Source organism: Cupressus sempervirens, chromosome 5, assembly GCF_028749045.1.
Source record: "Cupressus sempervirens isolate cs-2001-9-10 chromosome 5, ASM2874904v1, whole genome shotgun sequence".
NCBI lineage: Eukaryota > Viridiplantae > Streptophyta > Pinopsida > Cupressales > Cupressaceae > Cupressus > Cupressus sempervirens.
In genome coordinates this window covers 396,418,057-396,562,235 of record NC_143122.1, presented here as the reverse complement: position 1 = coordinate 396,562,235, position 144,179 = coordinate 396,418,057, and the positions used below count along the sequence as shown (strand labels likewise).

Genomic DNA, 144,179 nt, shown 5'->3' with positions numbered 1-144,179 from the left:
GTTTTGGTTTGAACATGATTAAATGAGCTTGATGAAGCATGGGAAGACCACTAAGAACCTTAGGAAAATTTAGAGAGCATATTTCAACTAGTTACTTGGGAAGCAATTGACAAGCCATGTGGTGAATGAAAATTGCAGCCACCTAGGAAGTTGTTCTTTGTTTCAAATTGGTGTCACAAAGTGAAGGGAGTGGATCTTGGATTGATCCAAGGTTGGTGAGTAGCTAATCACCATCAAGGTCAGAGGAATGACCTATAAGCCCTAGGAAAGGACTAGGAAGCAAGAGCAAACCTTGTGGTTACATCACCAATCGACCTTGCCTAATGAATTACATAAGTATTTTGCACCAATTGACAATACAATGATTTCCTTAAGGATCAAAAATGTGTGTGTGTGTGTGTGTGTGATCATGCACTCTTGTATGTGTTTTTCCTTTGTGACTTTGGTAGGGTTATTATCTCCATGGGAATGATAGGGAGGACCTATGGGTTCCACATGGTTGGGAGGCATTGCTAATATATACCAATATTAGGGATATAAATATAGAGGTACTCTTCCTCAAACTACAATATTGGAGATCATTTTTCTTACTAAATTCTTCAAGTTACTCTTGATGTGTGTTTATACTTGATGATTATGTAGTTTCTCGATATTACATGTATATGCTCTTCATATTGTTAATCATATGAGGATGGACTAGATTAGTAGTTTTATATTATGGTGATTAAGATTTTATATATATATATATATATATATATATATATATATATATATATATATATATATATATATATATATATATATATATATATATATATATATATATATATATATATATATATATATATATATATATGATGTTAGAGGATCTATATTCTTTTGTGTATGTTATAATTATGCTTATGATTTAATAAAGTCTCCTCATCCCTAATACACATATTTCATGCATTTCGCAATGTGGAGTTAGAATTATTTTCTAGGACTTTAATTTTCTTGTTTTTGGTTGTCTGGCAATCTATCGTACAACAAAAGCATTTTGTCATACAAGAGATTAAATTATCATATGGGATGGAGTTTATCTTACAAGAAAATGTTTATCACATAGATCTTGAATGTTTGTCATATGAAATTTTATAAATTATTTTACATGAGATAATCCTGGCTTATACAAGTATTTGACTAGAATTGGTGTATCTCAAACATTGAGCACTCTTGCCCTTGACAATAAAGTTTGAATTATATTTTCAAATACCTTTTTGGGAGACACATCTTGCCAAGTCAAAATATCACTTTACTATAAAGTAAATGTGAATTCGTGCTTTTCTATGTTGTTAAATTGTAATGAATTTGTATGATTAACCATGATAGATATTGTACTTTGGGCTCAAAAAAACATCATTATGGAAATGTATAGCATAGTAACTTGAATTTTAATCACTCAAATAATAGAAAACTAGTGGACATGCATAAAAATCCCATGGAATTATTTGTATCTTGGGAAACTTTAGCGACATTGTTAGACTTCCACTTGTGATATTTCATGTTTAGTAATGCACATGGTTTCAATGTTGCCAAGCTTATTTAAAATATATTATGTTAGTACTTGATTGATCCTTGTGTCCAATGATTCCTACACAAGCATTACATGAAGTCAAAAATAATAATTCAAGATGACTTGTAGTAGCATGTTGCTCCTTGAATCATATCTTCTCTTGAAGTCTTTAGATGTTAATGAGATTAGATGATGGAATAAGAGGGAGAGGCTCTTATATAATGATCCCAAGAGAAATCCTCATTAGGCCGACTTAGAAAAATATATTTTTTGGGTAAATTTTCAAGGAGTAATATATCATCAAATCCTGCTCTTGATTTTTTTAGAAGATCACATGAATGAGACATATTGATTAGACCATTCCTAAGAACTTGGCACCAAAGTGTAGCAAGTTCCTACAAAAAATTGACAAAGTTTAAGAGGTGCGAGATAATATGATCTAGATGTTGAAAGGTCAAACACACAGAGATATGAGATTGGTAAATGTGGAAAATATGTCTTGAACTTTAAAATGAGGTAGAAATCATTTTAAATAGAGAAGATGAAATAGATATAAGGGCACACCTATAACTAAGGCCCCAAATAATATTTTGGTAGGATTAATTAAGAGAGGGCACATAATATTATTTAAAGCAATAAAGGTCCTAAAATGATGGATAAGAGAGTGTGAAGTTGGATGCCCTAATAACAAGTGTATAATTTATGACACTACAACTATATTAGTAGTGATTTAATTTTACATGATCCAAGAAAATTATTTAAAATGTTTGGTGTAAGATGCCACACAATGCAACTAAATAAAATTCAATTGATCCTAGTTTGGAGTAAAATTCAAAATTGAGGAATACATATTTTTAAAATAAATTTATGCCTCAAGGGGGTAATATCCTCTATTAACTTCAAAGAGAAAATTACATAATATAGGATACATTACTAAAAATGCGATTAATGGGACTTGAATCCTATGCCATGAGTCATTTATTTCAATTGACCCATAATTTCAAATGGTAGAATATCCTCATTTTCTTCCATGAAAGAACCAAACATTTTTCACGCTACAATTCATAACCAACCCTTCTTGTAAACTCTCCACACATTATTAATTTTGATCTTTTTGGCCTCAAGATTTGAATTAAAATGGATTCAACATTATTTTAGAAGTCAACATTGCATCCAATATGATCAATGTCACTTCAACACTGGGTAGTAGTCATATCTATCAATTCCAAGACACATATTGAGATCCATAAGCTATTATTTGGACAATCTTGTTAGTTGATTGTGTATCATCCAAAATTGTAAGCACCCATGTGATCTATACTACAATGATTGATTAGCACCTTCCTTATTGTATTTAAATTATAGATTACATTCTAGAACTTCATAACTGCACTTAATGAACACTTAATTCAATCATGGGTCATTTAAAGTACATGGAATCAAGTGTAGGGTGAAAGCCCCAATTCGATGACAACAAGAAATGATGCAGGAGCATCCAGAGGTATAAGGGCAATCCTGTATCACCCAAAAAAAAAATACTTAGACTTAGTTTCTATTTCATGTGTTTTCATTTTTTGGATACCCATTTGGGTCAAATAAAGGTTCCAACTCTCACAGTTCCACTATCAGTGTTCATGTAAATCTCAAAAAAATAGGAGTATGTAATTGAGCCATCATTTTGGTGAACTAGGAGGTATAAATTGGTTAGATGAATGTACTTGTAATTTAGAGCATTCCAAAAAAAGAATCAGGTCAAAAGGCCCCATGGTTTGAGAGTTATTACAGTTTTTCGGGTTGTGGAGACCTCCTAAGAATGCTTCAAAGTCAGGTTAGGGGCATTAAATGACCTCAAAAAGGGCCAAAAAATGGGGGATGAGAAAAGATAATCCATAGGGCTATAGAGCACTTTGAGAGCTTTCCGAAAATGTAAACGGTTCATCAATTAGAGCTACGGTTCAAAAGTTATGCCTCCCAGAAGTTCGGTTACCATTTCTGGATTCTTCTAGATTTGTGTCAACTTCTAACGCAACTTCTGGAACCTTCTATTTAGTCGGTGGATGCCTACTAGCACTTTATATAATGTACTCCTAGTCCTTACCCTCCAGGGTCTATTTAAGGAGATTTTTGGCATTGTAAAAGGCAGTTCGGAGTGGAGTTTGAGAGGAGGTACTGAAAGGAGAAATTATCTCCACATTTATGCTATTGTAAGCCCTTAGGGCATGTTTTGAAGTTTATTTTCTCTGTACTGAATGTACTAGATTATTTTTTAGTTAATACAATTTCCCTTTTCTATTGTGTCCATTCTATTCTTGGGTTGTGTCCCCATCAAGTGGTATCAGAGCTGGTTTTCCTAAGTGTGTAGATAGAGCACCGACTGTGAGACAGTTTGCACTAGGACTGTGTGGTTGTGGGTTTGAGTTAAGAAGATGCCTCCATAAAGAGAGCATGATAGAAGGGCTAGAACTATTAATCTTGAGGAGGTTAGAGCCCTCCAAAGGTAGGTGCAAGCATTGCAGGAGGAGCTCTGTAGAGGAGCAACTGTGGCCGCAGGTGATGAAAGTGAAGATGACAACGAAGAAGATGAAATTGGACCAGAAGGGGAATTTGATGGGGAAGTTCTAAATCATGTAGAGGAAAGGCTTTTTAGGGCCATTACTAAGTTTGGGAAAAGACCTACAATTGAAGTGGGTGTATTTTCAGGAAATTTGAAACCAGATGAGTTGATCGATTGGATCAATGAACTGGAAGAATACTTTGAGTATGAGGATATCAGGGACCCAGATAGGGTTAAGTTTGCAAAGGCCAAACTGAAAGGCCATGCCAAAATCTGGTGGCAAGAGGTCCAATTGGAAAGAAAAAGAAGAGGAAAGGAGAAGATCACAAGATGGGATAGCATGGTGGACAAATTGAAGAAGCAGTTCATTCCTGTGGACTACGAGCTTGATTTGTTTAAGAAGATGCATGGGTTAAAGCAAGCAGGAAGATCAGTCCAAGAATATACAGAGGAATTTTATCAACTCTTGATTAGAGTGGGGCATGCAGAGGCAAATAAGGAGAAGGTTGCTCGTTATATCAATGGGTTGCAACCTAGCATCCAGGAGGAATTAAGTCTAGTAAGAATGACCAGCGTTGAAGAGGCATACCAATTTTCCCTACGAGTTGAAGAGAAGCTAAATAAAAGGTTTGAAGGAAGACAAAGAGGGCACAGTCAAGGAGGAAGGGGAAGCAGTAGATCATCTGGAGGCCGTAATGAAACCCAAAAGAAAAATGAAGATGTGGGTACTAGCAGGAACTAGAGGAATGAGGGTTTCAACCGCTCCCATGATCAAGACTTTGGAAATCAGAGAGGAAGAGGTAGAGGATGTGGAAAAGGAAGAGGAGGCTTCTGTGGTACCTATTTCCATTGCAATGAAGAAGGTCATCGTGCCTTTGAATGCCCTCAATGACAAGGAAAGACAGATAGGAGAGCTGAGGGCCAAGCTAGGGTTGCTCACGTGGATGAGGATGCACAATCATCACAATCAGGGGATGCAAAAAGAGGAGAGACCTTGGTAAATGAAAGAGTCCTACTAAGTGGTGAGATTGAACCAAGACAACGAAGGAGTTTGTTCCGTACCAGATGCAAGTGTGAGGATAAATGTTGTGACGTGATCATTGATGGTGGTAGCACTGATAACTTGGTATCAAAAGAGATGGTCTCTAAGCTGAAGCTCAAGAGGGAGAAACATCCCCAGCCCTATCGGATTGCTTGGGTAAAAGACGATCATAAGGTCCTGGTAAGTGAACAATGTTTAGTGAAATTCAAAATTGGGAGTTACCATGATGAAGTTCTCTGTGATGTTATTTTGATGGATGTTTTCCATCTATTGTTGGGTAGACCATGGCAGTTTGATAGACATGCAGTACATGATGGGCATGCAAACACATACTCTCTGACAAAGGATGGAGTTCGCCACAAATTGAAGCCCATAAAAAAGGAAGGTGAAAAGGTATGTAGCAGTGCTAGGATTTGTCTTATTGATAGAAGGATGTTTTTAGATGGCATGAAACATCAGCATATGTGCTATGCTTTGATTCCTAGGAAAGATGAAGAAGGTAGTAGTGAAATACCACTTGAAGTTTCAGATTTACTAGGGGAATTTGGAGATATTATCTCTGATAATGTTCTAGATGGATTGCCACCAGTAAGGAAAATCAGTCATCAGATAGATCTGATTCCAGGAGCTAGTTTTCCTAACAAGGTTGCTCACAGGATGACTCCTACTGAAACAGAGGAGCTAAATAGACAGGTTCAGGAGCTGTTGAGGAAGGGCTTGATTCGAGAGAGCCTGAGTCCATGTGCAGTACCTGCAGTACTTGCACCAAAGAAGGATGGAGAGTGGAGGATGTGTACAGATTCTTGAGCTATAAATAGGATAACCATCAAGTACCAGTTTCCTTTGCCAAGGATGGATGATCTTATGGACTGCTTGAGTGGAGCTCAGTACTTCACAAAGCTAGATCTGAAGAGTGGTTATCACTAGATATGGATTCAAGAAGGAGATGAGTGGAAAATAGCCTACAAGACCAAGGAGGGTCTTTATGAGTGGTTAGTCATGCCCTTTGGATTGACGAACGCCCCAAGCACCTTCATGCGGCTCATGAATGAGGTACTTAAGAAGTTCTTGGGAAAATTTGTTATTGTCTATTTGGATGATATTTTAATTTTCAGCAAGACTTTGGAAGAACATTTACTGCATATTCGTACTGTCCTTGAAAGGCTAAGGGAAGAGAAACTGTTAATTAATCTAAAGAAGTGTATCTTTGCAAAAAGGGAGTTAGTCTATTTGGGGTTTGTTATATCACCCGAAGGTCTCAAAATGGATCCAAAAAAGGTAAAAGCCATCTTAGAATGGCCTACTCCAAGGTCTGCTACTGAGGTAAGATCATTTCATGGTCTGGTTAGTTTTTACAGGAAGTTTATTAAGAATTTCAGTGGCATATGTGCACCCCTAACTGATACAATAAGAGGGGATAGAAAAGAGTTCAAATGGACTGCAGTAGCTGTGAGAAGTTTTGAATTGCTGAAGAAGAAGGTGACAAAACAGCCTGTGTTGGCACTTCCAAATTTTAGAAAGGTTTTCCAAGTGGATTGTGATGCTAGTGGCAGCGCTATTGGGGCTGTATTAAGCCAAGAAGGTAAGCCTATTGCATATTTTAGTGAAAAATTGAATGATGCAAAGAAGAAGTATTCTGTTTATGATCAAGAGTTCTATGCAATAGTTCAGGCCTTAAAGAAATGGAGGCATTATTTATTGCCAAAGGAATTTTTTTTGTATACTGATCATCAGGCATTACAGTACCTAAATAGCCAAGGTAAATTGAATCAGATGCATATGAAGTGGGTAGAGTTCTTGCAGAGCTATACATTTGTGTTGAAGCATAGAAGTGGAAAATCTAACAGGGTTGCAAATGCACTAAGTAGGAGATAGTTGTTTCTTACAGTAATGCAGGTTGAAGTAGTTGGGTTTGATGAACTCAAGAAATTGTATCCCGAGGATCCTAATTTTGCTGAAGCATGGAAAGCTTATAAAGAACCTGTTGCTATAGATAGAACCAAGTGGTTAGACTATTTGATTCAGGATGGCATGTTGTTCAAGGGTAGTCAATTGTGCATTCCAAGGAGTTCCATGAGGGAAAATCTGATTAAGGAGAAACACAGTGGAGGGATGGCAGGACATTTTGGTCGAGATAAGACCATTGCCATTCTGAGAGAACATTATTTTTGGCCTCAAATGTCACAGGATGTGAAAAGGTTTGTACAGAGTTGTCAAGTTTGTCAAGTTGCTAAGGGATTTAGCCACAATACTGGACTATATCAACCATTGCATGTTCCATCAAAGCCATGGGAGGACATAAGTATGAATTTTGTTCTTCGATTGCCGAGGACACAAAGGGGTAATGACTCAGTATTTGTGGTGGTTGATAGGTTCTCCAAAATGGCACATTTCATTCCATGCCACAAAACTCATGATGATGTCCATATTGCAGACTTGTTCTTCAGAGAGGTGGTAAGACTACATGGTCTTCCAAGGAGTATAGTTTCTGACAGAGATACTAAATTTGTGGGGTATTTCTAGAGGACATTGTGGAAAAAGTTGAGAACATACTTGAAATTCAGTTCCACGCATCACCCACAAACTGACGGCCAAACAGAAGTGGTAAACAGAAGTCTGGGCAATTTGCTAAGATGTTTAGTTGGGGATAAGCCCAAGGGATGGGATTTGATTCTACCATAGGTAGAGTTTGCTTATAATAACTCTATAAATAGGAGTACTAGAAAATCACCATTCCAAATTGTATATGGGAGTAGCCCAAGGACTGCACCAGAGCTGAGGAAGATAGAACAAGGGGAGAGGACAAGTGCTGAAGCTAAGGAATTTGCTAAACATATCAAGCGTCTACATGAGGAGGTTCAAGCACACATTACCAAGATGAATCAAGAGTATAAAGCTAGGGCTGATCAAAGGAGAAGACATAAGGAATTCCAAGTAGGGGATCTAGTCATGGTGCACTTACGAAAAGAAATATTTCCAGCTGGTACTTACAACAAGCTGAAAATGAAGAAATTTGGCCCCTGCAAAATTTTGAAGAAACATGACTCAGGAAATGCATATGAAGTGGAGCTGCCAGATGGTATTCGCATTTCTCCCATTTTCAACATTGCAGATTTAACAGAGTATCATGATGATGGTGCAGATGAGGAGCTGGTGTTAGAGCCATGTCCAATTCCTGCTTCTAAGAAGGAGGAGATAGAAGACATTCTAGATCATCGTGTGGGTAGGAGTACCAGAAATAGGTAGTATGAAGAGTAGTTGGTCAAATGGAAAGGACAACCGATCGAGGACTCAACTTGGATTTCAGCAGCTGAGGTTTCTCATTTGGGGTTTCCTCTACCATTCATAAAGTGACAAGGTCACTTTTCAATCTACCTTGGGTGTCTGATGTAGGAGCATCCAGAGGTATAAGGGCAATCCTGTGTCACCCAAAAAAATATACTTAGACTTAGTTTCTGTTTCATGTGTTTTCATTTTTTGTATACCCATTTGGGTCAAATAAAGGTTCCAACTCTCATAATTCCACTATCAGTGTTCATGTAAATCTCAAAAAAATAGGAGTATGTAATTGAGCCATCATTTTGGTGAACTAGGAGGTGTAAATTGGCTAGATGAATGTAATTGTAATTTAGAGCATTTCAGAAAAAGAATCAGGTCAAAAGGCCCCACGGTTTGAGAGTTATTGCAATTTTTTGAGTTGTGGAGACCTCCTAAGAATGCTTCAAAGGCAGGTTAGGGGCATTAAATGACCTCAAAAAGGGCCAAAAAATGGGGAATGAGCAAAGCTCATCCATAGGGCTATAGAGCGCTTTGAGAGCTTTTCAAAAATGTAAATGGTTCGTCAATCAGAGCTACGGTTCAAAAGTTATGCCTCCTGAAAGTTCAGTTACCGTTTCTGGATTCTTCTAGATTTGCATCGACTTCTAACGCAGCTTCTGGAACCTTCTATTTGGTTGACGGATGCCTACTAGCACTTTATATAATGTACTCCTAGTCCTTAACCCTTCGAGGTCTATTTAAGGAGATTTCTGGCATTGTAAAAGGCAGTTCGGAGTGGAGTTTGAGAGGAGGTACTAAAAGGAGAAATTATCTCCACATTTATGCTATTGTAAGCCCTTAGGGCATGTTTTGAAGTTTATTTTCTCTGTACTGAATGTACTAGCTTATTTTTCAGTTAATACAATTTCCCTTTTCTGTTGTGTCCATTCTGTTCTTGGGTTGTGTCCCCATCAAGAAAGTTTAAGGTGGAAGCCCCATTTTGATGACATCCTAATGAAGTAAGGTTTTTCTACGTCCATCTATATCAAGCATCTAGATCTACAACAAGCATTTATGTTCTCTTTCAAGCATTCAATACATACAACACATAAACTTCTATATCATCACGTAGTTTCATATGAATCACAAGAATGACTAGGATTAATATTTCCATCTAGGGTTGGGTGTGGTTTTGTTGTTATTTTTCTATCTATGCATTGATGGTTCATGTTTATGTGTTTTCATATCATATCCATGATTATTTGCATGCATTTAATTATATGTTGATTACAATTACATGTTAGGGTTTCACACTATCACACACATGGTTAGATCTAGGCATTTTTGTATGTATTTGAACTCACTGACAATTTAGACATACATCAGATTCATAATAACTACATATTTATCTGTCCTAAAGACTATTGTGGAGGTGGGAATCACGAAAATGGGTTGACCAAGGAAAATCCTTATATAGACACACACACACACACACACACACACACACACACACACACTTTCTTAGATATGTAAGTTCCAATAGTCTAGATCAAACTAAAAATTTAGTGACAACTCCCAAAAGCAGTGATGGAGGAATCATGAAATTTTGAGTAGAAAAGTGTATGTACAAATCAATTTTCTAGGGACACGCTCTTGCTTCTGAGCTAACAGTTCTTTAGGTACATTTTCTTATAAAACATTCATTTTGTTGAACAATTGTAAACTCTTAGAAAGTGCATTGTTTTTTTCATGTATGTATGTATATATATATATCTATGCATGTATATATGTATGTGTATATGTATGTATGTATATATGTATGTATGTATATATTTTTATATGTATGTATGTATGTATGTATGAATGTATGTATACATATGTATATGTATATGTATGCGTACATACACACACATATCTATGTGTCTATGTATGTATGTATGTATATATACAAAGAGATCTTGTGGATTATAAACCCAAAAAAAAATGACATTAATCATTCCCCATTTGTTTTGATCGATTGTGGAGATCTATGTGCAAAAGAGGGTGGAGAGCTCCGAATGTTGGTGGATATCAATGGAGATCTAGGATTTTTTGTTGTTCCCTTGTGATCACTGCATTTCATTGCCACGTCATGCACTTGTGATCTCGATGCCCTTTCTCTATGATTTTCTTCAAGAGAAGAGGTACTTATGTAAATGTTCTTTCTTTTTTTCCCTTCTAAACATGTATCTGTTTATATTTCCCTCACTAGGTGAATAGAGAAGCTTCTCTTTATGTATGTATGTATATATGTGTGTGTGTGTGTGTGTGTGTGTGTGTGTGTGTGTGTGTGTGTGTGTGTGTGTGTGTGTGTGTGTCTATGTATGTATGTATGTATAGAGAATATTCTCTTTATATATATGTATGTGTGTATGTATATATACTAAGAGATCTTTTTAAGGTGCTTATTACATCTTAGCACAATAGAAAAATTGATTCACTTGCACACATATTCCAGAATCCAAATTATAAAACAATAAAACTCACTCAACCCGTGCTAAGTGACTTACCTAAAAATCTTGCACACAAATAATACAGAATAGGAAAAATGGGCAGAGTGTGCAATAAATTTTACAAAACCATATCATAGCATATATTTTCTAGAAAAGAAGAAGCCATGACCTAGTTAAATGGGTCTATTTGCTGATTAGCTAGGTTGGTTACAAATTCCTATAGAACTATCATCAGATTAGGTACAATAAAATGAACAATAAGTTGCTCCCAATTAGCAAGATCAAACCCAACATCAAAATCAATTGAGTATTTGGATCTCGCACATGCAGATTGAGTGTATCCCACCAACCAAAAATTAATAAAATTCTTGGTAGGATGCGTCGATACATAGAATTTTCCCTTAGGAAAATTTGACTCATCCCATTAAATTTATGCCCATATTTGAGGTTGGGATCCATCCCAAATTTTGTGTGGGGTTTCCATATCTATATTCAACTTGCTAAATTTTGTGTCCCAAAATCATTTTAAAAGAAACTCTCATGTGTCATTTTGAGTACATGAAATCAAGTGTAGGGTGAAAGCCCCAATTTGATGACAACAAGAAAATTTAAGGTGGAAGCCCCATTTTGATGACATCCTAATGAAGTAAGGTTTTTCTACATGCATCTATATCAAGCATCTAGATCTACAACAAGCATTTATGTTCTCTTTTAAGCATTCAATACATAAAACACATAAACTTCTACATCATCATGTAGTTTCAAATGAATCATGAGGATGACTAGGAGTAATATTTCCATCTAGCGTTGGGTGTGGTTTTGTTGTTATTTTTCTATCGATGCATTAATGGTTCATATTTATGGTTGTCATATCATATCTATGATTATTTGCATGCATTTAAATATATGTTGATTACAATTGCATGTTAGGGTTTCACACTATCACACACATGGTTAGATCTAGGCATTTTTGTATGTATTTGAACGCATTGACAATTTAGACATACATTGGATTCACAATAACTACATATTTATCTATCCTAAAGACTATTGTGGAGGTGGGAATCACCAAAATGGGGGGGTTGACCAAGGAAAATCCTTATATGGATACACAAACACACATATTTTCTTAGATATGTAAGTTCCAATAATCTAGATCAAATTAAAAAATTAGTGACAACTCCCAAAAGAAGTGATTGAGAAATCGTGAAATTTTGAGTAGAAAAGTGTATGTACAAATCAGTTTTCCAGGGACATGTTCTTGCTTATGAGCTAACAATTCTCAGGTGCATTTTCTTATAAAACATTAATTTTGTTGAACAATTGTAAACTTTAGAAAGTGCATTGTTGTTTTCATGTATGTATGTGTATATATATGTATGTGTATATGTATGTATGTATATATGTATATATGTATGTATGTATGTAGGTTTATATTTATATATGCATGTAAGTATGTATGAATGCATGTATAAATATGTATATGTGTATATATATATATATATATATATATATATATATATATACATACATACACACATATTTGTGTGTCTATGTATGTATGCATGTATATATACAAAGAGATCTTGTGGATTATAAACCCAAAAAAAAACATGACATTGATCATTACCCATTTGTTTTGATCGATTGTGGAGATCTATATGCAAAAGAGGGTGGAGAGCTCTGAATGTTGGTGGATATCAGTGGAGATCTAGGATTTTTTGTTGTTCCCTTGTGATCACTGCATTTCATTGCCATTTCATGCCCTTGTGATTTCCATGCCTTTCTCTACAATTTTCTTCAAGGGGAGAAGAGGTACTTATGTAAATGTTCTTTCTTTTTTTCCCTTCTAAACATGTATGTCTTTATATATCCCTCATCAGGTGAATAGAGAAGCTTCTCTTTATGTATATGTATGTATATATATACATACACACACACACATATATGTGTGTGTCTATGTATGTATGTATATATACATACACACACACATATATGTATGTGTCTATGTATGCATAAAAAATATTCTCTTTATGTATATGTATGTGTATATATACATACACACATGTGTGTGTCTATGTATGTGTGTATGTATATATACTGAGAGATCTTTTTAAGGTGCTTATTACATCTTAGTACAATAGAAAAATTGATCCACTTGCACACATATTCCAGAATCCAAATTATAAAACAATAAAACTCACTCAACCTGTGCTTAAGTGACTTACTTGAAAATCTTGCACACAAATAACACAAACTAGGAAAAATGGGCAGAGTTTGCAATAAATTCTACAAAAACATATCATAGCAGATATTTTCTAGAAAAAAAGAAGCCATGACCTAGTTAAATGGGTCTATTTGTTGATTAGCTAGGTTGATTACAAATTCCTATAGAACTATCATCAGATTAGGTACAATAAAATGAACAATAAGTTGCTCCCAGTTAGCAGGATCAAACCCAACATCAAAATCAACTGAGTATTTGGATCTCGCACTTACGGATTTAGTGTATCCCACCAACCAAAAATTAATAAAATTCTTGGTAGGATGCATCGATACATAGAATTTTCCCTTAGGAAAATTTGACTCATCTTATTAAATTTATGCCCATATTTGAGGTTGGGATCCATCCCAAATTTTGTGTGGGGTTTCCATATCTATATTCAACTTGCTAAATTTTGTCTCCCAAAATCGCTTTAAAAGAAATCCGCATGTGTCATTTTGAGTACATGAAATCAAGTGTAGGGTGAAAGCCCCAATTCAATGACAACAAGAAAGTTTAAGGTGGAAGCCCCATTTTGATGACATCCTAATGAAGTAAGGTTTTTCTACATCCATCTATATCAAGCATCTAGATCTACAACAAGCATTTATGTCCTCTTTCATGCATTCAATACATAAAACACATAAAATTCTACATCATCATGTAGTTTCAAATGAATCACAAGGATGACTAGGAGTAATATTTCCATCTAGGGTTGGGTGTGGTTTTGTTGTTATTTTTCTATCTATGCATTGATGGTTCATATTTATGTGTTATCATATCATATCTATGATTATTTGCATGCATTTAATTATATGTTGATTACAATTACCTATTAGGGTTTCACACTATCACACACATGGTTAGATCTAGGCATGTATGTATTTGAACTCATTGGCAATTTAGACATACACTGGATTCCCAATAACTACACATTTATCTATCCTAAATACTATTGTGGAGGTGGGAATCACCAAAATGGGGGGGTTGACCAAGGAAAATCCTTATATAGATACACACACGCATATTTTCTTAGATATGTAAGTTCCAATAGTCTAGATCAAACTAAAAATTTAGTGACAACTCCCAAAAGCAGTGATAGAGAAATCGTGAAATTTTGAGTAGAAAAGTGTATGTACAAATCAATTTTCTAGGGACACGTTCTTGCTTCTGAGCTAACAGTTCTTTAGGTGCATTTTCTTATAAAACATTAATTTTGTTGAACAATTGTAAACTCTTAGAAAGTGCATTGTTGTTTTCATGTATGTATGTATATATGTATGTGTATATGTATGTATGTATATATGCATATATGTATATATGTATGTATCTATGTATGAATGTATGTATACATATGTATATGTATATATATACATACATACACACACATATCTGTGTGTCTATGTATGTATATATGTATATATACAAAGAGATCTTGTGGATTATAAACCCAAAAAAAAAATGACATTAATCATTCCCCATTTATTTTGATTGATTATGGAGATCTGTGTGCAAGAGAGGGTGGAGAGCTCTGAATGTTGGTGGAGATCAGTGGAGATCTATAATTTTTTGTTGTTCCCTTGTGATCACTACATTTCATTGCCATGTCATGCCCTTGTGATCTCCATGCCCTTTCTCTATGATTTTCTTCAAGGGGAGAAGAGGTACTTATGTAAATGTTCTTTCTTTTTTACCCTTCTAAACATGTATCTCTTTATATTTCCCTCATCAGGTGAATAGAGAAGCTTCTCTTTATGTATATGTATGTATACACACACACACACATATGTGTGTGTGTGTCTATGTATGTATGTATGTATAGAGAATATTCTCTTTATGTATATGTATGTGTATATATACATACATACACACACATGTGTGTGTGTCTATGTATGTGTGTGTATAGATACTAAGAGATGTTATTAAGGTGTTTATTATATCTTAGCACAATAGAAAAATTGATCCACTTGCACACCTATTCCATAATCCAAATTATAAAACAATAAAACTCACTCAACCCGTGCTAAGTGACTTACTTGAAAATCTTGCACACAAATAATGCAGACTAGGAAAAATGGGCAGAGTTTGCATTAAATTCTACAAAATCATATCATAGCAGATATTTTATAGAAAAAAAGAAGCCATGACCTAGTTAAATGGGTTTATTTTCTGATTAGCTAGGTTGATTAAAAATTCCTATAGAACTATCATCATATTAGGTACAATAAAATGAACAATAAGTTGCTCCCAGTTAGCAGGATCAAATACAGTTTTCCAAGATGATAAAATTGCATATGCAGATGCATCACTTGCATGCTAGGCATGAAGCACATTCCCAAAATTATAACAAATGGTTGGATATAGAGGCTCCATATTGATGCAAAGGTAAGAGTGATGGGAGTCAAAACCAAGTTAATCCCACTTAAACCCATAAGGAAAGTACAAGGTTCCCCAAACCCTCTACAAAGCAGAAAGTACACAAACAACTCCAACACCTCCCCAATGATTAGGATGGGTGTCTTAGGCCAAATCAAGGTGGATTAAAAAGGTTTCAACCAATTTTTGGTCATAAATTAACATCCAATACCCAAATCCCTCAAACTATCCCAGAGGCCTAATTGATTTCCCAGTAGCCCTGTAGTGACACAAAAGTGAACTTTCCAAAAAACTCCCCAAAAAAATGGTGGACTCAAATACCCATTCAGCCATACTACAACATATCAAAGTGTTCCATGTGTTCCTTTGGACCATATCTCGTTGTTACCATATTGTGGCTCAAAAATGCATGAAAAGAGGGCAATTTAACAAAGAAACTACAAGTTTCTTGTATTCCAAAGACCCCAAACTATGGATAGTCTCTCCTTATGTTGTAAATATTAAAAATCCAAAAGGAATTAGTCCCAAAACTTTTATATCCCTAAAATCCCCAAATCAGTCTCCTACAAACCTTCAAAGATAAGGTTTTCTAAATCTCTACCTTCCAAGAACCTTCAGACTCAATTGAAGGTTGTTTCACCTTGTCTCCAACATACCAAAGTACTTCCAATCATTAGATAATAATCTTTAATGGCTAGAACTCCTGCCCTTGCTCCATAGCCATGAATTTAGTGCCCTTTACTTCACAAACTCCAATGGTGATCACCAATCCTTAGAACTTCCTGTCAAAAAATTGTTAGATATGATTTGTACATACTATTACAAGATCATTCCATGAGAATAAAACTCCTACATTCATAGAATGATCAACATTTCAAGTAGAAACTCAAACTTGTTAGAAATCAATGATAGTCAAGCCACCATGCACCAAATTCTTGAAAAATAAAGTTTTTTATTGGCTCTCTTTACACAGTTTGTACAATTGATCAATACCAATACTACTCTCTCTGTACAATGCCTCAAACTTGACTTAATAACATCCATTACAACTATCCCAATTGATCTGAATCAGTTTCAATGCCTAGTTATCCCCAAAACTCATTAAATCTAATTTTCTAAGGACATGATTGGCTTCAAAACATGCCAATTGATTGGTTTAAACTCCTTGCCTCTGATCCATATTTTGTCTTCTTTAGGGATCCTTGCATGTCCTAATGCTCCTACATCACATAAATTGGCCTAAAAATGGAAGCCAAAGATGTAACCATGCATGTATTGGCACACTCTCCTTGTGAGGATCCCAAGTATCTACTGCTACTATTAATTTTGGCATCACTATATGATCTAGAATGTTATGAAGTACTAAATCCTATAGTAACTTCTCCCATGTCTCCAGAAAATGTAGCATAGGTTCAGGGTCCCTTGGCTCCTAGGAATTTGTAGCATCTATTCTCATTGCTGGAAGAATAACTTCAGTGAAGAGTTGAGTATAAGGAGTTGAAGACACAAGTTTTTCTTTTGTGTAAATTCCATAATCACGAGGCTCATTCCCTTGAAGAATCCTCTGCCACAATGACATTACCTCTAAACCATGTAAAGGATGTTGAAATGGTTCCTAACCTTGAAACACTCTCATAAGCAATGACAAAGCAAATGCAAAAGCAGATGCAATACATATGTTACTATTATTTATGTATATGTATGTATGTATGTATATATGTATGTATGTATATACATATACATACATACATACACACATGTGTGTGTCTATGTATGTACATATGTATGTATGTATGTATGCATGCATGCATGTATGTATACAAAGAGATCTTGGCACAACAAAAAAAATGATCCACCTGCATACATATTCCATAATCCAAATAATAAAACAATAAAACTCACTCAACCTGTGCTACGTGACTTACCTCAAGATCCTACATAGAAATAATTCAGACCAGGAAAAATGGGAAGCATTAGCAAGAAATTTTACAAAAACATATCATAGAAAATATTTTTAGAAAGAAACAAGCCATAACCTAGTTAAATTGGTCTAGTTGTTGATTAGTTGGGTTGATTAAAAATTCTTGTAGAACTGTCATCCGATTAGGTACAATAAAATGAACAATCAGTTGTTCCTAGCTAGCAGGATCAAATGCAATTTTCCAAGGTGATAAAATTGCATATGCAGATGTATGTATGTATGTATGCATGTATGTGGATATGTATGTGGATATGTATGTATGTATGTATGTATGTATGCATGTGCATATCTATCTATGTTGTATGTATATATATGTGTATATGTATGTATGTATATATGTATATATGTACGTATGTATGTATGTATGTATGCATGTATACAAAGAGATCTTGTGGATTGTGGAGATCAGTGAAGATCTAGGATTTCATTGTCACGCCCTTGTGATCACTGCATTTCGTTGTCATGCCCTTGTGATCTCTACATCTCGTTGATGTGCCCTTGTGATCTCTGTATATGTATGTATGTATATACATATGCATATGTATATATATGTATATACATACATACACACATGTGTGTATCTATGTATGTATGTATGTATATAAATAAAGAGTTCTATATATATATATATACATACATACATAGCCACACACTATATGTGTTTCTATGTATGTATATATACACATGTATATACATAAAGAGAAGCTTCTCTAATCACCTGCTGGGGGAAATATATAGAGATGCATGTTTAGAAGGAAAATAAAAGAACATTTACAGAGGTACCTCTTCTCCCCTTGAAGAAAATCGTAGAGCAAGGGCACATAGATCACAAGGGCATGACATGACAACATAATCAAAGAGAAAGGGCATGGAGATTATAAGGGCACAACAACAAAATGCAGAGATCACAAGGGCATGAGAATGAAATGCAGTGATCACAAGGGCATGGCAACGAAATCCTAGATCTCCACTAATGACATGACATGAAATGTAGAGATCATAAGGGAATGACAATAAAATGTAGTGATCATAAGGGTATGAAAATCTCCACCAACATTTAGAGCTTAGAGCTCTCCACCAATGTTTAGAGCTTTTCACCCTTGTTTAGAGCTCTCCACCCTCTTTCACACGTAACTCTCCACAATCGATCAAAAAAAATTGGTAATGATTTATGTCATTTTTTTTTTTAATGTTTTTTTGTTTATACTCATGCGGGGATTACAATTGTGATGCAAACATTGATATTGCCATGATGTCAAGGAAAATTGCAAAAAAAACATGAAAATCCACAAATTACCCTACCGCCACGAATTGTCGTCACAATTTGACCCTAAATGTGTAGTGATAACTTAAGTGTTTTTAAGAATTTTAGTTTGAATATAGAAAAACATGTGGTTGAGGTTCTACTATTGAAAGACAATTATTTGATCTTGTGATTAAGAGCAGATGAAGAAGAAAGAAAATTTCTAATCAGATGATGGCTTGCAACAAGTATGATTCATTTGATCCTTGTAGTTGTAGTACCAAGAGAAGAGATGATATTTCTAATGATATAGTTGGTTGTAGTAGTAATTTTGGACAAACTTCTAGGATGATTGATGAAGAGGATTTGTGGATTAAGAATATGCATGGGATTTATGTTTTGAATTTCTTCATATGTTAATAAGTCCTTATGGAACATCTAGTTTTTGAAATGTTAGGTGTCTAATGTAGGTGCATCCTTGGGCTATTCACAATCTTGCATCCTTGGGACATAGTACCTTAAGCCCTACTTATAGTATCCCCTTAGGAGAAGTCATAGACTCATGGCTCACTTTGATCAAGATTCATCTTCTCCTCTCTTTAGGAACCTTAGTGATCCTATGGTTTCTCATGAACCTAATCCTTCTATGGAGCATGAGTCTTCTCATTCATCTCATGATGAGGATGAGGCTTTTAGGGTTCCTCTTGAACAAGTTCATAAGTTTGCAACTGAGATTGATAAAATCCATGATTGACTTCTTTGAGAGAATCACAATATCTATACAATGGCTGATTTTGATGCACTTAAGAAAGTGATATGTAATGATGGACATGGATATTTTGCATGGTATTACTCACCTTGTCCACACTCATGTTAACCCTTCATCTCAAGCCGCATACAAAATAGGAATGGCTTCACATATCACTAGTGTTGAACCTACCTTGTCTCTTTCCAAACCTATCTCTAGCATTCCTTCTTATGTTGCTCCTATTGTGACTACTTATATTCAACCATTTAATCCTCCAATTAGTAGTCTTACAATTTCTTCTCTACTTTTTAGTGTTTCACCTACTTCATTTCCTATCTCACAACCTCCATACAATAGTGTTCCTTACACTTATCCTAATCCTGCTACTATGGTTCCTAATGTCCCACCTGTAGCACCTTCTATTCTTGTTAATTTTTACACTCTTCCTAGTGTGTCGAATGTGTCATTTCCACCTATTTCCTCTATTGATTCCACTATCATTAGAATTGCTCAAATTATTTCTTCCTTGTAACAAAAACTTGCTTCTCTTACTCAATCCAATTTTAATGTACCTACATGTGATATGGGTATTCCTACACAAAAATAATGCTGACCAAGAAAAATGGGCATAGTTTGACAAGTTTTTTACAAAAACATATCATAGCAGATATTTTATAGAAAGAAACAAGCCATTACCCAATTAAATTGCTCTAGTTTCTTATTAGCTAGGTTGATTACAAATTCCTGTAGAACTATCATCAGATTAGGTACAATAAAATGAACAATCAATTGTTCCTAGCTAGCAAGATCAAATATAGTTTTCCAAGGTGATAAAATTGCATATGCAGATGTATGTATGTCTATGTATTTATGTATGTATATATAGTGAGAGATCTTGTGGGTTGTGGACATTAGGGGAGATCTAGGATTTCATTGTCGTGCCCTTATAATCTTTGCATCTTTTTGACGTGTCCTTGTGATCTCTATATATGTATGTATGTATGTATGTATGTATATATATGTGTGTGTGTGTGTGTATCTATACATACATATACACATATGTGTGTGTCTATGTATGTATCTATTTATGTATGTATGTATATAAATAGAGAGATCTTGGCACAATAGAAAATCAATAAAACTCACTCAACACGTAGCATGGCCACAGATGCAATGGCAACACCTATTGGTAAGTAGATTCCTCTTTTTCTCTCTCATTTTTCCTATGTATATTTCACTTGAACTATTATTTCTTGGGGGAATTTTGTAATATTGGATTCATTTTATGCAAGAGGTGATGAGGACAGTCCAGGTACTTTAAAGATTGATCCTTTCATAAAGATTTTAGATGTTAACAGGGAATTTAGATGTTGTTTGGGGGGGGGGGGGAGGTCAAATGAGCTTCCACCTTCACATGGTTGGCCCTGATTAGTAGAGAATATTAAAATATTCTCAAAATGAAGTGAAGCTCAACATTAACCTATGATTGCATGACAACTAACTGTGCGAATCTCTTGGTTTTAGGCAATGCAAAAGGAGGCCATAGTTCAATATACAATCTCAATTCATATGCATACGACATCAGGTGGAGTTGAAAAATGCAACAGGTATGCATTTTTGTTAGAGGTCTTTAATTAGGTATTTTAAGTTATAAACCATCATGAACATTGTAACTTTGACTCTTATAGGCAAGGGTAACGTCCTCAACATGCAAGCAAATTAAGACTTTCTATCTGATGGCTTGCTAAGGACATTGTCTTGGCCATAGTAGCTAGAGTTCTAATGTTCATGAGGGTCTATAATTTTAAAAACTTAATAAACCTATTAAATAAATGTAATTCTGTTGCATTTTTTAACTCTGCCTATTGTCCATGCATATAGAACACAACTGTATGTACATTCTCAATTCAGAGTGGCAAAATCTTATTTTGGATGCTACATAAACATGACATGCACCAGAAGATGGGAAAACGATGTCACTTTTATAGGTTTGGAAACTTTTTTGTACTTCAAAGATTGATCCTTTCATAAAGATTTTAGATGTTAATGAAAGGGGGCAAATGAGCTTCCACCTTCACATGGTTAGCCCTAATTAGTAGAGAATATTAAACTATTGTTGAAACCAAGTGAAGCTCAACATTTACCTATGATTGCATGACAACTAACTATGTAAATCTCTTGGTTTCAGGCAATACAAAAGGATGCCATAGTTCAATATGCAATATCAATTCATATGCATACGACATTAGGTGGAGCTGGAAAAAACCCAATAGGTTTGTATTTTTGTTAGAGATCTTTAATTATGTATTTTAAGTTATAGACCATCATGAACATTGTAACTTTGTGATGCAGGAGCATCTTGGGTGTAAGAGCAATCTTGCATCACCCAAAAATATTTTTATTTCAGTTTTTTCTATTTTAATAAGGACTAGTAGACAGGGGGTTGCTATTTCTAGGAGCTTGCTATTTTTAGTTAGTTTTTCATATGAGCTCGAGATATTCTCATTTTCTACAGGAAGGTTCATTTTATAGTTATAAGCTTACCATAAAAATTTCATTGCTCTAACTTAAGTATTAGAGAAGTTATTGCAAATTTTTTGTGGAAAAATTTGCAGAAAAATCTTTAGGCTCACCATTGGAGGCCTTAGAGTGCCTGGATGAGGTCCAAAAACTTGACGAAAGGGTGCTTGTGCCATTTTGAACCTGTAGATCAGAAGCTAGCATTTTTGAAAAGTGGTTATAATAGCCAATTAGAGAAATGGTTCGAGAGTTATGGCCTTCAAAAGTTGGGCTACCAAAATTTCTAAAATAATTTGTCAAAGATGTATTTAGCCGACTCTATATGTATTGTTAGGGTCTATCGACCCTAGGAATTAAGTTTGTGCATCTAAAACCTTCTCGAGCGACATAAAATTGCCTATTTAAGAAAGGCACGAACATTTTCTAGGACAAATCTGGGTGATAGTTAGTAGCTTGTTTTGTAGATCACAGTAATGAAGGCACCCATGTAGGTTAGCATATTGTACTTATGAATTTTGTAATTCCACATTTGCGGTGCAAATAAGAAGTCCATATTTCATGCTTGCATTTGTTGTTGTTTCTTTGTTTCTGTTATGAGTTTATGGTATTAAGGGGAGCACCCTTAATCACTTTGATTCTTATAGGCAAGGGTAATGTCCTCAACATGCAAGAAAATCAAGACTTTTTATGTCCTTGCTTGCCGAGGACATTCTCTATTCCATAGCAGCTAGAGTTCTAACATTCATAATGGTCTATAATTTTAAAAACTTAAAAGACCTATTAAATAAATGTAAACATGGTGGATTTTTTTTAGCTCCTCCTCTTGCCCATGCATATAGAATGCAGTTGCATGTGCATTCTTGATTCAGAGTGGCATTCACAAGTTTATCAAATCTATGTCACTTGTATAACATTTCTTATATTATTGAGCTTTGCATGTCTAACTTGGTCATGTAGCCTTTGAGATTTCTTCAAATGACTCCGTTCTCAAGATGATCTAAATCTAGACACATATTTGGCTCCTTTTGCCTATGGTCTTCAAAAGAAGATGAGCACTCGATTCCTGTTCATAGAAACAACTAGAAAAAAAGGTATAAGCCACTCATTATTATACTTTCAAAAATGTCATCTATAATATGGTTATATATAAAAAAAAAAATCTAATGTCCCATGGTATTTTGTACATAGGACATGTTCCCATTGAATTTACAGGTCAGTTATGTATAACTGATCTTCACTGCTACAAAAAAGAATTGATAATCTTCTCAATAGTAAAAGGACCTCATTGGAGAAGCAATAATTTTTTTAAAAATAATTTGGCTACCCCTCACAACATTGGTGGCTTGTTCCTAAATATAGCCATCACTCCCATAGCATAGTTGTTGCATACCCATTGCACTTGCGACAACTTATTCTGATGGATAGTCGTTGCTCCTACAACACAACTGTCACATACCCATCACACTTGCAATGACCTTTTTGATGGATAGTTGTCACAACTAGGATGACATGAAGATGAACTCTCACCCTTGCCTTCTTCCAAGTTATGATAGTTTTATCCATCACAATTGCAATGGATGCCCTTGCCATCGCAATTTGTGGCAAAAAAAGTTTGACATAAAGTATAACACCCATCTGACCAAAGCTAATTTGTGGTATTGTCTCTTTGGTGATGGGTGGCCTCACAATTGTAATGACCTTCCATCACAATTTGAGCACAAATGTATTACTGAGTAATAAAGTTAATTTGTTAGGGTTACAATGTTTGACCAAATCCAATGATCTACCCTGTGAGAGGTCTACCTTGTTAAAAACTTTTGAGATTGTTAGATCTCACCCTATTAGAGGATTTTATACTTACAAAAAATTAAGGACTTTGTTAGGAGATTTGCAAAGATATGTTAAGATCACTCTGTTAAGAGTTTTCCCCTAACTTAATTTGTTATAATTAATTCAGTACCTGATCCTCAGTCTACTCTAATAAGATGATGTTGGATATCCTTTTTCTAATCTGATATGATCTCTTGATATGATATGGCTCTTCTATCCTTTACTGCTTAAATAGGACGCTTGCTTTGCTCTCGAATAACTTAACTCTTTGCCTCTTCTACAATGTTCGCACATTCACACTTGAATCACATGAATAGCCTGTTTGCTCCTTCGTATCACCATATACATCATCATACCATATAAAAATATGTTAAGTTCTATGCTATTTAAAGATTTCATAAAGATTTTTCTAGATTCTTTCTTGTTTCACCTCTCCATTTGATTTGTTCATCAGAGAACACAGGGATTTGTGATCCATATCATAAAAATGTGTAAAAATCTTTGTAACAAACTCTACAATAACTAAATATCTTTCCCATGTTGGCCTAAAATGGTTTACCTCAAAGTTTGTATCATTCTTGACTTGAATGTAAATTCTGGGTTGCTCAACACTTACTATTTCTGACACTCAACACTCACTATATATGTTGTTAACTGTTAATCTCTACTATGCTCAATACCTTATGTGTAACTTGGCCTGCATATACGTGAACTACTTAGTTAACATTAGACTCATCTTGCATTGAGAATACTCGGTGACCATAGACTTACTTGGCTTCTAGAGAGCTTGATATATATAAGTTTATATAGAGGTCTTTACATGACCTGACCTATATAGAGTAGCTCGGTCATAGTGATGATCATCTTACTTTGCCTTGTAAATGACTAAGTGTTTAACACTAAATGACAACAACTATTAGAGAGATCAACAATCTCCCCCTTTGACATTATTGGTAAAAACACTTTGTCATGATTACATCGTTACAAATATGAGTACTCCCCCTAAGCCTATGACTTCATATAGAACTACAATTCTTTGACTTATGCCAAATAAATAAATAGTGAATAATGTATACACGTGACTCCAAGTAGTTAGATTGTTTCACTGTCATACCCTATTTCACTTCTACATTTTGATTGCTTATGAAATCTAATGATCATCATTATATTCCCCTTTGAATTTTCTTCTATTCTCTAGACTTCTTTTCTATTCTTCATTCACAATATGTAATCATTATTACAATTCCCCTTGTTGTTGTCACTTATGTATGTTGTTGGGGTTGGATGGGTGGAATCAAACCATACTCTTCAATAATAAAATTTTTTTGAACTTGGTTGATCATAGCAAGCACATGATGCCAAGTGGTTCTTCTTGATTCTAAAATGTGATTTTGCAACTATAACCTAGCTTCCAAATCAATTAAACTTTAAACCATTGAAAGATTATGATCTTCATTGATAATATTGTGTGCTGATTTTATTTCTCTCTACATAACCTCCAAATGAGGTATCATCTTTGATTGAATGGAGATTAACTATGATCTCAAGTTGCTATCAGCTACCTAAAGCTCGACCAATTTTCCTTGAGAATTCAATAACTTATTAAAGTGCAGGGAGGTAGATTTGGTTGATTACAAAATAGTGTTGTTTGTTGTCTTCATATCAACCTAAATTTGTTGGATGTTTTCTTCAAGATCACTTGTGAATCTTGGCATATCACATTAAATTTTGTACAAATTTTGTACTTTCTAAATTAGTTCTACTATGTCCTGTACACGTTCCTGTAATTGAACTTTCTACTGAGAAATTATTGTAGAAACTTTTTCCAAAACCTTATTTTCAAATTTTCTTGTTGACCAATCCATCAATTTTGTTTTGATTCTATCTCTCCAACATTGATTTGTTCAACAATATTTACAAGCTGGGAAATTATTGGCGCTTACCCATCAAAATTTGTATATCAAATACTTCAACAAAAATTTCTTTAACATCATGTAGCACCTACTTCTATTGGTGTTGCCTTCTTAGCTCTGCCTTATTTTTCTTCTTAGCCATAATTTCTTGTAACAAAATTGTTTATTCAAGAGTGAGATTTTCCAAATTCAGTTGTGGCATCTCAATAACTTCATCTAGACTAACTTCAATATCTGGAGAGAGGTCTTTTATTGCTTTCCTTGTGCAAGGTGTAGAAGTGTTGCTACTCGACACTTCTTTGGGAGATGGTAAGGGGATATCACCACTTGGTCATGTTTGTACATAAGAAACGAAGACAACAATATATGCAATGGTACTCTCTTAATTTCCTCCTCATTTGCCTCAATTTGAGGTTTTAACACATTTGGTCCTTCTTGACCTTTGGTAGGAATGTCTACACTAGTGTCCTTATGAGTTTCTTTTGCTTCTTGCTCCTCCTTGTCTACATCTGAGGGCTTCTCTAGAGTATTAGGGGTGTTGACATAAACTAGTGATGTGTTGTCTTCTAGACCTGGTACACCTGAACTCATTTCATCACTCTCATCATCTTGAATAGTAACAATCTCTATATCCTTCTCTTCTTTTGTTACAAGACCAAAAGTGTTTCTTTAGAGTAACTCATTCTGTTGAATTACAACTTCAATCTTATGTTGCAATAATATAATAATTATAAGTTTAGAAATGAATTTGTTCCTGTATCTTTCCAAAAATGTATCCTTTTGTTCTTGTGATAGATTAGGCATAACCTTGGCTAATGTGCAAGTTCTAATGTTTTTCTCTTCTTTTGTTGTCTGTTGCCACCTTCTAACAAGTCTATTGTACAAATATATAGGTCTCTTCTTCTCTACTTCATTTGGAGCTAACTTTTGATTTTCCATCATATCTATCATGGTCTCCTCAACTTTTGTTCTATCGATATTATCCAATGTGTCATATCTCACAAATCTAAAATTTTGATAAGCTTGAAGATTTTCTTAGGTCGGCACATACCTCATCAATAGATTTTGTTTTCCTTGTGGGTAGTCCTTTAACCAATATCCTTCTCTTCAGTTTTGACCCACTAGACTCGGTGGTCTCTTCTACTCTTTGTTTTGCAAACTGCTCGACACTAGTTGTTTCCCTGGTCCTTGGTTTGGTAGGTGGTGGAGGAGAGAGGAGTGTCACCACTGGCTTCTTTGTAGTTCCTTTAGCCCTTTTCCTAGCTGGTGTGACAACAATTGAGGCTTTACCCTTAACTCCTTCTTCTTCCTCTTCTTCTTCACCACTACCCTTTTCTTCATCTTCTCCCAAACCTTGTGTAATCTACAGAGGTTCATTTCTCTTGCCTTGGGTGCCTAGCTTTGCCTCTAGGTCTTCAATCATTTTCTTCTTTTTCTTCTCCTTGGAAGCTATCTAGATATCTGTACCAATTCTTGCCTTAGCTTCTTCATATTTCCCAAAAGATTTAGCTTCTTCATATTTCCCAAAAGATTTAGCTTCTATATCATTTTATTCTTTCAAAAATACAACAATATTTGCATTAACTATATCACTATCAATCTCATAATCAAATTTTGTTAGCCACGCCTTCCTTGGCTTAACTTCTTGCACAAATGTGTTATTTGTGTCTACTAGAAAACATATATTTTATAATGTTTCATTACCAACTCTTCTGGTATCCTCATCCTCATTCTCATTCTCTATTTGAATTATTCAAAATAAGTATCCATAATGTTTTCAAAATTTTCTCCTAATTGAGTTATATACTCATTGTTTTGCCTTATTAAAGGTTTTCCTTGTTCCCAAACAATATTATTAATACCAAGAAAATGCTTCTGAATGTAAAAGAAAATACACATGATAAGTGATCCGAACTTACACATTGAGTTCTTTCCTTTCCTGATGGTTGTCAAGTTTTCTGCTAATTGAAGTCTTTGTAACCCAACAAGATCATATTCATGATCTTTCATGGCTATCTTCCATGCTTGATCCACTGCCATACATGAAACATTGTTCAATCTACTAGATTGGTAGAATTTGTGAGAGATAACTCTCACTGCAAATTCAATCAATGAATTAGGAATGTTTGTGATGGAAAACCCTCATCCATTCCACTTGGCTCCTATATTGGCTTCAATTTCCTCATGACTCAGACTTTTCATTTCTTCTTATCAAGTGTTGGATAACCAATTTCCTTATGAATCATCTTTTTGGTTATTTCAAATGGTCCATCATGTATCCAAAACTTCATGTCGTGGATCCCACTCAATACAACCTTGATCCATTTAACCTCAAAATTTCATGGGAGCTCTAGGGCACGTGTTAACCCTTTCCTTTCAACAATATTTGAATTCCTCCTTCAAAACTCCTTCATCACATAATTTCTCATATGCTTCTCACATCTCATAAGCACCTACTTCTCCATTCTTACATATGTAGCAACTTTGCACATCGTGTATCATGATTACCTTGGGTGGTATCGAGGATAATGCCCCCATTGAGTTTCCTTTCATTGCGATTTTAGGAATATCATGAAATTTAGGTGGAGGACAAGTGTCACTCCTTACTAATTGAAAATTACTAACCTCTACTCCTTGACTCTTTCTTGTGGATGATGAAGTTGCCATTTTTCTCTTTGTCAGGTTCATAAGCTTTCTTCCTCTGGATCGCTTGACACAACTCAGATCTTCACTCGAGTAATCTTCTTGTCTCAAATTTTCTCTTAAATTTCCTTAGGATTTATTTTTCGCTCAATTTTCTTTGTACTCTTGAATTATGTATGCAAGGTATGAAATAATGCCTTAATATTTTGATATATACTTCCTTTTTCTTGATTTAGGGTCTTCATTAATGTTGTGTACTTAGGCAAGTGAAAGTCAGTTGTCTCAGTTGACATTGTGCCTCTGAACTAGGTCTTCACTATAAAGCTCGATCTCTTCCATCTAATTTAGCCTATACATCATTTTAGTTTTTGAAGTGTACTTGGTTTGTATTGCAATGCTCGGTCAATATAGACAATTTTACTAATTTTTGGCACTGATTGTGTACACGATTTTTTTGCACTTTTCCTTTCATAGATATGTTCTCATGCATCTTTACTTATGCAAACATGAACTTTAGCACATTTTATGTTAGCAAATAATGTATGATGTATCATTAGATATACAATTCCATACATACCTTTCTTACTTATTTTGAGTCGATGTGATTAGCTTCTCCATTGGATTGGGTGATCTCAACTCCATTTGTTCCACTACTTCCATCTTCTACCTTTTTTGTTCATGTTTGACTCATCTCCTTCCTTCATTTATCAATGTCCACTTTGCCTTTTCCATTGGTGTTGTTTTGATTCATTGTTGGTACTTGAGTTTTTTAGTATTTTCTTGAATGTTCAAACTTACGATATTTGGGACATACTTTGTTAGTTGCATGGTTCTGCCTTTGATTAGTCCAGTAGGGTTTTATTTGTGATTTGCATTCATATGTTCTATGTCCATATTTTTTAAAATTGTAATAATAGCCTTCAAATTTATATTTATTTCTCATTCTTAACGTACACTTATGTATTTGATGTCCTTACTTCTTGTAGTAGAAACAACAAACAACAAACTTAGGTTTAGGATTTTGCATACCATTTTTGCTTCGACAGATGTTTGTAGTATGACCAAGTTTTCCATAATGATAGCATGTTAGTCTAACTTTAGATTTTGCATTTCTCACTTCTCCACTCTTGGATGATTATCCTTGCTTAGTAGATGAATGTCTTGAACTAATAGTGTTACCAGATGACCTCATAAGCTCTTAAAAGTATTTCATTACTTCACTTGGCTTGTTGAATCTCTCCACAAGTTCTTTCTTAGTTTTTAGTTCATTCTTCATTAAGTCCTTCTGTGATACCAAATTTTCTATTTCCACATCCTTTATGTTCAACTCTTGATTTACAAGAATTAGTTGATTCATCATGTCAAGTTGAGTGTTTGTGAGATTTTGTACATTAGACATCCTTTCTTCAGTTCTAGTTGCCATTATCATTTTGTCTCCCTCAACTTTCTTCTTTTTCTCTATTACTTCATGTAGCCTTACTGATTGAATCTCATGTTCCCTTTTTAGTCCTTTGACTTCTTCCTTTGAGATTTTGTTCTTATCTATTAGTTCTGCAAATGCTATGTCATTTGAATTTACTATTTCAAGTAGTCCTTCAGTTTCAACTTCTTCATAATGAAGTTGTTTATCCTGAATAGCCAATTCCTCTCTCCTTTGTAGGGAATTCTTCATTTATTTTCTAGTTATCTCAAGTTTTTGCAATATGAGCTAGATGTCAATCACCTACTTGTCAATAGTTTTGTCCAATTTAAAAGCCTTCATCTCCAAGATGTGAACTCCAAGTTGTTAAACTCTTCCAAGAGAACTTCACTCTGATACCAATTTTTGGAAGTCTAAATTGGAAACCAAGATACTAAGAAGGGGGGAGGGGTGGTGAATTAGGATCTGTAACACTTTAACCTTTTCACCAATACAATAATTCATTCACCACAATTACTATCTCATATCCAATTTCTTATTCATGCATAACTTATAAAATCAACTTGTAATAGCATATAGATCTAATCTATCAATCACATACATGAAAAGTAATCACATGACACAATGATTTTGGTTACCTAGAAACACTTCAAGGTGAAGATAAAACTAGGGTGGGGATGACACCCATAAATCTTCACTACTGTAGTCACTCAAGATTTGGTATGGCTCTTCTATCCTATACTGCTTAACTAGGTCGCTTGCTCTGCTATAAAATAACAAAACTCTTTGCCTCTTCTTCAATGTTCACACATTCACACTTGAATCATATGAATAGCCCATTCACTCCTTCGTATCACCATACACATCATCATACCATATAAAACTATGTTAATTTCTACCCTATTTAAAGATTTCATAAAGAGTTTTCTATATGCTTCCTTGTTTCACCTCTCCGTCTTATTCATTTGGTACAAAAAATAGGGATTTGTGATCCATGTCATAAAATGCATAAAACTCTATGTAACAAAACCTACAAATATTAAATATCTTGCTCATGTCAGCCTAAAATGTTTTACCTCATAGTTTGTATCATTTATGACTTGATTGTAAATTTTGGGTTGCTTGTCACTTATTATTGTGACACTCAACACTCACTGTATATGTTGTTGACACTTGGTCTCTACTATGTTTAGTACCTTCTGTGTAACCTAACTTGTATATGCTCGAACTTCTCAGTTAACATTAGACTCATCTTGCATTGAGAATACTCAATGACCATAGACTTACTCAGCTCCTATAGAGCTTGATATATACAAGTTTATATATAAGAATTTACATGACTCAACCTATATAGAGTAGCTCAGTTGCAGTGATGACCGTATGACTCTACCTAGTAAATGACTAAGTGTTTGACACTAATATACAACAACAATTAGAGAGACCAAAAAATCCATCTTTCTCTAGCCTTATCCTTCTAGGACATTTCCTCACTTGTAAGCAATTATTGCAACCTCTCCTCTAGTGTCTTTCTTTGTCAAAGTCATCTTTGCACATTTCCCTTAGTATAAATTTTTTGTTCAACTTTTTCAACTATGATTCCACATCTAGTTTTTCTTTGTAGATATTTGTGAAAAAATTATTGTTCCAAATCTTTACTCTTATCTTGATTTTCTATAAAATTTAAATGAAATGAAAACTGTGGTATCTTTAATGTTGTTTTCTTCCTTCCGTCTTTCCTCCAAGCATATTTCTAAACTTGCTTCCCTATACCAAATGTTTTTGAATTTTAAATATAGATTACTATATTTTTAGAAATAATCAAAATCAAGTTATATTGGGAAATGATCGAAGATAAATATAGGAAGAATTGATTAGCAAATATTACCTCCTCAAACCAACCCAAGTTGTACAAGAAGTGATCCAACCTTCTCAAAATATATGTAAAACCTATCGTATGATTGGTCCAAGAATATATTTCATTCTTTGGGATTTAGTCAATTGCTCTATATTTGATGAAATCCCAATTTTCATCATTACCCTATTATTATTTTTGTTTATACCATCACTCTTTGCTAACAAATTATTTACCCCATTAAAATCCCCTCCAATTATGAATTCTCCCCTATTGTTTCAATGTTTTGAGCACATACTCCATTCTATAGGTCATCTTTTTTTCTTATTGAGTCAAACCATAAATGTTGAAAAGGGGAAAAGCATTATTAGAATCCCTTTCATTGACCTATCTGTCACCATTCTTAATTGTTTCCACCCTTGTGGTGTTGGGATTTTGCGGAATTATTAGTCCTCTTTACTCCCATTTACAACAATAAAACTAACTTCCCATCTAGAAAAAAATATTTGACAAAATTCATGCCTTCTTCTTTACTTATTTTGGTTACTTAAGGGTTGAAATCATTTCTTACCATGCAAAGGATATGATTTTGATACATCCTTTTTTGGTTGTTTCTTCTTCCTATTTTTTTAATCTTTGTTTTTCCTTTTGTTTCATTTTTCCCCAAATTTGAGTGTAATTATCGTAGATTAGCTAATAGTTCTTAGATCAATCATATCCAACATATTCTTATGTAAATCCTCACCCTCTAAATCCAAATCTTCTACGAGTTCAAGTATTTTGTTACCTATTTCTTCATCTTTATTTTCTCCATGTTGCATTCTACCTCTTTTAGGATCTCTTTAAACGAGGATGCCAATTTAGGCATAATCTTTATCATCCCTAGTGACACCTCCATCACATTTTTCTATGAGAAAAAGGTAAGGGTGATCACCTTATTGTTGACATTTAGAATTAATTTTTTTTGCTTTAGTGATTTTTGAAATTGTTTTTGTTATGTTCTTTTGAGGGCATTTCAAATAGAAGAAATTTTCTTCTTCACTTTCGATATTTTGTATTCACTACATTTGTTGTTTCTATTTTTATTGGAGGAGTTATTTTGATAATATTGCAAACCTTAACCAGACATATAACTAAGATTCACTCTCTGCAATATATTCATCGAATTTTCATTAGGCCCCATCTGGTTGCAGGAATTGGGCGGGATTAGGAAAATCTAAATACTTACATTCGCCAATTTGATGTTTGTTTGCAAAATACAAAATTGGAATTAGAATTTGCCTATCGTAATTTGACCCCAAAATGAGCATAGAGGAATTCCTTAAAAAAGATGGAATAAGAATAACTTATTCTTATTCCAATTTTTAATAAACCCAACTTGATGGGTTGTCAGGTCTATGACTTTGCTATTTGATTGCATTTTGCCACTCAAATGCATTTCTGAACTATTTTCTTTGCTCATCATAAGATATAAACTATACTAGAATTATTTAATGTTTAATATGTATTTTTCTAAATGATAAAAAAACTAATATAAGATTTTGTATCTTTTCTAAACTTTCATAAAATTATCTTTACAAATAAATCTTGTGTTTAGTCTTATAATCAAAACTATGTTGAAAGATAATTTAAATGTCATATTAATGATCTCGACTTATTTGTATTTTTATTTTCTTTAAAATATTTGAAAATAAAATAATTTTAGTTTTGATCTTATACTCATTAAATTAATTTGATTTAATTTAAAATGAAATTTATAATATACAATATAATATGTCCTTTGAATTTTGATGAATTTGGTATATCTTTCACTTATAAAGTCAATTTAAAAAATATAATAAGGTCAAATTAAAATAATTTGGATTTATATATATATATATATATATATATATATATATATATATATATATAATAATTTTTAATAAATAAAAAATCTTGTTTATGTAAGTATTACCAAACTAAAAAATAAATTTAATTATTATAATTTTATAAAACTTATTCCAGTTCCTATTTCAATTGTTTCGGCAAAACATAGAATATTCATATTTTGACTCCTCTTTCAAGTCAACCAAATAGATCCAAATGATATTCCATAACTTATTTTAAGAATACACAGATACCAAAAGAGAGCTTATTCTAGCATAGATGAATGTTGCATTCAACAATTCTTGTAGCCAAACGGGCCCTTGGAGTGCTTAACAACCTTATGATTTTCTATATGCATCCTTCTAACATAAATTTCTTATCCACAATTTTTTTATAAGGATTAAGATTTAGAGAATACAAATTTGGCTGTCATTTTTGAACGTACAAAGATGAATCTCTAAATCTCCATTATCCTCCCTCCAAGATTTTATCTTTCTTCATTGTTTTTGAAAATTACTATGAAAAACCCATTAGGAATGAATTTTATTATATGTTCTAATTCCTTTTGATGTAGGAGCATCTTGGGTCAATGAGCAATCTTACATCACCCAAAACATTTCTTGATTTTTGTACCTATTTAAGGTTTGCAATGTAGCCATTGCTACCTTGAGTCTTGTGCTATGCACATTTAGCATAATGTTGAGGACCTATTTTGAGTCCTTACCCTAAAAGCACAAATGTTGATGTGTCATATTTCTCAAGTTGTGTGTCATTCTTTCCATTCTCTATTTCCTATTGATTTTATCCTAAGAGGTGTGTTGATTTCCTTTGTGCAGTTTTCTATGATGACATGGCATCTTGCACAGTTGGGAGGTGACTCCTAATGTGTATTTGGACTTATTCTTAAGAGTGTGAACAATTGATGCCCATTTCTCGAGTTATGATTTGTATCTCCAAGATTCGACCAATATTGTAATTAAATACCTAACTAGCCAACTTGTGGTCTAGTTGTCTATATAAGCTCTTGGATTTGATGTAAGAAAGTAGGTTAAAGTAGAGAAGAACAAGATAGGAAGTAGAATGAAGAAAATTATGACTTCACATTTCTAATATGATATTACATTTCTTTGCATAAGCCACAACTTGAAAGGCCTCATGGCTAGACATGTTGGTTGTTGTTATCCAGTGTAATCAATTAGTAAATATATGAAATCTAAGGTCTCTTTACTGTGATTCTATGTATGGATTCAGTGTGTACTCTTGGCAGGGTGCTAGTAGGTTTAAGTTGGGTTTATTCTACCTTATTCTCTCGGTAGCCCCTGTGTCAAGTGGTATCAAAGCTTGAGTTCTTTCTTGTAAATTGGATCATTAAGAACCTTGATTGGATTGGTTGTAGGGTAGCATATCTAAAATCTAACCTATAACTTGTAGAAGATTACAATCTTGCAAGAACTGTTGTCAAAATGGTTTGAGGTAGAGGAAATGAAAACATTGCTATAATGGACATGTTGATGCAGATCACAACGAGACTCAAAGCTATTGATATAGCTTAGAGAAGAGTTGTACATCTTGAAGATGATAGTGATGATGAAGAAGCAACACCTAATCTTGACCCTAAACCTGAGGTGGAACAAGGTGAGAAAATACTTCTGAGAGTCTTGTCTAGGGAAAATTCTAGACCTGATGTTGAATTTGCTTGCTATGATGGAAGACTTGATACTAACACAATATTGGATTGGATCTTTGAGATGGATTAGTACTTTGAGTATGAAAGCACTCTTGATAACAAGAAGGTGAAGATAACAATCATAAAGTTGACGGATCATGCTTCACTATGGTGGGATCACTTGCAGAATGAAATACATAAAAGAGGAAAGGAAAAGATCAAGAAATGAGTGAAAATGATTGGCAAAATGAAGAATTTCGTTTCTAAAAATTACCAAGTTAACCTATTGAGAATAATGCAGAATCTGAGAGAAAAAGGACATGGGTGTGAAAGAATATACTGAGAAATTCTACAAATTGGATATTAGATTTTGGCATATGGATGATCAAGTAGAAAAAGTGTCTAGATACATAAATGATACCTAAATGGTTTGACATCAATTCAAGATCAGATTAGTTATGTTAAGATGGATAGTGTAGAAGAAGCATATTAGTATGCCTTGAAAGATGAAGAAGGGTTGGAAAAGGAACATGATCAAAGCCAAAGAGGAAGATGTGGAAAAAATCAGAGAAACAAAGGCAGGACCTATGAAGAAGGTAGTAGATCTGACAATGTAATGCAAAATAAAGGAAAGACATAATGGAAAGAAGAACCTTTTGGAAAAGAGGTAATTACACTCAAGGTAGCTATACTAGTTACTTTAGGAATAATAATGGTGGTAAGATGGAAGAAAGATCTTGGTTTAATGAAACTTATTTCAAGTGTGGAGAAGAAGGACATAAAGCCTTTGAATGTAGTAATTAAGGTAAAAATATTGGAGGTAGCGGTAGAAATACCTTGGCTTGTAAAGAAGTTGTTGAAACACCTAATGAATTTTAACATGGTGAGAACTTGATGATAAGAAGAGATTTGTGTAATTAGGAAGTTGATGAAGAACATGTTCTAAGAAGAATTTTTTTCAAGACCAGATGTAAGATCACTAGAAAATGTTACAAGGTAGTCAATTATAATGTAAATTTTGATAATTTGGCATCTAAGGAGCTAGTTAAAAAATTGTAGCTGCAAAGATTAAGACATCCTAATCCTTATCATGTTGCTTGGATCTAGAGGACATCCTAATCCTTATCATGTTTCTTGGATCTAGAAGGACATCCTAATCCTTATCATGTTGCTTGGATCTAGAGGGAGCACACTTTACTTGTAAGTGAGAAATGCCTCGATAAGTTCAAATTGGAAATTATCATGATGAATTCATGTGTGATATTATGTCTATGGATTGTTGTCATATCATTTTGGGTAGACCCTGACAGTATAATAGACAAGCTTTGCATGATGGTAGATTGAATCAATATACTATTTAGGTTGATGGGAAGAAGCACATTTTGTTACCTTTAGTAGAGAAGCCTAATAAAAATCATTGTCCTATAGTCACAGTATGTTTGGTTGAAAGAAAATATTTTGCTAAGGATATGAAGGAACTAAATGTTTGTTTCGCTCTGATTCCTAGAAAGACTGAGAAACAAGATGAACTAGAACATGCACTTGAGATTGAATCTTTGCTGAAAAAGTTTCAAGCGATTATTTTGATAATGTTCCTAATGGTTTACCTCATATGAGAAGTATTAATCATTGTATGGATTTGATACATTGAGCTAGTTTGCCTAATAAAGCACCACATAGATTGACATCTACTGAAAATGTCAAGTTAAATAGACAAGTGCAATAATAGTTTGAAAAGGGTTTGATAAGAGATTTTGAGTCCTTGTATAGTACCTTCTATATTAGCACCTAAGAAGAATGGGGAATGGAGATGTGCACTGATTCTAGAGCTACAAACAAAATAACAATAAAGTATAGGTTTCCCTTTCCTAGAATGGATGACATAATGGATTTTTTGAGTGGAGAAAAGTATTTTACCAAGATTGATTTGAAGATTGGCTAGCATCATATTAGAATTAGAGAAGGAGATGAACGAAAATCTACTTTTAAGACTAATTAAGGTTTGTATGGATGGTTTGTTATGCCTTTTGGTTTAACTAACACACCTTCGTACTTTCACTAGGTCAATGAATGAAGTTTTGAATAAATTCTTAGGCAAATTTGTGATTGTATATCTTGATGATATTTTGATATTCAGTAAGACTAAAGAGGAATACCTTGAGCATATTAGATAAGTATTACAAAGATTGAAGGAGGAGAATTTGTTGATCAACTTGAAGAAATATTCATTCATGAAGGAGGAGATTGTGTATCCTGGTTTTGTCATTTCAAATAATAGTTTCAAGATGGAACCTAGAAATCTAAAAGCTATTCTTGATTGGCCTATACCTAAGAATGTTGGAGAAGTTAAATCATTTCATGGCTTGGCAAGTTTCTATAGGAAGTTTATAAGAAATTTTAGTTTAGTTTGTAATTCCATTACAAAAACTATGATAGGTGACAAAAGAAATTTCAAGTGGGCACATGGAGCACATTAGAGTTTTGAAACATTGAATTAGAGAGTAGAAAAGTTTCCTACACTTCATTTGTCTACTTTTAGTAAAAAATTTTAGGTTGATTGCGATGCTAGTGGAAGTGTCATTGGAGTTGTTTTGAGTCAAGAAGGAAGACCTGTAGCTTTCTACAGTGAGAAGTTGAATGATGCTAAGAAAATATATTCAATTTATGATAAGAAATTCTATGTTATTATTTAAGCTTTGAATAAATGGAGACATTATTTGATACCTAAATATTTTGTGTTATTCACTAACCATAGGGCTTTGTAGTATTTGGGAAGTTAGAACAAGTTGAATTAGAGCCACATGAAGTGGGTTGAGTACTTGCAATTTTTTTTCCTTTGTACTAAAACATAAAAGTGGGTAGTCAAATAAGGTTGTTGATACTTTGAGCATAAGAAGGAATTTGTTGACAAAAATGAGAGTTAAGGTACTTGGTTTTGATGATTTGAAGCATTTATATGAAACTAATCCTAATTTTGTAGAGCCTTGGAAGGCTTGTAAGAACTAGTTGATGAGTGATCAGAATAAGTGGACTGATTATTTCATTCAAGAAGATATGTTGTTTAAGGGAACTTAGTTATGCATACCTAGAGGATCTATGAGGGATAATATCATGAAGGAGAAACATAGTGGAGGACTTGTTGGACATTTTGGGATAAGATAAAATAATGAAGTGTATTTTTTATAGGTACTTTTGGCCTCAAATTTATAAGGATGTATAGAGGATGATTAAAGGTTACAAAATTCATTAAACAACAAAAGGAGTTAGTCAAATTTGTGATTGTATTCACCATTGCCTATACCCAATAAGCCTTGGGAATATATCAGTATGCACTTTTTTCTTAGTTTGCCTAGAACTCAGAGAGGTAATGATTATATTCATGTAGTAGTGGTTTTTTTTTTAATGGCTCATTTTGTACCTTGTAAGAAGAAATTTGATCCAATACATGTGGCTGAATTATTCTTCAAGGAAATAGTGAGATTGCATGGATTGCCCAAAACTATTATTTCAGATAGTGACACCAAGTTTACTAGTCATTTTTGGAGAACACTTTGGAGGAAAATGGATACAGATTTGAAGTTTAGCTCTATATTTCATCCATAGATAGATGGATAATCTGAGGTAGTAAACATAAGTTTGGGTAACTTGTTGAGATGTTTCATTGGGAATAAACCTAGTAATTAGGATTTGATTTTAGCACAAGCAAAGTTCATATATAATTTTTCTGTGAATAAAAGCACCAAGAAGACACCTTTTGAGATTGTTAATGGCTTGAATCCTAAGGGAACTACTAAATTGAGGGATTTGGCTACTTTGGTAAAGAGAAGTGTTGAAGCTGAAGAATTTGCATGATGAAGTGAGAAAGATTCTGGAAGATAGTAACTATGGATAAAAATAGAGAGAAAATAAAGGGAGAAGACATAAGTCTTTTGAGGTTGGAGATAAAGTGATGGTTCATTTGAAGAGGAATAGGTTCCCAGTTGGTACTTATAGTAAGCTAAAGAGAAAGAAGTTTGGTCCTTGTAAAATTCTGAGGAAATTTTATAGTGGAATGCTTTTGAAGTTGAATTACCCGGAGACATGGATATTTCATCTATATTCAATATTGTAGACATCTTTTAGTACTTTGAAGCAGATGAGAAATTAAAAGCTAACCTAGATTATCCTAAGAAAAACATTGAAAATATCTTGGATAACATAATAAGTGAGAGCACCAGAGGAAAATATTACATGGAATACCTTATTCAATTGAAAGATAAACCAAATGAAGATAATTCATGGACAACACAAGTTGAGTTGGATCTCTGTGATTCACGTCAAAGCATGAGGATTTCCTAATGCTGACATCATTTCGTTACTTACCCCAAGTTTTTGATGTAGGAGTATCTTGGGTTAATGAGCAATATTGCATCACCCAAAACCTTTCTTATTTTTTGTACCTATTTGTTTTTCATGTTGTATCTATTGCTACTTTGAGTTTTGTACTATGTGTAGTTAGCATGATGTTGAGGACCTATTTTTCACTCCTTACCCTAAGAGTACAAATGTTAATATGTCATATTCCTTGAGTTCTATGCCATTCTTTCCAGTATATATTTCTCACTGATTTTATCATGTGAGGCATGTTATTTTCCTTTATGTGGTTACCTATGATGATGTGGCATATTTCACAATTGGGAGTCAACTCCTAACATGTATTTGAAACTATCTAAGAGAACATGAACAATTGATGCCCATAGCTTGGGTTATGGGTCACATCTCCAAGATTGGATCTATATTGTAATTAAATGCTTGACTAGCCAACTACTAGTCTAGCTGGCTATATGACAACTTGGATTTGATGTAGGAAAGTAGGTAGAAGTAGAGAAGAACAAGATAGGAAGTAACATGAAGAATATTAAGACTTCACATTTGTAGTTTGATGTTACATTTCTTTGTATAAAGCCACAACTCAAAAGGCTTCACAGTTGGGTATGTTAGTTTTTGATAGCCTGTGTAATCAATTAGTAAATCTATGAAATCTAAGGTCTCTTTGATGCAATTCTATGTTTGGCTTCTATGTGTACTCTTTGGCAAGGTACTAGTGGATTTAAGTTGGGTTTAGTCTACCTTATCCTCTCGATAGCCCTTGTGCTACCTTTTCTACTAATTTTAGTCCACTATATCTACATATAATGGCAAGTTCATTCAAGAAACATAATTCATCCTTAGATTCATCCATCACATCGATCATATGATATTATTTGTCTTATTGGTTTTTAGAATCTCAACAAATTCTTTCCTTCCTACTCTGAATGTTTTTTCCTGCTCTACTTAGGTGTACACCTTTTTTTTTTAAACTTGAGAGGAAAAATTAATAATATGAGAACTAAAAATTTGTTAGATCATGTTAAATAATGTTTTTGAAAGTTAAACTAAAAATTGAGGCATAATGAGAGTCCCAAACAAATTGAAATTATGTGCTACGATAATATACTTGGCACATCAAAGAAAAATAGTGTAAAACAAAGAGTAGAAGTGATTTGTATGCACTTAAATTAAAAGTATGCACTTTTACCCTTACAAGTGTATGTGTAAGATCAATTTTTGTGAACCTAAAGTTGGTTAATACCTAACAATCTATGATATACAAATAATTAAAAAATCATTTTTTTTTAAAAATGCATTAATGTTAATGTGATTATCCCCCTATCATGTATGTAATGTATGTATATATATAAAATTGAGCTAAGAAAATTTTGAATCTATATATATATATATATATATATATATATATATATATATATATATATATATATATATATATATATATATATATATATATATATATATATATATATATATATATATATATATATATATATATATATATATATATATATATATATATATATATATATATATATAATTGAGCTAAGCAAATTTTGAATCAATTGCGATCAATATTTGATTAGCAATGTTAACAAGAACCCATGTCTCATGAGTATAGATGATTCACTGAAAATTCATTATATCTAGTTGTACCATCCTAAATTGTAAGTACCTATAATAAGATGTTCAACTATGTATATTTTAGCATGTCTTGAGTTCCTACATTAGTCTTCCCAACTTTCAAATCAAATTTCATCATCTTTGGGTGCGATATGGTTCCCTAGACAGACCTATTCCTTGGGTTGTCCCCAAAATTTGAATTGAGGACTCATGTAATGCCTACCCCTAGTTTACTTTTCAGTTATTATTGCCAAACCCTTTTAGGCCAGCTTTATGTTCATGCTTGATGATTAGCAACATTTTCTTTCCAAATTATTGAATATTATTTCATACTCGGTTGATTATATGATTAATTACGTTGATACTAGTTATTTCATGTATGCATGATTATTCTATTGATGATGATGTTATTATACAATGTTTCTAATTATTTCATGATGATAGTTAGATGGATTATTTTTATGGATATGTACCCCGTACTTGTATGTATATGATGTACCTGTATGTTTTATTTTATGTAGGATGTTTCTGATATGGTCAAGGGAGGGAGTCGTAGTCACCTACTAGTTGAGATCTACATGATGTACCACTTCCCACCATTGCCTATTTAGTTTAGATTATATGTGTATGTCCATCCATGGATTTTATGCAGATTGCAAGTACTGGGTATTAACTTCCCTAAATTGCTAGGATGAGTGTACCATATCGCAATATCTCAATGGTAAAAGAGTGGAGATAAATTCTTGAGTCCAAATCCTAACCTTAAACCGTTTGTCCTAGAAAGTAGGGCAAGTATTTGAGTTGTTTACTTTCTAAATTTATCAAGTGACATAAATTTATGATTATAACCCTTGTGTTTGATCTAGTTTTCTATACTATATAATGGGTTTTCGTAGTTTGTCTTGTGGATCTATGGTGATTTCCTGTTATAATTAAATCAATTTAAAAGAGTATTTAATGATTTAATTTAATGGAAATTTTATTAAGAAAATTCAATATTTAATTAATTGAGAAATTAATTAAATAAAAGAATTAAATTTAAAGATGTAGTTAAATTCTAATGTTGGCGTAATCATATTTGTTTAATTTAACAATAAAATATTTAGGAGTTTCATTTTTAAAATAAACTCTAACTATTATTGTTAGTTAAATTAATAAATATTTTATTAAGACATCTCAAGAGTTAATTAAAGAGAGGAAATAATTAATTAAATTGCAAAAAGGTTGCACATGAAAATTACCATATAATAAAATAATAAAGGATAAACGGTTTTCATGTGATTGCACGATCAAAGTCCTAAATTGGGGAAAACTCTCTATTAAAGATTGAGAGTTCATTTCTCAATTATCGAGGATTTGGAGGAGCAATTTCCAATGAGGTTTTTAGAAGAAAGGGGAATACCTGCATGCTCCATGCATTGTCATATTAACATCAAATTCAGGTAGAATCTTATGGATTATTTGCACAATAATTTTATGTTCTTTGAATTCCTACCTTCTTCATGTCTGGATAAATATGTTTTCAGAGTTTTAAATTTGGTTGAAACCCTTGTGTTGAAATTTATTGTTCTCTATTCTTGAATATGTCTGTGAACAAATTAGTTAAATTGAAACCATTGTTGTAAATTTTAATTGTTCTTCGTTCTGAGATTATATGTATATGAGAGTTGAGAATTTAGAAACCCTCATTTTGTTAATTTAATTAAATGGTATTTTAATCAGATAGGGTTTTGGGGAAGAAATTGATTTATAAAATGCTAAAATTGATTGTTTATCTGGATTTTCCCTATAAGATATAATTCACAAATTTTAAAAAAAATAAAAAAATTGAAGGTACATATATATATATATATATATATATATATATATATATATATATATATATATATATATATATATATACATATATATATATATATATGTATATATATATATACATATATATATATATATACATATATATATATATATATACATATATATATATATATATACATATATATATATATATATATACATATATATATATATATATATATATATATATACACACACACACATATACACATATATGTGTATATGTATATATATGTATATCTATATATATATACATATATGTATATATATTTATATATATATATACATATACATATACATATACATATATGTATATATATGTATATCTATATATATATATACGTATATGTATATATATGTATATCTATATATATATATACGTATATGTATATATATGTATATATATATATTATATACATATATATAGATATACATATATGTATGTATATATATATATATATATGCATATATATACATATATATAATATATATGTATATACATACACACACACACACACACACACACACACACACACACACACACACACACACATTTGGTGGGCAAGGCCACCAACCCCCACCCACCTTTTTCCTTGGCTACGACGACTGGTAGTAGAGTACAACAATCCGTAGATGTGCGCATAAACGTTTTCTATTTTATGTTAAGTTTTTTTTATAGTTTTATTAAATTTTAATATATGTCAATAAATGTTAATTAATATAGTTTTTGTTAATTTAATTTAATTTAGTTTTATGATTATGATTAATAATTATTTTAATTAATATTAAATGTTATCAAAATGTTTAGATTAAGTTGTTATTATATTATTATTTGATAATTATGGTTATCAATCATTGTAGTATTTTATTAATAAATTGATAAAAAAATATTAATAATTTAATAATTATTATTTAAATTATTTTATAATGTTTAAATAGAGGCAATATTATTTGGAGAAGTTAGTGGTAATCGTGCAATTAATTTTTAAAAAAAAATGAAAATAGGTCCAGTATATGTGAGAAAATTGTAAACTTTATCAAGTCGAAAACTTACAACGAAATGTAAACTTGAACCTTATTGTTAAACCAAAACTATATATTTTCAAAACAAAACAAAACTATGGAACTACACAGCTAGTTGTATGTTTTCTTGTGTGTTGGGTTTGGGGTTGACTTAGAGTGTTAAGGTCGGGAGTTGTTATTATTTGGTGATGTCATGGTTTTATATATGTGTACTTAATTTTGGATCAACCTTGTTAGGATGATTGTATTAGTGAAATCTATTATTTTCAATCAGAGATATTTCAATGTTTTCTAGTTGCTTGTTTAAGAGACCACCTACTTTTATTGAGCTTAGGGTAGGTTATTTGTATTTCGTGTTCGGAAGTGGCTTGTAATGGAGCCCGAAGCCCTAAAGAGGTTGCTTAGATAACCCATTGTAGGTTATTTTAATAAGTAATAACATTTCATTAAATGAGAGTAAAATTAATTAATAAGAGTCTTTGTTTTTCCTCACCTATGTCTTGAGTGCTAATACAGACTAGGATGGGAGTAGAGAGGATGCTTGGTTGTGACCTTGCTTCGCTAGTATGCCTTGTCAGTACGAAAGGATACTAGAGCCTCATAGAGTCACAAAGGGGCCGAAGTCTAGTAAGGCTACTAGGATAACCTTAGAGTTGACTCATGTGATGATACTTGCCCACTTTCATAGTAGATTTCCTACGTGTCATTGTTGCGTCTAGGTTTAGATGTCATTTGTGTCTTGGTACCTTGAGTTAGATTTCTTTTAGGTTTTCCTTGACCTAGATGTTGATTTTGACTTTTGGGATTGTTATCCTATTTGGGACTTGAGACTATTTCCTCAGCGTGGTGGGAGTAGACCATTTAGGTTCCACAAGGTCGAGTGGTAGTGCTTTTTACTTTACCATTGAGATCCAATAGTTAGATGTCATGGCTAGAGTTCCCTGTTCTGTATGTCCTTTCATTATGTTCTTGTGTACTATGAGGGATGGTTACATCTATTGTATTGTATATTATTTCATGGATCTTAAAAGATGATGTAATCTATTTTATGATGTATATTCTTTCAGCCTTTCATACCCTGTGACCTGTACAGTGGATGATTGTGCAATCTAATTATTGCCAAGTGACATTCAAGATAATTGTATATTTTTAAATGGATTCATACTTGTTGTTATTTTTTAATGTGGATGTATTATATATTGGTTAAACTTAAATGTGGTTCAACATCATGGGACCCTTAAGAAATGTAATATGTTTAATGGTATGTGTTTATGTGTATGTTATTGCTTCCGCTATACTATATCTTTTGTTGTTAAGTTATCATTTAAAAAAAATACTTGGCAAACTTAGTGAAACTTTAGATTAATTTCTTTTGGGTTCCCTGTTGACAACTGGCTAATAGTGATATGTAATTGTTGTCATTTATGGTAACACATGATGTACATGTTCACATGAAACCTCAGAAATTAAGATACTTAGTGTTTGGTAATCAGAAAATTGTCTAAGTATAGAATTTGGTTTACATCAGTGTATTGTTTTGTTTATAAAATGTTGCCGACGTCATATTATGACTAGTGAAGTTACATGCAGATAGTATATATGTCGATGATGATGTGTATAACCTCAAAAGTTTGTACAAACTGTACGAAATAGATATAATTATTTTTTGATGAAGTAGGACAGTGGAATTGAAGAAAAGAATTGTTTTGTTTACAATACAATTACTTGTCCAATTAAGGCCGACATCCTAGATGTTTACTCTAACTTGGAAAAGTGAATTGTGGTCTTAGCTGACCTAGTAGCAATTTGTGTAAAGGTATGGTATTTATGCAAAGGATACTTTTGCAATGTGAAGATGTAGTTGCAAGTGTTATCTTGTAATTGTGATTATACGCAAACTTTTGTGAAAGTGATATATGTGAAGTTTTATCTAAGCTATTTGGTGATCTGAGATCAAGCTAAAGATTAGAGATCAAAAGAAGATAACAATAAATTACTTGTTTGAGTAGTGAGCTCTTCTTGTGATCAGAAGTGCATGTCTGGGCAGTGGGCTCATCTTACATCTACTATACCACAACTCCTAACAAGGTTGGAACTCCTAATAGGGATTCAAAGTCTCCTAATAGGGACTCCTTATACTAAATTTGCTCATTGAATCCTAATAAGGTCCATCCTCTAATAAAGAACTTATATATCAGTATATTATCTAGGGGGTATCATCCCCACTGAGGTTTTCCCTTGGCCAAGGTTTCCCTAGTTAACAAAATATGGTGTTATGAGTTATCTTTGTGCATTGTAACTATTACTATTCAGCATTACTTTATTACTTTGTTATATATGGTTTAAAGTAAGTAATAGTATCCAATTGGTGACTAAAGTTTGTAGATTACTGATTCACCCCCCCCCCCCCCCTCTCATATTCCCTATTTCAAATAATTGGTATTAGAGCACAGTTACTTTGAAAAAGCTTAACAACTTATGTAAGATCCCTATGGAGATGGAATAGTTAATTAAGAACCTTGAAGAAGCTCTTGAACAAATTGATCTCTTTACTGAAGAAAGAGATAAGCTAAAGGACAGATATGAAGACTCCAAAGTATACATTGGTCAATTGAAAGAAAAGATTGAACACCTAAAATCCAAGCCTAAATCTACTGAATCTAGAACTAGTGATGATGACTATTCAAAGTTAAAGAAAGAGTAAAAGATCTTGAAGCATGAGTTGAAGATTACAAATATAAAGTTGACTGTGAGAAATGATCTTAGCAAAGTTGAATCTGATTTGAAGACTAAAAATGCAGATATGAGAGCAAGTCTGGCAAAGAAAAAATCTGAGTTTGAAACATTGAAAGAAGATCATGAAGAACTCCATAAGTACAATACTATTGTGAAAGGTGAATTGACACAATGCAAACAACAACTTGAGAAGCTTTATTCTAGCAGAAAAAAGCTAGATGATTCAATGTCTATACAAAGGCCTACTTATGATAAGACTGGTCTTGGATACCTAATTAACATGTCTACAAAGAAACCTGAGATTAGATCAAATCTGAAAGAAAAAGATAAATCTAATGATAAGATTGAATCAAGTCAATCTTCTAAGAAACCTAAAGAAGTTGAGCAAAACAAGGAAGTTAAATTCTTGGATGAACCAAAGCAAGTGGAAACTCCTAAGATAACCAGGTATGAATTTAGAGGTAAGTGCTTTTTATGTAATGAAATAGGTCATATGAAAAGAGATTGTACAAATAAGTCATTTAGTCATGTTAAGAACTTTTATTGTCATAATTGTAATGGTATGGGTCATAATGCAATTGATTGTACGAAACCTAAGTATGATAATGATAGAAGAAATAGTAAAATGTCTAGAAATACTAACACTGCAAATAAAAGAAGATCTAATGAAAGGACTTCAAGAGAAGGAAGATCTTATGAAGATAGAAGATAGATCATGTGTTATAAGTGTAACAACTTAGGACACATTGCTCGAAATTGCCATGCACCTGATGATCTGTAGAATCCTAGAAAAAGAGCACCTGTATGTCAGTTAATCAATAACTTTGGACACACAAAGAAGTATTGTAGAATGGATAGAAACTTAAGAGATAGAAGGAACAATGGAAGAAACTTCAAGAATAGAAGAAATGACAGGAGAAAGTGGAAAGCTATACTAAGGCAGTGTACAATGGTAAGGTTGTGGTGATCAGCACCATCAAGCAAGATGATGTGAGATTTCCAAGTAGAATTATTGCTTATTCAGTTTGTGCAAGTTCTAAGATTGATGAACTTTCAACAAGATTCATATATGCAACATATAAGATATGTGTAGAGAAAGAGCAAGTGAATCTAAGTGAAATAGTGAGAATGCAACTCTTAGAAAACCTTGAAAAGATTAAGAGGAAAAAGAATGGCATGTTTAGATTCCAGTCATTGATAAATCACATATTCTTTCATGTACTAAAAAAATTTCCCTACTTATCAATCACATATATAATGAGTAGTGACAGATGCACAATGGAGAAGATTTTAGAGGTACGAAAAAGGCATCCTGTAGACAAGATATTGAACAGTGGCACTTTGATAATGAGGACTTTTTAGGATGAGATGAAATAGAGATTTAGAATTGCACCTACAATTGTGGATAGATTCAAGAAAGACATTTGTATATTAGTTGATATAGATCATACATATATTCAAGTAGTGAAACCTCGGGAGACATTTCTTGATCCCTTGAGCTATGAATTGAATTTAGACAAAGACAAAGCAGAGTATAGATTTGGCACATATGATGAGAGAAATTAGCATGCTCATCAAGTAGCCTTAGAGAAGGCATCACACAAGAAGGTTAAATCTATAATGAAGAAGGCACTATTAGATGCCAGAATGACAGAGAATGAATCTAAGGTTGTAAGATAGACAATAAAGCAAGGTGTATTAAACATACAACCTTTTTCAGTATCAGTTGTTGAGACATCTTCAGAACAGAGCATTCTATATGCAAGAGTGTTTGATGTTTAGCTCAGTGAACAGAAAAGAAAATATGAGAGATTGGTGGAAGTAGTGTCTACAAAGACAAAGAGAGTCAAACAGTTGGCCACAAGACTGGGAAAGAGACAAAAACATTGTTGACAATTGAGTCAAGTGATGAAGAGGATGAGGAACATGAAACCAAGCAAGTAGAAAAGCTGACTCCCCCTAAGCAAGCAATTAGAAAAGCACGTCAACCTTGGAAGTTGAAGATAGAAAAGATCAATACAACTATTGCAAATGAAGGTAACTTTGTTCAGATGAACAAATTTTACGATTTGTACAACAATTTTGAGAAAGATCAGATATATATATCTACTATGAGATATATTATATCAAATAATTTGAAATTGAAGGACCTTGCAAGCATTATAAACCAAAAAGTCTATGAGAGACTCATTGAGAAGAAGGCTCCTACAAGGGAAGAAGACCTTGAACTTCGCAAGTCTATGCTAAGAACTATTTGCAAGATTGATGATGAAGATGAAATCAAAAGATTGCTGAATAACCTTGCACCATACTTGAGGAATAAATTGAAGCCATTTTTATTCATGGTTGGTGAAAAGGATAAGTTAAGAAAAGAGATAGTAACAACTATCAGTCAAATGTTTTTAGAGTCACAGGCAACATCTCCTCCAACTCCCAGAACCTCAGAAGTGTTAGTAAGTGGTGACATTACGCAAATTGATCAAACCAATGTTACCATTAACATTAATGATACCAATGTACCTAGGATATTGAAGATAAGTTGAAACAAATTGAGGAATAAAAGAGGCTACTAGAAGTATAAAAGAAGAAAATAGAGGAAGCCAAGAAGAAATTGCTTGAGGAAGATAGGAAAAGAAAGGAAGATGAAGATAAGAGAAGGATTGTAGAAGAAGAGAGGAAAAAGAAAATCGAGGAAGAAGAGAAAAAAAGATTAGAAGAGAAGATAGAAAGAGAGGAAAAGGAAGAGAAAGAAGAGGAAGAGAGAAGAATAAAAGAAGCAACAAAGAAATAGAGGGAAGATGAGACTAAACCATCTAGTTCATCTACTTCACTCTCTCTTGCCAATTTATCTACTGATGATGATGATCAGATAGATCTGATCTCATCCCTAACCAAGAAAATTAAGAAAAATAGGAAAGTAAAGAGTATAAAGGACATTACTGGAAGTAACAAACAAACTACATAGTGCATTGGCAGTTCAACACACTGAAACAGATCCTGAATAGAGAACACAAGCAATGCTAAAATCATTTGATAGAGAATTTACAAATTTGTTGAATGTTGCAAAGAAAAATACCCAAATTTCCCATGATGCTAATTTTTTTAGCACCGTCTACCAGAATATCAAAAATGACTTAGTTAATCTTGATACTTGTATAAAAGAACTTCGAAAATGCCAACAGGAAGGGAAAAATTAGCTTGAGTTTCAACATTGGAACTCTGGGCATATTGTGTGATATTAGTTAGCAAGTAGTTAAACTTGCAACATGGTTTAAACAATACATATTTATCAACATAAAACTTGAACCTAAAGAGTTTGAACAAAAAATTAGAAGTAGTGGTACTTTTGAACATGAATCTTGGAAACTCGTAACATTTTTGTTCTTGACTTTTGATTTATGTGTATGCATTATAAATTCTATGTTTTTAGATAGATTTGGAGATGTTGGTCTTTTGTTTGGATTATTTTAGGGGATCTAATTTAGTATTTATTAAAAAGATGAATGTTGGGTCAATATGGTTTTCGATTTATTTTAAAACCAGAATCATATTGCTCTAAGTGACTGAAAGTGTATACATAGTTAACTTATTTGTATTAGTTTCTTAAATGATCATTTTATTTGACATGGTAGATAGTACTCTTTTACTTTTAGTTACCCTAGTCATTGTAGTAGACTTCCAGGAGTAAGCCTAATTCTAGGGGGAGTGGATGTAGTGCCCACCCATAGTTTATTTTTATATTATATTTATTAAACTCTTTTATGCCTATTTCATGGATGTGTTAGTTTCAAGGATATTATTTCATAACTTGGACTACAGATATATCAACGATGATTACTTAGTTGACTATATTTCATGTGTTGTTTAATGATTATGGTTACTGGTGCATTAATGATACTTTAATGATGATTACTTCATATTTGTAACGATGCATTATTTTATCTAAGCATTTGATATTTGACTTATAATTATTATGACACTTACCACATGCTTGCATGTGTATGGTGTGTTTGTCTGTTTTATCTTTCTGTTTGTCATGTTTGATGTGGTTAAGGGAGGGAGTCATAGTCACCTGCTAGTTAGGATCTACATGATGTACCACTCCCTGCCATTACGTGTTTAGTTTAGATATATTTATATACATGTACATGCTCGTCTTTTATGCAGGATGTAGGTACCTAGCATCGACTTCCCTGAATTGCTAGGATGAGCGTGCCCTATCACAATAACTCAACAGTAAGAATGGGGAGATAATGTTCAGGTCCAATCCTAGCCATAGGCTAAATACTTGTCTTGCAAGCAAGACTCGTAATTGACTTTCCACCCTTTTTAAACACGTGAGTTTATCCTTGTTTGTGTTGTTTGATTTTGAGTTTTGGTCTATTTTGGTAATGTTGCCTTTATGTGGATTTTGCTATGTGATTTATTTGGTAAATGATTTAATTATAATATTTCAGTTAATCATATAATATTGATAATTATTAAATATTATTTGATTAAAAAGAAAATATTAAAGCATGAGAATTTTTAATTAATTAAAAAATTAAATAAATATGTGCTTTAATTTAAAAGTCTTAATTTTGAAGTCTAAAATTAGAAAATTGGTTAAAGAGAAATTAGAATAAGACGATTTTTAATTAATTAATTCTGTACTTCAGTTTAAAAGATTTAATTTAAAAGTCTAATTTAAGAAGTTGGACAAAAAAATAATTAAAATATTAAAGATTTAATATTGCTTTATTATAATTATTTATTTAATAATAATTAAATTAGAATTGCATTTAAAAATTGAGCTTCGATTATTATTAATAATTTAAATAATAAACTATGCTTTATTAGTGCTTGCACTAATTAATAAACTGGAGGACAATAAAATATAAAAGAATGAAATTTAAAGATAAAGTTATAGTTCTAATTGTGGCATAGTTATATTTATTTAACTTAATGATAATTATTTAGGAGTTTTATTTTATAATAAACTCTAAATAATGTTATTAATTAAATTAATAAATATATTATTAAAAATGGTTCAAAATTAATTTAAGAGAGAAAACTAATTATTTAAATTAAGATATTTTTTAATTAAATATCTAAAAGAATTGTGCATGAAAAGGTAAAAAGGTAATAAAGTAATAAACAATAATTGATCAGTGATTTTGGTCTCATGATTGCACAATTAGAGCCCCAATTTATATGAGAACTCCTTATCAAAGATCTAGAGCTCATTTTGAAATTACACGAGTTTTGGGGAGCAAAAAATTCAGAATTGGATCAAAATAGTTGTTGAGAGTTTCAGAGGGTTTGGAGATTTGCATGCATTCATAGATTGTCTCAAATTTTAGCTATGGTTTTGAGGTTTTGGGAGCGAAAATTCAGAATGGGATCAAAAGAATTGTTGAAGTTTTAGAGGGTTTGGATTTGTATGCATTCACAAATTGTCTTAGATTTTAGCTTTGGTTTTGAGGTTTTGGGAGCAAAAATTTAGAATGAGATCAAAAGAATCGTTGAAAGTTTTAGAGGGTTTGGATTTGCATGCATTCATAGATTGTCTCAGATTTTAGCTGTGGTTTTGAGGTAGGGTTTGAAAATCTATTCTGAAATTTTATTGAAAGATTTGTCTACTTCATGGCTTCCTGGGTGTTTGCATATTGCTTATTAATTTACGGTATTGATTTTTGAATAAAGAATTATGTTGTAGATTTTGAAAAAAGGAAAACTTATTAATCAAGAAAACTTGACTAAAGAGAATTATAAAAAATCTGTAGAAAATTATTATGACTGTATTATTTTAAGACTCTTTCTAATATAGGAAAAATTTGATTATAGAAAATTGGAAGAAAATAGTAAATTGAACAGTTAGTCTTTCAACTTTAAATTTTCCATTATAACCATTAGATTATCATGAGTTTTCTAAATATTGATAAATATTATTCTCATATCCAAAATAATTTAATTGCAAAATTAATTGAAAAAAAGAAAAAAGATTAATTGAGAGGAAAACATGTTGTAACTAAACTTATGCATGCATGTGAAAATAAATATACTAAAAATAGAAAGCTACATATAATATGGTTACATGTATGTGAAAAAAAATATGCTAAAAATATAAAACTAAGTATAGTATGGTTGCATGATTTGAGAAATCAAAGACATGTGAAAATACTAATTGTATGTGTATTTTTATTTTATATAATTTAATTTTTAGATTTATTTATTTTTAAAAAAAGGGCACTCACTGTTAGACAGTAAACATGATGCAAGGTCCCTTAAAGAAAAATTAACTAGTCGGTGAGGCTGGAAAGTTAGCGATTACAAAACAAAGATTTCCATGGGAGACCATTCCTAGTACATCTGTAAACCACCAGAAGATGCAGAATTGGATCCAGCGGAAATCAAGGTATACAATAATATCATCCAAGATAGGAGAATCGAGTAGCTTGATAGGAATGATAAGCTCATCTAGGCAGCTACAAATGATGGAAAGTATAGTGTGAAATATGGCTACAAAGCATTGATAAACTCTAAAAGATGGGAGGATGGGGAAATCCCACTCAATCTTTGTTGGGACACAACCTGTTTACCAAAGGTAGGCTTCTTTTTATGGCTTGTATTTCAAAATAGGATTCTATCAGCAGACAAACTCAGTAAATTAAGTATTATAGGTCCCTCGAGGTGTGTTCTATGCAAATAGGACAACAAAAATGTTGATCACCTTCTTTATAGCTGTCCATACTCTCAAGTTTGTTGGGAGTGGCTTACTCAGAAGCTAGGTTGGTACGCTCCTTATCCTAAATCGCTTAATGATTTTCTCAGGGGTGGCCTTTGTACCAATGCAAGGGCATTTATTATAAACTTTGGAGTATTTGTCCTTCCATCCTTATGTGGGAATTATGGAAAGAGAGGAACAAAAGGATATTTAGTGATTTTGAGATGAAATCAGAAGATTTAGTTCTTAAAATAGAAGATAGCATCGTTGAAACAACAAACACTTATAATAGGAAGACCAGAATGGAAGAAGGTTCCTTTTCCTTTTGGGATCGTCAAATAAAAAAGGCATGGCCTAGCTTGATCAATCCTCCTCTTGTTTATTTTAAAAATAGTAAGGAGGCTAGGAAAAATTGTAAATGGGTCCCCCCGCCAATGGGATGGGTGAAGCTTAACTTCGATGGAGCTGTTAGAGGAAATCCAGGGTCGGTTGGTATTGGCTGCATCATCAATGAGGATACAAGTCAATGGATTGCTAGAAAAGTGATGTTCAATGAGCCCTACCTCTAATCTGGGTCCTAAACTCTAAACTAGAAGAAGTTATTAGCCTTATAGATATATGTTTGAGGATATCAGTATCTATCATATCTACCAAGAAGGTAATCATAAGGCAATTTTTCTGGCTAATATGGGTGTGGATGGTGTCAATTCGCTAGAGTTCAGAGAGAGACAATGACCTCTTAGTTTTCTTTTTCCTTTAGTCTTTTTTTTTTTTCCATTTTCAATTAATTAGACTCTTGGTATCTATTTAGATTAACTTAGGAGAGTTTATTCATGGTTTCATCTATTTATAATAGATTTTATATTATAGATCTTCGAGTAATTTATAGTAATTAGGTGATCAATAGATGATTACATATATATCAAGTATATAGGGTTCCTACGAGGCACCTTATTTAGGATTCCAGTTAGACAATGTTAGAGTTTTATAGGTTTTCTTCAAACACTCAGTCTTCATGTTCCTAAGTGATCCTTTCATCATTGTATGGCTGGAGTATGTGCTTGTTTTCATTATGTTATGAAGTCAAGTTCCATTGAAACTTTTAGACATCCAAAGTGTTTCTAGAGGATTTGTCCTATGTTCCTGTTTGTATCTTAGCGTTAGGTCTCTGTCGTCAGGTTAACCCACAGTAAAGATGGACACAAACATTTGTGTTTTCCATACCTTAGAGGTACACACGATGGCATTTAGAGGCAATATCAAGCCTGAAAGGTGGAATCGTATCCTTAGGGCAGTAGATGGCATGACCTATATTGTGGTTAGTAGAGCTATCGATGAAGGAGAACTGTCAAATATGAGCACACCTGGAGGATGAATAGTGACATTATCGACACATTCATTGGCTGCATGGCCAAAGTAGGAATCAACAAGTGGGCCATGGTTAGACTTTGTCTTAACATTTTTTATTCTACTTGGTGCCATGGCATAATTGATGCTATTCTAAGTTTGGATGAAGATTTAAATGTGCCCCCCCTCCCCCCCCGGAGATGTATATGGACCATCCTCTAGGGAGCCTCATTGTGGCCAATATTCCTAGGAGACTAGCTCTAGTTATTAGAGATAGGGTGGCCTTCACTCTGGCTTGGCCCAAGATGGAGTCATGCTTCCATTTCCTCCTAGGTTGGATGTAATGTCCCCTTTCAGACATTTGGATAATTTCTCTTGAGCTGTATATATTTGATAATAATTCTGTATGATGATCCCCTCAACCCGTGATATATATATATATATATATATATATATATATATATATATATATATATATATATATATATATATATATATATATATATATATATATATATATATATATATATATATATATATATATATATATATATATATATATATATATATATATATATATATATATATATATATATATATATATATATATATATATATATATATATATTGTACAGAGGTGTGTCTATTAGGTGTGTCTATTCATAAATTTTAATAATATATGATTATATATTATATGTTATTAATAATTTATTATTATATATTATATATGAATCACTTTAATTATTTATAATAATATTATTTTAATAGAGGCATAATGTCATATACTATAGCACATAAAATAGTTGATATATATGTATATATTAATTATTTATAGCATGGCAAAAATATATAATAATAATTATATATATAGATAATAATATTCATATATTTATATTTATATAATTAATATTTATTATTATATAATATATAACAATTTATATTTGTAACGTAAAATAATTATAATTTATTCTATATAAATTATCGATTATTAATATTATACCCTTTATATTGCTATAATAATGCAACATATAATATGATATTATTATATGATTATAACATAATATTACCTATAAAATATTATCATTCTAATATTATTATTAATATTACTATATATATAATACCTATTTATTAAATGTCAAAACGAGGACATCACAGTCCCCCCCTCTCAAATTTGCTTGTCCTCAAGCAAAATCATTCACACACAAATTGCTTCATAGATACATATTTGCAAACGAAAGCCCTGTAAGATTTTATAAAACATACATCTCTAATGAATGAAAACATGGAGCAAACACGATGTAGACAGATGAAGACACGAAGCAAACACGATGCAGACACATCATACATTCTTTATAATTTTCATAATAAAGTATAGTAAAGGGAATGATTTATAACGTATAGTTTCCCCATACATCTTTTGATCATAGATCTTGCAACACAAACAATTATAAGCATGTACATGTATATAATAGCTCCAAAGAAGAGTTTAGTCATGATAAATTATTTCTAAACCAATATCCTACCAAGCCCAAGAGCGGAACTTTGGCCCTCTTGGCCTTGATGGCAGCCATTGACATCCATCAAGGTGGTCTACTTGGTAGATTCTTGACTGAATAGAGTTCACATGATGTCAAGTATTAATCAATTTAAGCCCAAGAGCGGAACTTTGGCCCTCCTAGCCTTGAAGGCAGCCATTGACATCCATCAAGGTGGTCTACTTAGATGGTAATCTTATTCTTCCTACCTAAGCCCAAGAGCAGAACTTTGGTCCTCTTAGCCTTGATGGCAGCCAGTGACATCCATCAAGGTGGTCTACTTAGGAGGTAATCTTATTCTCCCTAAATATCCTACCTAAGTTCAAGAGCAAAACGTTGGCCCTCTTGGCCTTGATGGTAGCCAGTGACATCCATCAAGGTGGTGTACTTAGGAGGTAATTTGATTTATTAATTATTAAAATTTTATCACCATTAGATTTGTAGCTTATCTAGTTCTTGTCGGTCCTTTGTATCTTCATTACTTTCTTGATTATGCTTAGGATTTTGCTTAGATCTCTTGTTCATCCTTTCCTTAGCTCCCTTATCAAGTGTAGCGTCCACTTTTCAAACTCAGCTTCCTTTTCCACTTTGAAACTTATAGTTAGAAATCAATCAATATCTTAGAGATCACATAATATATCCTTAAAAATCAAGATATGTATATATATCCATCATTTAGCATAAATAAATTGTACTAATTCATATACCAATTTATTCATTATCACTTTAAATAAATAAATAAAGTGCAAATACAATTTTACATGTATATATAATGATAATATCTACTAAATGTGTAAATTAATGTGTTTACCTTAAGTAGTTATATTTGTTTGAATTCACTACAACCTTAAAATTTGTTATTTTTTTATTTGACCACTTTACCTCTCGATGTAGCTTTCTCATCCTATAATTTCAGCTTTTTCTTTTTAATGTATTCTTTCCACCTCACGTGCAATGTATTTCCTTATTTGTTTTTCATTTCATCTGCAAATATTGGGTGTGCCTTATAATTTTGCAATTTCCCTGACCAGTTTTATTACAAGCACCAATATAAGGCAGATGCTACAAGACTGGACTATATGTTCAATCTACTTCAATAGATAGCATCGATCTTGAAGGATATCTACTTAAATTTCCTCAAGGTTTTGGTATCTGCTTAAATTTCTCTTGAGGTTTTGATAACTGCTTCAAATTTGTCGATATTTTCTATATTTGATGCTCGAAACCCTATTACTGTGAATCGAGAAATCTGATTGAGTTTCCTATCACTGATCTCTCAAAGATCTCTAGATTTTCTGTCACGTCACGGATCCTCAAAGATAATCTTTGAATTCTCTGTTACTGATCTTGAAGGATATATATATATATAATCTTTATTATATATTATCTTTGTTATTATATCAATATGCGATATATGTTATTGTCTTATGTATGTATTCTGCAGATGATGAATCAGTTTTGTTGATAATAGAAGCTTATTGTTGCTGACTGTCATTTCTTATTCAACGCTAATCAGTACTTGGTATTCTTATTCGCTACTTTTATTGTTATTCTTCCTTCTATCTACTGCTGAGCCACGGTGCTCCATCCTGATTATAATCTAGCACTCTCCTTGTATCGATCTTCCTTCTAACTGTCTTCGCTTGGGTCTTGTCTTGTTGTCCAATCATCAATAACGACACGTGGCTTACTAGGTTTATTCCATGGGAGTGATTCATACTTGTTTCATAAATACCTTTTGGCAATAGGATTCTTGTGTTTGTGTTTCCAACTCAACCACTTTTTTCCTTATTGGGTGATATGGAGTTCTGCCTATGAAATATACCACCCTTTTATTATTTATTTCTTTTTCATATCTTCTGTAACCTATTCCATGTGTTGGAGGATTTTGGGTTATAGTATGCATCATTTTGTACGCAATTCACATGGAATCCAAATCATGTCAGATCACCCTTATTTTGGCATCTTTCATATATTTCTTTAACCAATAAACGTGCCTAAAAGGTAAATGACATTTCACATCGGTTTTCTCGAGTGAAAATACTCAGGCTAACATTTATTCTCCACATAAATTGATGAATGTTGTTAGCAAAAATTGAGTTGTAATTTTGAAGGCTCTGATGGTCATGCACAACAATTAAAGGTGACTATACATCTGCGATACCCTCCATATGGCTCATTTGGTGACTTATGCCAGAGACACTAAATATATGTTGTGATGGGGTCTTGAGCAGTTTGCAGGCATCACATGCGACATGGGAAGGAAAATCAGTAGAGAAGTCATTGCTTTTCCTATGCTGGAGATAAGGTTAATTATTTTTATTTTGTTCTTTATTCAACAACGATGTAACTCTGCTTTCATCTCCTGCTTGTAATCAAATTTGTTGCGGGTCATCTCGGTTGGCTTATGTGCACTGTTCTTTATAGCAAGGTATGAACAGTGTGCCGATAGATGTTTTAACAGCAAGGTGAGCTTGGCTCATGCCAAGACTACATGCCTTTATACATGAATGATTTCGCTTTCCTTCCCTCCCTTTCATCTGCTCTCTAATCTCTCTGGCATTTTTGCATTAATTGCTTTCTACAGGCTGGCAGGAAAGACGCTCTGATACCACTTCTAATGTCCCCTTTCAGACATTTGGATAATTTTCTCTTGAGCTGTATATATTTGATAATAATTCTGTATGATGACCCCCTCAACCAGTGATATACCCCATATATATATCAATATTGTACAGAGGTGTGTCTATTCATAAATTTTAATTATATATGATTATGATAATATATGATTATATATTATATGTTATTAATTATTTATTATTATATATTATATATGAATCACTTTAATTATCTATAATAATATTATTTTAATATAGGCATAATGTCATATACTATAGCACATAAAATAGTCGATATATATGTATATATTAATTATTTATAGCATGGCAAAAATATATAATAATAATTATATATATAGATAATAATATTCATATATTTATATTTATATAATTAATATTTATTATTATATAATATATAACAATTTATATTTGTAACTTAAAATAATTATAATTTATTCTATATAAATTATCGATTATTAATATTATACCCTTTATATTGCTATAATAATGCGACATATAATATGATATTATTATATGATTATAACATAATATTACCTATAAAATATTATCATTTTAATATTATTATTAATATTACTATATATATAATACTTATTTATTATATGTCAAAACGGGGACATCACATTGGAGGAAGATTTCAGCATATGCTGACTAGGGCTAGCTTATCAATTATCTCAGCCTTTTCAAGGCTTATATCCATCCAGGAGTGGGTCTAGGCAACCTAGATAGGTTGGATTTCTGCACACCAAATATTGAAAAGACCAATAGAGAGAGGTCATCTTTCGAATTCCCCCCACACTTTTAGGCAAATTATCCTAATGACCTAGTGGAAGTTATAATGGTTTTATGGAAGAAGTGAGGTGGTTGAGGAACTGCAGATTCAGGTTTTTGTGTGTTTTCCCAAGTATGAGGTATGGGCCAAGTAGCTCTATCGCTTGTATCGTGTAGGTTTCTGTGATATTGCCTTTTTGTTCATAGGTTGTTCTTCAGTCTTCAAGCACTTGTCAAGTTAATACTTTCCTAGATTTCCTTTGGCTTTTGTAGGGTTTAGGTTTTTTTATTGTTCTCGAGTAGTTTGTTTACGAATAGCTATCAATTGGGGTGTCATTAGTGCCCTCAAATGTAACCTCATTGGTGTACTCTGGCAATGTTTTGATATTAGGATGAATGATGTATATATATATATTATATGGTGCATTGTTAAATTAGATGGGTTGCTTAGTATTATGATTCCTTCATCGATATTTATTTTTAGCTTTTATGTGGAATGTAGTCTTTAATTTAAAATGGGTAGTATGATTTATGGCACTTAGCTTTCAATTTGTATTTTCATATTTAAGTTTATGTACGCATTTCAAATAAGGTTGTTTGTCATTTTACCCCTTCCGATTTGGATTCAGTATTAGTATTTTTGTCAGTATATTGTGACTGGCATTCGGATTTGCAGTATTAGCCCTTTGATGTTGATTATCTCTCAGTAGGTACATTTAATTAATGCTCAAGTTATGTTTTCTCCCCTTAAGAGGGAGCGGTAACTCTTTTTGTTTGATTAGGAAAATTTGCTTTCTATGATCAGTATAGTATAGCATTGATATATATTTTTAGTATGGGAAGTTTGATTGCCAATTTGTAGGCACTATGATCATTATCTTCCAGGTCATGATTTTGTTTCTAGAAGGATACTCAAAGCTCATTTTCCTTTGATTAGGGTTCGATGTTTGACTCTGAGTCCTAGTTTAATTTGATTGTCAGTTGTTTGAGTTTGATTTTGGTTTCTTGGAGATGCGATCTATAGTGTTGTTTGATTTTTTGTATCAACTTCCTTCTGATTTGTCTCATGCTAAAACAGCCTTCTATTAGTATGATCTAGGTGATTGGTAGTTTAAGACTTAATTGTATGGCCTTTTAATGGTTTTTATGGCAGTTTTGAGGCTTGCATATGATAGGATTTGATTAAACTTATTGCTGGATATAATTTAGTATGGTAGAAAGTGGTAGAGATCTCTTTTCTACTTTATATTCTATTTTGAACTCTGATTCATTATCTCCCCAACGCCAGATGTTTAAGCATCCAAGGTGGAGGTATTGAGTTCAGAGTGATTGATTGGTTGATTGGTGATATGTAGTAATTTATTTAGTTAATGACTTTAGTTCTAATTAGTCTGATAGAGACTTGTTAAAGATATTGTTGGTTTTAATCACATATTTAAACCATCTCATTTGATGTGAACATTTTGCATATCATATATATATTTGGTTTCCCAATACAATCATAAAGTATAGTTCTAAAAATGTAGATTGGATAACATGATCTCTATTACTTAGGTTATCTATTTCCACTTTTGAATTTAATATCTCTAATGAACATTAGTATTCACATCAAAGGTTGGCTCTCTAATTTCAGTGCTTTTTCAGTAGGGCATGATGGGTCAAGATTTAGATACTTTGTCGGTCCAATGACAGAGGTAAGCATTCTAGTTTGAGGTCATGAGTTCAGAGGTGATGACTGATGCTAAGTAGTATATTACTCAATTTTGGTTAATATGCTCGTGATTATACAATGGTGCTCCCTGCCTTATTTGGTAGATTGAAACTAACCCTATTTATTTTGTTGTAAATATAAATTTTTGGGTCTCTTTATATAGGTATTGGAATGAGGTTTCTGATCAAATATATCCAAGTTTTGAATCATACTCAAATACTAGGTATTGCTAGAAAGATATCCAACATTAATAATATCGAAGTTTTAAGGAGCTAGTGAAGGTGTGAATATATTTATCATGATGTGGGACTTATTTTAAGTTATGTAGGAACTATTAGAAACATTTGGGTATTTTTCCAGGGCTATCATTAACTTATAAAGATGTTTGTGAAGTCAAGCAGGAGGGATGAGTGATCTGCTTGGTAATGGGAGGAGTGTAAAGTACAACAGCAAGATTGGTTCTTCTAAAATTGGTCAAAGCTACTTTCAAGTACTTCTGACGATTGTATCGATCTATTTTGTAATCTTCTATATTGTAAACAATAAATATGTTTTAATTTGACTAGGTTATGCCCCTTTTATGATGTAATAATAAAGGACGTTTGTCCTGGGCTAGACTAAAGGTTTTATTCTCCGTTCTTTCCTACCAGTGCTCGTTTGAATGGAGAAACACTATTGTAAATTATTAATTTGAATTAATGAATATAATCAAGGCCTTGGCCATTTACTGATCAAAAAAGAAGAAATGAATGTTAGTATTAGTGATTATTTAAGTCTAATTAAACTCTTAGTTGCATGTAAATAATTTTATAATTATTAATGCAAGAAAGAAGTTAATAAATAAATATTTAGAATTTTATTATATTTTAAGAGAAGTTGTGGTAGAGTTCACTTTGTAATCATTTAGTTAATAACTATTTGACTTTATGAGATAAATTATAAATAATTAAATTAAATTTATAATTTTATCTCTAGTTGCATTATGAATTAAAGGAAAGGTAAATATTAACATTAGACTTAAAATAGAAGTCATATTAATATTTTAGAAATTGAAATTAATATCAATATTTAAATATAATAATATACGTTTATGTTATTAATTAAATCATTTATGATTTAAGATTATTTAAATTAATAATATGATAATATTGCATGATATTTTATATGCACAAAAAGATTGGATATTTAAATATTTATTATTTTAAATAAGTTTATTAGCATAACAATTTATATTAACATATATATTCTTACTTTATTTCTAAACACATCCTTATGACCTAAACAAAACAAGAGAAATTGGTGGAATTAAATCATGTGGCTAAAAACTATGTGTTTTCTAATATTCTATTTATATTCTTGTGATGTTTATTTTCATGATGGTTTTTCTTTGTGGGTTGTTTAATTGGCAAAGTTAGGATGTGAACTAGAGGCTATTTTTGAGTTTTCTTTTATGATTATTTGACTAGATGTCATGATGAACTTTATTATTTGAATTAAGATTTATGTTTTATGGGCTTTATGCTATTGAGCATTTAGGAAAACTTGGGTTTCGAGAACCAATGTTATTTTTTTGGGTGCCTGTTAAGGAACCAAATTCGATCAATATTACTTTTTGTGGTATGGGACACTATTGTGGTTTGTATTTTTGGGAAGGTAGTCTAGGTGCATGTCTATAAGAGTGGCTTGCAATAGGGGTTGAGGCCCAAAGTGGTTGTCAAGGTAACTCATTGTAAGTTGTGTAACAAGTGATAACGTAGTAATTAAAATATATTTCCTAGTCCTTTTCTTTGAGATACATTAAAAGGATAAGTTAGAGATTTTTCCTCATCCATTCCTTGAGTGTTTGTATAGACTAAGGATGAGATGGAGATGATACCTTGAGAGGTATGACTAGCTTCCTCGTCTTCACGAGAGAGTATTATGGTTCTGCATAGAGTCACTAGGGGGCCAGGGTCCTAAGAGACTGCCAGGGTAACCTTAGAGTTGGTTCATGTGATGACACTCCATAGTATGTAGCCTAAGTCTCCTTCATATTTTTTTAAATATTTTCCTTTAGTAGTGTACTTGTTGGATATTACTTGTATTAGTGTATTTATTGTGAGTTGTTACTGATTGATTGGATGTCATTTATTGTTGACAGTTGACTTTTATTAATGAATGATCAGTTATGCATTGGTGGTGTTTTTATTGTTGGAGTTAGTGATTGATAGTTTACTTTTATTGATGATAGTTGTTATTTGTTGGTCATTGTGCTTATGACACTTGACATTGATTTCGAGGTGGTTATATATTTTTGGTCTTGGTATTTTTATGTTGACTTGGTATGAGATGTTAGTATTGGAATGAGTGTCCTTTTGATTTTGATTATCTCTTCTTCTTGAGTAGTTTTTTGTGTTACCCTTGAGGTAGTTTTGGCTATCAAGATTCTTTGCCTAGGATTATTTTATGATTTGATTATCTATGTGTGGATCGTACATTATCTCTCCTACACAGTGGGAGTGGGAGCCTGATTAGGTGACCACGCGGTCAGGAGGTAGTGTATTCTTATCATTTGGGTCCCCCTCAAATTGACAGATGTTGGATGCTCCTAGATATAGTGGTACCATTATCATTCTTCCTCTTATCTTGAAGACTTCTATTCATTTGATGTATCTATGTATCATGTGTTTTGAGATCCTACAAGATATTGTATTGTATATTGATGTACTTGTATCTATTTTCACATACCCTGTGACATGTGCAGTGGATGCTATTTATTAGATGTGCTTTCATATTGCTAGTTGTACTTATGCATTTGCTTATATGACTATGTATGTGTTTATTCATTTTATGATTATGGACATGTAATTGAGACTTAAACCTATTAATAAAAAATTTTAAAATGTGACTCAATGTGAAAGAACCCTTGAGGAATTGAAACTATATTTGTAATTGATTATGTGTTCTTGATGTGTATGTATATATTGCTTTCGCATTATTGTTAATTTGATGTTGTTTAAACTTTTTTTAAAAAATAGTTCAGTAAACTTTGTAACATATTAGGTTTATTTCTTTTGGGATTCTCGAGAGGTTAAGTGTACCTTATCATACAAGCTGACTAGAGACATTGTTAGTCAGATAGAGTTAAAGATGAATGAGATAGAGGCTTTATCCAACCAAATCCAGCATCCATCTAGCAAAGTAGATGATTTTGAGAGTCAAGTTGCCAGTATTCATAGTGACATCAGGAAATTGGAACTTCGAAAAGAACAGATTTTGAAGAGGACATCTAATTTCAGAGAATCCATTGCTCTAAAATTATCTTTCTATTGAGAAACAACTAGAAGAATGCGTCAAGGCCAAAGACACATATTCAAACTTTTTGTATTCCGGTATTAATGCAATTGAGATTGCATCATATGCTTTATGTGCAATTCTCACATCAGCTAAGTGTACTAAAGAGACATGGACCAAAGGCATGGATATTTTGAAGGCTAATTTTGATGATTGTATGAAGATAATATCAGCATATGGAAGGACAACAGTTTTGACAATTTTTGGGCAGTTTTGGACAGAATCTTGACATTTTGACCTTTTTCATTGATGTCAAAGGGGGAGAGTTACATGTGAAAATTGTATACATGTCAAAAGGGGAGAGATACAATGTGAACAAAAGTAGTAAAGTATATTGTAAGGGGGAGCATATGTAAAGTTGAACAAGTCGTAATAGATGTAATGTTTATATGTTGTTTATGTTTGTTTTTGTCACTTAGCCAATTTTTCCTATTTTGTTGCCATCAATGCCAAAGGGGGAGATTTTTGACAATTGGCTAATAGTGATATGTAATTGTTGTCATTTATGGTAACACATGATGTACATGTTCACAAGAAACCTCAGAAATAAAGATACTTAGTGTTTGGTAATTAGAAAATTGTCTAAGTGTAGAATTTGGTTTACAATAGTGTATTGTTTTGTTTATAACATGTTGTTGACGTCATATTATGACTAGCGAAGTCACATGGAGATAGTATACATGTTGGTGATGATGTGTATAACCTCAAAAGTTTGTACGGACTATACAAAATAGAGATAATCATGTTTTGATGAAGCAAGACAACGGAATTGAAGGAAAGAATTGTTTTGTTTACAAAACAATTACTTGTCCAATTAGGGCCGACATCCTAGATGTTTACTCTAACTTGGAAAAGTGAATTGTGGTCTTAGCCGACCCAACAACAATTTGTGTAAAGGCATGGTATTTATGCAAAGGACACTTTTGTGATGTGAAGATGTAGTTGCAAGTGCTATCTTGTAATTGTGATTATATGCGAACTTTTGTGAAAGCAATATATGTGAAGTTTTATCTAAGCTATTTGGTGATCCAAGATCGAGCTAAAGATCAAAGATCAGACAAGGAAAGAAGATAACAATAAATTACTTGTTTGAGCAGTGAGCTCTTCTTGTGATTGGAAGTGCATGTTTGGGCAGTGGGCTCATCTTGCATCTATTGTACCGCAACTCCTAACAGGGTTGGAATCTCCTAACAGGGATTCAAAGTCTCCTAACATGGACTCCTTATACTGAATTTGCTCATTGACTCCTAATAGGGTCCATCCTCTAACAAGGAACTTATATATCAGTATATTATCTAGTGGGTATCATCTCCATCGGGGTTTTCCCTTGGCCAGGGTTTCCCTAGATAACAAAATATGGTGTTATGAGTTAATCTTTGTGCATTGTTAATGTCACTGTTCAACATTACTCTATTTCTTTGTTATGCATGGTTTAAAGTAAGTAATAATATCCAGTTGGCGACTAAAGTTTTTAGATTACTAATTCAACCCCCCTCTCAATAATCTCTATTTCTACCATTCCCTGGCAGGGCATTACAACTCATCTCATTTGTTAAACAAGATTTCTAGGTAATCATCCATCTCCTTAGAGATTTGAGCCCAATTTTTTTTTTGAAATTTATTAAAGCAACATATCTCTCCTAATTTTGACATACACACTTAAGATTTCAAGAGCTCTCGTACAATTTTGCATCTCAAGGGTTTTGAAGCATACTCAAGCAAGATCTCAATCATTCCAAAAGTGTTTTCAAGGGAATCTTCTCGATGGACCAAACTTCTCTCCCTCATTGAAGGTCAAGAAAAGGAGCCTACTTTCAAGGAAATAGATTGCAGTACAAGCATCCTTATGCATACATTCAAGCACTCAAGTCTTCAAGTTATCATTCTCTCTTTCGAATAAAGCATAATAGAAAACTACACAGTTTTGTCTTTTGTGATATGCTTTTGGGTTCTTATGTGAAGTTAAAGTTATTGCATAATCACAATTGATCACATTTAAAGAAGCATTTGCATTACCAAGGTATAATACACTTCAATTTTCAAATCTAGTCTCTATTAGATGACACCACATTTTCATTTATTTCATTTCATTTCAAGGTTGATTCCAAATTGGGGGTTGGTTGAGGCAAACCACTTTCTTTACGATATTTTCTTCATTTTTCTATGTGTAGGTAACAATGGCATTCATGTCTACTCAAATCTGGAAAGTTCAAGACCCAACAAACAATCTAGTGTTTGCGATAAGATGCCCTAGGCAACCTGTTCACACGAACATGATGCCCTAGGCCACCTATTTGGAGGACCAAGAAGCCCCAAGTGACCTCTTCCCTCCTAATCTGCATCAAAATGAAACCATAGGCTAGTGACATCTTATGGTTTCTATTTATGGTACACACATGGATCACTCTATTTATTGTTAGTCTATTTGCACAAAAAATCAATCATTTTCTCCATTTCATCTTAGCTCTCACATTTCTATATAATTTTCCATATTAGTAAAGGATCTTTATACCTATTCAACACTTAGACCCTTATAAGCCTATTGGATTATTTATTTCCTAATTTTCTCTAGGGAATAAGGATCAACCAATTCAATTTCTTATTGTACACTAATACATTGTCAAAAGGTTTAGTAATCAAGACTTTTGTATGAGCACAAAGACTTCCAAGAAAGTTACCCATCTTAAATACCATTTTAGTTCTAGTATGTTTAAAGATAAAGTTTCTTCCAAGATTAAGAACTAATAGAGAAACTTCTAATACTTCATCTTTGAGACTTCCCAATATATCACCCATCTTAATTCCACTTTAACTCAAATGTACTTGACTATAGAAAAATCAAGAAAATTTCAAAACCCCTAATTATTAAGCCCAATTAATATGGAAGTTCCAAAGAGTTCACCCATCTTGATACCTTCGAATAAATACCTACTTAACTCTCCCACAACGTGCTACATTACCACTCGTAACTCTCACTAATTAGGTACACATTGTTCGCTATACATTCTAACAAGTTTCCATTGAAAAATAATAATTTGTATACTTCCCGGCGATAAGCCACGAGAGTCCCTTGGTACCTTCCCCCGACAACAAACTTCAACAACGAATCATAAACCCTAAAAGAATTTAAATTTATATCAAGGAACCCTAATTCCATGCTTCAAACCCTAACCGGATAATTCTCTTTATATAGTTAAATCTTGGCAGATGTTATTGTTTTCGTAGAGAAATCCTCCCATGTGTAGTTTCTGCAAGCATTGTTCGGCTAATCTTTTGTTTATAGTTCGTCGCTCCCCCTGCCGGTGTTGTTTTATCACCGAGTTTTAACTATCCACAATCTCTGGTTGATGAGAAAATGTGGCTGAAAAACTCGGAAATGAAATGTGACATTCATCAGCTTTGTCTTTCGTTCTTCCACGGGATAGAAGTTAAATGCTGTCACAACATTTGCCTCGGTTGACATGTATTTTCTTTTGTTTCTGCTCTTCGATCGGCTTCGATTAGTCTGTTAAAGCTAAATCATTTATTTATCTGCTCTCTGAGTGTTTCTTTCAAACCTAGGGTTTCATACGGTGGCGACTCATTGTTCGTCAGAATGGCTAGCAGGATCTTGGGGCGCCGGCTGACGTGCCTCAAGGTGATATAGATTTTTTTTGGAAAGATCATGAAGATCAATTTTTTATTTCTTGCGGTGAGTTTAGTCACGTCCAGATACTATATAATTTCAAATGTTGAAAAATTTAATGTTAAAAAAAATGCATCTACTAATTGAAATATTCTTAAAGGAGACATCCAGGGTTAGGCTAATTCTTTTGGAAAGATTAATTGTTAATTCTTTAGTTGAAGATATTTGATCAAAAAGTGGGCGAGCTGTCAATGGGCCTTTGGTCTACTGGTAAAGTTGAATGACTCACAAAGAGCTTACTATGGATCAAGTCTTGCTGAGTGCAAGGCTCCGACATCATAAGGGATGGGGATGAGGTCGAGATTGTGGGGATGAGGTCGAGATTGTGTGCTCGGGGTGATGATTTTAATGGTGTGGATGCACCCAAGTCCTTGGCTCTAAACCAAAGAGATACCTTCCATAATAAAAGATGGGAGTTTTGTCCAATATTATCTTCTGAAATAATTGAATAATTGAACTTGACTATGTATAAATATCCTAGTTCTTCATTTAGATTGTTCTTTCTTAAAGAGTCTTTACTCAGGATTTTAAATTGGAGTAATCTTCATATACTAAATCTGAATAAAAATGTCCATGTGAAAGGAAACCACAATGGGCTTATTGATATGATTTTAAATGTGATATAGAAGTAATAGAGAGATAACATAAGAAACTCAAATCATAAATCATATCCTTATATACATGCTCATAGTCAAATGGAAATGTCATTAATTACTTGAAATGTCATATATAGTGGATGCTCATAGTCAAATGGAAATGTCATTAATTTCTCAGCAATTTTTTACTTTTAAGAAGTAAAATGAAGATAGAAAAAGTAAATATTAAAAAAAATAAAGAATATTATTCAAAGTCCAAGAAGAATAATTGTATGGAAGACGGTTTATTACAAAGAAAATAAATTTAAACTCATTATAAGGTGATAATAAAATTCATTATTGTATAATATACTAATTCTAATATTGAATCAAACGAAAAGAATAATTATATCAAAGAAAGAGATACAAATAATTGAATTTTAGTACATTAAAAAAATTAGTGTTTCAAAAATAAATTAACCTAATTTGAATGTTAATAAAATATGTAACCTAATTTGTGGATTGGCAAAGTAGGAAGGGAATGAGAAGATTCTAGTGCAATATATGTCACCTTTTAATAAATAAATTATCAAATTTGGCTATAATCATTTGACTAGGTCGTACTTATTGTTAGTGGACATATTAGATCTGTTGTATTTTAACATTTTTAGTAGACATTAACCTCTCTCATACAACATTTGCATTAGTGTAAGAGAGGAAGGGAGGTTGGAAAATATTTGAAAACTTAATGGTTGTCAATGCTACTAAGTAAATCAGAAGTTTGATTTATGTTTAACTATAATGTAGGGTAGAAGATTAAAAAAAATCTCTTGTGCAAGAGAAGCTAGAATGTCCAACCAAGAATCTCCAATATCAGATATGAACAAAATAAAGCTTTAAGGTGTGATCAATGGGCAACATCTTATAATTAAAATAAAGCATTGCAAGAGGCTTCCAATTCACATGAACAATAACTCACACTTAATACAATTTTATTTATCTGATTGTAGTAAAAAGATTGTCAAGTAGATGGTATCAAAATCCTTAGTAAAGGGAGAGTTGATTGTTAGGTAGATGGTATCAAAATATTTAGCCAAGGAAGAGAGTTGAATCATCATCCAACATTATAATGTAGGGTAGAAGATAATAAAAATTGTGCCAAGAGAGTTGAATGTCATCCAACATTATAATGTTTAATAGAAGATAATAAATTAAGAAATTATGTAGGGAATTGGGCCACATAACTCACATGTATTCTATCAAAGCACCTATAATTGCTCTAGTGTGGCATGCTAGGATCGAAAAAACAACCAAGAGGAGTATTCAAAGCAGCATTAACACCAGCCAACTCAAAATTAGTTGGAACATTACCAACAACTCTAAACCAGTAGAAGACCACCTTGCACAACAATTTGGGAAAAGTGCTTCTTAAGAGCAATATATGTTCAAAAGAAGCACCCTTCCACCAAGAAGCAACCATTTTTGTCTTAGCCCTCTCTATAGCCCACATGGGGTCGCCACATAACCCATTTTAAAACATCTACATCTAAAAAGGAATCCCTTTATAGTCCAATGTTTGAATCCAAAAGCCACTAGAATGCTCCACCTTAATATTTTTTGGCAATCCCTTAGATATATCCGTCTCTACCAAGGGTTGTTAGATGACTTGTCATTGACCATTCCCACTGCCTCCAACAAGGAATCAATCCAAAATTGCAAAGGAAGATAAGGAAGTCTCACCCAAATTAGAGCCTTGTTTATGGTTTTGTACTTATTAACATTAGTACGTAATGATCTATTTTGTAATAATGACATGCCAATACTCATCTAGTAACAATACTCTACTATATGATGTTTACTAAAAAACAATCTCTGTTGTTTTGGGTCCACCAAGGCAACAACCATATTGATAAGTCAAGAACACACTAACATTTCCAAAGCCACATAGCACTAAATACAACAATTAATGGTTTGACCACATTTCCCTAGGATTATCACCACAACTCATGGTCTGAATGATATTACACTTGTAATATGACACAATAATTTAAGTTCACTCTCAAAACTAGTGAGCAATGTGGGAAATGTGGAGATTATTTCAGATAAGATGAGATCAAAGAGAATTATAGTGAAATAATATTATAACCATCGCATTGCACATGTCTTTGCAGATATTGACATTTCCAAGGCTCTTGATGAGAATTTGGTCTTCATCGTTGAGAATAGGAAATTGAATAATGCTACACATAAGGCATCTAGCTTTCAAGTGCTCACACTGTTCCCATACGACAATAAGATTTACTACATGGCATGGAATTACCCTTGATCATTTGACAATGGATACTTTTATCTTTCGCTCTAGTTGATTTGAATCCTCGTCTTGCCATCTCAATAGTAGATTAAGCTCCTAACGTGGCTTCCAATCAAGCTAGTACAACCCATATTATGATGTCATTCCATGCCACAACTTTAAAACTGATTCAAACTTCTTAAGTATGTTTTTGTTGCCATGGAGGCAAATTGATGAAGGATTCAAGTTTATGCTAAATTTGTGAATTCATTACAACACACATCTTTAGTTAGATATTCTTCCTCTTCACACAATAAGAGTTAGGTTGAGGAATCCCTCCTCTCAGCTCAACCAAAGGAATTTGAAAATGATGTCTTGAGTAGTAGTTCAAAAAAGAAGAAAATATTTACTTGTATCTATTTTGGAATCCCATCCTTTATGGGTGTGTATGTTGCAAGGCAGGGAAATGACATTTTGTAGGTTGGGGGGATTGTACATGGAACCTAGCCCCTTTCAAAACCCACTCTAACTAATAGATGGGAGCCAACCCCACAATTGATTGTTGTAACTAATAGACTTATACATTGAATAAATGACATGAAGGTACTTGTTAAAATGCAAACACAAAACCAAAATAAATTCATCTTTGATCTAATTGATTGAAATTCATATGGGGTACTACATTATCCCAACACATTTGTTGTGAGAAAAAGTATTTAAGAAATTAGTTTTGGTCTATGATCCTCCCCTGTGATTTTTGCCTTGGTGATCTTCCATATGTTACGCAAAATTACATGAAAATGGAAACGGGAGCATATGATTATTTAAGGACAAATATATATAATATTAAGAAAAATTAATTGGGAATTGCTATGAACTGTACAGAAGTATGATGGAGATTCATCAATAAATAATAAATAAATGTGTTTGAGAAAACAGTCGATGTATAATTTCAGCTGTAACCATAAAATATAGGCCTTCCACATTATATAATTATACCATAGAATGGAACACCACAAAAGTGTTCCTTGGCAGTGCAACCTTTAGAAGCCTAAAACCAAGCAACTATGTCAATAAAAAGTCCTTCCAAAAGTATTGAAGATTAAACAGCTCGACCTTGGACTCAAAATGTGTTATACAAAAAGATTTAATACATGATGCAAAAGTACTGGTGCAATCCACTTTAATTACAAAACAAAAGCAGTCATTAAATATTGTAAGAATGACCACACTAGTGCAATCCAGTTCTAGTGATTGCATGAGCATCACAAACATATTGTCTAGAGTGGAGGCAAACAAAATCTGGGCCACACAAGGTCTTACCTCTATCGTTTTCAAGCTAGTATCGCAGATAATACAGTATCTAAATCCAAATAATAGACTTTCAAAAATTAAATCTGAAATGCAGCTGCTCAGATATAAGATATTGACTCCTATCCAAAACTCACTCGCAAGATGGATTAAGAGAGTGAGTTTGGTCTCTGCTTGGCATATCATTGACCAAAATGAAAAATCAACTCATATTGTGAGGTTAGTTAAAAGTGTCAATTTTGAGGTTTACTCCATTGGTATAACACCACCCGCAGCAAGTAATTTCTGCTCCATCTGCAAGAAAAATATATGTTGAGTATTACAAATCTGATAATTTATACTTGTGTATATGTTCAAAGTAGCTTCTATTTGATTAGTTCATTGTGCCTTCAAAAATTATTTGTTGAACAAGGTTTTTCCAATTTGCCAAGCTTGGGCGACAACTCTGCATCTGACTTCAAGTCAAAAAGATCAGCTTGCTAGTCCAAGACGAGTTTGAGCCTTGTAACTATGGTCTTTCATCACAAAATATGGATATCAAACTTAATTTGCCAACTAACATAAAATGGTTAAAAGAAGCAGAACTTGTTCTCGCCTTGGCAAAATTATAAGACATTCCCAACTAAACTTCAATTTCAATACTCAAAACTATTTATATATTTTGACTGTTATAAAGGTGTGTATGATTCTAAAATCTATGTACATTTTTAATAACATAACTGCCAAAAGGGTATTAATTTGTAAATCATTATACCTGCAACATGACATCCAGTTTGGTTTTAACAAGATAGAACTCTTGCTTTAGATGTTGCAAAGCTAGTAGGCATCTGGAAGTATAGAAAGCAATTTACATCAGACAAGATCATGTTAAAGTATATAACTGAGAAGTGTGACTTTAAATAATAATTTAAACCTGCACATTTAAAATCTATGATCAAATTCAAAACACTAAGAAATTAATTCAATATAGATTTAATGAAACTGTGAGAAGCAGTTACAAAAGCAAATCGAGCCTCTATTGCTAAGCACATTTTTTATCAACCTACTCCAAAAAGCTTTGATTACCATAATTTTTGGAAGAATTATAATGTTTGGCAATTCACAAATAGATGCGCTCCTCTATAGTTTTTTTTTGACCTAGATTTAATTTTTACCCCCTTTTATTGCTTGCTGTTTGCAATGAGTTCAATATATAATATCTAATTCCAAGATTATTCTATAAATTAAATTACCACATCTGCCACAGACTGATTCTCATTTTTTGTTTATTGGTTTGGACTTTGAAGTTGAACAAACTTATATTTGAGGTTTTAACTTGAGAAAAGTATGGTTCCAATTCCATTCACCATTCCTACTTATGTTTTCCATGATGCTCATTTTTCTGCTAGCTCTATCGGATGAAGCTTTGAGTATTGATCTTGTCTCACAAGAACCCTGCCTTTTTCTATTAATAAGTTTTGTTTCTCTAAAATTTTGGAAAGCATAAGAACGATAAACATTTGATGGATCTCATTGACTCTACAATAAATGGTCTTTGATGCAAACAGAAAATATAGTACAGGCTGCTGCTCAGTTTTTCATGCAAAGTATTTTTTGTTTTTCTCAATTTGCTTTCATCATATTTATAGATAACAAGGAGGCCTCAATTTGTTCCATTTTCAGGAATCTTGGAGATTTGTTTAGCTCTACTCATGACAGAAGGTAGAAAAGCATTGATTTTCCTCTCCTCTTTGAGAGGAGAAATATGGTCCTCTTCTAGCATTTTCGAAGGATAAGTCTACTTAATTGTTGGCGGAAAAAGGGAAGAAAATTTGCAGATTATGAAAGTAGCATAAATTTTGATCATCATAAATGAAACTTGTTCATGATCAGAAATCAAATATATATATATATATACACTACAATTCTACTATATAAACCTTAATCTGGTGGATATTATTCAACCCCAAAACATTTATTTGATATAGATGTAAACTTAATCCAATATGTGAGAAAACAATTTTAAATTAATGAAATCAAGAAATTACATACCACATTTGTAAGCCATACTATTACACAGATAGCATAAAAATTAGCAAATTTTAAGATGAAGGCTTATCCTATAAATCATTATCAAAATGAAAATAACTTTGAAATTTTAAATATCATAATAGCATTACTTGGAATTGAGATTGACTAGGCGAACAGAAGTATAAAACGAATTCAACTCCTTGGAATTTTTTATAATAAAAAAATCCATTTGATGTAGCAGAAGTGACAAAACTATAATGTCCTGCACTGATTTTTGACCAACTTTGAACTTTCAAAATTAACAAGCATGAAACTTTAGCATCTTCTGAACACACTGACCCCAATGTAAGAATGTTGGGAGCATACAGTGGAAGGATTAACATTAAAAAATAATAATAAGATGCTTGTTGGTGGCAAGCTGCACAAAACAATTTTGAAATCTAGTACATATGAAACATTTATTATTGCAGCAAGCCTTCTAGATTTAAACAATTCTAAACTGGTAGTCAATCTTACAAATTTATACAAATAAGTATCTTAGCATTAAATTGAGATTTTACAAATAATTACTGATATTACAGCTGCAATCTTTTTCAAATTATTTGTATCAGAAAATATGTTAGAGCACTATGAAGAAACCAAAATCCAAACCTCAACGCTGGTCAGCCCACTAGAATCACAGAAAATATCCTCTAAACCAACAATACGGCTGAAGTTAGACTACATGACACACTGGAAAAAGATTATAATTACTTTTTCAAATGCTGCAAATAAAGGGCCAAAGAAGATTTTGAATTACGCGAGGACAGAATATTGTGTGAAGGATGGGCCCCAAAAAATTTGATCCAACTAGGGTTAATTGGAAAATATAAATAGGGTGTAGATCTGGGGTTTTGATATGTGGAGATTTCAAACTTACAACTAATTACAGTATACACATCCAATGTCTAGTGCCATTGCAAATGGAAACGAAATTTAATATAACAGAGAGGGTATTTTTGGCCTAATCTAACAAGTAATCTATATTTTTTACAATTCTCAAATAAACATGTAGAATCAACAACTTAATTTTTCAGTTTTGATTCTTGCATTAACATTCAATTATCTGAACTACAAATATAGATACCCTACTGCCTTCTAGCTTGTGCAATACGGTACAAAAATAGATACAAATACAAATTAGAGCCTCTCAATAAACAGTCCCAATGGGATGTTCACTACCAATCAACTGTTATCTTGGAATATGAAGGTTGGGCTTATAGTACAAGGGTGAAAGGTGCAGCTGATCTGTTAGAAAGAAGATTAACAACTACTGAACTGAACACAATTGCTGTGCTAAGAATATCGGATTAGGGCACAGAGAGGTGGCAGCTCGAAGGCAAGTGCAAAAGTGATTTACAGTTCTGAAATGACTAAACAAATAGCTCTGTTGTGTTGTTGCGAGGTAGATGAAGTGTGTAGTAACAGGTGGCAGAATGGGTGATGGAGGAGTGAGAGTGACAGGTCATGATATGGTATCAAAAAATAGTTTCCCAAGGCTCCTTATGCATGTCTCTTTAAGATAAAGCATGGATCCACGATCCAGAAACATGCAACGAAATTAAGAATAGCTGAACTGCTTGCCACAGGACAGAAAATAAGAATTTGTATCCATGCAGCTTCTGAGGGCAGTCCTTGTGTGTAGTAAGCCATAATGCACATTCTGGTGAAAAATACAATGACAGAGTAGAAGCTTTCCTTTTGCTCTACAGCGAGTTAATGGAGGAAGGAAGGAGATCCAGATTATGGATTGAGTATTCCAGAGTATGACATATCTCAGTGGCATATGTACCTTGCATCGAAGCACCAACTACCAGCCAAATAAGTTACATGTGGGAATGGGTCTAAAGAAAAGGGAGGATTATTCAATTTTGATCATCCTAAAAGTAGTAGGTCTATGTTTTAAGATGCAACGAAATAGTTACTACTTGCTAAACCTATGATAGGATTCAAAAAAAAAAGATTTAGTGTGATATAAAATTGTGGACCATTCGGAATACTAAGAGGGGAGGGGTGAATCAATAATCCCTTGAAAAACCTAAAACTATTAAATAATTGTCCACACATCATAACTAAACTTGCTGAAAAGAAAAGAGTGGTAACTAAATAAAATAACACCGGAATTTTTATCGTTAAAACCCAAGATGGGAAAAACGGAGAGTGTTAACTCTCAAGCTATGTTACCAGGCTTGGCCGTTTTATTGCCAAACTAGGGTTGGATTTGAACCGGTTCTTGGTTCGGGTCTAGTCCGCACGTGGGTTCGAACTCAAGCTGGTTGGTTGTCCAGGCCGAACCCAAGACGAAGCAGGGCAGACCATGCAAACCAATAACATTTCCACTGAGAAACATTCTATTTTAGTGCAGGAAAAAATTATTACAGAATTTGAATAAGATCTTTAATATTACAAAACAAAATTTGCTCAAGTAGTAATAATATTTAAAATCAAATTAAACTAGCCCTAACTTTTATATCCAATTGCCGATAATGACCCCCATCTAATTGATTGCAAGCACTCGTAGTGACAAATTATATTTTAAATATTAAACAATATCTTCACATATCTTCAATAGGTGAAGGGAGTTGCAAGCCACTATTTTAACATTTTTCAAGTAGTATGTTAATTACAAACAAAGAAGCTCTTTGTATAGTGAAAAAGAAAAAGGTATTTAAGTACTTGGAAAGCATGAATGTTAGTGGTGCAGCTGATCCCATTGGCATTGGTACTGTTTTTCAGCTAACGCCTTTGATGATGGTTACAAAGAAGAAGATTTAAATAATCCATTAGATGATTGAAACTTCTACGTTCCAAGTGTTGAAAGTCAAAACAATAATGCTTGAACTCAATATTGTTGAAGATTGTAGCTGCAATAGAGATCTTTATCTCTGAAAATATGGACGTTATTACCATTATTGTCACCTTCAGCTGAAAAGGACACTTATGTTTAAATTGTAATATTAATGTAATGACATGTGTCATTTGACATGCATTAAGGCTTGGGAATTCGAAGAGTTGTAATTGTAATTGTTATCAAGAGTCACGTTTTGGGAAATTGGAGAGACCTTTGGTTGGAATGTGAAGAGTCTCTCCATACGTTAAATATATATCGCATCATGCAATAGGCTTTGTACTCTTGAATTTTTATGATCAATAAAATGATATTTTGTTCTGTGGCTGGGGTTTTCCCTTCATTCTAGAAGGGTTTTCCCAAGATATTTCTGGTGTTTATTGTTTCAGTTTTGGCTCGGTTCTTATGGCTGTTAATCATCATTGATTTCTGGGCTCCAATTTTAACAAATATTACTATTTTAATACTTTGATGTTGATATGATGCTATGATTGCAAGTTTTTGGTGTTTTTATGATACAATGTGACATTCTAATCTTTATTCATGCTTCTAGGCTGCATGCATGCATGTGTGTGTGTACGATTTTTACATGTTTTTGTACTAACAAACCCCATTTCAAAATTTTGCTGTACTAGCGAACCAGTTCCTCAAACACGAAATATTAACCAATTACATAATATGTAGGTAACTCCCTACCCAAAATACATAACCAGTTATTGTAGCTGAGAGGCGGTTTATTGCTGGAGAATAAAATACAAAAATGAATTGGTACAATTGCATCTGTGTATCCATGGTATACAGTTCTCACTGAAGTATAGAGTTCTAAACAATCACTAGATTACATATATCACTTTGCTATATACATCAACAGATCACTATCGTACGTCATATATCAATATCATATCAACATTATCATCTACTGTCTTGTGTTGATGTCGGTTCCTATATTACATGCACTGCATCCGCATCCTTTCATATCATCTTAAACTGGAGATGAAATCATGTGAGCATGTTACACAAAATGTCGGAGATGTCTGCAATAGCAAAAAGATATCTCACACTATACCAAATAGCCAATAGGACTGGGCCAAAACTTCAGTACACCACAGTATAGACCTAGGATACCATAGCTAACAGGCCTGGAGGTGGAAGCGGAGGCTGACGGGTATGGATTCCGGCACAGATGCATCCGGAAGCTAGCCGGATGTGAAGCCACACAGTTTATCCAGTCAGAAGACATGACTCTGTAACTTACCTTTTTTATTGTATGACTCCCAAGATATATATAGGCCTTCAGTTCTCTTGTAATTATTTAGTATGCAAATGGTTTTGTTAATTAAACAAACATCTTTTAACTGTTGTAGTTACCCATTATCAGGACCTGTAAGTGTTTGGTAGCCAGAAAACATCCTTTTAATTGTCTAACAGGCCTGGAGGTGGAAGCGGAGGCTGACGGGTATGGATTCCGGCACAGATGCATCCGGAAGCTAGCCGGATGTGAAGCCACACAGTTTATCCAGTCAGAAGACATGACTCTGTAACTTACCTTTTTTATTGTATGACTCCCAAGATATATATAGGCCTTCAGTTCTCTTGTAATTATTTAGTATGCAAATGGTCTTGTTAATTAAACAAACATCTTTTAACTGTTGTAGTTACCCATTATCAGGACCTGTAAGTGTTTGGTAGCCAGAAAACATCCTTTTAATTGCCAATTGGGACAGTTTGGAGTTATGTGTATGTTACTTAAACTAACATATTTTTGACTATTCAATTATCCTGATAAACATCAAACCATCAAACTTGCATATCATTATTGCCGTCTTAAACAACTGACAAATCTTAGTATTCAGATGATATAACTGATTTTTTACTTGCTTGTGTGACCTTTGGCTTTAATCCGACAGCATGGTGATATTTAACAAATATAAGACTTCAAATACATTGTCAGTATTAATGAGAAAGCGCTGGCTTCTTCTGGATATAGCTGTTACCGTGAGTATATTAGCAGTTATTGCAGTTATTTGCACCGGAATCGTGAACATAGATGTATATGATATTCATATCATTGATATGGTTTTTAATTTTGTATATTTCTTTCATTTCTTTGCATATATATTTGGAAAATACCAGTGTTACACGGGCGCAGGGGCGTGGTGGTGCGGGGGGATGTCGAGAGGAGTTTCAGGTGCAGGGAACAAAGGGGCCTCAATTTGGGGACAACGGGGGTGCAGACGGGGGGAGGGGTGGAAGGGGGTTGCATAGTATATATATATGACTGAAAATGCTAATTATGAAATGATACTTCAATATATTATATAACATACCAAATATAGTTCAATAGAGAAAATTGAAATACGATTCACAAACCATAAGTTCAAACTTGAAACTTCATAACCATTACCAAGGACCATTTAACAAATTAACTTAGTTCAAGATGCAAGATTCAAAATTCATTGTTCAAATATGAATATCATATATCATAAAGATGCTCATGATGACAATGAGCCGAGTAGCATGAAACAGTGAAATGAAATAATGTATCATAGCCATATCAAAGTGAGTACAATCAACAAAATGACAAAATGTCAACAATGAGAATGGAATCATCCGAAGTGCTCTCTAATCATCCCCTATACCGAAGTCCTAATCATCTCATGGGTTAGCTTGCTTAAAAAACAAATTTAAAAAGAAATGCAAAAAGTACTTTTTTATAACTTTTTGGGCCAATTAGTCGGCCGCACCCCGCGAGCACCCTCGCACCTGAGTCTCGCATCCCACCCCGGTGCTCGACCAGTGCAGTCGCACTTTTTAGGCCGGCGGGGGTACTCGAGTGCGCGATGCACCCGCACCGGGTGCATCGGGTTTTCGACCCGGGTGTGCACCCAGGTTACACTAGAAAATACACACTTATAGATACATCCGCATCCCCCCCATCCCAAAAAAAAATTGCATATCCTCTTCCCGCTTCCATAACCTAGGTGTAGGTCAAAACTTGTATCGATAACATTGTTATTGGACCAATCAATAACATCAATGACAAAAACAACAATCTCCCCCTTTGTAATTGATGGCAACAAAATTTTTGAAAAGCCAAAATTGCAAAAATCTTAAAGCTCCTATGATAAATACCCCTATTTTGATTTTTTTTATTTTTCAAGAACTTTCTGTCTAGTATAGTCCCCCTTTTGACATCAATAAAAAAGGGTGTATCCCAAAGATTATATACAAATTCAAGTTATCAAAAACTCAAAAAACTTCAAAATGCATTGGATGTGCCTTCAGAGAACGACTTCTTAAGTTTGTGGAGAATGACCTTAAGTATGAGAATGACTTTTTAAATGCATCGGTCAAGAGATGTACATAGACATGAATAGATGCAAGTAAAGCTTCTCCATCTTCAATGGAGGCAAGGTCATACATAGTAACCTGTTGTGCCTTTAGGATGGCATGATTCATTAGTGTAATGTTGTTTGCGCACATTTCTCAGAGATTTCCCAAGGGCAAAATGATATTTTCTCTTTGTTGTTGGAATTCAAAATACTTCTTAAACAATTTCTCGATTGGGGATCTTCTCATATCAATCAGATCTTCAGAGATCTTGAAGGTGAGTTATGCTTGTTGGATGGATTAAATTCAATTTCTTTCTTGATTTTAGTTCTGCCATCTAACCACTCAAAACGGTACACATACAAAGAACTACCTTCCTCAAGGTCTCATCTTTGCCAAATAAGAAAATGAAGATTGGAAAAGGCATTTGCACATCTACATTTTAGTTCTTGCAAAAGTTTATCCTTTACAACTTCCTCTTTTTGACGAACCTTATAATGCATGGATGCAAGTCCTTCACTGCATTAATAAGTGCTCTGCACTTCTCTTTGTTGCTACCGGACTTGTCTGTTACATTCTGGCACAATGCTTTAAAGAGCATAAATGGTCTCTTTAATCAGGTTATCTTTTTCTTCGAATTCGTCGAACATGCCATCTTTGGCCAAAGCCTGAATGGACTCATTTATTTGAAATTTCTGGAAAGGGGTGATTTTCTCAAAAACAAGAATCAATTTAGATGTAGTAATAGGCCAGAACACAACTAGTGAGGCAAGCAAGTTCCTCAAAGTATCATCGGAATATGCACTAGTGAAGTAACTTGCTATCTCTTCTGTTTTCTTTACTGTCACTATTACTGGCTCTTGCCTTTTTCTTTGCTCAGTGCTCTGCCTTTGCTTATTGGTATCCATTTTTACTGCATTTGTTTTTTCCTCTTTTCCTTTTTAAACTTTCTCGTCTTTTACTTCAGTCCTCTCTTCTCTTTTTTATTCTTTCTCATTTTTCTCCTCTTTATCTTGAACTTCTTAAACATACAGTCCTACCAGAACAAAAAAGTCGTGGACTCCATGGACCTAGGAATCATTGAGCTTGCCTTGGACTCATAGTTGGAATCTCAAGTCCCGGAGAAAATGAGCACGCTACTTTTCACCTACAAGCTTGATTGCACAAGCTAACTTATATAAAACAAACATCATGCATGACACATTAGTAAGTGGTAGATAATAATCACGTGCCATTAAGCCATGCTATATTATCAATAGAAAATCCCATCCTAACCCTAGAAATTAAAACTATAAAATGCATCAAATGATGAAGTACAGATTACAAGTGCCACATATGTTTATTGTGTAGCTAATGCTTGTTGGGTTTACAGCATGATTACAACAGTTGTTTTGCATTTAACAATTGTTGACTACTTTTTACTAAATTAATGACTGCATTTCATAAAGCCATGCTGCAAAATTGCCAAAAATCCTATCCTGATCCCATAAGCTGTAAACTCGTAGGATGATGTGTTAATAAAGCAACAACATTTTCCTAGAGGCAGGTAGGTGTCCATGCATAATTCACTAGCTAATTTCAGAAGGCATGCCACACACAAGACACAACTTCCTTGTTTGTTTGCAAAACATACATATGCCACAACATATATGACTGGCTGTTTAAACACTACCACAATATTCAACGTTATCTTGGTAAAATGTTAAGTTGCCGGATTCCTCGAAGTGGTCCTGAAATCTGATTCTGGTAACTTTCTGGTTCTGATGCTTCACAGATTCTGCTTGGATTCCAGCAAGGACTAACATTCCCGTGAGGGACCCAGGTAGAATCCACAAGCACCGAGGCTGTGGGCAATCAAAAACAGGCCCCACATGCCATTTTTTAACTTTTTTAAAATCTAAAAACCTCATTGTTATTATATGTTTTAAGTTTTCAACCAATGATGGATGAACATTGAACATGTTACATGTATGAATCTATGATATATATATAAATCTACAATTTGATATATCAATATGTTGACAAGTAGGAAATATTTTCCACAGCAAGTCAAATTGTAATATTGCTATCAGGATTTAACTGTGTAGTTTTTGACTCAAACTCATTGACCCATATATCATGAGTAGTGATTCACACATGAATCCATCTCTCATGAGAATAAATGGAACACTTAGCACTCATTGGATGTAGGTGATGCTCACAGAGTTGGAACACTTAGCACTCATTTATTCTCGTGAGAGATGGACTCATGTGTGAATCACTACTCATGATTTATGGGTCAATGAGTTTGACTCAAAAACTACACAGTTAAATCTTGATAGCAATATCACAATTTGACTTGCCATGGAAAATATCTCCTACTTATCAATTGATGAGCTTTAGGGGCTTTCTAATGAATGGTTCATAAGGCACAACACTTGGTGAAGGTTTTGCAAATGGGGTTGCAAGCAAAGTGTTTTAACCATGGAGGAAACTCCGCAGTTAAGCGTGCTCGAGCTGGAGTAGTACTGGGATGAGTGACCTCCCGATAAGTCCCAATGCTTCACCTCTGTAAGCATCACCTAGACCCAATGAGTGCTAAGTGTTCCATTTATTCTCATGAAAGATGGATTCATGTGTGAATCACTACTAGTGATATATGGGTCGATGAGTTTGACTCAAAAACTACACAGTTAAATTCGATAGCAATATCGCAATTTGACTTGCTATAAAAAAATATCTCCTACTTATCAATTGATGAGCTTAAGGGGCTTTCTAATGAATGGTTCATAAGGCACAACACTTGGTGAAGGGTTTGCAAATGGGATTGCAAGCAAAGTGGGTTTAACCATGGAGGGAACTCCATAGTTAAGCGCACTCGAGCTGGAGTAGTACTGGGATGGGTGACCTCTCGGGAAGTCCCGATGCTTCACCTTTGTGAGCATCACCTAGATCCAATGAGTGCTAAGTGTTCCATTTATTCTCATGAGAGATGAATTCGTGTGTGAATCACTACTCATGATATATGGGTCAATGAGTTTGACTCAAAAACTACACGATTAAATCCCGATAGCAATATCACAATATCAATATGTGTGTGTATTTGAAAATATCCATATACATACCACAGTACCAAAACCCGCCCAATTTTTTTTTTTGCTCAATCCGCAAATCTGAACCTGAACCTGAACCTGAATCTGAATCTGAATCTATATCAGAACCAAGACCAGCAACTTAGGTAAATGTTGTATATAAATACTGATATCTAATGATTTCTATGTCATTTTTCTTTTTATAATAAAAAAACAAAAATCTCCCTCAAAAGATGTGGATGGCATAAAAAATGCATGTTAGTAAGCAATCCCATTTGCCAAAATCCTTAATCAATTGAGATTGTTGCTAGGCATCTAAGAAGCTAATTTTGATGTTGTTAAACCTATGGCATCTACACATGCACAGTATTTGCAGTTCCCTCTCATGAAATTTACTCGTACAACCTTATGCAAAGCAATTTTTTCCATTGTTTCCTTCTCCTAAAATCGACTTATACAAGAAATCAATCCATGCCTATTCACTCGTATTGCTATCACATCTAACTTCATTTTCAAATCATAGAATAACATCAACGTGGGGTGTTTGAAAGTCAAACCATCTTCTCAAACTCTCTATTATTACACTATTGTTGTTAAAATTTATCGTCGTAAACAATGAATTTTAACTATTACTTTTCAATGTTTAAGATCTATATTTCATTATTAACAAAAATGAAATTTACATAATGCCAACTGAGAACATCAATACAAGATATTCTGGGGAGTCGCTTAAGGACTCGAAGATAACAATAGACTTGATAATTGGAGCGTTACAATTACATATGAACAATGGACAGACTTGAACATATAATAGATATACAACAACACGGGGAGTATGCTGTCCACTATACAGCCCACATGCTAATGTACCAGTGTACTTTAGACATTAAGATCTATAATGACCTTAATAATATAGATTACACTGTCAATAAACATCCCCTCTAAATCGCTTTCTAGAGAAGTTGGAAGCAGATAGCATTCACATTAGTTGGTATTCTCTCTAAAATATAAAATGACTTACCAGCACCCTAAATGGAAGATTCAAAACACCCAAGCACATTCTACAACTAATGAACTTCAACTTAACTTGCAGCTTCATGATGTGGAGATGCCTGTCCTATGATTTAGTCAACACAAATCTCAAACCTATCACACCATCAATATAATGCTGAATAAAATACATATGAACCTTAATCTGCCTGGTATTTTGCCTCTCCACTACATTTTGTGAGCAACTATAATGGTGATATTGCTATCAGGATTTAACTGTGTGATTTTGAGTCAAGCTCATTGACCCATATTTCATGAGTAGTGATTCAACATGAATCCATCTCTCATGAGAATAAATGGAACACTTAGCACTCATTGGATCTAGGTGATGCTCACAGGGGTGAAGCACCGGGACTTCCCGGGAGGTCACCCATCCCAGTACTACTCCAGCCTAAGTGCGCTTAACTACGGAGTTTCCTCCATGGTTAAACCCAAAGTTTGCAACCCCATTTGCAAAACCTTCACCAAGTGTTGTGCCTTATGAACCATTTGTAATGACCCTTACTCAAAGGTCACCAAAAACTACTAACACTGAACTATGCAATTACATCAAACACTTGGCATGTAGTCTGAACTGTGCAATGTAACATACTGAATATGTGCTAAGCAATTTCATCAAACACTTGGCAAGCAATCAACTACCCTGCTGAGATATAAAATGCTGAAAGAAATATTTGTTAAATTATAATTCCACCCTACTCCATGGTACCCAAACAGTGCCAATATATATATATATATATATATATATATATATATACACATTCAATTAAGATGTAGCTGCTCTTACAATCAATTACAACTTCAGATTACCAGTAATTTATGGTCTTCTACTAAATTAACAGTGCACTGTCATGACTGATTACAAAGGATTAAACATGCTTTTTGTGTCACTATTCAAGATATACCAATGTCCTATGCAGCTGGGTACAAACAGAGACAAAATTCATAGTCTTTCTTGTCACATGAACAACAATTGACATTTAGAAATGCATCTCACATATACAGCAGTGACTTTATCCATTAAACTTTCATAAACAACATATATTCAGATAATTGTAATTAAAAAAAGAACCTGGGAATGATGCAACAATGTTGTCTATATGCTGAAGATACAGTGATCAGGCTGCAACCTTAATCTGTCCCAAATCCAGCAACTGTACGGTCTGCAAGTATAGTCGTACCTGTACGGCCCTGTTTGATTTTAGTATAAATTGTTTCCTTCTCCAAATGGTGCTAAATCAAGCATAGTCTGAATCGCCCAGGTCTTAGGAATGCAAAGAAATTGGCAACTTGAATTTCAAACCAGGTATGATGAATTTATGACTCCAACTATGCTCCCAATCTGATCTTTGAAAATGACCAGTTCTGCATTAGATTTGTGCATAAATATTGTCCCAAACTTTACAAAACCCTTCTAACAAATATGATGCAATCTTTTCACCAAAATGACTCTAGAGATGTTCACTTTCAACCCTAGTTTGAAAACTCAATGAAGCTCAACTTGAAATGCTTTTTCGGATCTGCTTTTTCGAGCTGCTTTTTCGGACCTGCTTTTTCGATTCTGTGCTTTTCTACTTGCTTTTTTTTTCGGATTTGCTTTTTCACTTTGCTTTTTCGGCCTGCTTTTTTTTCGGTTCTGCTTTTTTTCGAAGAAATCAAACCCTCAGGTAGTCTAAGTATACAAATTAAGCTCAACTTGAAATGGTTGAATACCACTTCCAAAGGCAACCCTTCAGAAGGTATTTCACTTCCTCAGTTATGCAATCTCTTGAGAGGTATTGTTCTCAAGGATTATGCTGAATATTTACAGACCTGGATGGTGCCACAAATGCTCAAAGAGAATGTAGTTGAATTATCAAATCCCGTCCATGCAAATGAGAGGCCAAGCCCTCTATTTATTCACTTTTCTAAGAAGTTACTAAGAACTTCTAGAAGCATCCATTATAAAAACTCATTATAATGCACTTTTATAATTGAATAACTTTATAAAATAAAAATAAAAAGTGCAACTCAACTTAAAATTATAACATGTAGGCCGCGTATAAAAAAGTAATGATAAAATAATATCTCCAAGAGCATAATAAGCCATCCAATCCTCAAATAAACACCAGAATGACCCTCTCATCACAACCACTAGTCTACGAGAGTCCGTGATAGACTGATTCAGCACGCAAAACAATGTCAACCAAAACGGGGACATTAGACCATTCATTAGAAAGCCCCTTAAGCTCATCAATTGATAAGGAGGTAATTTCCACAGCAAGTCAAATTGTGATATTGCTATCAGGATTAAACTGTGTGATTTTGAGTCAAACTCATTGACCCATATTTCATGAGTAGTGATTCAACATGAATCCATCTCTCATGAGAATAAATGGAACACTTAGCACTCATTGGATCTAGGTGATGCTCACAGGGGTGAAGCACCAGAACTTCCCGAGAGGTCACCCATCCCAATACTATTCTAGCCTGAGCACGCTTATCTACGGAGTTTCCTCCATGGTTAAACCCAAAGCTTGCAACCCCATTTGCAAAACCTTCACCAAGTGTTGTGCCTTATGAACCATTCATTAGAAAGCCCCTTAAGCTCATCAATTGATAAGTAGGAGGTAATTTCCACAACAAGTCAAATTGTGATATTGCTATCAAGATTTAACTATGTGATTTTGAGTCAAACTCATTGACCCATATTTCATGAGTAGTGATTTAACATGAATTCATCTCTCATGAGAATAAATGGAACACTTAGCACTCATTGGATCCAGGTGATGCTCACAGGGGTGAAGCACCAAGACTTCCCGGGAGGTCACCCATCCCAGTACTACTCCAGCCTGAGCGTGCTTAACTACAGAGTTTCCTCCATGGTTAAACCCAAAGCTTGCAACCCCATTTGCAAAACCTTCACCAAGTGTTGTGCCTTATGAACCATTCATTAGAAAGCCCCTTAAGCTCATCAATTGATAAGTAGGAGGTAATTTCCATAGCAAGTCAAATTGTGATATTGCTATCGGGATTTAACTGTGTGATTTTGAGTAAAACTCATTGACCCATATTTCATGAGTAGTGATTCAACATGAATCCATCTCTCATGAGAATAAATGGAACACTTAGCACTCATTGGATCTAGGTGATGCTCACAAGGGTGAAGCACTGGGACTTCCCGAGAGGTCACCCATCGCAGTACTACTCCAGCCTGAGCGCGCTTAACTACAAAGTTTCCTCCATGGTTAAACCCAAAGCTTGCAACCCCATTTGCAAAACCTTCACTAAGTGTTGTGCCTTATGAACCATTCATTAGAAAGCCCCTTAAGCTCATCAATTGATAAGTAGGAGGTAATTTCCACAGCAAGTCAAATTGTGATATTGCTATCAGGATTTAACTGTGATTTTGAGTCAAACTCATTGACCCATATTTCATGAGTAGTGATTCAACATGAATCCATCTCTCGTGAGAATAAATGGAACGCTTAGCACTCATTGGATCTAGGTGATGCTCACATGGGTGAAGCACCAGGACTTCTCGGGAGGTCACCCATCCCAGTACTACTCCAGCCTGAGCGCACTTAACTACAAAGTTTCCTCCATGGTTAAACCCAAAGCTTGCAACCCCATTTGCAAAACCTCCACCAATATTGCTATCAGGATTTAACTGTGTGATTTTGAGTCAAACTCATTGACCCATATTTCATGAGTAGTGATTCAACATGAATCCATCTCTCATGAGAATAAATGGAACACTTTGCACTCATTGGATCTAGGTGATGCTCACAGGGGTGAAGCACTGGGACTTCCCGGGAGGTCACCCATCCCAGTACTACTCCAGCCTGAGCGCACTTAACTACGGAGTTTCCTCCATGGTTAAACCCAAAGCTTGCAACCCCATTTGCAAAACCTTCACCAAGTGTTCCATTTATTCTCATACTTATCAATTGATGAGCTTATCAATTGATGAGCTTAAGGGGCTTTCTAATGAACGGTTCATAAGGCACAACAATTGGTGAAGGTTTTGCAAATGGGGTTGCGAGCTTTGGGTTTAACCATGGAGGAAACTTCGTAGTTAAGTGCGCTCAGGTTGGAGTAGTACTAGGATGGGTGACCTCCCGAGAAGTCCCGGTGCTTCACCCCTGTGAGCATCACCTAGATCCAATGAGTGCTAAGTGTTCCATTTATTCTCATGAAAGATGGATTCATGTTGAATCACTACTCATGAAATATGGGTCAATGAGTTTGACTCAAAATCACACAGTTAAATCCTGATAGCAATATCACAATTTGACTTGGTGTGGAAATTACCTCCTACTTATCAACTATAATGGTACTTTACTTTCACCATGCAAAACAATTAGCAGGTACTGCATTAAACTAGGCTCAATCAGTAATTCCCTACTAATTCAATCTTTTGGGCTAAATTCACTACTCTATATTCTACTTCACTATTGGATATGGCAATTGCCTTCCACTTCTCAGATGCATGAAGAGAAGATACAGCATACAGCCTAAAGTCAACTGCCTCTGATCTGCTTCTCCAGCACAATCCAAGTTTCCACATGCTTCTAAATTCCTTCATGCTTCCTGTCAATGCATACTGCAACTAAGCTAGGTAACTCTAAGTAATGTTAATGATTCCATATTACCATACCTCGAAATATTCTCACACATGCCAAGTTGTATACCAAGTACTGCATATAAAATAAATGTGTTTGAGTAATGGTATACAATTGGTTGGTAATGTTTCGTAGCTTTAGTTGCATAAACTATAGTACAAATATCTATTGGTAGCTTTCTTTTTGTTCATGATATACCATTCCATGTGTCATGTTCTTCATATTATAAGCAAATGCGCAAAGATATCTATGTTTCTTGTCTGTCATTTGTAACCCCAAGAGGGATAAAACTACACACCACCATTTTTGGATTAAGAGAATTAAAAAATGAGCATTTTGATGGAAGATATGAGATAAACATTGTTGAGTGAAGGATGCTCTATCATCATGGATGAATGAACTGATATCAAGCATCAATCACTCGTCAATCTTATTGTCACTAGCACACCGGGCTCTTATCTTATTTTATTAGAGCTATAGATTGTAATGAGACAAACATTGACCACTCATCAATCTTATTGTTATCATCACCCTACAAAACCATTAGTTGAAAATTGAGATGTATAAACCATGACAAGATGATCTCGCAAATTGAGTGAAGAGACTACAATTGAGTTGGATTGACACAAACAGCGATAAATTTGAGACAAATGTGCGCAGCATCCCTTTTAAATACTTTAACAATTGCTACATGGATGTTGTAGAGACAGAATGTCATTTTATCATAAAATGCCCAGGCATACAATGACATCCATTTATGTGGATATTTTAGAGGCAGGCAGCATAAGTTCTTTATTTGAAGAAAAACAGTTAGAGCGGACAGCAAACTTCGTGACCAAAATCCACTATTGAAGAATAGATTTAAACTATGTTCCCCCAAGTTTTCGGTACGGGGACAGTGGGGGACGGCGGTACGGGTTTCCGGGACGGCAAATTTTTTTGGTGATCTTGGGGACCGGGGGGACAGCAAACGGGGACGGCTATATATATATAGGGAAATTTTTAAATATATATTGAAATTTGCAAATATACATCTCATTCGTATGAGCATGTCATTTAAACATTATAGAACCATAAAATACAACATTTGAATGCCATCTAGGAAATAATATCCGATTTTAGTACCCAATTGTCAAAATGCATATCAATATCAGTGAACACTGAACAATGAACATTAACAATTGTCAATATCATAATGTCATAATGATAAACATGATAAATCTGAAAATCAAAATCAAAATATGCCCAAAGCTATAGGCCCAAAGGGTAGAGGGCTGCCATAAAGTCATAAGTATCAATGTATCATAATCATGTTCATCTTCAACATAAAAAAGAAAACATAGAAAAATGAAGCAGCCTGCTGCTCCTATTCTGCCTCTATTGCCTTTTAGGGCATTCGGAGGGGTGGGGACAACTTGGCCGACCAAGTTGGAGGCTTTAAAAAAAAATTTATGTTAAACTTTTTTAATTTTATGCAAACAAAAAAGGGGGACGGCCAAAAGTACCCGGTACGAAAAGGGGATGCCCAAATGTCCCCTTTCCGTACCCGTACCAGGTATTGCTGGCCATCCCCCTTTTTCCCCTCAGGCGTCCCCAAGTTTCCGAGACGTCCTCTGCATTTTTTCACTTTTTGGGGACGGCTGGGGGACATCCCATACCCATCCCCCCCGTCCCCGAAACGCCGGGTTTTAGGTCGGGTACGCGTCCTTGGGGAACATAGGATTTAAATAAGCTTACAACTTGACTAAGAATCTTGGCACCCTGTCTTGGGATTTTTTCTAATAAGTGGATCTCGTAGGATGCTCTAGCATTGTGGACATTATTAAAATCTTTCACTCATTTATACCTTAATCAAAATCAAATGTACATAGTCAACACATCCATTTCACAAATGATTTGTCTTTAAGTCGTAATATTTGGTTGACCTCGTGCCTTGTTATTAACAATATCCATCTTCAAATTGACAGATTGATACTCACGTCTTTAGCCGACAAGGGTGAGGTGTTTATTGACTTTGGTCAATCATTCCCATTGACCTTAAGTGTTTATCGACTTTGTTCACTTTTACCTCCATGATAAGCACAAATGTTGTTATCAAGGCCGAGCGATGTTAAACCTTAATCTCAATGTATACTTGTGTAACCATTTATATTTGCATCACTGTTAAGTCCTCATGTAACAGGACGCGCCTTCCATGACTTATGCGCACATAAGCAATGAGGATAATAAATAGAATGAAAATAACGTATCATCCCCGTTGTAGTGATGTCCCTTGGTATGAAAATACAAAGCCCCATATGTTCTTTCTTCTTCCATGCAAACTCTTGGATATCAGATGTGTATTTTTCAGAGCATGTAAAACACTTATAAACATTACCGTATGAAAATACAAAGCCCCATATGTTCTTTCTTCTTCCATGCAAACTCTTGGATATCAGATGTGTATTTGTCAGAGCATGTAAAACACTTATAAACATTACCTCCGTAATCTGTAATGGTCATCAATGCATTTAACTTCCTTCGAGGTTTGTCTGATTTCTATATAAAGAACGCATGTAACATTCATTTATCTTTCTGGCGTCCATCCCTAAATCATCTATAGCAATGGCCTTTGACATACTTTGGTAAATTTGTCTCTTCTAGAATCTTCACAAAATTGAGATACCTGTTTGTCTTGAAGTGAAAAGGGTGGGGATATCACGATTGGGGTTTCAAGTGGGGAACATGACAATCATTAACATCTTCCATTCCCACATCTGAGATAACTTAACATCCAGCTTCTTTCCAATTTCAAGAATATAATTCCCCCCAAAAAATCTCTCTGAAATAAGTCAAAAAAGACAATGCCAGCATCTTCAATGAGAACCCCAATCAAATAAGGGCAGCATGAGAATAATTGGAGTAGAGCGATTTTGAACACAGGAACAAATACTTGAATCATAAACCAAATAAAGGAAAAAAAGTGAAGGTAAAAATAATATGAAAGGGATATTACAGTGTTACAAACCACTGAGAAATATGTTGAATGTTAATAACTTAATACAGTCTACTATTTACTCTAAAAAACAATGTTCAACAAATATTATACAAAGCTCCAAAGTAAGAATATAAATATATTATAATAATGCAGTGCTTTAGAGCAGATGAGTTAATTTTTTATGTTGATTCTGTGCAGTGTATTTCCTTAATAAAAATATCAAAGATATAAAAAAAACATCTGTGCATCAACAACATGAATTGCTTACCCTTCTCGATTATGCCCTTCACAAAATGAATGGAATTCCATGCAAGCTACCTTGACACGATAAGCTCCTATGCTGCACAACATGATAGAAATCTGAAAAATGATCAAAACTTTTACAGTCCAAATTATCAAAATCTACCAGCTATTTGGGAATAAAGTGTCACTTACAGGGAGTATTAACAGAACAATATTTAAGGTAAAAATATCTATAAGTGATCCCAGAAGCACACTATTATAAAGATCAAGATGGTAAAAATGCCTTAATATGGTTTAACCTTTTGAAAGCAGGTCTCAAACGTCCATTACAAGTAGCACCAATCAAGTTAGTATCAATAGGTTTGCAGTCAAGTAGTATGACCACTTGGTTCTCTTGTTTGAGACCAGGAATCAAATCTCCCCAAGGAAATCTTAGCACTAGAACAGAGTGCTATAGTGTTAGTTCCACTTCAAATGTTAGAGTATGATGTAGGCCCACAAGCAATGCAGAAAGATAAGCCATTCAAGTCGATGGGGTGCTCAAGATTGACGAGTGGAGTGATAAGGAGGAGAATACTTAGAAAAAGAAGATAAGAGGATTACATCAAAGACAAAGGTACAGTAGTAGTAAATGTAAGTCCAATATTTGTTAGTTGTCTAGGGGGAGAAAGGAGAGGCAATATTCAAGTCAGAGGAATGCAAGAAGAGAAGGGCAAGCCAAAGGAGCAATATGGAGGATGCCTTATATGTGGGGTGAAAGAAGCAATAAGAAGAGCTGAAGAATGACAAGCAACACAAGTGAAGTGATAAGGAGGAGAATGCCCTACAAGAGAAGATAAAAGGAGCGACATCCAAGCCAAAGGTACAGTAATAATGAATGTAAGCCCAATATTTGTTTCTTGTCTAGATTGGGTCCCATAAATAGATCTGCAATAATATATTTTTAAAAAATCAATGAATATAGTGAAAGATGGTCCATAATTCTATTATATCCATTAATTTTAAAATATTCCTACCAAAGAACATATAAACACAAGAAAAGCAAGTGTGAGCAAATAAATTAACAACAAATCAAGGAGAGTCAATTTAGAAAAACAAACCAAGCACTAAACGAATCTGTTTGTAAGAGGTAAATACTATTCAATGGCAGCATAGTGTGACACTGATGGAATACAGCTTGAAAACACTTTAAAACTCTTATATACATTTCCAATTGCTAATGACATTAAAAGAAAACCTACAAAATAAAATTTTTATTTTTATATTTTAGGTTTATGAGAACTGAAATCTGCATGCAAGTCAAATTCTAACTATTTCAACTTCTATGATGGCAACTAAATTGTAACCATGAACTTCTCAAAACAAATTGCAAAAGACAAAGGTAATGATAACTTCAAAGCAAATTTACTAAAATGAAATCTAATGGACATCAACCATAATTGATTTGATCAAGAAACCCACGTAACATAAATTAGATAACTCACAATCCATGTTATGCAGATGCAATCTTCAAGGAAATTTCAAGAATAATGATTTCTCAAAACTCATAAAAAATCATAAAGCCATACCAGACATGCGCACATGTAAGAGAAATTCTTCCTCAAGCACAAATAATTGGATCATCAGCATCAATTCACCACAATAAATAGAAGAATTACAGCTAAATACATTTGGCTCAAGAAATTGAAAATAAAATTTGCAAAGATGTAGAAAATCGGCACCACGATTTCAACACCCAATATAAAAGGATTCCATTGCAAAATCTTCACCCTTATTACAATATCATGATGAGTTTATATAGACTTCAAAACTCAAAATTGTGAATCCCATAGCTAGGGTTTCAGGGTGTCTATTTTGGCAGAAATAAATTATCTCTACATTGACACTAAAAGCTACTCCTAACTGATGCTACTACATGCTGACTTCAATTTCCTATAACTACAACTTAAAAAAGAAGCATTTTCGAAGTAAAAAGTTTTCCTAAAATTTCACACGAACTAGAGTTTGACTGCTGCGAACTTCTATACACTTCCAATCACATTCCTTCGCCAAATGAATGCATCAAAATGCATGAATTAATTCCTCCATGTATAGTTTTGTACTGTCTTAATATGGAAGCACTTCATTTGAGCCATTTTACTATTTAGCCCTCCTCTATGTGGTTTTGGTATCTCTCTTCTTCCAATCTTTCTCAAACTTTGAGTCATCTCTCTTTTTCCGGCATGGCCCTTAAGTTTTTATTTTATCACCTTTTTGGCCATATCTCCCAACAGTTTTAACATTTCCTTATTTTTTCTACACTTTCTTTGAGACCTCGGGGACCCTCTGTTAGCATGAATGTTGATGGTATTCCTTTGGGGGAGTATCCTAAGCATTGCTAGAGCACTTGGAGGTTGTTAGCATGATTGACATGTTGCATTCATGACTGTGTTTGTCATTGATGTCAACATAGTATGGTTTCTGTAAAGACTGGTAGAGTAATAGACAAAGAATGAGGTCATACGGACTGTACGTTGATGATCAGCTCAAACACCGTTGAGGATATGTTCTACAGTGTGTCCTGATGACGTGGACAAGAGCGCATGCAGAGAGCTGAAGATATAAAAGAGTTATTCATGATTTACAGAGGACAATATTCAGACAAAGTACCTGAGAAACTGTTTCTAACGTTTAGTTTATATCTCCTAACAGAGATAGAATCTTGATATGCAAAGTTGGACAATGATAGTAGACAGCCTGATGGTGACGTCAAAGAGTGTGCAAGGATAGATGTCGCATTTGTGAAAAGTTGTAAAGACTGTGAGCTGACAATAACTTGTAATTGTGAAAAGATGTAATATCTTAATGAGGTCCTATTATAATTAATTGGGAAAGCCTTAGGGTTGACTCAAGGAATTGTTTTAGGATATGATATAAAGGAAGGTATTTTCCTTGATTGTAACGATGATTTTGAGATTGAGATCAAGCGAGAAAAAACAGAGTATTTGATAAATGCATGTAAGCAATCCAAGGGATTATTGAATGCGAGGTTGATGATTTGGTAGACAAGATCATAAGAGGATTGGTCCGGTCAGAGGACAGAGAAGGAGCTTTACATTTCTATTATTCTATAAGGAATAGTACGGAGATTAGTTGGACAGTGAATTCGATGGTCTTGCCCCTGAAGTTGTTTGGATAGTGGGTCCATCTGCCTTCTACAACTCTTAACAGGGTTGGCACAACTCCTAATAGGGTTGGAATCTCCTAACAGGGATTCCAAGTCTCCTAATAAGGACTTATATGTAATGAATATATTTCATTGGCTCCTAACAGAGTCCATCCTCTAACAAGGAACATTTATATTAGTACATCATTTCATGGGTACCATCCCCACCAGGTTTCTCTCTATGATCAAGGGTTTCCCTAGTTAACATAACTAGTGTTATTGTGTATGAGTATTTACTTATGGTTGTTGACTATATTGCTCACATGGTTAAGGATTAATAAGGTTGATAATTGTTATAATAGTTGGATAACTGATTCACCCTAGTGGAATTTACTTTCTCACAATTGGTATCAGAGCATCAAGTCCTTGAAGAGAAAGCTTAAAAGCTTTGGGAGATCAATGGCGGGCCACGTCAGAAAGGATAGTCCTAAATTTGATAAAAGTTAACTATGACAGCTGGAAGGAAAAGATGGAGACTCATTTGCTATGTATGGGTCCAGGATATTGGCTTTTGACAAAGAATAACAAAAAGATTGTGAAAGAAAGCAAACTTGAAGAATGCAGTGAAGCTGAAAGAGATTTGTTCATGTGTAATATGCTTGGCAGAAAAGCATTACTGTCAACTCTTCCTAAAAATGAATACAATCATGTAAGATTCTTAGAAACGTATCATAAAATTTGGAAGGCTCTAGAAACTACTTTTGAAGGTGATCAACATGCTAAAAGAGTAAGACTACAAAATTGGATATGTTTGTTTCAAGATGCTAAAATGATGAAAGATGAATCTATGAGAAACTATGTTGGTAGAATATCATAAATTGTTGCAGGAATTAAGTCTTGTGAAGGATCTAAAGAGGAAGATGAGAGCGTGTGGAAAATTCTGAAAACTTTAACACCGCCATTCAAACAAGTAGCACAGATGATTGAACTTCTAATACCCTACACTAAGAAGTTCACCAGGGAAACTTTTCTTGGAAGATTGGAAGCAACAGAATCAAGTTTGAAGCAATCCAGAGAATTGACCAGAATCGAAACAACATTTAGTGCATTGAGTATCCATCCTTCTTTATCTAGAAGTGCAAGCACAAATGGAGACTATGCTAGTAGCAACAGATCCAAATCTAAGAAAGATAGGAAGATTGAAGAAGGAATAGCCCTACTTGTGAGAAGAAAACCAAATGGTAAGAAAAAAATTTAATATTGGACTTGCAATGAATTTTATCATTATGCTTCTAAGTGTCCTAAAAGAGAGAAAAAGTATAGAAGGAATTTCAAAACTAGAAGACCTAGAGATTGTTCATATGCAAATGAAGATGATGAATCAAATGAAAGAGTTCAGAGTGAAAGTGATGATGAGCTAGGATTTGTGGTATAAAAGAAGAGAATTTTGAAAGGGAAACTAGAGAGGAAAAAGCTCTAGTTTCGCAAGTTGAGAAGAAATGTGATTGGATCATAGATAGTGGATGTTCACATCACATGACTAGTGACATGAACAAGTTTGTTAAGTTCATAAATCATGATGGAGGAATTGTTAGAGTTGGTAACAATGCAGCTTGTCATATCACAGGAATAGGATCTATTACTCTTGATGGAAAGACTAAAATTGATGATGTTTATTTTGTTGATGGTTTAAAACATAACTTATTGAGTGTTGGACAGTTGGTGGATAAAGGCTATCAATTGCAATTTATAGAAAAGACATGCATTATCAAAGACAAAGATGGTAAGCTGATTGGAACCGGAACAAGATCCAGAGGTAATGTGTTTCAATCGAATCCTATTAAGATGAGTTGTTTAGTTGCAAAGGTAGATGACGATTGTGGCACAGAAGGTTTTGTCATATAAACTTTGACAACATTGTTTAAGGCTAGTAGTACTTTTGCAGTCAGAGATTTGTCTAAAATTATGAGGCCTACTAATATCATTTGCAAAGAGTGTGTTATGGCTAAGCAGAAGAAAGTATCCTTCCCTAGCAAGAAATTCACTACCACAATGAAGTTGGAGATTTGTGCATACGAATTTGAGTGGTCCTACCAGAACAAGAGGATTCTATGGTGAAAGGTATTTTATGATCTTTGTTGATGATCTCACTAGAATAATGTGGGTAGCATTTCTTAAAGAAAAGTCTAAACTTTTTGAAAAAATTCAATGTGTTTAAGAATAGAGTAGAGAATGAATCTGGTGCAAAGATAAAATGCTTGAGATTTGATAGAGGTGTAGAATTTACTTCCAGAGAGTTTATCATCTTTTGTGAAGAAAATGGAATCAAAAGACAGTTATCATCATCAAAACTCCTAAGCAAAATGGGATTGCTGAAAAAAGAAAAAAGTTTGTATCAGAGGTAGCAAGAGCAATGATGTTTGAAAATGATGTATCCAAGACATTTTGGAGAGAAGCAGTCAATACAACAATATACACCATGAACAAAGTACAGATCAGAAAAGGTACAAACAAGACTCCTTATGAATTATGGTCTGGTCACACGCCTTCAGTGAAGTGTTTCAGAATTTTGGAAGTGTTATATAAAGAGAGATGACCTCATATTGGTAAGTTTGATTCAAAAAGCGATGAAGGTATGTTCCTTGGTTATTCATTGAAAAGAAAAGCTTATAGATGTTTTAATCAGACAACCAAAACAATTGTTGAATGTGCAAATATGGAAGTAGATGAAAAGTTTGGAGCTAAAAAGAGAATATTGGATTATATTTCTGATGAAGAGAAGAATAATCCTAAGTCTGCTAAAGAAAATGTTTAAGTTTTCCTTAAAACTAACAATGACTTGCAGAATGATATTCAAATTGTCGAACAAAGAGAAGAACAAAGATCAAAACCAAGAGAAGAGATAAGAGTTGAGGTAGCAACTCCTGGCAAAGAATCACCCTGTTGAACAAATTATCGGAAGTAAAGACAAAGGAGTGATGACAAGAAACAGAGCACATGAGGAATTATGTTTGATTTCTCAAGTAGAACCAAAGAGCACAGATGAGGCATGCAAGGATGATCATTGAATTCAAGCAATGAAGGAAGAACTAGATCAAATTGTGAAGAATGAGACATGGGAATTGGTTCCTAGACCCAAAAACAAGAATGTTATAGGAACTAAATGGGTATTCAGAAACAAGATGAATGAACAAGGTGAAGTTGTAGAAAACAAAGCTAGACTGGTATGCAAAGGATATTCACATCAAGAAGGTATAGACTATGAAGAGACTTTTGCCCCTGACGCCAGAATGGAAGCAGTAAAAATGTTCCTGGTTTATGTAGCAAATAAGAAGTGTATCAAATGGATGTAAAGTTATCATTTCTTAATGGAGAACTTGAAGAAGAGGTTTATATTGAGCAGCCTAAAGGATTTCCTTTGACATAAGAAAAAGACATAGTATGCAGATTGAAGAAAGCATTGTATGGTCTAAAGCAAGCACCAAGAACTTGGTATGCAAGATTGGACAAATATTTGGCAAAATCGGGATTTGCTAAAGGTGCAACAGATAGTAATTTGTATTTGAAAGAAATTGAGAATGGATTGTTGATCATTGTGATATTTGTTGATGACATCATCTTTGGAGGCAACGATGAAGCAAGTGATAAGTTTGTTGATGAAATGAAGAATGAGTTTGAGATGAGTATGATTGGTGAGATGAAGTTTTTCTTGGGATTATAGATTATACAAAACAGTGATGTTATTTTCATATCACAAGCTAAGTACTTAAAAGACGTGTTGAAAAGATTTGGCTTGGAAAGTTATAAGTCTGTTGGTACATCTATGATAACTGGTCACTAGTTATGTAGCAAAGATGAGATGCCTATAGTTGAGCAAAAGAAGTACAGATCAATGATTGGAGGTTTGCAATATCTAACTCACACCAAACCAAACATAGCAAACGCAGTTGGGATAATGGCAAGATTTCAAGCTAATCCTAAGGAATATCACTATGCAGCAGTAAAGAGGATATTCAGATATCTAAAGTGTACACCTAATTATGGATTATGGTATGATAGATCAAGTGATTTCACTCTGTGTACTTATACTGATGCGGATTGGGCAAGCAGTATGGATGACAAAAAAAAGTACTAGTAGTGGAGCATTTTTCCTTAGAACAAGATTGGTTTCTTGGCTAAGCAAGAAACAGGATTGCATTTCACAAAGTACAGCAAAAGCAAAGTATGTAGCAGCAACAAACAATTGCAATCACATAATGTGGATGACGCAGATGCTAAAGGACATTCGAATAAAATTTTCAGAACCTGTTATCATACATTGTGATAACACAAGTACAATGAGTATGTCTACGAATCATGTGTTGCATTCTAAGACTAAGCATATATCCATTAAGTATCATGTTTTGAGAGAGAAAGTTGCAAAGAAAGAGATCAGATTGGAGTATGTAAGTACAAAAGAGTAGATTGCAAATATCCTTACAAAGCCTTTGTCTAAAGATACTTTTGACTATTTGCGAGGTATGCTTGGGGTTATGCCCCTACCTACTTCTAAGTAAATGATGCAGAGAATGGATCAGTCCAGTGGTACAGAGCACTATTGTTTATCTAGACTAAATGTCGATGCTTCTTGTATGGGGTAGTATCTGAGATGTGCAGAGTCACCAAGGACTCTTGATAATTGGTAAAGATCAATGTCTTTGGACACTTGAGTTGGTTGAAGATTTGGACCAGATGATTGACATAATGAAGCCTTCGTCATTGATGTCAATGGGGGAGAGATTGTTGCATGAAAAACATCTCCTATGAATGGGGAGAGAGAAGTATTATGAATGGGGGAGAAGATCCTCCATTCAAAATGGGGAGAGATTACAGAAAAGAGGTATTGCTAAGCAATTCGTGTTCATAAGGGAGAAGTTGTGAACAATTGATGTCATGCATGTAAGAGTGAGAGTTGTTCCTGAGAGTTAGAGTGGAACAAATGATGTTGATCCTAAAGAAGAGATGCAAACAGAGCAATGTTCCAAAAAGTTTCAGATTTGATTGATGAAGAGAATTTGAAAAGAAGAGAGCAGTAGCTACTACAACAGAGTTTGATTTGGTATTCCTGGAGTTCAGATTTTTTCATCTATGTTGCCATCAATGCCAAAGGGGGAGATTGTTAGCATGAATGCTAAGGGTATTCCTTTGGGGCAGTATCCTAAGCATTGCTAGAGCACTTAGAGATTGTTAGCATGATTGACATGTTGCATTCATGATTGTGTTTGTCATCAATGTCAACATAGTATGGTTTCTATAAAGATTGGCAGAGTAACAAACAAAGAACGAGGTCGTACTGACTATACATTGATGATTAGGTCAAGTGTCATTGAGGATATGTTCTATAGTGTGTATGACGTGCACAAGAGCGCATGCAGAGAGCTGAAGATATGAAAGAGTTATTCATGATTTACAGAAAACAATATTCAGACAGAGAACTTGAGAAATCGTTTCTAATGCTTAGATTATATCTCCTAACAAAGATAGAATCTTGATATGCGAAGTTGGACAATGATAGTAGACAGCCTGATGGTGACGTCAACAAGTGTGCAAGGACAAATGTTGCACGTGTGAAAAGTTGTAAAGACTGTGAGCCGTCAGTAACTTGTAATTGGGAAAAGATGTAATATTTTAATGAGGTCCTATTATAATTAACTGGGAAAGCCTTAGGCTAACTCAAGGAATTGTTTTTAGAATATGGTATAAAGGAAGGTATTTTCCTTGATTGTAAGGATAATTTTGAGATTGAAATTAAGAGAGCAAGAGCAAAGTATTTGGTAAATGCATGTAAGTGATCCAAGGGATTATTGGATGCGAGGTTGACGATCTACAAGATCAAAAGAGGATTGGTGCAGTCAGAGGACAGAGAAGGAGCCTTACATTTCTATTATTCGGCAAGGAATGCTACGAAGACCAATTGGACAATGAATTCGGTGATCTTGCCCCTAAAGCTGTTTGGACAGTGGGTCCATCTGCCTTCTACAACTCTTAACAGAGTTGGCACAACTCCTAACAGGGATTCAAAGTCTCCTAACACAGACTGATATGTATTGAATATATTTCATTGGCTCCTACCAAAGTCCATCCTCTAACAAGGAACATTTATATTAGTACATCATTTTGTGGGTACAATCCCTACCGGGGTTCTCCCTCTGATCAAGGGTTTCCCTAGTTAACATATCTGGTGTTATTGTGTATGAGTATGTACTTATGGTTGCTGATTATATTGCTCACATGGTTAAAAATTAATAAGGATAATAATTGTTATAATAGTTGGATAACTGATTCACTCCCCCGCCCCCTCTCAGTTATTTTGGTGGACTTTACTTTCTAACGCCCTTTTCTTGGGACCCCCTCAGGTATAGGTCAACCTATACCCTAAGGGAAATAGGTCCTAGTACCTGAAGTGTCTCTAGTGTTTCAATTGTTTGATTTTGCTCCCGAGTTGACTTGCTTTGTTTTCAATCCCACAAACTAGAATATAAGGAGGCTTGGGCATTTCATTTTCATCCATCAAGCTATCACTCCATTATCAAGAGCAAGCATACATGCGTATACAAGTCTTCAAGCAAGCATTTTCAAGGCATTCATGAAGATCAAGCATTTCCTTCTTGCATCAAACTTCTTCCTTCAAGGTGGTAGTGAAGTTTGGCTTCTAAGGAGGAGATCTATCATGCAAATCATTCAAGTTCTTCCATTCTTCATCAAGACATGTCACAAACATTTCCATTCATGAGGTTTTGACTTTCATGTTTTCCTATTGGTTTCTTTGAGGCAAGGATATTAGGTGATGAAGGTCCATGAATCCTAAATCCCAATGGGTTTCGTTCATTAGGTGACGAAGGCGCATATACAGGGATATGGGTTTCGAGGGTCCAAGACCCCGATTCTCTTTTCAAGGATTGAGGTTAGAGGAACCTCAACACCCCAACAATTGCAAGTAGACTTCAGTGTGTGCTCAATGAGTCGATGGTCCATGATCCCCAACGCGCCACTAGGTGCCGATCTACAAGTAACCTTTTGAGTTTGATGTTTTTGATCAAGTAGTTAGGGATGAAAGAAACTTGATGCCACGATATCCACACTTAGAAATCCTAGGTCTTCAGAGAGCTATGTTGTCGTTTGAATCACTTTTAGGTTATTCAAACAATGTATTTCCTCTCTAAACAAACAAAAGAAAAAGAAAAAAAGAAAGAAACTAAAAACAACAAACCCTAAAACCTAAAGAAGAAAAGCAAAGAACCAAGCAGGAAACCCTACCAAAAGCACAAAAGACAAACTGACATGACACCACACGAAAAATGAACACCTTGAAGCACGAAATCTTTGAAAATCAATGGTAGAAAGTTGTTGGCAAAGATAGCTAATGATCTCAATGAACTAAAGCTCAAGTAAAATTTGGAGGCTTCTAGATGCATGGTGAGCCAATGAATGGTGTATGTGTCTTTTATAGCCTTTGTGGCCCTTTGGGCTAACATCACCTTGTCTCAACTAAGGAGGTTGGGGTATCGATATTTTAAGGTTGCATGGGTCCTAGGACTTCCAACCATCCCCGAACTATAGTGCCTCTCTAACCCTATCATTGCTTGGAGATAATAGAACCTCAAACCATGGATTGCAAGTGCAACGAGGTAAGTATACTTGATGTTATATACTATTTGATCTAACTAAAAATATAGGTTTTTATAGATGGAATATTATGATGTTATATCATGTTGTCAATTATCCTTTTTATAGCATATTTATGATGGTTCTCCATTAATTAAATATATGAGATATTTACCTTCAAAAGATTTGATGAATATATTCGTAAGATTGTCATTCATTCCTAGACAATGTGCCTTATATCTTGTTGGGTGATTTAGAAAGATTTAAATTGATATAGGTTCATGTTGCTAGAAATGATTATTTAAATATTATAATTTTAATCCAATATCATGTGATTATATGTTGTGATTTTGTACTACACCACTGCTAATGCATTATTGCCTATTGGTGCTAGTACAAAGTGAGAACGACGTCGCAGTCACTTGCCTGCAAGATCTATAGGGTGTCCCATTCTCCTTCACATGACTATGTGCCTATATGTGCTTCAATTACTTATATATATTGAGCATCCGCACTTGATGTTTGTTGTTTATTGAACAGATGCCAAGATCCAAGTGTGTAACTATATCCCCGACAGTGGGCACTAGGAGATAATGACTTTGACCTTTCATATCGAGCTAATGTCATTCCTATATGGAGGACATATCTGTGTTAGTGTATAATTATAATCCCTCCGGTAAATGTTGGTAAATCCAGATGCATAATTCATTGGGCAATTTGACCAGTATGTGCTTAAGCATTTAGGATTTTGCTATGGTTGCGAAAGTCATTATATTATAATGCTGACTTAATTGCACATTAAAGAATTTTTTAATGATTTAATTTATTTTATTTTAATTATCAGCTAATTTTTCATAGTTGGATTCCATTTTCTTGGAATAGATTTTTTTAATTGGGAAAAGGGAAAATGGATTATTACGTGGGTTAATAATCTATTTTATAAGTCAATTTTGTAAAAGTGCTTATATTATGCCAAAAAGTGAGTTTTATTCTCACTTCCAATTCCTATTATGAGAAATAGGGATTTTTCTCTGAAACCCTCTTGGAGAAAATATAGATTTGCTCATTGTATTTGATCCACTTATTAGATTCTTTTGTGGAACAACTCATTAGATCATACCAAAATTACTCCGCTTTACCAAAGGTTTCAACGGATTCGGTGAAGGTTTTATTTATTTCTTCCATTTCTTGGTTTTTTACATTCGTGTGATGTAGGACTCTACATATCTTTTGACTCGCTTTTTCTTTTAGAATGAAGTAAATTGTTATTAGTTGGTGGACTGAGAACTAGTGTTCCCTCACATTTTCATTGCTTTCCTCCACCCAGTTGGGCGGGTGAGTATTTCTTGTTTACCCATGTGGGGTTTGAAGCTTTTTATAATGTTATGTTGTTGGATTTTCATTAGATGCCTAGATCCCAAATTTTATTTGAAAAGTGTATTGTTGGGTAGAATTAGACCAATGGGTTTTAATTTCGCAACCAAATCCCAAGTTTGATTTTGGACTTGTTCCTTGCCGAACTGTTTTGCATGTTGTCCAAAACCCGTCATTTGTCATGTTGGGCAAGATTTAGATTTTGTTATCGATGGTCTTTGCTACAAGGAATAAGATGGATCAATAGGAATAGTCATAGGACATTTTGAATATTTTTATATTTGGAGTTGAAAGTGTCTTTTCAAGTTAAATAGTTGATATTATAACCCTTGCTAGAATTTGACTTTTATGATCATGAGTTCCTTTTTGGATTAAGGGAAAGTGTGTGCTTTATCCTAGAACATGTAGGGACGTTTATATCCTATGTTTATTTACATTAAACCACCTTGGGAATCTGCGCTATTGGCATAGTGGCCAATTGAGTTGTGTTATTGTACTTGTATCCTCTAGGTTGTTGTGCTTCCTATTGGTTTCTACCCAGTGGCTTTCCTGAGTGCGCTTATGCTTTTCTTGCAATGTTGCATTTTTGGAATGTAGCCCCTTGCTTATTGTTGATTCATTGGGTTACATGGAGTTGGTTGGGGATCTTATGAGACCCAAACTTCTGGGTATAGGCTAGTTGAGTAATTATTCATGTGAGTTGGGTTGGGAATTTGCATTGTCTTATGGCACTCATTGTACAACAAGAAAGGGTACGTAGTGTAGACATGTGAAGTGGCTTCTCATGGTTATCCCGGCTCGAAAGTGGTCGACAAGGTAGCGTGGAGAGGTTTAAACAAGTAATAACCAAATAAACTAATGTGCTAATAAAGTTTAATATAATATATGAGATCTATCAATCCAAACGGTAGTCGTGTGTCCCGAGGGAGCCAATGCAAGTTTGGTGCGTCCAAACAATAGCCATTCTTCTCTAGAAGTTGGTGCAAGGGCATAGCATGAGGCCTCCTGATGGAGTTGAGTTACCATAATCATATACTACTTGGGCTAGTACGAGCCAAGTGACTACACTCCACTAGAGTCCCTGCATAGTATCTTATAGACTGTTCTAAGTAGTGACCAGAAGCACAACATTGCATTCTTGATCATTTGTGTTTGAGTTATTCTTTTGGTTGACATGTGTAAAGCCTTTTGTATGTGTGTTTTATGTGACTGTAATTGGGTTGCTATCTCTATGAGCACGATGGGGTGGGCCTATAGGCTCCACATGGTTGGAGGTGTTGCTACCTATACCATTGTTGGGGATCAAAGAACAAGGACTATCTTCTTCTAGTTGCAGAACCCCCTCTTGACTCTCTGTTGTCCTCTTCTTATTGCACTTGTACTTTTCATGTCATCATTCTTATTGTGATGGAGTAGATTAGTTGATTTGCACTGTAATGAGATTAGATGGTAGATGTATGATGCTATGGTTGATTACTTGTAGATATACATGTATATGTACTCTAATGATCATGTTTGCTCTTCCAGTATTGATTGGTACATTTACCAAAGATAATAGATGTTTTAGATGATTTAATTGATGTATTATGTATTACATTGTAATCGAATGTGTATGTCCTCGATATACGTGTTTTCGATACTCCCTAGTGTGAAGGTTTCCTTGCAATTTTTACTTCCTTTAAAGTTTGCATGTTCTTTTTGGTGTTTTATCACACCATTCAAATGCATCGTATTGCACGATGAAGTATCTCATCATGCCCAATTAGAGCATTGTATCACAAGACAATGCATATCATTGTGTAATATCCTAGTGAAGGATCTTCCAATGTTGACACTTATACCATGTGATAAAATATTTCATCGAATGGCCTGGAGTTTATCGCACAATACTATATGTATTTCATTGCACCTTGCCCAGTGGGAATTTCTAGACCTTTCTAAAGCTTGCAGTTTGAGTTTTTGGATACCCATTTGGGAGTTAGATCTTCCCAATTCAAAATAGTCTCGTCATCGGACACTTCTGGGAATGGTTAGGTAATCATTCGCGTCAAATTGAACTTAATGCTAGAAATGAACTTGTATGGTTATTTCATCTATGTACTTGTACAAAGGGTTTTATAATGAACGTTTTAACTTATGCAATCATAGATATTGTGGTAAATGAATGCATTTTAGTAATGATGGCTTGGGAATTTTCGGTTGTTGTTTAGTCTTTCGCTTGCAGTAGATTTATGTATGATATAAGGATGTTTTATGCTTTATTTCAAAAAACAAATGTTAATTTATGATTGATCCTTGTGTCCAAGGATTCTTAGGTAGGGCACATGAACCCCTACATGCTCGACCTCTGATCAAGGACCATCCATGTGTTTGGGCTTCGATGTTTCAAAGCATTTGGGTTGCAAGGAAGAATAACCCTCCCTTCGCCCTAGACTTGGTCAAGAGACAAAACACAAAAGAAAACAAACAAAAACAAAAGAAAAAGAAAGAGGGGAAAATGAAAAGATCTTGACCTTAATCACTCAACTGTCAAACTATTAGGAGCCCAAAAAGCCCACAATCTGACCTACTTGGCACCGGACTAACGAGGATCAGGAAACAAAACAAAAGCGTAAAATGAAGGCAGTCCCTATTAGGCCAAGGGGCAAAAATGGGGTGCAGGTTGTGGAGGCACAAGAAAATGAACTAGATGAGTAATGTATTGCTTAAAGCCTAAGTTACCAGATTCTCTCTAGCAGTCCTCAAAGTCTGGTTCAATTCTGTACAAAGCCTGCTCCTTGTCAGATTCTCCCCAAATTCGCCTGCAGAGCTACAAACTTGCTACAAATTCTGTCAGAGGAACCCAGGCAAAGTTTGCAGCGAATTTTGAAGAATTTGCTGCCCAACGGCCAAACCTGGGCTGAATTTGGTCTCAAAAGATTTTTTTAAGATTTTTTCAGAGTGTTTTCTTATAGAGGAAATCCAGATTGACAATAGGTTGTTAAATATATAGCATCAGGAGAAGTGTTTCAATATATATATATATGATTAAGTCTATGTTAGAGAAGTCATTCATGTTTGTTATATCATATTTAGATATATATGTTTATACACACACACACACACACATAAAGTGGCATGTCATGAGCAAAAGACAATCGATCTAAGAATCAGTTATAATAAGTTAAGACTTGTCTAATTACATGCTCACGTAGGGTCATGACCCTACGTGGCCATTGATCACCTTTCCGTACTTACGTCAAGTCCGCCGATAATCTGAAGACACCAATTAAAGAAGCAGTGATCTGATCATTCATCGGGCAGTGATATATGTATTAATCAGTAATTAACACTACTTCAAGTTACAGTACTGATTCTTTGCAACAGTCTATACTCACTCGGTCTGATAACTATATCAGACATTTAGATATCATATTCAGTCTACCATTATTATTTATTATTATATCAGACTTTCAGTCTGCAATTAATATAATAGATATTCAGATACTATCTGTCAGATTGGAATAGTAAAAGCAATTAGAGTCTCTATCAGAGATCCTTAACATTAACATAGGTAACATCCAAATTGATGACTATAGAAGAATTTATTTAAAAGATATGATATCATTGGATCCATGGCTTAAAATTTGAATCTCAAATTTTTATCTAACCTGGTTAGAAATCCTCTAACAAATACAAGATAAAAATTCAGATAACTGCACTTACCTTTTGACAGTTCCCATCATTTTCAAACTGTTCCCTTGATATGGAAATATGTTCCATGCATGTGACCAAGCAAATATATCATGTTGTATGTATGGCTAAATGATGCAATTAATATCCTATTGAACTGAAACATAGATATGGTAGCGTATTTTGCTATGTTGCTTTACTATTGGCATAGTGATGTATGGACTTATTTGTTGATGCATATATGTACACACACCTACATATTATAAGTTTTTGTCCGAATGAACTCAAAATGAATCTGAACCCAACCCCAAAAAAATTTGGACAAATCTCGAACCCTAATCCATACCAGAATCCAAACCGACAACTTAGCTTAAAGCCTATAAAGAGATCATTGTTACTAGCATCCTTTGTAGTGAAATTAATAGAGGTATCATTAAGTCGTAGCATAAAACAAGGTGATTCTAGACATACAAGGAATTAGAGACCTATTACTTTGCTTAACATCTCCTACAAGATTTTTGCCATGGCCTTGAATGGTATGGAAGGGTTGTGGTGGGTATGTCCTGTAATCACCCAAAATTGGCCCCATAATCTCAAATTGCTTAATCAATGCTTCTATTGATCAACTCGAGCAAATTCAGATAATCATAGAATTTCCTCTAGCTCATGCTCCTTAATCATTTATTCATTTCTATAAGATGTTAGACATTTGAATTCATTCAAATGTTAGGCATTCTTATTCAAATTCAAATTTGAACCCCTTTTGAAAAATACATATGAATATTCATTTCAAATAAATTGATAATTGACATTTATCTCCAAAGATGAATTTTATATTCAAAACGGGACCTTTATTCCATTGTGAATATTTTATTCATAGTGGGTTCAAGGAAATGAATATTTTATTCATGGTGGGTTTAAGGAAATGAATATCTTATTCATGGTGGATGGAAATTAATATTTTATTCACAATGGGTGGAGATGAATATTTTATTCATAGTGGGTTCAAGGAAATGAATATTTTATTCATAGTGGGGGTAAGGAAATGAATATCTTATTCATGGTAGATGGAAATTAATATTTTATTCACAATGGGTGGAGATTAATATTTTATTCAAAGTGGAGTTCATATATTCATTTTATATTCAAAGTGGATTCATCATATATTTTTTAATCAAAGTGCTCATTTTAATATTCAAAATGCTCACTTTAATATTTTAATATTCAAAGTGCTCATTTTAAAATTCAAAAATGCTCCTCCATTTTGAATTAAATAATAAAAATGGACCCATCCACTCATCTTTGCATGAATCTCCACCCTTGATCATGAGTCCCTTGAATTTGATCTCAACCGTCCATTTTCCTTTAAAATGGAGGCTCTTCCTCTCTTAAGGACATCTAATTTTGCTTATTGTTATGTGGCAAGATTGAAGATCTTATGCTTGTGGAGAACTTCTATCTTCTAGTCTTCATTCCTCATGCCTCTTGCTTCTAATTCTAGCTCTTATTTATGCATCTTGCTAGTTTAGTTCCAATGATCTGAAGAATCCATATAAAAGGGGTGTCTACTGTAAGAGCCTCTATCTAGTGTTGGATGGTCATGTGTACCTCAACTCTTTTTATATGGATGCTTTAGTGAGGTTGGTTCTTCTCCTTGTCTATTTGAGTGAGTTCTCTATGCCATAGTACATATTGATACTCGTCCCCCTAAGTGAACGTACGGGTCACTGCAAGTATACTTAGCAAACTTCTATCTCAGGTTACGAACACAAGAATCGTTGCGGACAGAATACTTTCTGATTATTTAGCATAAGAAGGATCTCTCGCATGTCCGGTGTGCTTGTATGCAAGAAACATTTTGGTCATCCTAGCGTTTATGCTTTGATGCTTATGTTCACTTGCTAAATCAAATGGAATAGGTGTTCTGGTCATTCTGGCTTCTTGTGCCTTGATGCTTACATCTCATTCTGACAAAACTCTCTCATGATAGAAATATCAATAAGGGTTGTCGGACACCTTGTGGCCTTATTGTAAATGCTCAATGATAAAAACTAATATGAAGGACCAACATGTATGCATCTCACAAGTACACCTTGCATTTTCATATTAGCTTGCATGTCAGGTTCATTTTAGCTTTTGCATCTTTGAGTGTTGGAAGAGTCTCCTTTTATCTATCTGGGATGTATCAGTCAACTGTATTCACTTTTTTTCCTTCTTCTCGATCATGTCTCCATATCTTTCTCAATCTTTTCATTTCATTATCTCGCTTCAATATTCTTATTTTAACCTACTTGCACCTTTACTTAATTTTGACATCCTGGATTCATTTTTGGGATCGAAATCTAAATTCATGGGTCAAAAGATCATTTTCTTTTCTTTTCTTCTGTGCAGTTGACTAACTATTTGAGGTCTATTCTCCCTACTGGGGCAATCACCCTTTCTTCTTCTTCTTCATTTTTCATCTCTCTCCATTTCTCTCTTTCTTTCATTTCACTTTATTTCCACTTTCTTCTTGATTTGACCTATTTCTCATGCTTCATCCTTCTTGGTCAAATTGAGACATCTCATCTTTTCATTTTCCTCATGGAATTTTGTTTAGCTGGATTTGATCAACTCTCGCTCCTTTATGCATCTCCTCTATATCATTTCAATTTTGATCTCGAGGAGGCAGACATAATCTATAATTGCTATGCTTGGAAACATTTTTTCTTTCAAGGGCACATGCTTGACCATTTCCATTTGCTCTTGATCTATCTTCTAGTGTTCTAGACTATCACTATTAGTTTGATCACTCAATGCTTGCTATATCTATTGCTATTATAGTCTCTTTATTGTTTGACTACATGTGTTCCCATATCAATCACACATTAGTTAGAGAATGACTTCATTCTTTGAAGTTAGAGCTATCTCTCTATTTTCTATCATGACTTCTTTCATTTGATGTGTTCCCATATCCATCACACATTAGATGATGAATTCCTAGTTTCTTTCTATTCTTTGACTGCATGTGTTCCCATACCAATCACACATTAGTCAAAGAGGGGCAAATGTAATCACCCAAAATTGGCCCCATAATCTCAAATTGCTTAATCATTGCTTCTATTGATCAACTCGAGCAGGTTATAATCATAGAATTTCATCTAGCTCGTGCTCCTTAATCATTTATTCATTTCTATATGATGTTAGACATTTGAATTTATTCAAATGTTAGACATTCTTATTCAAATTCAAATTTTCAAATAAATTGAAAATTGACATTTATCTCAAAAAATGAATTTTATATTCAAAATGGGACCTTTATTCCATTGTGAATATTTTATTCATAGTGGGTTCAAGGAAATGAATATTTTATTCATGGTGGGTTTAAGGAAATGAATATCTTATTCATGGTGGATGGAAATCAATACTTTATTCACAATGGGTGGAGATGAATATTTTATTCATAGTGGGGATAAGGAAATGAATATCTTATTCATGGTAGATGGAAATTAATATTTTATTCACAATGGGTGGAGATTAATATTTTATTCAAAGTGGAGTCCATATATTCATTTTATATTCAAAGTGGATTCATCATATATTTTTTAATCAACGTGCTCATTTTAATATTCAAAATGCTCACTTTAATATTTTAATATTCAAAGTGTTCATTTTAATATTCAAAGTGCTCATTTTAAAATTCAAAAATGCTCCTCCATTTTGAATTAAATAATAAAAATGGACCCATCCACTCATCTTTGCATGAATCTCCACCCTTGATCATGAGTCCCTTGAATTTGATCTCAACCGTTCATTTTCCTTTAAAATGGAGGCTCTTCCTCTCTTAAGGACATCTAATTTTGCTTATTGTTATGTTGCAGGATTGAAGATCTTATGCTTGTGGAGAACTTCTATCTTCTAGTCTTCATTCCTCATGCTTCTTGCTTCTCATTCTAGCTTTTATTTATGCATATAGCTTAACACACCTAATCTAAATAGAGGCTTTTTTTGTAATCTCTCATTCTTGCTTGCATCTTGCACATCATTTATAGTTTACTTGCATTGCATCTTTGAATCTTCCATTTCATGGTGTACCTTGTGATGTATTTGCATGTTTGGTTCATTTGAGAGTTATATTTGCATATCCCACACGTCATGGATAGGAAGCTATAGGCCATCATCTAAGTTCTCTAATTCATAGAGTACCTTGGATATAAGGGTCTATAGAAGTGTGACCCACTTTTATGCACACACGTCCCACATTTTGGATAATATTTTAACGAGCAGGAAATGAATGAAACTGGCCAAGTTTTCCAATAAAAATGTGGATATGGTCCATGTTGACTTTGAAAAGCACATGACTATATTCAATGGCCTTTTATTGCCTGAGGTATGAAAGGTTTGAGGTTTAATGATGCTTTTTTGTAGAATGGTGAGTTTTTTTGTCATGTCCCACCTAAACCACACCCTTCACAAAACTAAATCACATCCTTAAATAGCAACCAAACCATAGTGGTAGCAAATAAATGATGAGGACCAACTAGTATTAATGAAAAAATAAATATTTAAAAGAGGACCAACTGAGTTTGTTATCTTTGCTAGTCTATCTATTGGTCTTTGGGTTAAATTAAATGTATTTTGCTTAGGGCCAACTCCCTTCAAATAAAGACAAAAGGCATGCATCTAAGAAAGGTGTGATTACCTCTAAAGGGGATCACAAAAACAAAGGACAGGCAGCAATTATACTAATAACAGAGCAGAGAACATCGATTACCTTAAGAGCTGCAAGTTAATAAATAGTGGCTATTAACAGAAACGATTAATAGCAGCAATAACTAGACAGTGATCCTATTTAAATAAGGGACGATGAGTAACATAAAGGAAACACCACGTTTATTATGAACAGTAATTAAGTTATGCTAATAACTACCAGTGACTAAGACCACCTAAAGCAATGATTGGTCTGTGTTCTGAAGAGGCATTGTTAGGAGAGGTCGTGACCTTCCTGAAGGGCAGCAACTCCAAGGATTGTCTAAGTCTCTCTTCAAGAGACATGAAGATATAAAGGCAAGAAGACCATGAAGGAGGAAAGGGATACAATTAACATCGATCCTCATAAGAGAGCAAAGAATCTTCAGCAGTCAAATACAGATCAAACCTTTGAGCAATAGCACTCATCCAAAAGAGCAGCATTCAAAATGGGAAACAGGATCAAGTCGAATCTATCCAAATTACCACAGCAGACTGAAAATACATAACCTGCTATAATATTATTTTCTACAAGTATAGTGTACAATCAATCATTGTCGTGTGATAATGTGAAATGCATATTCTAAGTCACTAAGCTATCTATAACTGGCAAATAAAAATGCAGAGAAGATGAGGAATTGCAAGAAAACGAAGCAGATATGAGATCGCCATCTTAGTAGACCACCGTATGATAGATGTCTAATGTGCCTGCCACTTGGAGCCAGGAAAGTAGGTGTCCACTCTTGGGCTTAGATTAGAGGATTTCCAGGCACCCTATTCTAATTTCCTTCCCAACCTCTACAATGGTTGCTTGTTGGAGATATATAAAAAGCCATAAGAGGATGAATAAGGAGACGTGAATAGGTAGGGCAGTTGCAAGCAACCCACTAGGTAGACCATCTAGTGCTAGATGTACAATGTGCCTGCCACTTGGGACCAATAGGGTAAATGTCTACTCTTTGGATTAGTGTGGGGATCGCTTCAAACCAACCTATCATGCTCACAAGTCATAAGAGGATGAATAAAGAGACATGAATATGGAGGGAAGGTACAAGGCCCCACTAGGTAAACCACCCCATGATGGACGTCCAATGTGCCTACCTTTTGGAGCCAACAGGGTAAGTGTACACTCTTGGGATTAATGTGGGAATTGCTTTGGGCCAGCCTATCATGCTCACAAGTCAAGAGGACGAATATGGAGACATGGAAAGGGAGGGAAGGTACAAGCACCCCACTAGGTAGACCACCCCATGCTAGATTTCCAATGTGCTTTCCACTTGGGGACAAGATGGTAAGTGTTCACTCTTGTACTTAGTGTGAGGATTCTTATAGGCCAACCTATTGTGTTCCCTCATTCAAGCCCTGTTGTAATTAAATACTAAAAATGAACATAGATATGACATGACTTATCCAGTGAGTGTGATGATTATATATAATTGTACTCTTTTGAGAGATTACTTACCCCATATATATAGTTTCATATAATAGCAAGAACTAAATCAGGTTTTATATTGTTAAAAGGCATTTCGACAGGTAAAGTAATATCTCTAACTATCTTCTTATTTTAATGAAATTTGTGATTTTAAGGCAAGAATAGGACAATCCCAAAATAGGGGCATAAAATTCTGTTCGGGTACACTTCTTCACAAGTGTGTAAAAATGGTGAATTATCTAGTTACTACCATCTGCAAAGTTTTGTAAGGCAAGGCTGTCTCTTATTCCATTCTGTTTGTAATTGCTTCTTAGGCTATTCTTTATATATTGAGAAATTATTCTTTAGGTCTTCAATTTAAAGGATCATGTCTTCCCTCTGGTGATCCCTTGCTTGAGTTCACTATGTTGATGATGCCACTCTTTTTACTGAAATGGGCAAAGGCAATTCTTATGACATAAGGAAGAGGTTGGATATACATTATATTGCTTCAACTTCCCATGTGGGTTGTGCATAAATTCAATGTATTTTGATGAGATGATGTCTCCTGATAGCTTGTTGAGAAAAGGTTGGGAGTGTGTAGAGCACAATAAACTGATTAAATATCTTATCATTCCTTTTTCCGTGGATCCATCCTTCAAAGGCACAAGGGGATGGCTCATGGAAAAGGAAAATAATAATACTCCCAAATGTCAAGGTAATTTGTTCTCTCTTGCTAGGAGATTCCAGATGTGCCAAAAGGTGTTCCCATAATAACTTTTTATTTCTCCTCTTGCTGGCTTGTTTCCTTTTCTCATTTGAGTCAATCACAAAAGCTAACCAGAAACATCCTTTGGTTCTATAACTTCGAAATCATCCTGGTCTGATGATACAGATCATTCGGATCTGAACATGCTTAATCTTCAGTCAAACATTGACATCTCACTTAACAAAATTGTTTAAGTTAAATCTTGAACAGATTTAGTTAGTTAAACCCTAACTAAGTATTTTCCTAAGCTAGGCGCCAATTTTGAGAAGACATGCAAGGGCCGACCTAGATAGAGTCATGTCCCTTGAAGGGACATGCCCTTTGGTCACCCGATAAATATAAGACAAGTGTGAGAATAGAGAACACACAAAAATTGATAAGTCTGCTTCTCTATAACACTGCCTTATGCGAGTTGCTTGAACATACAGAAATTCAGAATATAATAATACTTATTATTATACTTCCTATATAGATCAACATGTTAAGATTCATCTTCAGCATTACTACAAGAAGTAACTCAGTCTGATTTTTACAGAATTTGCAGAAACTTTACAGTTTAGGCTTACTTTGACTAATTTTGTTCTGGAAAGCAGTCCTCATAGGAAAATGTTATATTTGTGGGTTATTTTGTTTGGCAAATATAAGGTTAAGCCCTTTGGTTCTATTGCTTGCTGCTCTCTTTGGAATGCTTGGTTGTTTGTTAAGAATTTAATGAAAGGGCATGGTGCTACTTTAGGCACTAAAATAAATTACTTGGTTTCAAACCTTACTGTTGGAGTTTTATGAGTGAGAAATCTCTTCTATCCTATACTAAAGGATACTTGGCTAAAGTCTGGTGTAATTTTGGGATAAATGCCACTCAAATGTCATTAATACGATCTGGTTGTAGTGCCAAAGCACTGATTAGTCATGTCTAGGGTCAAATGGAGAAACTCTAATTTTTTGAATGATAAAGTTTAAAGAATCACAACAATATTGATTCTTAGCTAAGAGAACTGATAAGCTAAAGAATTTAAATTTTTTTGTCTGATTACTTTGAGTTTGCACTGCTCACAACTTCTGGACTTCAATTGATAAACAAAAATAATCAGAAAAAACCATCTGTCAACACCTTAGGCTTTAACAAACATAAGAATGGACTGGAAGTAATTCTGTTTACTTGTAATATGTTTGAAAAGGACAGTACAAGTAACGTGTTCTACTTTAAATCCCTGAATGATCACAATAATGGAGAAGATAGAATTTTCAGCTCTCCAGGACACTTTCTAAATTTGGGCAATGGTAGAAATTTTTATTCAAGACATCTCTATCTCAAATGTTGTGTCCTATGAGTGCAATCCTATCAGAGGTTACAATATTCTGTACCAACAAAAAAAAAGATTCGCTGATCCTTTACTTCTGATATTCCAATGCATCCTTCTATCTGCAAACCGAAAGTCATTTGCAATCTCAAAAGTGTATGAGCATTCCCTCATTTATTAGAACTTACAGAATAAGTCAAGCAAGCACCGAGTCTAAATATGCAACAAAAAACGGAAGCTTGATCAAACATATTCATCTTACCTTGAGCTACTCCCCTTAAATTGATGGACGTATGCATCAACCTTCTTAAAATCAGCTGGATATTGTTCACTGCACATAAAGAGTAGATATACATACATCAAAATTTATACACAGGAAAAGCATAACCAAATCTTTGTTAAAACTTCAAACAGAATACAAATATTTAGTCAATACAAAAAAGGCACACTCAATTTTAGGATTGTTCAAGGAAAAGCAAGTCTATCAGGGCTATTGAAAGAAAAATGGTTGTACATTTTCTGGTGGTACTAGATCTAGATCTAACATAATAAAACTTATGAGTGATAAACCACAAAATAGAGTTGGTTAATACAGTGTTTTCGTGAGTTCTGCGAGAAGCCTTTCAGAGTCCATAGAGAAAAGGGAAAGCACATCAGCAACAAAACCAGGGTTCCTTGCATCTTGTAACATTTGAAGCTGAGTGAACTGCTCATCAAGAAAACCCTGCAAATGGGAACACATCAGGTAAAACAACACATCCTCACAACCAAACTACCATTATCAATGAGTTTTGGAAAATCAAAGATAGATTATATAAAACGGAAACTTGAATTCAAACTTCAATATATTTAACATAATAAATGATGCCCAAGACAAGGCAGAAACTTGGTCAGCAAAAATGTATTAAATGTTATAAAAACACTCTGCATCTTGTATAAACTAACCTTCATTGACTCAAAAGAAAATTTCTCACACATTTTCAAGCTTCGCCATGTTTTTCTGGGCCTTATAACAGGTCAACTAGGCAAGTTTTGGCAGTTTTATATTGCTGCTGTCACTGTAAAATCTGTCTAAAAATATAGATCTCCAAGGTCAAGAGGAAATATCCATCCAATTTTACAATTACTACCTCTAAAAATATAGCAAAAAAATAGAATAACGTTGGCAAGAGCCTACAACACAATAGTAAATTGAAAGCCTCACATCTTGGAGGTCTTGGGTCTGAGTCTACTTAAACTTAACACATAATAATAATTAATCTTAACAAATAATAATAATTAATAAATAATAACCTATGCTTCGGCCCATTACCTATTAAAAAAAGCAGAATAACACGTGATAATGTTGTCCATCTTAAAAAAATAATCCTAGAACTGGAACTAGCAAACATTGAATGTAACTTTTGAAAATCATTGAAAATAAAGATAAGATTACATTAAAACCATATAAATTCCTACTATAACTATGAGCACATTGCAACTATTGAGTAAATATAGCCTTGATCAACGCTTCTTTTTCTTAAGCACCAAAAGAAAGCAACCATTGTCATAGATAAGAAGTACAAGGTATGGAAATGAATGAATGAATGATTTTTATAACATCCACGAGACCAAAGCAGCCTAAGGGACCACCTAGAAAAGCACTAGCCCACCTGCAATGAAATATTAAAGCTTCCTCAATTGCACCCTGCATGCTTTGGCCTCATTGGTACAGTACAAAGTCCTTCAAAAAACAGTTCCTTGCCAAAGGCCTAAGTTTGTTTTTTTTAAGTGTAGATTCAAATTCACAAATATTTAATTTTGTTTCTGATCTTTGTGTTATGCTTCAACAATCTGGCCAATCCTTCAAACTTTCTTCTAGATTATAATCCCTAATGAGGGACACTGATCCATTGTATATGATCTGGCAATTCATTGATGATCAGTACACAATGCACATGTGTAGAAAAATCTTCTGCCATGAATTATAAAAAAATAAAGGCACTCAAGTGACTAATGAAATTGAAAACCCTCCTCAGCAAATGATACTTTTCCCTCTCCCACTAAGGCATTTCTCTGAGTGATGTTATTCGCTTCCGAGTAAATGTTAATTATTCAATTATCTTCGTAGCAATGTTCCATTTCCCCATGGCATAATTCTCCTTTTTGACTTCAATATACTTCAAAATGCAGTTTGTCGCAGTGGAAAATTAACTAAGGGATAGTCGAGAACAAGAAAAAGTATAACGCTGCAATAAGGATAGCAACAAATGTATCACCAGTTATGCTGGTCGTAGGCGCATGCTATTAACGCAAACTAGAAATCATCTCTCTTTTAGATTTCAATTATTAAAATGTAAAACATCTAATTGTCCAGTTCTAATGCAAATTACTAGAGTTATGAAAATAATTTGGTTGTCATTTTGTTTTCAAAAGCCACTTCTCTTTTGCATTTAACTTGTTTAATATCCAAAAGATTCATTGTAAATAGTTTTGATGAATTTTTTTTTAAAAGGCTGTCAAAAAGGAGTCCTATTTTGCTCCTTTCTCTTTCATTTTTACCTCGAGTCTTGTAAAACGAAGTTAGTTTTAACAGTTCACTATGTAAATCCTTGTTAGTTTACAAAACTGACAACCAGCACGAAACTCTGATAACCAAAATTTTGATATCAAATCCTGACTGTCTTAGGGCGATTATATATTTAACAGCAACATTACATTACGTCAATAATTGGACTATAAAACAATTTTGCTCATGAATTTTTCATATTTATCTGCATCAATCAATTATATACGTAGTGAAGGGTTTTGGAGAATAGCTCATACGGATTCAATCCAAAACCTTTTAGCTTAAGTTGTTCTTACTGCCTAAAATACACAGGGGGAGTGGAATTTTTCCTCCAACATTATTTTATTTCTAGGAACATTTATAGCTTGACGTGAGAAACCCAAAAAAAAGTCGGAAGAAGTTGCTCGCTAAGGGAAAATTTTATATTAGAAGTTTTTTATTCTATTTGACCTTAAAGCTCAAAGACACTGCAAGAGTTCAATCAGCAGATCGGAGAGGTTCAACTCTTATTATTTTCCAGGCTAAAATAACTCCAGTATATAACGATTAGGCAGTCAGCTAACGTGACACCAAAATGATAGAGGAAGCTCAGCTAAAATGCATCACTCATTTACTCTTATGTGCACCTAAATCTCCCATGCAGACGCCCGTTTGAATTCCCGCATTGCAGCTCATTCATTTCTCAAAATGTTATAATACTCGTGAAAACAACAAAACAGATTTCAAACAAAATAAAAAATTTCAACAGACGCGAAATAAATACAAATACAAATCTTTTGCGCGGTTAGTCCAATTCTCTGCTTGAAAGACGGGAGTCTAAGGCACCTCTTGAAACATCGAAGTGACAAGATTAACAAGCTGCTGATTCAAAATATTAACGTCCATCCTAGTGTCGCCGAGACTCGAACCCTGGACCTCGGCTTGTTAGTTGCAGAAAAAAATTCCGAAGAAAAATATACGACGAATCTGGAAAGCCTTTCAACGCGAGTATAAAGCCATAGATTGTATGCAGCTGTCAGTTTCCTATTTCCAGAGAATTTTTTAATACTGTGAGAATACCATTACCACTCCCACAAGTCCTTTATGCTCGCATACATTTATTCCGCCATTATTATGAATTTAATTCAGCGAGTGGTTTGTGGATCTTGCGGCATTAATTTAGAATTCCAAGGACCCGTCGTCTGCGTTGTTTAAATGTTTCTAAGATTTATTCCTCTTCATCTGAAACATATTTCGTATTATAAAACTGCAACTTTTGGTTGTGGGGCCGTCGAAAAGAGCCGTGATTCGCTTTATATATCGCCTCCTATTGAAAAGACATGCTTTAACTTCTCTTTCGAAAGAACGGACTTGCTTTACATATGTAAAACATTGGAAAATTGCACACCTATCCCAGCTTGATGGTGGTGGAAAATATTTCTTCGAATATTTGGTTGTTTTTCACATTATAAGTAGGAGGGTGCTGCTCCTTGGAATAATAATTATTGTATTAATAGTACATTAATAGCACTAGCACATATATATTACAAAAATTAACGTAAAAAACATAGAGTTCATGGTTAAAGCATTAATAAAAGAGTTTGTATGTACGTCACATAAGGCAAGTAATTAAAATTAGTCTAAAGTCATCCCGACTATTAACAAAAAAATTGAAAAAAAAAAACCATAAGACTATCTATCTAAATTATCTCTCACTCTCTTAGAAAGTAGCATGGCAATCCATTCTTTATTAAGGAACTAAAATAGTTCCTTATAGTCCTTGTCAATCTTAGTCTTAATCCTAGTGATCTTCTTCTGTAGTATACATTGTGTAACAGAGCAAGTGTGCATGACTTTGATTGCGAACTTGCTCGAGTTATCAATCCTCCTGTTGAAACCATCAACCTCCTTCTTCAACTCTAGTAGTGAGGCCTCCAACTTCTCCATCTTATCTTTAGGACTCCCCAACAATCCACCAGCGTTAGGGTCAAAATTGTCCTTATGTATCTTCGTGAAAGAAACCTACAAAAGGGTAGGGTTGGGGGCGAGGTTTTGGAACTCGATAGCAGGGGGTGAAGGAGGGTGGGTGTTTTTGACATCAGAGAGGGGGGATTCATGGGACTTGCTCGAGGAACGAGCAGAAGAATCTTCACCAGTTTCACCAACAAAATTGTCTAAGTTGGTCCCTTCATTTTTGTCAGGGCTTGCTTGCCTTTCTGTTTAGCAAGCCTATTAGACCTACGAGCTCATGGGGTTTCAATATTGTCACTTGACTCAATAGTATACACCTCATTTTTGCTTTTTTGGTGGACCTGGTATAATCGTTAGTTTTTTCACTAGGGTCGGGGGAAGGACAACCCAATTTTGGTCCTTTTTCTACTAGTATCAAACTGGGAAGGACCAACTTCATGGGATGAACCAAGGGGAGTGACAACATGAGTCATAGTGACAATGGACTCAACAACTAGAGGACATAATGCACAGTAAAAATTACAAAGCGTGAACAACAAACCTTGGTGCAAAATAACATTATCCTTCTATAGTGCCTACCTCATTTTGCTTTCAATTATATAGCCAAACACTTTTAGGCCATTTTTCATGTTATAATTATTTGAGATAGGGGTTTTGATGTAGGAGCATCCTGAGTGTAAGAGCAATCTTGCATCACCCAAAAATATTTTTATTTTCGCCCTTTTCTATTTTAATAGGGACTAGTAGACAAGGGGGTTACTATTTATAGGAACTTGCTATTTTTAGTAAGTTTTTCATACGAGCTCGGAATGTTCTTATTTTCTACATGAAAGTTCATTTTAGAATTATAAGCCTACCATAAAAATCTCATTGCTCCAACTTAAGTATTAGAGAAGTTATGGATTTTGGATGGAAAATTTTTGAGAAAAATCTTTGAGCTCAATTTTGAAGGCCTTAGAGGTCCCAGATGAGGTCCAAAAACTCGTCAAAAGGGCACAAGTGTTGTTTTTAGCCTGTAGATCAAGAGTTGGCTTTTCCAAAAAGTGGTTATAATAGCCAATCAGAGCAACGATTCAAGAGTTATGACCTTTCAAAGTTGGGCTACCCAAAATTTCCAAAATAAATGTTAAAGATGTATTTGGCCGACTCGATATGTATTGTTAGGGTCTATTGGCCCTAGGTATTAAGTTTGAATGTCTAGAACTTTCCTAGGCAGCATAAAATTGTCTATTTAAGAAAGGTCTGAACATTGTCTAAAATAGCTCTAGGTGATAGTTTGCAGTTTAGTCTTGCTGATTACTATTATGAAGGCGCCCGTGTGGATTAGCATATTGTACTTGTGAATTTTGTAATTTCACATTTGAAGCGATAATAAGAAGTCCATATTTTGTCCTCATAATTGCTATTGTTTCTATTATGTGTTTATGGTATTAAGGGGAGCCCCCTCCATCAACTACTCAATTACCCGATTGGTTGATACTATTTTCATGATTAGCTTATTTATTTGATGAGATACTTCGTACTCTGGATGTTTATGGTGTTATTGCGATTCATGTGATGATGCTAGATGATTAGATATGATGCTTATAGTTAGATTTATGATGATATTTATATGGTCTATAAATATTGACACCAAAGGCTAGATGGCATTTCGCAAGTGACCAAAGGTAGAAAATCACCTCTTACAACTACTATAGACATGGAAGCATTGTTGATGCGACACCAATAGACCACCAACACCTAGCTAGAGCCAAGACCACATATAGAAATTGAGCGGTGATAACTTATTCCATAATTTGACCTTAAGGCACCCAAGGGCGTACTCGTGACTTCCTAGCCAAGATGAGAAGGCAAGCTTGACCCATAGGATCCTATTCCATGCAAAACCATGGAATAAAATAAACACTAGTAAATTCTTTGAAAAAAATCAGGACATTTGTAATGAACCCTTTTTGGGGGTCCATCATTTATTTACGACTTTTCTTTTATTTATATTCTATTGGCCATATTTTCCAATTGCTTATAGAAATGGGTGATTTGCTACTCCTAATTAATCTTGATATATATGCAAATATAATTGATATCGCTTATAGTGATGAGGGATGTTTCAGCTTTGTCTTTGTAAACTTACAACCATGGTATTCCTCCTGATTTTGAACTTGATATATATCCAGCCAGTTTATGCCAATGGCAATTTGCTCAAATTATTAAACCATTAAGGATGTAAAGGGGAATAAGAAATAATTGATGATTGAAAGAATGAATTTGATATCCATTATATATGAGGTTGCATCTCTTGAATGTCTAAGGGACATATCCTTTCATAATATATTATATTAATTTAATAGTTATATTATATAATTATATATTTTTAAGCTTAGTTATAACAATTAATATAATAAGATATATTATATTAATAGTTATATTACAATTAATATATCAACTATATTTGTATTATATTGCATTAATATAGTATAACTATATTAAAATATATCATAATGATAATATCATTATTTTTTTATTAGATTATTATTTAATTTGTATTTTCATATTACCATTATAATATGATATAATATGATACTACTACATGATTATAATATAATATTACTTGTAAAATATTATTATTTTAATATTAATATTAATATATAATCCTTATTTATTATTTAAGTTATATGTTAAAGTGGGGACATTACAATCCTCCCCTCTTGAATTTGCTTGCCCTCAAGCAAAATCTTTCATACACAAGCTTTGTCATAGATACACACATATTTGCATACGAAAGACCTAGAAGGTTTATAAAACATACATCTTTAATGAATAAAAACACGAAGCAGACACGATGTAGATAGATGAAGGCACGAAGTAGACACGATGTAGACACATCATACATAGCCTTGATTAGATCCTAAAATTAACAATGCACAATGACTATACTTCTTCATTAGGTTTATGAACCCTGCAATCACAAAATAAGCATCAGTACATGCATGTAATATATATATAAACTTCAAAGAAATTCAAATGATAATAAGTTAATCCAAGCCAGTTCCATACTAAGCCCAAGAGCGGAACTTTGGCCCCCTTGGCCCCAGTGGTGGGTGTTAGGCATCCACACGAGGTGGTCTACTTAGTGGATTGCTTGTTTGGCTAGAAAGGTTCTTGTGAAAAGGAGTCATTACTATCATTCCCTTAACTAGCACTACAATAAGGTGTCCTAACTGCTCTCCCTTGATTGTAGACTCCATAGGAAAGTTGGTAGGGTGCCCTTACTATCTTCCCCTTAACTAGTACTACAATAGGGTGTTCTCCCCTGATTGTAGACTCCATAGGAAAGTGGTAGGGTTCCCTTACTATCTTCCCCTTAACTAGTACAGCAATAGGGTATCATAGCAGCTCTTTCCTGATTGTAGACTCCATAGGAAGAATAGATGCCCTTATAGTCTTTCCCTTAACTAGTACTACAATAAGGTGTCTTAATAGACCTCCCTTAATTGCAGACTCCATAAGAAAGTTAAATGTGGCCTTTCCCTTAACTAGTACTACAATAAGGTGTCTTAATAGACCTCCCTTAATTACAGACTCCATAGGAAAGTTAGATATGGCCTTTCCCTTAACTAGTACTACAATAAGGTGTCTTAACAGACCTCTCTTAATTGCAGACTCCATAGGAAAGTTAAATGTGGCCTTTCTCTTAACTAGTACTACAATAAGGTGTCATAACAGACCTCCCTTAATTGCAAACTCCATAGGAAAGTTAAATATGGCCTTTCCCTTAACTAGTACTATAATAAGGTGTCTTAACAAACCTCCCTTAATTGCAGACTCCATAGGAAAGTTAAATATGGTCTTTCCCTTAACTAGTACTACAATAAGGTGTCTTAACAGACCTCCCTTAATTGCAGACTCCATAGGAAAGTTAAATATGGCCTTTCCCTTAACTAGTACTACAATAAGGTGTCTTGACAAACCTCTCTTAATTGCAGACTCCATAGGAAAGTTAAATATGGTAGGGTTTCTATATAGTCTTTCCCTTAACTAGTACTACAATAAGGTGTCTTATAGACCTTCCTTGATTGTAGACTCCATAGGAAAGCTACTTGAAATCCCTAAATCATTTCTCAAATAATCAATTTTACACCTTATGATTACATTAATTAAGGAATCTTACAATTTCATATTTTAACTATGGTTGAACTTCCCCGAAGCTCCCTTGGCTTCCCTCTCTATTCATTGACTGAATGTTATTGATGTTCTCTTGATCATATCTCATCTTCTTAATTTTAGGGTTTCACGTAAAGCTTTTCCTTCCTTTTGATGTGCGAGAATTATGGATGGATCCATATAGTTGGTGTGTCATTCAATACATTACATTTTAGGAGGTAATATAGCATTTCCCAAAGTAATCAAACCATGCTACCACCACTCATTTGCTATGTCATCTAGGTGTAGAGTAGCAAACTCAATTGCCTTTTCCTTTGTCACGGATTTCAAAGAAACATAATTGTCTAGTTTCAGTACCCATGCTCAAATGTTACACTGATCTCCTCCATCAAAACATGGAAAGGTAATCTTTCACACAACCTGTTGGAAATCCCTATTACCATGTGATGCCTTGTGGTCTATTCTTCCCATCATATCGCTTCAGAACTTCAAGTGAATATATTGAACGCAAATAACCTTTTTCCATTGTTGATGCCACTTGGAGTATCTCTATTCATAACTATGATTGGATGATGTTCCTTGTGCTTTTACTTTCATTCATTGATAGTTTCCATTGGTAATAGTCTATTTAATATTCTTTCTTACCTCACTTCCCTTAATGCACAATATGGTGGAGTCTGATTCTATTTGCCTTCTTTATTTCCCACATGAACTCTACTAAAGGGAGATATAATTTATCAAATAAAGATATCATTATCAGCAATAGGAGTCATATGCGTGATGATCGCCTTTTTTTAAAAAAATTATTTGTCACTCTTCGTGTGCTATGTGGAAATCAGATACCAAAGCTAGGTCTGCCACTTTAAGGGTTACGTGGTATTATAATATTCATCTTCACTGATCAATGATTTGACTTCGATAATCAATGATCAACCAATATTTAGTTGACGTAGGGTCTGCCTCACCTTTTATTAATTTATTGAATTCTCTTCTTCACGAGGAAGCGTTGCCTCTCTTGCAAGCATATCGCTATCATGGGTGGGATATATTCTGATGCACTAATTGTCTAGAAGGTGACCAAAATCAAAATCACTACCTCCAACATCAATATGACAAAGTTGAACACATCTACTCCTGGATCAGTCATTTCCATATTTAGAATCTCCGCTGCTCCCACTCTTCGTGAGGATACATCAATTTCGCTGCCACGTCTCTCAAAATCCTGCACCTCTGATGTCAATTTCCAATACGACTCCTTGATTGATTAATCTCAACATGTAGGGAAAGAAAATAATACTCCCTGAAAACTAGAGTGTCTGAAACCTATTAGATAGACAACATCTCTTTTCTATAATTGACAGACAAGTCTTGAATGATCAATGCCAATTTCATTTGCAGCTTTATCTTCCATATTTGGGATGAATACAGTTGATTCTTATGAAGATAACAACCATTGTTATCAATTTTTGAATGTTTCTTCTTGTGCTTGGGCTTATGCACAAGCTTGTGCTTAACAAAATATATATCGCTCTTTAGAATTAAAAGAACAACTCGACACTTGAATCTCTGAGTAAAAGAAAGCAGACAGAGCACTACCAAATGATAATGTCACTCTTGATTTAATTCTGTGAACTTCACACATAAGTGCATAATTGCAGGTGAAACCACAAAATAAATTCTTCCAATCTGCTCAACCTTACGCAGCCTGTGCAGTAGCATGTAGATTTCGGCTTGAAAAAGAAGACAACCAACCATTGTCAACACTAGCATGTACGACATTGATACATTAGCATTGCTTCTCATTATTTATTGTTTGAAATTTTCAAATGCTTCTGTCCATTCAACAATAATTAAACTTTGTAGAGAAGCAAGAAAACTATTTAACACTTTCTATATCTGTCTTATCGTGTTGAATAGACATGTTGTATCTTTTGAGAAGGCATATCATTGACATAACATTGATTGTATAACAAATCTGTCTTATCCATCAATCTCCATCTTGCTTTATTGTTTCACTATCAAGTATGCAGTCAATTTGAGATTAAATAACATGTAGAAGATATCAAACACCATCACCCTCGTGTTCTGAGCATGTAAGTCTCCATACCCGATAGTAGTAAGAGTGGTTATGGACCAGTAAATTGCAGCAACATAGCGAATCCAGAGATCTTTTTGTTGGAAATTCGAAATTACAGAACCAATCTAGGTCTTACTTTGATAAGAAAACTTTCTGTAACTATCTCCGATAAACTTTCACAGGTTGGCAGGAAAACCTGTTCTGATACCATTTGTAATGAACCCTTTTGGGGGGTCCATCATTTATTTACGACTTTCCTTTTATTTATATTCTATTGGCCATATTTTCCAATTGCTTATAGAAATGGGTGATTTGTTGCCCCTGATTGATCTTGATAGATATGCAAATATAATTGATATCGCTTATAGTGATGAGGGATGTTTCTGTTTTGTCTTTGTAAACTGACAACCATGGTGTTCTTCCTGATTTTGAACTTGATATATATCCAGCCTATTAGGCCAATGGCAATTTGCTCAAATTATTAAACCATTAAGGATCTAAAGGGGAATAAGAAATAATTGATGATTGAAAGAACGAATTTGATATCCATTATATATCTTGCCATATCAAAGAGGTTGCATCTCTTGAATGTCTAAAGGACATATCCTTTCACAATATATTATATTAATTTAATAGTTATATTATATAATTATATATTTTTAAGCTTAGTTATAACAATTAATATAATAAGATATAATATATTAATAGTTATATTACAATTAATATATCAACTATATTTGTATTATATTGTATTAATATAGTATTACTATATTAAAATATATCATAATGATAATATCATTATTTTTGTATTAGATTATTATTTAATTTGTATTTTCATATTACCATTATAATATGATATTATTACATGATTATTGTAGACACCTAAAAACCTTTAGAAAATAAAGTATTTTTATTTTCTGAAAAATTCTTGATGACATCATCATTTATTAATTAATTAATTATTTAATTAATTAATTTATTTTTATGCCATTAAATCCCTTTATCTTAATTAAAAATATTTAAGTAAGGAATCCCTCCCAAAAATGTTTAAATCTTATTTAAACATTATTTCCTTATTTATTAATTATTTAATTAATAAATTGACCAAAAAACCCAAAATAAATAAAAAATTTATTTTTTGCCCAAAACTTGGCCAATTTCCTTAAGACCACTAACCTCTTCCAAAATCTTCTAATCCTTCTTTAATTTTGATTAAAGGCTAATCACATCATTTCCTACCCCTAATCCCAACTCAAAATATTTAATTAAGATTAAATATTAATCCTCATGTTTATTAAAAAAGTTTTAATAAATATCTCCTCAACCCAAACTCTTGAAATAAATAAAACTTTATTTATTTCCTAAAAATCTAATTTATCCTCATCCTAAGAAGTTCTAGACTCTTCTAGAAAGTCTTTATCCTCATCCTAGGAAGTTCTAGACTATTCTAGAAAGTCTTTATCCTCATCCAAAGTCTAGACTCTTCTAGAAGATGTCTTTAAACCTAATCCTAATCCCCTCCTAACCTTGTCACATTCCCTAAAAATGGGTTAAGACTTACTAACCCAAGCCAAAGTTAACAAATATCTCCTCCTTCACCCACCCTCATTAAATGTCATCCACTTGCCTATCCCTAAGCTAATCCTAAACCATCCTAATCCATCCTCTAATCATTTGCACAATCCTAAGCAAGCTTAAAACCTTCCTAATCAAGCCCAAGTCAAAATTCCTCTCATCTGTTTCAAAATATCCCAACCATAAAACTTTATGAAGCCCACTAGGGCATAAATGACTCTTCCAAGCCCTTTTATTGCTCTTACAAGCCATTATGAGGGTCTTTATGAAGATTTTATCCCTTGAGCCTCCTTTGTTGACTCATCCTTCCCCTTTACTCCATCCTCTCACCCTGTGACATGTGTCACTCCCTGATTGGCTGTAAGGAAGCACAATCCATGTGCTCTCCTCTCATGCAATCTGAGCCATCCATGAGCTTTTTCCCATCCTTGCATCTTAGCCCTCAATTCCTCAAGCCTCTTGCCTATAAATTGGATCCTTCCCCTTTGCAAAACAACACAATCCATGAAGTAAAGTCATAATGCCATTTTGAGAAGCCATTTTACATCAAAACCATACACTCACACCCAAATTCCAACTCCATTTGAAGCCCTTTTTGAAGCATAAAGCTTGAGCATACATCCTATCTATTTAGACAAAGTTACTCAACAAGAGAGCTTCTCATTGAGAGAGCCCATTAATGGCTCATATTCTCAATTGAGAGCTCATCTTAGTGTATCTTGAAGTTTATGAATTTTGTTTAGTTTGTAGAAGCTTTATTTAAATTTGGTTTCTATTAGCATACTAACATTGCTCATATACATTTTGGCATGCCTGGTGGGACCTTACATGGGTCATCTTCATTAGCTTTTTTAGTCACGTTTTGTATGTCATTTGCTAATTTTGGCTAATTTTGCTTGTTTTTGTGATTGGTAGGATTGTATAAATTGGTTTTGTAGGTCCACATGAGCATGAAGAAGACAAAGGAACTCATAGTCTATCTCATAGTATTTGCAGATTTTTCAAGCTTATAGGTGGACAAAGCACTTGGAATTCTTCTTCCTCTTCTTGTCTATATTCTTCTTATTCCATCTACTACTTCTTCTTCTTCTTGTGGTAGATCTTGGCCATTTTTTTTTAAGGAAGCAAAATCATACACACTTCTTTTTAGTGCTTAAAATAAACCCCCAAATCATACTTAAATCCATTAAAAAATTAAAAATTTGCAAAAAAGAAAAAATATTTTAACAAGTGAAACTAAACCAATCCAATCATTTGCATCCTTGCAACATCAAGGTTTTAGATGCATTCATGCAAAGTTAGGAACACTTCATTTTTGGGAATTTAAAAAGAACTTCAAGTTTCCATTTTAAAAGGTTCAAAATCAACACTAAGTGCACACTAAAATCTAAATCAAACTCAAAGCATCAATCAAGGATAAAATGAACCTCATTTGCAAATATTTTAAAGTTCTTTTAAAAATCTCATGAAAACTAAGAGTCCTAAATGGTTGCCAAAAATTGTCCTAAAAGCTTTGTTATTTGTTCTAAACAAATGTCTTGTTGCAAAATCTTGAATGTTTCTTAGTTTTTTCATGCATCAAAACAATCTAGGAATATCATTTTTGGGCTTAAAATATGCAAACTAGAACACAAAATCTTGAATGAAAACCAAAAGTCCAAAGAGTCATTTTCACTTTTGAGTCCAAAAAAATCTTGAATGATCTAAGGTTAAAACAAAGCACTTCAAAGTTCTTAAAACAACACACAAAAACTCAATCTTGAATGCTCAAAGGAAAAAACTTGAATATTTAATCACTTGTCTTTGAATGCATGTTGCTAAAATCACTCTTGAGTGCCATGGATTAAAATCAAGTTTGTTTTTTTTATGAATGCATGATTAAAACAACAAATCCAATCTTGAATGCCATAGATCAAATAATCATTTTTTGGGGCATAAAAAGAATCCACATTTTTGAAATCTTCTAAGTTATAAAAACTAATAAAGATGCTTTGAGTAAGTTTGTAGTTGGACTCACCCTCTTTAATCACCCATCAATTTAACCATTGGTTGCAATCTCAACGCCATCTATGGGGATGGGTCTACCTAAGAGGGTGTTAAGTGCTCCACAAAGATCAAACTCCACTCACTTGGGTCTTTAGTGGTTTTTCTAAGTTAGAAAATTCTTTGAATGCGCATTAATCTCGCTCACACTTCATTTGGGCATAAAAATTGGACAAATCTTGACGTGGAGGGCCTCCGGGCGTGCGCTTGGCAATCAAGTTTCACAAATCTTTGTTTTGGGCTTGAAACAAACTCACACTCAATCTTGAATGCCTACCAATCAATGAACATTGCATGGTTTGGATGCATTTTCAATGACGCTCGCATTTCTTATGTTGACGATCTCTCGACTTTCATTATGCTGACGATGCTGTTAAATTGGAATGAACATTGTATGCCATAATCACAAGTGTCTTCAATCATAGCTTACAAAATCTAAATCATCAATTGGAATAAACGCGTGTCTTTTAAAGCCCAAGATCATGTATGTGGTTTTGTTTTACACTTTTTAGGAGGCCTGCTTGGGGATTTCATCACCCCTTGGGACAACCTCAACTCCAGCATTCCAGCGGAGTATAAAAATCAGGAAGTGAATCCAAAGACACCTCTCTTGGAATCAAGATTTTGTCACTCGGGCTAAGCCTCAAGGAACTTTATACCCTTGAGAAGTGAAAGAGGAGAAGTGGGTTACCGCTCCTCTCGGCTGTGTGACATCTTTTTGGTTTCATCTACGAATTTGGGCCTCACGTACCTTGCGTGTATCGAGGACTCCCTAGCTATAACAAATTTCATCCTTGTAGAAAACTTTCTAGGATGTTGGTGTGTTTGACGTGCTTGCTCCAAAATTTTGTCTGCTTGTTTGTTCATAGCTTTTGAATGAATGTTTTCCAACTTTGGTCAAAATCCCAAAAAAGCAGAAATCTCCCAGCTCAAGGCATACTTAGCGTAGTCACTGCCTCATCAGAAAATCATCCAAGCTCCCCCGCTGCAATCGAATCTATCTAGTTCCTTGCTTTAGAACAATCCCAAATCCAAAGTCTCTCTAAATCATCCTCCCCAACCAGCTAGCAACCCAATCCAAAATCACACATAAGCCTTTAGAGAGTTGTTGTCATTCTGCTAGAATTTGCTATCCAATCAATCTGACCAATCCACCAGCCTCACCAAGGTTATCCCTTTGACAGAGCTTTGTCTAGGGTAATCTAGCTTTGTCACTTGTTATCCCTCATCACCTTGAGCTAAAGGTTGGGATCCACAAGTGGTCAATCTCATGTCATGCCCATAGGATCATTAGTCTATCCTTAAGTTGACACAATCTCCACCAATCCAGTGCATAGGAAAGCAAAACTCTTACTTTTTGACAGCATGCCCTTGAAGTCTTCCATCCATAGGAAAGCCAAAAATCTCCAGCCAATCCTCCTTAGGTCTGTCATACAGCTTTGACTCTCCCTAGGAAATCCTTCATCAGCCAATCCAAAACTTGCGCTTAATCCAAATCCAACCATGAGCTTCTGTGTTCATCCATATGCAAGACCCCATCCCCATCCGACTCATCATCAAAACATGAAATCCCAAACCTATCATGATGTGTTCGATCGTATTGTCCTTGCTCCCGCCACCTCCTATTCCAATGATGATGAAAATCTTGTTGACTATGATGGGTATATTGAAAGCCTTAGAAACATTCCCCCAAGCATCCCACAAAATCCATGCATTCTTCCAAACTATCTAGTCATGCCATCTGATATCCTAGCTTCTCCTCCATCATCCAATCAACCAAGCTTCCAATCTTCCACCCCCATCACACTAGCTATTCCTGTCAATCCACCTCCACCTCCGACACATGAGTCTCCAAGGAATCTCCTAGAGGAAATACAAGAAAAGTCGCCTCCAGCAGTCGATAAGCCATGTCATCTAATCCAACCATGTGAAGTAGTCAGTAATGAAGCTTCCCCATCTATAATATCACCTCCATCTCCCATAGCTATCATCCCCATACCATCCATCAAATTGCTTAAAATCCTTCCACTTCCCGCAAGCATCAAAATCCCACCATCTGTCAAAACCCTCCAAATCCTATCCACATCACCTCCAAGAATTTCCCAAATCTCCCATAATGACCCTTATGCATCCATCTTCTACTCACCCATCTCCACTACTAAATCTCTCATCTATCCATCCGCTGCCTTTGAAGAGTCCATCCCTTCACCTCCTATCACACCATCCACTCCAAACCAATCCTATCAAGATCTTGCCCAAAAGCATGTTGACATCCCCCAAAGCATAAACGAAGATATCATCGTACCATGTCTTCCATCCATAGTGTAGTCACTATCCCCTCCATCTCCAAAACCTCAAGCCATACCTCCTCTACTGCAGGATATCTTTTCATCCCATCAGCTAAATCAAGATCCTATCCTACCATCTCCTCCACTCCATGCTTCCATCTTACCACCTATCCAAGCTATTTCACCATCTATAATATACCCTCTTGGTTCACTTACATTCATCCATAGTGGCCTACTCTCAGTAGAAGAATTAAGAATAATATCTCCCTATTGCAGTACATCTGATAAAGCACTTCCACCATTTTCTGCAAGCAAAAAGTATCCTCAGCTAGTTCAAATGCTCAATCGATGGCATTATCAAGGTCAAGGTTTAGGACCACAACAGTAAGGAATCAGAAAGCCTATTATTGCACAAAAAAATCTAGGATTTCATGGTCTTGGATATGTATCCAAAGGCTCACCATCTAAAGGTGTTGGTACACCACACCCCCAAACCAAGCCTATCTCCAAACCCTCCATGCCAGCCTCCCATCACTCCTTCAAGAAATCTTATGTCATCCCCCCTCCACCATCTTTGCAACCTAAAACAACCTACCATATACCCCCTTCATCCGCTAAATCCATTTTGGGTCCCTATGTCCCAAAATCTACCATCCTCCATCCTCCTATCAAGCATCATTCAAATCCTATTCCCTCCATTCCTATGGTAGATCAGCAAAGGCACATATTGAGGCACATCATCCATCATCATTCCCCTACATGCTCTCCCATATCCTCTCCATCTCACAAAGCTTCTCCTAACCATCTTTCCAAAGCTTACCACAGCAATGTAAATGCCAACTTCAAAATGCATAAAGCTAAAAATCCACATCCTAGGCAATCATATGTCTATTCTAAAAGACATACTCCAAAAAGGAAAAATCCAATCAAAGAATGCAAAATAATGCAAAAGCCTATGAAAAGAAAATCCAAAACCATGTGGATCCCAAAGAAAAAAGTTGAAACCCAATGCATAATGGCATCCACCATTGCTAATCCTCCATCCAGTGACTCGTGTCCCCCATCTCCTAACTCCATCTTGGGTGCCTATATCCCCAAGCATACTTCCACAAATCCTCCATCACGCCCGCATCTACAATCTATCCCCCATATGCTCTTTTCACACCCATCCCAACATGTGCCAATGTTGCTCTTGCAAGCATCCCCATCTCATGCTCCTTTCCAACCTTTTCATCCCTCCATCTCCTACCATCAATCCCATCTAATCCAATCTATTGCATAAATCACACATCTAGTGTACCAACAGCTAGCAACAAAATTGAACATTCCAACAGCCAGTGAAAAATTCTAAAAAAGCCAAAATAGTTGAAGAAAGCCAAAATCATTCCAGCTAAGTCCAAAGTCAAAAAGTTAAAAAAAATTAAGAAAAATAAAGTGTCCACTGGTGAAAACTTGGCAATTCAAGCGCCTTGGACAAGTACCATGATGAAAACTTGGCAAACAAGCGTCATGCGTAATCCCACCATCCTCAGCTTAGCCTATCACCCTCATGCTTTTGGTCATCTCTTGACATCCAACTCCATCTTCCAATCTATCCACCTATCCTCCACCCTCCATCTTCCATCTCACACCATCCACTTATCTCTTGCAGCTTCAGCCAACCATCCCAGCTATCATCCATCTCCCTAGCCCCTTCAGCTTTTTCCATCCTAGCTTCAATCCTATCACATACATCATAAGACCTCCTTCCACATGTTATCTTCTGATTGGGGGCACTATATTCCTTGGAGATCTTGTCTTGTCCATCCTCCCTTTTCATTGGTATCTAGCTCTAGGCTATCCTCATGCAAACCCAATGTCATCTCTTTATATCCATCATAATCTTAGCTATCTACCATCCTATCCAGCCATTTCATCCTGCTCCTCTAGCTATCCTTGGTCACAAAATCTCTCATCATCATTGGATGCATCCTACCAAATCCATATCTTTCGCTATCACCCCACCCTTAGCTTTCGCATCTTGCACAACATTGAACCATCCCACTATCCTATCATCCTGAGCTTTTGCCTGCTTGTAACTATCTTGGTCAGCTTCAGCTTGTAAATATCTTGTTCCGTCAACTTGTACATCCTCTTTAGCTTAGTACCATTGTATCTATCCAGCTTTTGTGTCAGTTCCTCCTTGATCAGCATCTTGCACACATCGCACATCTTGGTTAGTTATTCCAATGCATCCTTTAGCTAGATCTCTTGTCACCAAAGTGTTATCCTTCTTAGTTCAGCTTGCCAGACGCATCACTCACCCAGATCCATCGGCTTAGGTGCTCTCCGATAGATCCTTGTAGGATATAGCTTTCCTCATGTTTGATCTTGGTTTGTTAGTACCTCGTCCTACCCATCTCGTTGGCAAATGGTTCTCTTTTGGATTTTCACTTTCTTTTGATTTGGAATCTTCCCTTTTGGGTCTTGGAGTATCTTTTCCAAGCAATCTTTTTGTTCCCTCCTCAAGGTTGCCATGATCTTCCATATCATGGTATGCTATGAATGGGGCACTCTAAGCGTACGATTTTGATCAAGTCTTTCGTTTGTTTCTTTTTGCTTGTGGGTTACCCAGTGTCGGTTCTACACTATTTCCTCTGAGTTTCATGTGTGATGCAGGGGAAATCCTTGCGTGTTTGTTTTGAGTCAGTCTGTCAGTCCTCTGGATAGTTGGTGAAAAGGCCTTGATGTTCTTGGTAACCTTGGCAATTAACCAACAGTCCTATAGCAAATCTAGTGCTCAACTACATGGTGGTACTTCTCTTTGAAGTATCCCCCTGCTCAAAAAAGCTTCAATGGTTTTCCTTCATCTCCATTATTCCCCCATCCATATCTAGCATCCGTCTCTCCTACCCCAGCTTATGCATCAGTATCTCTTTGAATCACTCCTCACCTTTAGCTTTAGGGATCCATAATCCTAGTCTTAGGGATCCACCAATCCAAATCAATCCACCAAGCCTCATCTTTCGAGATCCACAATCCTAGTCCTAGGGATCTTCAAAACCCATCTTCTGCCAATCCGACTCTTTGAAATCCTGTTGCATCAGCTTTTTAATCCCCTCAGCCATCTCCCCATCCTGGATTCCTTTTATAGCGCTCCACTCCTTCATCCTCTGCAATCCTTGAGAACTTAAGCCTGCTTCCTCTTGTGCCTCTAATTCTCCCTTTATCATTCTCCCGTAGTGAGAGTTTGAGCTAACTAAACCTCTTCTCTTAAGCCAATCTAAGTCTTCTTGCTCATCTCAAATTCTTGTACTTTTTAAGAAGTCGTCTAACCTCGCTTTCTCTCCCCGCCACCTTCTTGAGGGGGCATCTTGCAGTCCATTCTCTCCTCTTCTGCTCTAGCCTTGGGCATCTTATTTTTTTATCTTTGATGCCATGCCACTTGCGGTATCACATCAAAGAGGGGCAAAATGTAGACACCTAAGAACCTTTAGAAAATAAAGTATTTTTATTTTCTGAAAAATTCCTGATGACATCATCATTTATTAATTAATTAATTAATTTATTTATTTATTTATTTTTATGCCATTAAATCCCTTTATCTTAATTAAAAATATTTAATTAATGAATCCCTCCCAAAAATGTTTAAATCTTATTTAAACATTACTTCCTTATTTATTAATTATTTAATTAATAAATTGACCAAAAAACTCAAAATAAATAAAAAATTTATTTTTTGCCCAAAACTTGGCCAATTTCCTTAAGACCACTAACCTCTTCCAAAATTTTCTAATCCTTCTTTAATTTTGATTAAAGGCTAATCACATCATTTCCTACCCCTAATCCCAACTCAAAATATTTAATTAAGATTAAATATTAATCCTCATGTTTATTAAAAAAGTTTTAATAAATATCTCCTCAACCCAAACCCTTGAAATAAATAAAACTTTATTTATTTCCTAAAAATCTAATTTATCCTCATCCTAAGAAGTTCTAGACTCTTCTAGAAAGTCTTTATCCTCATCCTAGGAAGTTCTAGACTATTCTAGAAAGTCTTTATCCTCATCCAAAGTCTAGACTCTTCTAGAAGATGTCTTTAAACCTAATCCTAATCCCCTCCTAACCTTGTCACATTCCCTAAAAATGGGTTAAGACTTACTAACCCAAGCCAAAGTTAACAAATATCTCCTCCTTCACCCACCCTCATTAAATGTCATCCACTTGCCTATCCCTAAGCTAATCCTAAACCATCCTAATCCATCCTTTAATCATTTGCACAATCCTAAGCAAGCTTAAAACCTTCCTAATCAAGCCCAAGTCGAAATTCCTCTCATCTGCTTCAAAATATCCCAACCATAAAACTTTATGAAGCCCACTAGGGCATAAATGACTCTTCTAAGCCCTTTTATTGCTCTTACAAGCCATTATGAGGGTATTTACGAAGATTTTATCCCTTGAGCCTCCTTTGTTGACTCATCCTTCCCCTTTCCTCCATCCTCTCACCCTGTGACATGTGTCACTCCCTGATTGGCTGTAAGGAAGCACAATCCATGTGCTCTCCTCTCATGCAATCTGAGCCCTCCATGAGCTTTTTCCCATCCTTGCATCTTAGCCCTCAATCCCTCAAGCCTCTTGCCTATAAATTAGATCCTTCCCCTTTGCAAAACAACACAATCCATGAAGTAAAGTCATAATGCCATTTTGAGAAGACATTTTACATCAAAACCATACACTCACACCCAAATTCCAACTCCATTTGAAGCCCTTTTTGAAGCATAAAGCTTGAGCATACATCCTATCTATTTAGACAAAGTTACTCAACAAGAGAGCTTCTCATTGAGAGAGCCCATTAATGGCTCATATTCTCAATTGAGAGCTCATCTTAGTGTATCTTGAAGTTTATGAATTTTGTTTAGTTTGTAGCAGCTTTATTTAAATTTGGTTTCTATTAGCATACTAACATTGCTCATATACAATTATAATATAATATTACTTGTAAAATATTATTATTTTAATATTAATATTAATATATAATCTTTATTTATTATTTAATTTATATGTTAAAGTGGGGACATTACAACATTATTGACGACTAGGGTGCAAGTCAACTTTTTCGGTAGGGCCAATACGTAAAAACTAAAAAATATTAACTCACACCATACGAAAAAAAAAAAAAACTAGCAATGCAAACTAAGACTCCCTCTTACAAAATGTCATATGTATCGTAAATGTAAGAATTTTCCTTAGGGCAAAATTCACTCAAGATCAAGGAACCCGAGCACAAGCACAACAGTAGACTAGAAAGAGTATGATCAGAATAATATTATGTATTCCATTCAATGTGTAAGTACACTAGGAGTGCTTGTATAAAAAGGGCTCTGGAATGCTTCTAGAATGTCTAGGAATCAGCAACATGATAAGTCATATAACCAGGCACATGTCCACCAAGTGTGGATTATCCTCCATTAAGTGCAGGAGTAAGTGCAATGATAAGAGGATAAGCCTACAAATGTGTAGCACGCAAAATAATGGTGTAGACACCGTGCTAAAATAGGAGTGTGAATAATTGTATTATCTACAGGACAACTCAGTTAATTATGCAAACTCCAGTGTTGTAGACACTATGTGCTGAATTACAGTTGCTTACTTTTATGTTGTCAACATGACAACTCATAAAAGTATGCAAACTCCTAAATGTCTCACCTAAAAAATTAAAAAATAATGCATTAACCTAAGTAAACTTAAGCAAAGTGTAAATAGTAAATACATATTTACACCAACACCCCCCCTTAAGTGCAACTTAGGGGAATGCACTTAAGCTCACAAGAACTAGGATAAAATGCATAATGGGTCCCGGCTACTAGGCCATGTTAGGTACCCATGTACAAAATGAAATAAAATCTCTCATAAAGTGGAGAAAGAGGGAAAACCTCATGGGAAAAACCCTCTCCCAAAAAGAGAGATGAAAAGACAAGATGCATGGATGGATGGAGTAATCAAGACCCCCCCATTATGACATACATCAAGTATATACAATAGTGAAGAATGAGAAGGACAAAACCCCATAAGAGGCAAAAGTCCCCCCCATTAGAGAGACGAAGAAGAGAGACAAGGTAGCCCCCCCTCCTAATGAAGAGTGTCGATCAGTGATAGCTACTCCAAGGTAGAAGCTAGTCCATGAGTGTTGAATAATGTTCCTCCCTTTTGGAAGAAACAATGGAAAAGGTACAAGTGAGATGCTTCCCCTATGTGTAGAAAGAATCTCGCTGATGAATGATGTCTCTAAAACCTGCTCAACTATCCCTGTATTGATGCTGATGGTCACCCCTTCCAAGACTGCTGAAAAGAACAAGTGCAGATTTGGCAAGGATGGATGTAGAACCTGTCCCAAAGAACCAACTGTCTCCTCAAATGATAAAGAGACCTCATGCAACTATTGTACATAAGGATCCACAATCATATCAACCTGTGAAGATAGATCATGTAGAGAATGGACATGAGGGTCAGAGTGAGCCCTCGCAACAACTAAAGAAGGATTGTCATCATCAAAGAGAAGATGTATATCATCAATGATGTCTCCCAAGTCTGCTATGTATGACTCCACAAAAAAACCTGAAACATCTACTATTTAGTCATCCATTATTGCTGGAGCTGGAGAACAAGGTATACCCTATTGTGTTGGACCTATCACTGTGGCAATATATGCATGTGGAATGTGCTAATGATGTGACCTCTCTCTACATCTGTCAACAAGATCCCACAAATCTGAGTTTGTTGAATCACTAACGCTGGTGTCACTATCAATTTCCATAATGTATGAAGTGTGGAGAGGATTAGAGGATAAGTTTGGTGAACATTCCTCAAAGTGTACATCCTCTCTACAAAAATCCCATGAGTCTTAGGATCTATAAGTCTGTATGCCTTAACACCATCTTCATATCTGGTGAAAGTACAAGGCCTTAGTGGTGTGCCTTGCATCCCCTGGAAGATATGTTTGCCCATGCTAGACAACCAAAGACTCTGAAGTGTTTCATGATTGGTTTTCTACCTCAAAAGGAGTCTTTCCATCTAAGGCATTATGAGGAGACCTATTAAGTATGTGATTGGCACTGCTAATAGCTTCAACTTCAAGTGTTGGATCAAGAAACTTGGCTTGTATCATGCAACTTGCTATGGACTTAAGAGTTTGTATCCTCAGTGCTGCAACATCTATCTTGTGCAGACTAAATGCTGGTGGATTCTAAAGATCAATACCCTCAAGTTTGCAAAACTCTTTAAGTCTTGTGTTCACATATTTGCTTTCATTGTCCATCCGAAGAACCTTGATGGCTTTTCTTGATTGTTGTTCAACATGACTCTTAAAGGCTTGAAGCTTATCAACGACTTCATTCTTGTGATGAAGAAAGTAGACCCATGTATAGCTTGAAAAGTCATCAATAAAAGTAAGTATGTAGCGACCCTAACTGACTGATGTCACTCCAAAAAGACCTGCTAAAATTATGTGAACCATCTAAGGAAAAATTGGTGCTCTTGAAGACTTCCCTTTATCATACTTCTCCTTGAAATGCATATCCACTAAACACGATGAACATTCACCCTTAGATAAGTTGATTGGAGGTAGACCTTTGACCATGTTTTTTGAGCAAAGTTGTTGAAGATAACGGAAGGCAAGATGACCATATCACTCATGCCATAATTTGATTTGTGGATGTGATTGAGTTAACAAGGCATGTAAAGGAGAATTAGGCACAAAGTGGGAGAAAGAAAAAAGCCTCTTGTCATGATTGACTTTCCCACTACAATCAATGATTCATCTTTGAGACTTCAGACCATTACTGAATCTGGAAGGAACTCAACTTTGTTTCCATCTCCAAGGTGAGTGATTTGGTAAATTGAGAGGAGATTAGAGCTAAGGTTTGGAACATAAAGAATGTCTTTGAATTCCCCATTTTACATTTCCACATGTCCTTTTCCTTCAACTTCCATTTGAGTATCATCTCCTACAAAGATGTGCAATACCTATAATTGCTTTAATGAAGAAAAGTCTCCCTTTGAAGAACCCATATGATATGAGGCACCTAACTCAAGAATCCATTCCGATGAAGAACTTGAGCTAGCCATAAGTGCTTGCCCTTTTCCCTTTGAAGTGGTTGGAGTTGAATCCTTGGAAGCATTTGGCACTCGAATTATGTTCTTCTTGAGTAGGTTTTCCAACTCATCAATTCTCTTAGTCTTGCAACGATGCTCATCATGATTTGGTTTCTTGCAATATGCACAAATTTTTTTATCCTTCTTTTCATTGTTTCCCTTATTGTTGGAAGAAGAATTGCCTTGATGTGAGGAGGATTGCTGTGTCTCGGATTGTGATTTTTGCTTCCACAACTTTTTCTTACTGTCGTTAGAACTTTTCCTCCTTGACTTGATTGGTTCTCATCACTAGTCACCAATGCTTTGGTCTTTGATAACGTGAGAAGTCCCATATCTATCAACTTGATTTGTTCAAAAATCAACATTTTTGGAAATGCATCAAATGTAGGCTTTTGGAAAACACTTCGCATGGTCAACCTGTGAGTGTTATAACTTGAAACAAAGGAAGCATACTCTGAAGGTAGCTTCTTCAGGATGTGATGAATCAACATATCATCCTTCATGGGATTACCACAATCTTTAAGTAGTGCTCTAAACTCATTGGCTTTATTGATATAATATTGAATTGTGTCAAAGTTCTTTGGATCCAAGAGAAGTAGGTCATCCTTAGTCTGGTATCTCTTTTCTTCATCCACCTTACCATAAAATTATTCAAGTTTTTCCCAAGCAGGTTTGGCTTCCTTGAAAGTGGAAATGTGGAAGAAGAGATCTCTATGTACACAAGTCTTGATAATTCCTAAAGCCCGTTGTTCTTTAATTTTCCAATTAGAGAGTGTTGTAGCATCAATGGGTTTGGGAATTGTACCATCAACATAAAGATATAAACCTTTTTCCATTAATCTACTCCATACAATATCTTTCCACGTAGAATAATCGTGTGAAGTTAGAAGTGGAGCTTTAGGTGAACCCATGATGCAAAAAAGAAAAAGAGCACAAAAAAGAGACACAAGAACACAATACACCCCCCCTATTCACTAAATCAAAGAACCACCCCCGCCCCCCCCCCTCCCGAAAAAGAAAAAAAGAAAAAAAGAAAGAAAGATGTTTTTGGCACTTTATATATAATGTGTGTATAATAGGCCACTTTTCAAAATCTACAAAGCCGACTTATAATTTTGCTGTTTACAACTACCTTTTGAGGCTTAAATTTGTTACTAAGCATTGTAGCTTAGAGGTACGACAATTTTGAAAAGTAGTCAAAGCAATATAATGCAGAAAAGGCCCTAAGTCTGAAAGTGATATTTTTGTTCACACAACCCTATAATCTAAATGTAGATTTGGAAAGTAGATGAAAAATTAAGCACTGTCAAAAAAAATGGAACCTGAAAAATGTGTCTAAATGAGCTTGTACGAAGTGTTTCAAGTTGCAAAATGCAGGATTAGACAGGTACAATTGCCAAAAAATGTAATTTATGACAAATTCGTGCACCAAAATTAGAAAATAATAGCACCACTAATTTTTTTAGGAAATTCTACCCAAAAAAAAAAAAAATTGCACCTAATTTGGAGTTTGGATGACTGAGTTATGGCCTCCCAAAGTTGGATTGTCAAATCAAAACTACATTTGGAGAGGGGTCTGGGAAGCAAACTACGATGTTAAAGTTGACAGTCAAATGGTCATCGTAGTAGTTCAAAAATGCATTGAAGTGATGGTCAAACAACTCGTCAAATTTAATGTCGTGTATGGCTAACATCAACAAAAAATTGGCCTCCCTTGCTAGTGTGGTAGTATGGAAATCTGACATGGTAATCATACTTCGTATGGATCTTTTAAGTTGACAACTGATGTGTACTCATACGTTGAGTCACTAGTGACATGGTTGTCTATTGACGTGTCAACACAGGTCACTGTTGCATATCGCTGATAAGATTAGGTCTTCGACTAAGTGTGATGGTACACTGAGCTGTCTCCACATTGGACCGAGGGGACAACTATGTTGGTGTCGCGTGCGAATGGAGTAGATGGTGACACATGGAAATTTTGTAGAGCCAAAATATAAGCATCAAAGAGTAGAAAGATGTCATGGTTGAAAAAGAAGCGCTTTCAGCAAAGGGTGCTAACGATCGACAAGTTTTTAAAACACCCATCGGTGGAGGTTTAGCAGCCACTGGTGGAGGTTAACACTGGCAGGGATTTTTAATCCCACATTCCTCCCAATGGGGAATGTTAAGACATATAAAAAAAAGTTTGGCCAACTTAAAATAAATTGCACCAATTTATGATGAGATCTGTCGGAGGTGTTGACCAGAAGTTGGCTTGGCCATGTACTATAAAATGGATATCACCAGAATTTAAATGGAGTGCGGTGTGGAATAATAAACCACCAAAAAATTGGAATATTCTTTGAATCAGAAGGAATATTCTACGTAGGGTGCAGGGTTGGGGTGTCACTATCGATACCTGTACTAATTTTTTTTCTCTACAGGGCCAATTGGCCAAAAAAAATTCCAAAAATGCAGAGAGA

The 144,179-nt window shown here is 34.4% G+C and overlaps 1 protein-coding gene and 1 non-coding gene across 3 annotated transcripts; one reads left to right on the top strand and one right to left on the bottom strand.

Annotated features, from left to right (window-relative positions):
• The first annotated feature begins 68,204 nt into the window (after nt 1–68,204).
• Nucleotides 68,205–68,314, top strand: LOC149556480 (small nucleolar RNA snoR97). The gene has a single exon (XR_016352488.1). It is a non-coding gene; the product is annotated as a small nucleolar RNA snoR97 (small nucleolar RNA).
• A 4,196-nt stretch (nt 68,315–72,510) lies between these two features.
• On the bottom strand, nt 72,511–120,912 carry LOC149556479 (histidine-containing phosphotransfer protein 1-like). 2 transcript variants are annotated; one of them, XM_089830797.1, is made up of 6 exons: nt 120,316–120,912; nt 117,536–117,666; nt 117,205–117,273; nt 92,924–92,995; nt 73,481–73,553; nt 72,511–73,020 (listed from the first exon to the last, which is right to left on the bottom strand). In XM_089830797.1, exons 1-6 carry the CDS (start codon nt 120,373–120,375, stop codon nt 72,973–72,975), a joined length of 453 nt encoding a protein of 150 aa, XP_089686923.1. In that variant the 5' UTR covers nt 120,376–120,912; the 3' UTR covers nt 72,511–72,972. The 2 variants fall into 2 exon arrangements, with proteins under 2 accessions (XP_089686923.1, XP_089686925.1); XM_089830799.1 differs by lacking the exon at nt 120,316–120,912 and adding an exon at nt 117,888–118,072.
• Nucleotides 120,913–144,179: the final 23,267 nt, after the last annotated feature.

Coding starts and splice junctions, on each gene's coding strand:
- LOC149556479 (XM_089830797.1), bottom strand. CDS start 120,375: ATGGACGTTAATATTTTGAATCAGCAGCTTGTTAATCTTGTCACTTCG. Junction 92,996..117,204: donor TTTAAGGGGAGTAGCTCAAG/GTAAGATGAATA, acceptor CATGTTGTGCAG/CATAGGAGCTTATCGTGTCA. Junction 73,021..73,480: donor AACTGGATGTCATGTTGCAG/GTATAATGATTT, acceptor TTTTTCTTGCAG/ATGGAGCAGAAATTACTTGC.